Raw genomic sequence first — 144,179 nt, forward strand, 5'->3', positions numbered from 1 at the left:
ATTAAGTTGTTCAATGAATGAGCTTCATGATATTATTCAACTTGCTTAAGAACGCATTCACCCAGGTATTATGGTTTAGTAAAAGATTTTGTATCCTAATCTAGGTGGGCTCAGATTAGGGTTTTTTTTTTTTACTTTTTTTAAAATATATATTTTTTTTAATTTCCATCATTCAACATTTTATTTGCTAGAGATTTGGCTTTTTTTTGTGGAGTTATCATATTCTCATTTGATTTATTAGAAATTGATGTTTGAATTATTATTTTCTTTCATTTTTTTTCTATGAGATTATTCCAATTATATATCCATGATCACAAAGTTTTCTGGTAAACCTAGTTTAACTAAGGTTTTTTGTTGTTTTTTTATTTTTTTCTTTTATTATTGAGTTGTTTTATAATTCGGGTTGACTTATTCTTTTAACTCTTTTTTTTTTTGTTATTTTTTTTTGTATTTTTTAATTTATATTATTTAAATTGTCAATTGAATTAGTGACTCGGTTCTCAAATGTTTTTTCTTTTTATGTTGAAAAAAATCAGGTCCAGCTCACAAGAAGGCAGCAGAATAATCTGACTTGAGCACATCTGTTTTGGACCCACAATGGGCTAAAATTGAATCTGCTCAAATCCAATTTGTCATTTTGGGTGGAGCATAGAAAATTTGAAACTTTTCAAGTCGCAACGGTACTTCTTTCCTAAAGAGCCCTAAATTGTACCGTTGCAAACTCATACATGCACTAGTACTTTCTTCACGTCTATAAAATCAAATTCTTGAAGATCCCCCCCCTCTCTCTCTCTCCTCCCTCTCTCTCTCAACTGGGTTTGTACCTTTTGTCATAAATCCTGTTTCTTTAACCTTTTCTTCTTTTTTGGCACCTAAGTATCTCTTTTGTCAAACAAGAGGGGCCCTTTTTTCAGTGCTACAGAGCCGACTGACCTATGGAGAACATACTCAATTCAGTGGAGAATATGCAAGAAACGCCTTTTAAGAGTCTAATGCAATCCAAACCCACCATGTTGGATTGCATAACGCCAGCAAAGGAAGATCAAGAGATGGATCAAGAATCTGAGAACTCAGGCAATGATTTGCGCAAGAGTAGCGCCCCATATCATCTCCAAGTTCCCAAGGCATTTAAGTTCCCTGAAAGGTATAGAAGCCCAACTGATCTTATGATCTCACCCATTACAAAAGGCCTTCTTGCAAGAAACAGAAAGGGTGGTGCTCTCTTGCCACCAAGTTTGAATCAGCCCAAGGTATGACCAAATCCCTTAATTGGTTTCTTGATTAGATTTTTAATCAGGGGATAATATAAACTTTGTCATATTAGATACTAATTCTGTTATATTTTGTTCCATAAAGTTGTGTGTTTTCTTCCTACTTTTTATTATGTGGGTGCATGAATTAATTCTTTTATTTTGCCATCGTAGCAGGTTCAAGATGTAGAAGTTCAGGGTGTGGCGGCGGCTTTCAAAATTGAGATATAAATGTTGGCAGACAAAAAGCTAAATCAGATAGATGGATTGGTTTCTTGTAATCAGATGGGTTCTTGAACTTCATGAATTTGTCTGGATAAATAGTCCTGTTTTCCTGTCACGAGAATATTTCATGAGATGAGATGTGTAGTCATGAAAAAGAAACCATCAATTGCAGCGCAGCAATCACCGCATTTAGAAGATTATGTGACAGAGCCAGCATCTTATATATTGTCCATCAAGATTACAACCTACTAGAGTTAGCCAGCTTTAATTTTACACTGTCAGAAGGAATTCTAACATAATAAAAAAAATCATACACGGAATCGGTTGTTCGTAAGAATCTAGGCCTGGTTTGAGCTAGCGAAAATCGTATTTTGAGCTCTTCTCTCACTCCAAACGAACTTCATACCATTGGACTGAACCAACATCTCCTTCAATTTCAAGTTCACAAACAGAACTTACCAGGAAAGAAGCAGCATCATCGACGGTTTCAAATTTTGCTAGGTCTAGCGGCAAGGCCGGTCTTGGCCAATTCTCAAGATACCCTTTGAGTACAGCCTTTAATTCTTCTTCAGAAACAAATTTCTCATCTTCTCCAGGTTCTAATAGGACATAAGTTCCCGTTTTCTGATGTATCCTTCTCCTCCTCACCCCAAAAACCTGACTCAAAAAACATAGTCAGTGAATCAAAAAACAGGCTTGCACCTATGCTAATAAATGTATGTTGGTGGCCCATGCTAACTGCGGCCGCAGCCACACGAATGCACGTAATCATCCTTCAAGGACAGTTTGCTAGAACATCATGTCCTAGTTTCCATTTAGTTAAGATGTTACCAAAGTCAATAAAGGAAAAATATGAGCGCAACTTATTTTGTTGTTAAAGATTCTCATTAGTACTCAACAAACTTATTTTCTCTTTTACTTGATAGCTTGGCTACTATTAAACTTGCTTAAATGTCAACAGAGAAAGAAAAAAGAGAAGTACTTGAGCTGGAAGAAGAAGAAGAAAACAAGATTAGATCTCCCGCAGAAAATCAACCAGATGCAATGATTAAAAGGCTTGTCATTTAGGATCGAGTCATGATTAGTAAACTCAAAAATTCAACACGTATGCTTCCTCCTTTTCACATTGATTGTCGTTTCAAACAAGATTAGCATTGGATGCAGAAAGCATGGCCAGAAAGAGAAGAACGGTTACCTTCACAGAATTGCCACGTCGGTTCATCAAATTGGGGAGTTTGAGATGGATAAAAGAAGAACTGTTAGCAACGTCTGCTGAACTCGCTCGGACAAATGGTGCAGAACTTCTCTTTCTCGTTATATTGTCACCTACAATTAATCAGAATGGATGAAACTGCCATCAATTTGTCAGAGCGATTTCTGTTTTCATTGCGGCTTGTTTCAGTACTGTGAAGTTTTAGTTCTGTATGCTTGCTATATTTAAACAGAACATTGACCGGAAGTCTTTAATGCCAACGTACGTAGGCTTCGCCTTAACCATAAATTTCCCTCTTGAATAAGTTATGCATGCCATCAAATCAAACAGGTTAAGAAATCCAGATCAAAAGGAGACCAAACGGAATTTAAGACAGAAGGAGAGATCAAAGTAATGGGCGATAGATTCACAAGGAATCAAGCGGTGGACCAAGGTAGTGATGATGTTAAAGGCAGCCTCATTAACCATCATCGAGCAACTCGAGAGTCAAGGTGAGTACAACTACGATGCAACTAAAGGAGTAGAAGGTAGAGGTGGATATGAGCCAAGGCGATTGGGAGTTTGGTTCCATGATCATGCAAGAATGCCCGGATGGCAACGTTGATTTACATGCTCTTTTTCCTATTTTGATAACATTATTTACAGATGCAAAGTCGGATAAACTATAACAAAAAGCATCAAGTGATGGCTGTGAGTGGCAAACAGTGTTCTCTTCACCCATTTCTCCAGTATAATTCAACCTAATACAAGGGAAAGTGTAGATCAATTGTTATTTAATATACCTTCCTGCTCCATGATGCAACACAAAATCTCCTTCTCGTAGTACTCAGGAATCAACACTATACAGTCCAAGTCTCAGAATCAAACAAACATTTTACAGATTTCAATGATTACACAAACCTCATGGGCTCGTATTAGAGATAGTAAGATGATTGGCAGGCATAGAGGGTTGAGCTAGGAATCAAACAGAACCCAACTCAGTAAAATCCTCGATCATGTACTGTGATTATACAAGCATGAAGAACCATGTGAAACCAAGCCAGAAATACCAACGATTGTCTTCCATATAAACAAAACAAACTCCTAACATGCTTAATCACAATTAATAGCTCAAGTAGCTAGCAGATGAATGAAGTTGCAGTTTGAGAAGAAAGGAGAGTAGAGCTTACAGTCAAGACTGTCAACTTTAGTAATCAGTGGCTGCTTGTGGAAGGCTATCTCCATTGACAGAGCACTGCCCGGCACTCTCAGCATTTTCCCCCACCTGTATTACAGATAGTAAGAGATTGTCAGGTTGTGGAGATGACATGCTAAATTGAACCTCTACTTCCCTATGTTACCTTATCCTCGACTTTTCATCATATTTACGTAAGTACCCTCTCTCTATACATTTATTTATTTGTGTGAGATTGTCAATTTGAACATTAGAGGGCATTAAAGGGGTGATTGATAGGGGTAAAATTGAGTAACATGTAAGTTAAATATTTGTAAGTAATTAACAATCACATTAAAATTAATATATTCTATATGATTAAAAAAATAACATATAAAAATAAAAATATCAATTTTTATACGTGATTATTCATCAATATACATTGTTTAATTTAAATAAATAAAGGACGGAGTCATAGTTGATCTTAAAGTATTAAAATTCTTCTTATGTTTTTAGCATGTAAATATTATTCTCCTCCAAGCAATATATATTATCTTTTTTTCCTCTCTTACTTTTTTTTGTCTCTAAAAATGTACATCAAATTAATTTTTAATTATCTTTTAATAATCATTACTCTTTCTGCTAATATTTAACCTCTCAATTTATTAATGCACTGAACATTTTTAATTTGAATATATTAAAAGAAATATGCTCGTGAAAAAATCGTTAAAAATATGCTCGTGAATGTATTTCTTAGTACATGTTTTTCACCATTATTATCATTATCATATTTTTTTACAATTATATTTTTTAAAATTATTAATTAACAAACATCATATAAAAATTTCAAGTAAAATAAAAAATTTTACATGTTCATTCATAAAATATAAAATAAAATATTACCCTCTAATCATTAAAATAAAATTATGTTTTCCATCAACTACTTCATATCAATATTAATAAACTTTAATATCACAAAAATATAAAATTTTAAATTATGAAAAGATATTTTTTTTATTTCATTAGATGAAATATCTCTTAAATAATTTAAACATCATCATAAAAATTAAATCTCCTTCGTGAACAATATCAAGAACAAATATATTTATATAGATCATTAATTTGAGTCTCATAAATTTCATAGTCACTAGATATTTACATAGTCGTTAATTTTATGATTTGTAAAATTAATTGATATACATATAAACTAAACCAGGCAGCCATATTAATTAAAAAAACACTCATATTAATATTTATATAGAAATTTAGTAAATTTGCAACGACAATATAATAAAATATAATATAATATAGGCAGAAAAAGGTTGTCATATACAAGTTGTAATAACTAGTTTCTGATTTCCCGCATATAAAGTTAGTTAGAGCCTCCAAGTACACGTCGTAATAACGAACTAGCCAGTTGAAAATGACAACTAATTAGTTAATAAATAAATAAATAAAACAAAAGACACCTGAATGTCAGTCAATCACCTGTAATTACTACAGAACACCGAGATTTTCTCTCAGCCTTCCTCTTTGTCCTTTCCAACACAAACCCCAGACCTCTCTCTCGTTTCCCTGTATCAATTCTGTCTTCCTTTTCTTCATTAATTAAATTCCCACCCTGAATTTTTTTTTTTTTTTTTTTTTTTTGAAGGGGGTGGGGATACGAATTTGTATAGCCAAAGCTTTTGGGGGTTAATTTTGGTTCACATTCTTCGAGACATTGAGAAGGGCTTTCATTCAACATTGTGATCGATAGATTCAAGTTAGTTTTTCTTCCCTCTTTGAGTTTGATGCATATATTTGTATTTGTTAGTTTCAGTTTTTTTCAACGATTTTTTGTACAGAATCTAGTTGTCCAAAATGAGAAAAAAAAAATGTATATGCTCCAGAATATTTGCACTGAAAACAGCATTAGACAAAGATGGCCCGTTTACTGTTTTGTGTAAAAGTTCATAGGATTCTACTGAATTTTTCGGTGCCTTGGGTAATATGGCCCTTTCCTTCTATTATATTGGCTGATTATGCAACACAAAGCGACTTGTTTTGGGACATTCATTCTGTAAAAAGTGTCAGATATGCTGTAAATTTGATATAGATGTTTCCCTTCTCGATTTGCAGCTTGAATTCCTATTCCAAGGCAGCACAGGGAGCTTCATTTCAATAAGTTGGGTGGAACTAGCAAGCGTTTAATAGATTCTGAGGGAAGTAGCAACCATTTTTAAAGTTACGAGGTTATGGCTGACGAAAATGCTATTCCTGCTCTCAAAAGTTCAAGTTCTTCCGCATCATCAGAATCTTCAGCAAGATCTGGTGGGGTCGGAAAGGATGATCCTGCCAATCCCTTTATCGAACCACACCAAGCAGATGTTGAATCATCACGAGGACCCTTATTTCCAGCAGAAGTTTCCAGCCACAATCTGGTTATTAGCTATGATCCAAATCGGCTATCGTCATCCATTTTTGCCAAGCCAAGCAATCCAGGCGAGTGGAGCGGCACTTCAAATGAATCGTTGTTCAGCATTTACATCGGAAATGGTAGCTTCTCAAGAGACAATGCTTACATGTTATATAAATCTGGAGAACTCCCCAAGTTTGAAGAGACAAGCAATGCTTCACCCAGCTTGAGTCCTGTCATTGAAGTGGAAAGCATTGATAGAAAGAATAAAAATTTATCGATAGCAACAGAAGTTAAAGAAAAAGAATCGTATGATTCTGAAGAAATGGAACCTGAATCAACAGCTGATATCAATACCAAAAAGGAGGTTCTGGTTGCAACAGAGAAAATTAGCTGTCAGGAAAAGATGCCTCCTGTCGAGGAGGTTCAAGTCTCCTTCTCCAGTAGTAACAGATCATTTCAATTCCCCCTGTAAGTTACCTGACAGTGTATCCATGCAGAATAAAATGGTTTTTGTTTCCAGCATCTGTCGATGCTGGAATGAGTACCCAAACCAAAATGCCTGCATCTCACCTCTCTGTCCTTGCTTTTCCACTTTGATTTTTGATTTTGCGCAAGAAATTGAAATTATAAGAAACCTTATTTTTTAAAAACATAAATTTGGAACTCCGGATTTATAGCTATAATTACCCTTTTCCCATCATCCATTATTAGACCATTTAGATTTCTTAGTTCTGCCGATGTTTGCCTGTCCTGTGTTGGCTAGATACCTGAAGCTAATGTTTAACTTCATTTCAGATTCGATTCTACCTCAGGAAGGACAACTTCTTTCCATGAGGTGACGGGGAAGCATCCCTCGGAGAAGCACTCGCAACAGGAGCCACCAAAGCCTGCAGAAACCACCCCTGGACCAAACCCTAAGGCTGCAGGAAATAGTTGGTTTTCTTGCTTCTCCTGCTGCTCACTTGGATGTTAAAAGAGAATTCTTCATAACTATTTTTAATGTTAAAAGAGAATTCTTCATAACTATTTTAACACCAACCTCTGCACATCTCCCTCTTCATCGAAAATTCCTGCCCTGTCCATCGGATCTAAATATGAACCATGTTTTCTGCAATTGTTGTTTCTTGTATTGGTGATTCTTCTTCCAATGCAAAACCTTAGAGCTTATACAGTTGAGGTATAGAAATCACCATCTAAACTAATTAAGTTGTAGAACCTATAGTCTTCATTCAATCCTGTGGGAGAAGTTTGGCTTTTAGATTTTGAAAAAAGGAAGTCAACGTAAGAATCATGTACAAAGATCTATTGATTTAGAAATTCCAGAGGGAAAATCATGGGTTGGATTCTTACATTAGATTAATTGTGACTGATATCTTGACATCATTTCTTAGTTTGTTTCTCTTTTTTATTAAGAATACTAGTGCCAGTCTTGATCAATTAAAAAACACGAGTGTTTTGTATTTCTTAGTTTGATCTCTAGTTAATCCAAAATTAGCTTAGCTAACAAATCTGCAGCAGCATTCCCTTCTCTATATGCAAGCTGCGCTTTGACTGTCCAATCTCTATACAGTAACTCCGGGCAGTAATTCCTTCTTCGTGATAAGATTCACCACCAGAAGACGAATTCCAAGCGATCAAGGCAGCTCCAAACCTATGATGACTGCCCGGAGCTCCGCTCTTACAGAAGAATAAACTCCAGTATTTATAGCAAAACCCTGAACCCAGGAGGAGCCCATGCTATCTCTGACAAGACCCCCAGCTTCTGCTCCGCCTGGATTACCTTTGCTACAACCATTCGTTCAACCATCTGACACTTGCATCCCCTGCCAATCCTGTGCTTTCAATAGTACTAATTATCCATGCTCTTGATCGCCTCTATCGGATTGCTACACGCCATATCCGCCTCCTCAGAAATTCTATGGTTTCTACTCTTCCAGTTCCGTATCAGATGTCAAGTTTCTAATAAGCCACATGTGCATCTCCATATCAAAGAAATGTCACACCTCACGAGCTTCACGACAATCTCTTAACACATGCACAGTCAACTCCACCACTGCCGGGCAATCGTGGCAACAAGGGCCGTTCACCATGTGTCTTTTATTTCTTCGCTCATTAGTCATCAGCCTATTATGCACAAGTAGCCAAATAAAAACCTTAAACCTCACGCACACAAGCTTCCATGGTGGTGCCAGCTGCCTACCTTGATCGCCCACGTTACCTTGAGCATTCTTCGAGTGACGCCAATACAAGTGGTCCTCTCCCAAATCATTTGATGGGGCTGAATAACTTGCTAAAACCATGACTAGGTGTCCTCCTGGCAATAGATGGGCATACTCTTCCCATTTCCATGGCTTGTTCTCATCGATCCACCATATCAGCAACTGTCTCCATGCGAGTCTCCTCTGGAATCACGTGATTAGATGATTGATTTTAAGGGGCCATAACACTCAACACTCAATCCACTCACCAGTCCAAGATTTTACCGGTCTCCCATTGCCGATTGTCCATGCAGTTCCTTGATGCCAAACCTTGCCAATTACCCTCCACAAAAAAAAAAAAAAAAAAGGAGTCACTGTTTTTGAATTGCACCTTATTTGATTTTACAAACTTTAATCAGAATATGATCTATTTGAAAAAATTCATCAACTAGGGCAACTATACCATTGAGCTTGAATTTCCATCAACAAAACTCAATCACCATTTTATTTTACCCAATGGCATGAGAATCATAATGAGAAACTTTAATCATAATGATCTTTTTTTTTTTACTGCGACACTACATATCATAAAGCACCTAAAACTCTACTCATCACGAAATACTTATAACTCTACTCGATCTGCTCTTACAACAAGGGGATGTAGTGTCACTCTCCATAGAATAAGCACCACCAATGGTATTCTCTTCTTACCACAAGCCTCTCCATCATTGCGCTACTACATACCACGAGATAGTTATAATAAGTGATCAAGGTCTATAAAAACCTCTAGCTACCAGGTAAAAATATATACAATTTTATCCAACACTTATAGTAACTACAAGCAACGGTCTAACACTTTCAATAACTACAAGAATCAATACAACAATTCCAATAACAACAAGCAACTATACAACAATTCTAGGAATCATCAACAATCATTCAACAATCTAATATGTTTACAAAGAAAACCCAACATTCACAAATATACTCTCACACGTTCTCTACGTTGTTTACCTCTTACTTTTTATTAACTTAAGCATCATAAAATCTCATGTTCCAATAAATAAATTGTTTTGTAAGGAAGCTCGTGGCTCATTGGCGAAGCCCAGCCATTCCACCAGGCCAATATTGCAGTTGTGGAAAGCCTAATTTAATTTGAAGTTTTCACATCTGCATCACTATCAAATCAACATTCATCATAGTCATTACCAAATAGGTGGCATGTGTTACGTTGCAGGTCGGGTCAAACTCTTACTAACTTAAAAAAGGATATGCAAACAATGATAACTCGAGTTAACCTATAATAACTTAACAAACATGCGACCAAAATATGAGATTGAGAAGAAAAAAATAATTTAAAAAGAACAAGAAAAAAGACCGAAGTTAAATCAAGAAAAAAACACTGAAAAAAACCTAAGTTAACTCGGGTTAAATTGCTAACCTGCACCCGCAATAACCTCACAAAAGGAAAGTGGCTAAATCACAAAGTTCAAGGGCAATAATTTAATGCAAAATGATGAAAGTGAAAAAAAAATTAATTTCATGAAAAAGCATCGAGAAAAGAAAAATTGAGTCAAGTTGGGTTAACTCGACTAACCCGCTACTCGGGATATAAGATCGAGATAAACTCATAAAACAAAGTGGGACAATTCACCAAGCTCAAGGACCAATAACCTAATATGAAATGATAAAATTGAAAAAAAAAATCAATTCGTTAAAAAGACCCTAAAAAAAACCAAACTTAAATCGGGCTATTGTTCAAAACTAGTCATGACACTAGGGTTACCTTCTAAAAGGAAGACACGAAAGAATAAGGAAGCAAAATTTTCAATCATAAAAAATTAAAAAACAAAACAAGTAGGAATCAAAATAATGAGAACCAAATTTGTTATAACAATTAAATGAAAGAAAATAATTAGGACTCAATTGAAAAACAAAATAAATTAAGAAAATGATTAGGAAAAAAAAAAGCAATCAAAAGAATGAGGACTAAAATTAGATACAAAAATTTAATGAAATAAAATGTTTAGGGATAAAATTGAAAAACAAATCAAGAAATGGATAAAAAATAGCAATAAAAAAATGAGGAACAATTTTGATACAAAACTTAAATGAAATAAAATGCTCATAGGTGAAATTGAAAAAAAAATCAAAAATCATTAGAATCAACACAAATATAAATTGAAATAATAAGGACCAAAATTGAATTAAATACAAGTTGGAGGGCACAATTAAATTTTGGAAGGTCCGATGCAAATCCAAAGGTCAGGAGAGAGAGAGAGAAAAAAGGATAAAAAATAACCACCGTGCCATTGTGAATCCCACCTTATGCACTACCATGTAAGCTGCGTTGGCACTGGATGTTTTGGATGAGACAATGGTTGATTTTTTATCGTCAAACACCCTTGCACGTGTCGTTTGAAGGGTGTAGGTGATGTCCACTCTTTGGTGAATGCAACCACTTTTTATTTTTTACAATATTTTTTATTTGTTAAAAAACTAGTTTGCTTCTCATTCAAATTGGGTATAACAAAAAAAAAAAACACATGATGAAAATACTAAAAACACCCTTATAATAAGTTTAGTATTTTTTTTTTCTTTAAAGGGTAATTTAATATTTTAATTGTTTAAGTGAAAAACCAAGAAGCCCTTGTAAACCAGGTTGTTTTTTATCTTAAGAGTAAATTAGTAATTTCAATGTGAAACCAAAAGGTGAAGAGAGTGAGTTACCCTCATTCAATTTGTTAATACTAATTAAACCCTTTAAATTTGCACTTTTTAGGTTGTATTGTGAAGGGGAAAACGTCATAATATTGTAGCAATCAATATAATAATGGAATGAGTCTTGCTCCATAGTGTTTTACCGAGCACTCTTATTTTTGTTATGGTAATTTTCAAGCAAATATTATATATGTAGCACTCTTAGGCCATGTTTGTTTCCTGGAAAGTAGTTTCCGGAAAATCATTTTCCAAATTTTCCTGTGTTTGTTTATCATTAGAAAAGTTGGTCAACGGAAAACACTTTCCGGTCAACGAAAAACACTTTCCAGTCAATTTTAGTCAAAGAAAAATTTGACTTAGTTTTCAGGAAAGTGTTTTCCCTTTAGCTGTGTTTGTTTTTCAGAAAGTGGTTTCCAGGAAATCACTTTCCAAACTTTCTTGTGTTTGTTTGCTAGTAGGAAAGTTGGTAAATGGAAAACACTTTCCAGTAAAAGAAAAATTTGGCTTGGTTTTCAGGAAAGTGTTTTCCTGAAAAATTTGGGGGGAAAACACTTTTCGGAAATTATGAAAAATTTAGAAATGTCATTATTTGCTGATTATATCAAATTTAATCCTCAAACTTTTGATTGCTATATATATATTTTGTTTTGAATATTTATTTTTCAATTTCATCTCTTAAAATTTTATTTTTATATTAACTTTGGTCTTTATTTTTATAATTGCTATTTGCTTTTTCTTATCATATTTTTATTGAAATTTTTTTATCTATCAAATTTGGTCCTCATTCTTTTGATTGTTACTTACTTTATTTGAAATAATTTATGAAATGTTGATTATTATTATTTTAATTTCTTCATCTTCCATTTTTTTTTAATTTTTTAGATTTGATCTTTATTATTTTGATTATTATTTATTTTATTTGAGATAATTTATAAAATTATATTTTTTTTCAATTTCATTCTCTTTAAACTTTTTAATTTGTAAGATTTGTTTCTCATTATTTTAATAAACTTGAAAAAATTAAAATATTAATAAGTTATTTTCCAGCTCATTTTACATGACATAACCAAACACTGGAAAGTGTTTTCCAACTCATTTTCCATTACACTACCAAATATCGGAAAATACTTTCTCGGAATTCACTTTCTAAAAGGAAACTACTTTCCAGCAAACAAACGGAGCCTTAGTATGAATTGATGAATACCCTAATACTATAATACTAAGTTAATAACTATATCATATAATACTACAGATATTCCCCTAATATTAAACTGATATAATTATTGCATTTTCATAATAACTATATTTGTTTTTCAGGGCTTCTCATTTGAATCAAGAATAGTTTCTTACTTATCATGTTTTGTTATTATAAATCAGGAAGAAACATGTATCATTTTGAAATTGAATAAAAAATAAAAAAAAAATTAATTTTATAAAACTATACAAAATATTACAATAAAAAAATAACGAAACAAAAATTTTATTCTCATTAGATATTCATGAGTAATTATTTTAAAAAGAATCCTACATATTAGATTTGTATATACTTATTCATAAATTAATTGTTATTATTACCATAAGAAGTTCTAATCTTATTTGAAAATCATAGCATAACTGAAAATTTTCGCTCCTCTCATTTTCTTGGAATCTTTTTTTATTATTTCTTAACATTCAAGGATTGAAATATAAAGAAAATAAATTTTTATAACCAAAATATAAATAACTATAACTACAATGATCAAATGCATAAACACCATATAGTATTTTCTTTCTAGGTATATGGGAGGTGGGTGTACATTAAAACAATGATATTCTTAAGTTTATTATAGTAGTAGTAGTAGTAGTAATAGTAGTAGTAGTAATTGTTATTGTTTTAATAATTATTAAGCTAAAAGCCAATTAATTTAGCTTATTAAATTATTTAGCATTATCTTGCCACATATGAGACATGGTGAAAAGAATTAAATAGATGGGGCTATTAAAAATAAGTTCAAGAATAAAAAAAAGTTTTTGAAGATAAAAACTACTTTGAATAATGCTTTAACTGAACAACCCAACAAGTTGTTTGGGTAAACAAATTTCTTTACAAATTAGTCTTACATGGAAATTCTAAATATATTCTCTATGTCTTAAATTATTTCAATCTTATTACTAAGTTATCAAGCCTCTCTAGGTTTGCTCACAATATTATATTGAGCAAACTACTAAATTTTTCAATATTATTAAGATTCTATTTGGTAATGTGGTTAAATCTATTTTTTAAATTATTTTTTATTTAAAAAATATTAATTTATATTTTTTAATAATTTTGATGTTCTGATATCAAAAATTTTAAAAATATTATTTTAATAAATTTTCAATTAGAAAATATTATTGCAAAAACATTGTAAACTGTCTTTCCGACCCACATTTAATTATAGATCAACCAACTTAATAGCTTAAGGTTTGAGAAATTTTTTTTCATAAATTTCCTTTTATATATAGGTTTTATTAATTTATATTCAAAAAATTTATCTTTTATCTATTTTTGCCCACCTCTATTAACAAAAATAACCAAAAATACTCTTTAACATATAGATTTTATTTTTTTTTCCCTAAAAAATTAGAGGTAGCTTATCAATTAATTTTTTTTAAAAAAAAATCTATAGTGATTATGAAACTATGAAAAATATTTAGATAAATTTAGCTGGACTCTACAAAAAAAAAATACCTCAAAGGCTAAGTCAATATAGTGTTTTAAGTGTAATTTCTTGTAGGGAGAAAACATGATTACATACAGCAAATGAGAGAGAAAGATGATTCAAGATATCCTTCTTCTTGCTTTCCATTTTCTTACATAAATGAGGAGTCGTCTTTTAAAAATACGATTAACTTCTTAGATGTAGCCATATTGTATAAACTAAAGATATTGGTATAATGTATAATATTTACATGAATAAAAATAAACTTCAGTGACAAATGAAAAAGATAAAGAGATTGTTCAAAAGAAACAAGCATAAGGTAGGCTTGATGAGGTTCAGTTTGACCAAGATTAAACCAAACATAAAAAGTGATAATCCAAACCTAAAATAAATTTGGTTATGTTTGATATGATCGAATTAACTCAGGAGTAAAAATCCAAACCCAAAAATAAATTTGGTATGGCCTGATCAAACTATATCCAAGAAAAGTTTTAGGGCTTGGTTTGACCGTAGTTAAACATGCCCAACATCTTTTGAATCAAGCCCGTAAATAGATTTAGTTTGACCTAATCAAACCCAATATCTTATTATATTATTATTTAATTTAAATTATTTTATTGGAAAGAAATGAATACATCGCATGTATACTTTAAAAAATATAATTAAATAAACCCTAAAAAATACTATAAGTGGTGAATAATTTGCAGAAGTGGCAATCCTCTGTTAACTTGAGTTGTAAATAATTTGTAGAAGTGGCAATTTTCTGCTCATATTCACATGTAAGACAGAGGATGAACACCAAAATCATTCTTGTGAATACTGTCAAAATTATTTTTTTTAAAATAAAAATTGGAACCAAGTTTAGAACCTCATGTTGACAAAATTAATCCAATCTTATGCTCATCATTGAAATAAAAAATACTAACACTATATATATATATATATATATATATATATAGTCATACACACATGCACATACTTATTTAGACCAATAAAGTGTTGATCACTAAGATACTGTTATATCTCTACAGGAATGAGAATACAAGTTCGATCTTCTAAAAAGTGTATTTATTAGAAAAAGATAATCACAAACCCAAACAGAACTAGTTTTTTTTTTTTTTTAAAGGATGTAAGGGTATTTAGATAAAAATAAAAAGAAAATACATTCTTGTACAGAGGAAGCACTGTTAATTAAGCATGGTGAAGTCACTCCTTCATCGCCTTGTCGTCATGGCTTGACAAAAGATTTGTGTTATTGAAAATTATGGAAAGAGATAAGGTTTATTACTCTTAAATAGGGTGAAAATAGCCTATGTAATTAATAACTTATGTTTTCATTTCACTTGGAAAAATGTTAAACTGATAATTTTTTTATATTTTTTATTATTTTAATATATTAATATAAAAAATTAATTTTAATATGTTTTTAAATAAAAAATACAAGAATATCTCATCGGGTACTATTATAATAATAATAAGCTTTTCTAATAAAGGATGTTTCTTGTTAGCACAATAAAGATAGTTGTTGCCTTTGCTTGACACCTTTTTAGCATTGAGGCAGGCTCATGTACTCTTGATTGGTCCCCCCCCACTACACTTTCACGGCAGTTAACTTTTAAGGAATTTTGAGCGGTGGATTAACTCTTCATGTTGTAGTTTTGTTTTTTTAGAGATTATTAATTTAAATTTTATAAATTTCAGAGTTATTAAATATTTATATGATAATTAATTTTAGAATCTATAAAATTAATTGAGTTATACGCAAGCTAGCTCAAATATTCAAGTTAATCTAAAAAAACTTTAAAGGCTATTTGGAATTGAGATGGAGATTATGGTTCAGACTATTTTTTATTTAGAAATATATTAAAATAATTTTTTATTATTTTTTAAAAATTATTTTTGACATCAACACATCAAAATAATCTAAAAACATAAAAAAATAATTTTAAATAAAAAAAATATAATTTAAAATGATATAATTTATACTGCGTTTGCAAATAATATCTAAACAAATTTATTGATGAGAGTGGAGCTTGCAAGTGACTATGTGCATGGAGCACAATTTTTTAAGGTTGAATCACATTTATCAGCTAAGTCTAGAGGGTTTATTATTTTTAATTTTTTTCAATTTCCAATCTATTTTTTATTTCAATTAGGCTCCTGATGTATTAATAAAATCTTAATTAAATCCTTCCTTCAGTTTCAATTAATAAAACTATTAAATAGTCAAGCTAAATTCAAATGCTTTCCTTTTTTTCATAAAAAAAAACATTAAATTATCTAAAATCTTCACTTTAGTAAATTCATTTGGTTGGAGAAATTTTAGTAAATTCATTAACTTTTTAAAGGAAAAAGAAGAAGAAGAAGAAGAAGCTCTAAAGTTGAAGGGTGAGCAATTTATCGGTGGAGGTGAGGCTCCTCTTAGCAGCAAAAAAAAAAGCTCTTTTGCCATCTCACTAGATGCGTGGATGAGTTTTTTTCTTGATGATGCAGTGTATGATGATGGAGGTGGGATGATTTTCTGAATCTTTCCTTTAAAATTATAAGTTAGTTTTTTTATAAAAAAATTATTTATTTTTAATTTTTTTTATCTAATTTTATTGGTTTTTAATTTTATTATTCTAGTATTTTTTTTCAATTTAAGTCTAATTCTTTTTTTTTTTTTTTTATCATTTTGTTAAAATTATTTTTCTTTTCAATTTAAACCTCAAATAAAAGATTTATGGTTGCCTAATTTATTTTTTATTTTGAATCCTTTTATATAATTTTCTTTCTTGGTTTTATCTTTCAATGTATGGTTTGTTGGGAATTGGATTTTTGTGATTTTTTTTCATATATAGTATTATAGTTTTATAATTCAAGTCACAAGTTTGAAAAGTTAATAAAAGTTGATATCTTTTTTTTTTCTTATTTTCTTTTTTGATTTTGTTATTCAACATTAATTTTTTTAAAAAAAAAATTAACTCTGTGATTTTCTTGAATTTCTTTTTTGTTAGGCTATCTTGATCTCATGATCTAGGATATGAATTTGAAGGGTTAACCCGGACTAACTCACCTTTTATTACTTAAATTACATATCTATCATATTAGCTCTGTTAACTCATAATGTTTTTTTATTATTTTTTTTTAATCTAATTTTGTCATTCCATATTTAATTAGTTTAAAATTAATCATTTTCCACTCTTGAAAAAAAAAATTCACAAGTTATTATTGTTGGGTTTTTTGTTTTTTAAGTTTTGTTAGTATTGTTGTTTTTATTTTGTTGCTTGATTTTAATAAAAGCATCTTATGTAATTGGTTGAAACTATAACCTGAATTATTAATTTTTTTTATTAAAAAAACTTGTTTAGATTTGCTTCTTTAGAAATTATATTTAATGTATTTTTTATTTAAAAATATATTAAAATAATATTTTTTTTATTTTTTAAAATTTATTTTTGATCATATAAAAATAATCTTAAAATACTAAAAAAACTAATTTTAAATTAAAAAAATAAAATTATTTAAGGACATGTTGAATCCACAGTACCAATCGTATCTTATTAAACGACTAATCATATGGTTATTGAGGACCCATGAACTTGAACTGAATAAGAAAAGGGGAAGGTGGCCCCATCCTTACCTTCTGGAAGGGCACCCCACGTGGAGTCCTTTATCCTCAGCCACGTTTTCAAGTGTAAGGATTATTATTATTATTATCATTTAGTCTTTTATGATTTCATGGTATTTCTTTTTTAATAACCCCACTAATAAATACATGTACGTGAGAGTCCAATCCAACAATAAATTGACAGGGCTGACGCATTTATTGACCGTCTGTGGACCCCATTCCTCCACCTCACGACAAACCTCCCTCCATTCGAAAGCAAAATCCAATAAAATTGTTTTTAACAAATCAAGCTAGAAGAAGAGCCTCAATTAAGTCATCTAATCATCTATTAACTCCTTATATGGCTCCTAAAGAAATTGTTTCTTCATTTAGGTCCTCAATAAATCTCCCAAACAAGTTCCGTTATCAATAGAATTAAAGAATCCATCAAAGTTCAGTGAGAATTTCAACCTCATGGACATGTTTTCACTGGTTTAGAATTGTTTTCAAGAATCTATTTATTTGGAGTTTATTAGGCAAAACAAATTAAAAAAATAAGTGAAAAGTGAGATGGAGGAGCTAACTTGATAAAGATTCTATGAAATAGAGGGTTTAATTGAGAAACTAGTTTGCTAGAAAACTAAGTTGAGCATTACTTGATAATTGGGGGACTATATTGGGTTTGGCCCAAAGGAAAAGAAAAGGAAAGAAATTTATGATACAAGAAAGAAGGATATCGATCAAAACCTCTATATTGAATTTAATTAAGATTTTTTAATAAAATTTTATATTTAAAATTTTGTTAAGTGTTAAAAATTAAATCTTCATTATCAAAATATTATTAAAATGAATTAAATATCAATACCTTAAAATTCCGATAATGATATATTTTAAAGTATCTTTTACTTAAAAAAATATATTACAATAATATATTTTTTTTATTTTTTAAAATTTATTTTTAATTTAGCACATTAAAATAATAAAAAAATTAAAAATTAATTTTAAATGAAAATATTTTTAATTTTTTTTAAAGCATAATACAACTACAAAAACACACCGTTTTACAATTTAAAAAGAAAAAAATTAATACTAAAAATATATTTTTTAAAATATTTATCTGCATCTTTTTTAACAAGTTGAAGAGAATAAAAATAAGATATAAAATAAAATGAATTCAATCTTCAGAAGTAGAATTAGCTTCAAATAACTGTTAAGGAACTTAGGAAAGTGAAAAGAAAAGAAAAGAAAAACGCGTCCTCTAAAGATCATAAACACTGTTGAATCTTCTCTCTATCTCTCTCTCTCTCTCTCTCTCTCTCAGAGTGAAAAGACCCTAAATTAGGGTTAGGGTTTTCAAAAACAGAAAAAAGAAAACCCTCTCCATTCATTCACTACAAGAACTGAAAGAGAGTGGTTTTCAGTGCTTTAGAGACCCTTTTGAGGGTTCTGAAATGGGTTCCTCTTGTTTTCCTTCTTCAGTTATCAAGTGGCAATCTTTCACAAAACTGAAACTTTTCTCTCTCTTCTGCGCCTTCTCGCTGTCACTAAACTGTGCCGCTTCTTTTGATTCCGACAAATCTGTGCTGTTACAGTTCAAGAACTCAGTCTCTGACCCTTCAGGGCTTCTCTCTGGCTGGAATCTGATCAACACCAACCATTGCCACTGGAACGGCGTCTCGTGTGATGCTAATTCGCGCGTTGTTTCGCTTAATATCACTGGAAATGGGAACTATAGAGGTAAGGACAGTGGAAATGGAAGTGTTTTTTTGTGTTCTGGTGATTCTATTGAGCTTTCACTGTATGGGTTTGGGATTAGGAGAGATTGTAAGGGTAGTAAGGGGGTTTTAGTGGGAAAGTTGTTGCCTTATATTGCCAAGTTAAGTGAACTTAGGGTTTTATCATTGCCCTTTAATGGCTTTCAGGGTTTGATACCTAGTGAAATATGGTGCATGGAGAAGTTAGAGGTTCTTGATCTTGAGGGTAATTTGGTGTCTGGGTCTTTGCCGGTTTCATTTTCCGGGTTAAGGAACTTGAGGGTTTTGAATTTTGGGTTTAACAGGATAGAAGGAGAGATACCGGGTTCACTTTCTTACTGTGAAGGTTTGGAGATCTTGAATTTAGCTGGAAATCGTATCAATGGGACAATTCCGGGGTTTGTTGGCAAGTTAAAGGGTGTGTATCTGTCATTGAATCAGCTTGGTGGTTCTCTGCCTGAGGAGTTTGGTGATAATTGTGAGAAACTTGAGCATTTGGATTTGTCTGGGAATTTTTTGGTTGGAGGGATTCCTAGTAATTTAGGGAAATGTGGGAATCTGAGGACACTATTGTTGTATTCAAATCTGTTTGAAGAAATTATTCCACATGAACTCGGTAAGCTTGGGAAGCTAGAAGTGTTGGATGTGTCAAGGAATAGTCTTAGTGGGTCAGTGCCACCTGAGCTTGGAAATTGCTCTGCATTGTCTGTGCTTGTGCTTTCGAATATGTTTGATCCATATCAGGATTTTAATGGTACGAGAGGGGACAGTTTGTTGGATCATTCAATTTCTATGAATGAAGATTTCAACTTTTTTCAAGGGGATATGCCTGCAGATGTTCTGACTCTTCCAAAACTGAGGATGTTGTGGGCACCAAGTGCAATGCTTGAGGGCATGTTGATGAGCAACTGGGATCCCTGTGATAGCTTGGAAATGATCAATTTGTCTCATAACTTCCTCACAGGAGAAATCCCTCATGGGATTAATCACTGCAATAAGCTGTGGTATCTGGATTTGAGCTTCAATAAGCTTAATGGGGAACTTCTTGCGGAGTTTCCAGTTCCTTGCATGACTGTTTTTGATGTTAGTGAAAATGCACTGTCAGGTTCCATCCCCAGTTTTGATAGCAGCAGTTGCCCGCGTGTTCCTTCTGTGAATGATAATCCCTTGAATGCTTATGATCCATCATATGCCTATGTATCATTTTTTGCATATAAAGCTCAGACTGGAAATCCTGCTATGTCACTTGGAAGAAGTGGTGGAATCACAGTTTTTCATAACTTTGGGAGCAATAACTTTACTGGTACTCTCCAGTCCATTCCTATAGCACCTGTAAGATCAGGAAAGCAAACTGCTTACACATTTTTGGCTGGAGATAACAAGCTCAGCGGGCCATTCCCAGGTATTCTGTTTGAGAAATGTCATGGATTGAACACGATGATTGTTAATGTTAGTAGCAATAAAATGTCTGGTCAGATTCCAGCAAATATGGGTCCAATGTGTAGATCTCTCAAGCTTCTGGATGCATCTAAGAATCAGATTATGGGGACCATTCCCCCAAGTGTTGGTGATTTGGTTTCTCTCGTTTCTCTTGACATGAGTTGGAACCTTTTGCATGGCTCGATACCATCTAGTTTGAGCCATATAAGGGGTTTGAAGTACCTGTCTTTGGCTGGTAATGGAATAAATGGCTCCATTCCTTCTAGCTTAGGGAAGCTGCAAACTTTAGAGGTTCTGGATCTCTCTTCGAACTTGCTTTCAGGAGAGATACCAAATGATCTTGTGAAGTTGAGAAACCTGACTGCTCTTCTTCTCAATAACAATAAACTCTCTGGGCAGATACCCTCTGGTTTAGCAAGTATGACTTTGCTCTCAATGTTTAATGTCTCCTTCAATAACTTGTCTGGGCCACTGCCATCAAGTAACAGTTTGATGCAATGTAGCAGTGTTCTTGGAAACCCATATCTACACCCTTGCCGTGTTTTCTCTCTAGCAGTGCCATCGCCGGATTCTCAAGGAAGGGTTTCTGAGGCACAAGGCTATGCTTCTCTCTCAGGTCAAACCCAGAAGAGGCAGGGTGGTGGCTTCACTTCAATTGAGATAGCATCAATAGCTTCTGCATCAGCCATTTTTTCAGTTCTCCTAGCTCTGATTTTCCTATTCATCTACACCAGAAAGTGGAGTCCAAAGTCCAAAATAATGGGATCTGCCAGAAAGGAAGTAACAATCTTCACAGACATTGGGGTTACCCTGACATTTGAGAATGTGGTGCGGGCCACCGGGAGTTTCAATGCGAGCAATTGCATTGGCAATGGAGGTTTTGGGGCCACTTACAAGGCAGAGATCTCTCCAGGAGTTCTGGTGGCAATTAAAAGGCTTGCAGTTGGACGGTTCCAGGGCATTCAACAGTTTCATGCAGAGATCAAAACCCTTGGAAGGCTCCACCATCCAAATCTTGTCACTTTGATTGGTTATCATGCAAGTGAAACAGAAATGTTTCTCATATATAATTATTTGCCAGGTGGTAATTTGGAGAAGTTTATTCAGGAGAGGTCCACAAGAGCAGTGGATTGGAGGATACTTCACAAGATTGCTCTGGACATAGCTCGTGCACTTGCCTACCTGCATGATCAGTGTGTACCACGTGTACTCCATCGGGATGTTAAGCCCAGCAACATTCTTTTAGATGATGATTTCAATGCCTATTTATCCGACTTTGGTTTGGCCAGGCTCTTGGGAACTTCGGAAACCCATGCTACTACAGGAGTGGCTGGAACTTTTGGGTATGTTGCCCCAGAGTATGCAATGACTTGCCGTGTATCAGATAAGGCTGATGTTTATAGTTACGGGGTTGTGCTTCTTGAGTTGCTTTCAGACAAGAAAGCTCTGGATCCTTCATTTTCCCCGTATGGAAACGGTTTTAACATTGTTGCTTGGGCATGCATGCTCCTTCGGCAGGGCAGAGCTAAGGAGTTCTTCACAGGAGGGTTATGGGATGCGGGGCCACATGATGATTTGGTGGAAATCTTACACCTGGCAGTTGTGTGTACGGTGGACACACTATCGACCAGGCCCACGATGAAGCAGGTTGTACGACGGTTGAAACAACTGCAACCGCCATCATGCTAGTTGCTTTATAGGGTCATGCTTGATTTAACATAGTGATTTGTAGTGGTGGGTAAGCCCATTTAATTTATGCTTTCTTGGTCCTCGTTACGGGCTGCCCATAGGAGCTAAACTTTTAGTTATTTACCCACTTGTAAATGGTAATATAGTTTTGCCCCCATTTTTCTAAGCTGTTCCCCCGCTTGGGGGTCTCATTGATGAACCTGCAAAAGAATGCAGATATTCATTTGCCACGGTGTATAAATGAATCTCAGTTTCCATTTGCTTAATAAAGCCACCGAATCGATATATTTTCTGGGAATCTGCTCGTGCGTCTATTAAGATCATGCCATTTTTGATAAGTGAGCTGTACAAATGGCTATTGCTATTCAAATAAATCGTGGGACAGTCTTGGTTTAGTTGCTTGCAGGTCGCATGTGAAGTTCCATTGAACATGGACTGCGGCCATAAAGTCGTAGAGCAGCGAAAGGAGATCCTCGCCCTGCAGTGACGAGGTAGTTCTGCAAGTGGCTATCGTGGGTTGTTTCCCTTTGCAATCATGCTTTTTCGTGGCTCTCTTTTCCTCGTCATTTCACTTCTGTTGAGCAACAGCAACGATCATGATATCCAATTTTACTTCTTTCCAACTTACCTGCAACCAAATTTGGTATATTTTAAGGAGGGCAAATGCCAAGTCGTGGTTTGCCTACTTTGCATGCCATTTTGTTAACTTCAATCCCAGGAAGACCAGCTGTTCTACTTGCTGGTTTTCTGAAATCAAAGCTTGGATCTCGGCTGCATTTTCTCTTTTAAATTTTATTCTGCGCATCTAATTCCTGAACCAAAAAGGATTAGGTATTAGGCCCTTCAAAGTAGGTTGAAGCTTGCAAGGAGTGGAGCGTGGTTTTCACTTCTCCAATGCTCCAGTTTTCAAGTAGTCAGCAATAGTCCCATATTTTGCTAGTGCTCGTTTGGGCTTGGACGAATTCACCTGCTTGTAAAAATTGAAAGAAATAGGCAAGCCAGCATAGACACACCCCTTCATCAGCTGGCCTGCTTTACATCAGTAAAAACAATCTTGAAACTGAAAAGAAAACAGAAATTTCATTAGCCTCTTAAACCTTTTTGGTTCTTTTTTCTCGCTGTCTGTTTAGCACGAGATTAACATTACAAAAAGGGGGGAGGGTTAACAACTATATGCTGAAGGGGTTGCTCTACATCACCATCACCAGCATGCTTGACAAACTCAGCTGCTGAGAGAAAGCTTCCATGGCAAACACATACAATCCTCACCTCCTCTCCTTTACGATACTGGTAGAGAAAACCTTCTATTCGTTTCCCATTGGAACCGTCGCCTTTTGTGGACACACATGGCATATCCTCCAACACATTTCTCACTGCCTCCTTAGTTCCATTCTCAGCTACTATAAGTTTGTTAGATCCGTTCTTTTCCATTGCAACTCCTGCAGGGAAACCTAATTTTTCAGCTAGTGCTAATCTAGGCGCTATGATCGATTTCTGCTCACATTCCGACAAAGACTGCACACTGACAGGGCTTCTTGACTCAACACATTTGTTCATTCCTATATTGAAACAAACAGAATATAGGAATAAGAGGTTGGATTAAGGAAAATAAGTTGTTCAAATACAACCAGAAATTATGGGAAGTTAATATACTCCACGAAGATGCCCTCTGCACTGACATGGAGTGAGATAAACTGGAGCACAAACTATTCTTGAAAGAACAACACTATCTCATATATAGATATGTTAAAAAATAAAATAAAAAAGAGTCAGAATCTTCAGGTGTATCATACAAGGCTGGCACTCACAACTTATGAGCTTCGCTAGCATGAGCATGTTCATCAGCATTATCTGATATTCAATGGAAACACTCAATTTGAAAGCTAAAGAAGACTAGCCAAATGCATCCCCCATGCATAGCTTCAAAGAGAGTTCTGCTTTAGCCTGGGGTGTCGCTATGCCGGGAGAAGTCATGCAAGCTTGCATTAAAAGAGTATCTTACCCAAGTACTTTGGGCATGAAGATCCCAGCTACACCGAGTTTGAAGAAAAATATTATATTACAAACAAGACAACAAAACATAAGCTAAAATAACCATGCTGAGGAACTCGAAATGAATCAGAAGCATGTGCTTTAGAGAGTCAACGATTTGCTTTTTTGTTTCCAGAAATCTAATCAATTTAAGATTGCTGGAGTCTTTTATTTGTGCATCCGGAATAAGGTAGCCAGGAAGCTTACGCCTTTGAAGTCGTCCAAAAATTAACACAAATGCTATGTATTGCGAGAAGCCTCACGAGAAGCTACCATATAAATTGCATACGAAATTTCAGCACATAAATTCCAGGCTCACTCTGTTGTGCACTCCTTTCAGGAAATGACTTATACCTCCAAAATAAATTGAGAAGAGAACAATCAGCAACATGACAAGCCAAGAAATTGGTCGCTTTACTATTACCTATGCTATCAACACAGACCAAAAGATTCCTAGTAATTCATCTGCATATTTATATCATAAAAATATGGCCAAGTGAAATTAACAAAATGGAGCTCTCAAACCTTCGCTATACTGTTTTGCACTGACCAAAGTTTGGAGACAACGAAACATTGAAACATCTTATGCATACTTGAATACGACTGAGAAAAATGTGAAAAGAAATCTATTCTAAACTCAACTAAAATAGGAAATAGAAAACGGATAAGAAACACAGAAAAGCTCCATTGGAAAGAGGTTTGTAAATGCGAAGGCCTTTACGAGTTCTAACACTTCAGAACAGATTTCCCACTGCAAAACATCCCCACATCGAACAACAAAGCATTCATAGATTTCTCACGGAACTAGACAGCGAATATTAAAACATTCACAGACTACTGAACTTGGATTAAGCTTGAATGATATACAAAGAAACACATGGTCCAAAAAGCCCAGCTTGTTGCATGCTGGAAAAGCTAAGGAAAATAACCACAAAAACATAAATTACATAAATTTTTTCAACAATGTAGACAAAATAATAACTAAAAAGATGCCAAAAAGTTTCCAATTGGTCTACTTCCATAGATTATAACCTGGCGAAAAATCGGAACAGGCCAGTATCAGGCTAAAATAGCATCCAACCATTGGCACAGCATCTTAATAACAATAATAGCAATCAAATTTCAAATAAGAATCAATGCACCACACATGCACCAAATGTTTCAAGGAAAGGAAAAAATAAATAAAAAAAGAATGTTTGTTACCTTTAACTGGCTGGCTTTCAAATTCTGTCATCCCAGAAGATGCAGTCCCTTGTGATGTTAGTAATAATGGTGGTGGTGCTACTTCGGCTTGTGTTAAAAGCCCTTCTATAGCAACACCAAACAAACCATTGAAGCTCTTAAGAAACTCTTTTTGATGGTGATTACCAGTTGTGCCATTTTCACTCTGATCATCTTCCTCACCCCTATTTTTATCCTTAACTGCTTTGAAATTTTGCTTCTCTGATCTCTTCCTTTTAGCCTCCATTCTCCTAAGTGACTGCATCTCTTTCCTCTTCCTCCACTCCTCCTCTGTCTCTGTTGGCATAGAACAAGTCCCTGAAAGATTAGTACTTTCCATATTAGGTACCACGAAAGAACTTCCATTTCCATTTTCTCTTAATGGGTTAACAAAATCTGCTGCTATAGAAGATGGTCTAGATTTATTAATCTTCTTGGCTTTTGGGTCCACACCGAATCTACCATTCAATGAAAGTCCAAGACTTAGCTCAACATCTTCTTCTCCGTTGAGTTTGTGATTACAATGATTCCCAGATATGAACCTTGGCAACAAATCCTTGGGAAAATTGTTGAACATAGAGATGTTATTATGTTGCTGTTGGGTTTCAATGTTCTGAAGTTTCTCTGTTTGTGCCATTTGATATATAATCAACGCAAAAACCAAGAACAGCACCGAAGTAAAAATGACTTTGATAGAAAACTTGCAGAACAACCCAGATTTTGAAATTTGACCAGGAACTGAAATCCCATCACCATGAATATTGTCAACAACTTCAAATTCCAACATGAAGAAAAACCAAACATTGAGTTAAAAAATCCTCATTTTCTCCGTTTCCCAAAAAAATAAAAAAACTTATATAAAAATCTATCTTCATTGGAAACATCACATTGGTTTAAAATAATTTTTATTTAAAATGTTTTAAACTAATATATATTTTTTAAAAAATTAATTTTAATATTAATATATTAAAATAATTTAAAAATATTAAAAAAATATTAATTTAAAATAAATAAAAAATAAAATAAATTTAAATTTTTTTAAAAATACTTTTAAAACATGAAAATAAACATGGCTAAATTTTTTAATTGCATAACCACAACTTTTCAAAACAGTAAAGTGAATTCTTTGATATATAAAAAAAAATTAAAAGGTAAAGAAATATAAACATTAAGGGTTTGTTTTGAAAGTTTATCGAGCATGTTTCTTGAAAAATTTAATATTTTTTTTAAATTAATTTTTTTATAATTAATTTAGTTTTAATAGGTTGATGTTAAAAAATAATATTATATTAATATATTTTTTTAAAAAAATATAATATTTATTATACTTCCAAACAAACCCATTATAAAAAATAAAAATATTAATTATTGATTAAAAAAATCTAAAGCCTCTTATGAAATCACTGTAGATACATAATAATAAAAAATATTATTTATTAAAATAGTGTAATGAAGTTTTGAATCATAACCTTAAATGTTGATATAATGATAAAGAGGTATATTTCCTTTTAGGTTTAGGGTTTGACTATTTAAATATTTTTGGGGCTATACTAACTTATTCTATTTTTTATGTGGGAAATTTATATGGGGACGGGCATGAGAACTCGTGAATTTAATTGAGATATATGTAAATTGTTCAAACATCTTAATTATCAAAAAAAAAAAACTTTTGTTCATTCACTCAATAAACTTAACACTAGCTTTCAAAGCATAAGCCATTTATTATTTTCAAATAGAATAAAGATAAACAAGTATTTTTTTTTTCATTTTAATTGCACAATTAAACAATTAAAATGCATTTGGAAAGCAAAAAATCTAAACTTGGTGTCAAAAGGTTTTCTTATTTTCATAATGATTTTTTTGTTAATATAATTTAAGTTAAGAGATATTTGATGTTTGATCAAATATAAATAATAATAAACAATTAAAATATATAGTAAAAGGATAAAAATACACTTTAAAAAAAAAAAAAAAAAACTTTAGCATGAGAGCAAGGGATTGTTTTGTTTTTTCACAATGATTTTTTGTTTTTATAATTATAAAGTCAACTCATGAAAAATTTTGTATTTAGCTAACTAAAAAAAAGATAGGCATGTGTATACAATAACCAGAAGTGTGTGTAGCACCTCCCGACATCCAAATATGCCTTCATGTCTTGTCGTTGAAAGCATCACCGTGTCCTTTTCTTATTTGTGTGATACGTGCTAGGGTTGGTGGTTCATTTTGTAGCCAATGAGCATTTCTTTGTTTTTTTTTTCTCTTTCTATTCTCTCTTCTCTTTGAAAATTACAATTTAATTCTATTTATTTGTGGTATTTCAACTTCAATCTTTATTCTTATGATTTTTATTTTTTGGTCTTGTTTTTTTTGTAGAAATTTTATTTGTTTTCAATTTAATTATTCAATTCCAAATTACTGAATATTATATTCTTTAATTTGATCATCATGCTTTGGTTTTCTAATTTCTTTTCTTAGTTTTTTTTGTAAAATTTTTAATGGTTTTCAACTTTATTTTTCAATTCATATTGATGGTATTATGTTTTTCAATTTGATTCTCATTGTTTTGATTTCTATTTTTTTTTTCCTTTTCAATTTCACCATTTAATTACAACATTATTTTTATTTTTTTTATGTCAATTTTAATCCTCATTTCTTTGATTTTTTTGTTCTTTTACTAAATTAATTTTTCTTTTCAATTAAATATTTTTTTTAAAATTTTGATAATTATTCTTTTAATTGTTGTTTTTTTTAATTTTTTTGTATAATTGAGAATCTTCTTTCAATTTCATTTAATTTTTGATTGATTGAAAATTAAATTTCATATTATTTTTAAGTTAGTGTTTCGGGTCTAATAACCAAAGTCATAGGTTTGAAAAATTAATATGAATTTGATGGGATATCTCAAATTGACTTGGTTTTATTTACAGATTTGTTATGTTAATTTGGATTGATCATGACTAATTTTTTTATTATTATTTTTTTATTTAATAGACTGTGAATCTATTTACTATCTTTTTTACTATTGTTTTTTATTTTTGTCTAATTGAATTAAAATTTCGTTCTATTCCGATATATGACAGCTTCAGAAACCAAGACTAGTCTGTATGTGAATAAAGTTTGCTGTAACGTTTCTGCCTTTTGAATGATTGTATCGGGTTGTGAGGGGACAAAATCATAGAACACTCTTCTTGAGATTATTAAAATGTGACACGTGGGGGGCATGTAGGAGGGTGTACAGATAGAAGCTGCCACGTGGGTGGAGAGAAGAAGCAACAGATTCCGAGGAGACACCAAAGCAGCGTCACCAGCTAGCTCTTTGATTGCGTTTGTGTCCTTTGGATTGTACTAGTCATGGCACATGCTAAGCTGTAGATCCATATTTTTTTTGAAAAAATGATATTAAATAAAGTAAATAATCCCTATTTTATTTATGAAAAACAATGTTTAGTAATGTAAATAAATTTTAAAAAATAAAATAAATTAAAAATTTTAGTTATAATATAAATTGATATTAATGAGTTGGTTTTATTTTAATTAGATAGTAAAAAAAAGTAATAATATTAATCAGATTTTTTTTTTTCAAAAAAATATTACGATACCTTGAAAAAAAAATGAAAGCACAAAATTGAATAAAAAAATAATGAAAAAATTGAATGGGTCAATAAACACATGGAAAAACATAATGAAGAAAAAATTATCTATATAGAAAGATCTAAAATAAAAAAATAGTAATTAAAAAATGAGGGTGAAAATATAAAAATAAAAAATAAATTAGAAGGAAACTAATTATTTTTTTTAATTGGAGGGTTTAATTAAAAATAAAAATAACTCAAGCAAAAAGAAAAAAAAAGAATAAGGAAAAATTTGAAAAACATAACACGCCATAAACCTGGATTTAAAGGGTGAGATAAAAAATCAATAAAACTTTTATAAAAGGGTTAAGGAAAAAAAATCCAAATAATAAGGACCAAATATAAAAAAATAAATAAATAAAAAATTGAAATTGAAGATCTAAATAAAAAAAGGAATAACACTTATTCAAGAAGATTTTCACTGGAAGGGTTGAATTGAAGAGAAAAAAATAACTAATATACCAAGACATATTATTACAAGGTCATTTTGATTATTATCACTATTGTTATTACAATTATTACTATTGTTGCATGTGTGCGGCGTTACGACGATCGTCCACCACTCAGGAAAATGCAAAGGTCTATCTGGCAAATATGAAGAGACCAGGAATTCTTATCTCTTATCAATAAAAACAGAATGAGAGTCGTCACCTAGTATTTTGGTCATTAGGAACCCTAACTGATATCAGAAATCGAGTACAGAGACTAGTTGTGTAAAGGGAAGGTATTAACACTCCAAATACGCCCTACCTAAGGTAAGCTGTATTGCTTTATTTGTCTGATCAAAATCTAAGGTTTGGTCGCATTTTCTAATTGTTGGTCTTGTCTGTCTAAAATTCAAGAAAAGCCCTCCTTAATAAGGAGATTCTTATCTTAATGGGGTAAAACCTAACCATTATAGAGTCTAAAAAAAAGAATTTAATATCTGGAATACGTATTACGTAAAATGTCATACCCCAGACACTAAAAGACAAACAAAATAAAATTTTTATTGTTTTTGAAATTTTAGCCAATGTTTTCTTGACTTTAATAAACTGGTTATTAAAGCCAAAAATACGTGCTAAAACATTGTTTTTTAGTGTATGAAAAACACAATATAATTTTTTAGCTTCGAGACACTTGGTCATATGCACAAAAACATTTTTTATATATATTTTTTTCAATTTGTTTTTGTATTTTGAAAGTTTTTGATGAAAACCGAGTATTTTAATACAAGATTTTGTATTTTTATGACATAAAAATACTGTTTGATATTAATCAAATTGACATAAAAAATACGCTGGAAAATTATAAAATTTTGAAAAATATTTTTGAATTTTTTTTTTTTAAAAAAAGCTAGGCCGGACTTGGCCCCTTCATTCTGGGTTGGGCTTGACCCAGCCCATATACTGTGGGTTGGACTCAGCCAAACCGCGCGGGCTAGATTGCTATTCCAGCCCATAACCAAATAAGCTAGTTACTATGCATGAGAACAATAACTAGCCAACTCTGCATTTGCTACAGAACATGATTTATTCACATTCTGCATGCAAATGCAAGCGAGGCTAACAAACAAAGAAGAGGGAGGCACAGTTACTTGGAGTGGTGGCAACGCTGACAACTACTGGCGGCAATAGAGGCAGCAGGGGTGGTGGGCACCCCCGTTCTTCTTCTTTCTCTGTGTTGATTGCTTTGTTGTTATATTTTTTTTTATATGTTTATGTTATCTTCCTATGTTTCTCTAATCGGCGATACCAGTGACGATGGAGAGGAAGGGCAATAGTTGTGTTGCCGGGCTGAAGGTGGTAGGCGGTGGTTCTTCTTCTTCTCCCTCTTTTCTCTTTTCTTTCTCTCTCTCGGTTTTTTCGTTCTCTTCTCTGCTTTTCCTTTTGATCTTCCACCCTCTCTTGTGCTCTCCTTCTTTCTATCTTTTTTTCTCCTATATTTTTTTTTGTTGCTTTTGTTTTCCTTCTCTTCTCTCTCGGTTTCTTAATTTTTTTTCTCTGTCCCTCCTTCCTTTTCTCTGTTACTCCCCTTTCTATATTTATAGGTAAAAACAGAGGGGGGCAGACCCCTATAACCCCTGTAGAAGGGGTAGGGTAGGTGGGGCGGCCACTATGCAACCGTCCAAAGGGGTATGTCCCCTTTGAATTTCGACAAGTGGGTGGTGGTGTCAGTGTCTTTTTGAAGGGAAGTCAGCTCTTTTTGAAGGGGAAAAGCCGTGGAAAATAGAGGAAGAACAATCTTCTTCTTCCCCTACTTCGAGCGTCCAGGGAAGAAGAAGACTCACAGTGCTGTTCAAAACAACATCGTTTCAGAATTTTTTTTTAATGAACAGTGGATGAAATGGAGTTGTTTTGGACAAAACACGTCATTTCATTTAAAAGAAAAAGGGCGGAAAAAACGTTTCAAAGTCTAAATCAGTCTTCAATTTGTGATTTGTTCAATCAAGTCCTCAATTGCAATTTTGATTTTAAAACTCAATTCAATTACATCCCTGCCAAATTCAATCACTGGCCCTGAAGTTGGCCGCCTTTTCCAAACTAGTCCTAGTTTCTGATTTATGCAATTTGACCCTCAATTGAGCAATAAACTTCTAATTTCTTTAATTTAGCCCTTGATTCGGTTTAATTGCAGACCTTTTATTTACGCGTGTTTTTTATTTTGGTCTTTGGTTTTGATTTTCTTTAATTAATTTCTTAATTGGTTATCAAAATTCAATATTTATACAATTAAGTCCCTGATTTGATCAAATTAACTCTAAAAAATTATAATTTGACCCTAGAAGTTTCATTTCTTCCAATTAAAGCCTAAATTGACTTAAAAATCAATTTTTCTTACAATCAAACGCTTCATAAATCCAATTACACCTTCAATAAAATTTAATTGAGTCCATAAACATTCGATTTTTGACTTTTCTTCCTCAAATCAAATTGTTTTCATCAAAATGGCTCTCATCAGTCAACAAAATATCATCAAATTTCAATTTTTATATTTTTAAACCACCTCAACCAATTTTTAGTCATTTTCGGAGTGTTGTGGCATGCTCTTTTCACTATTTTATTTTTTGATAATATTTTTTATTTTTTTGTATTTTTTTGAAGAGAGAAAAAAAAAATGAATTGGAGAATAACACAAAAATAGATTATAGCAATTGCCCTCTCTTCACAATGCTTATGACCAAAATCTCACAATAGGTTTTAGATAGTAAGATTTGTAAAAAAGAAAAAGGAAAATGATCACATTATCTTGGGCAACCAGCCCCTTTTGAATAAAATTGGTTTGTTTTCATGGGTGACTTGTCCATCTTTTGAAAAAAAAAACGGTCTATTTTCACGGGCGACCTGCCCACACACTCACACTTACCCTGGTCTATTTTCATGGACAACCTGCCCACATATACTCAAAGTGGTCTATTTTTTGGGGCAACCAGCCCACATACTCACACTTATCCTAGTCTATTTTTATGAGCAACCTGCCCACACATACTCAAAGTGATCTATTTTTAGCGGTGACCATCCCACACCACTCACACTTACCCTAGTCTATTTTTATGGGCGACATGCCCACACATATTCAAAGTGATCTATTTTCATGGGCGACCAGCCCACACACTAACACTTACCCTGATCTATTTTCATGGGCGACCTGCCCAAGTAAAAAAATGAATAGTGGTTTCATTGTAATGTGTAACATACCCAGGTAGATGAATGGTTTCATTGTAATGGGTGACTTACTCAAGTGGAAAAAGAAAATAGTGGTCGCATTGTAATGGGTGACCTACCTAGGTGGATAAATGGTCTCATTATAATGGGTGAATTACCCATATAAAAATATACAGAGAATTGGTCTCATTGTAATGGGCGACCTACTTAGATAGATGAATTGTCTCATTATAATGGGTGATCCTACTAGAAAAAATTGTCTCATTGTAGTGGTTGACCTACCTAAATAGAAAAAGGAAAGAGTTTTGAAAGAGACAAGGGCTCAAATGTGCACTCGAAAGGAGGTAGGGTTAGAAAACGCACTATCTTGAAATCTCAAAGGTGCACTAAAATGAGCGCACTACCTAAAAGATGCTCAAAGACGCACTGAAAATAGATGGGGTTAGCAAGCGCACTAAGAGATTGAACACGTAAAGGGAAGGTATTATCATCTCAAATACACCTTACCTAAGGTAAGCTGCATTGTTTTATTTGTCTGATCAAAATCTAAGGTTTGGTCGTGTTTTCTAATTGTTGGTTTTTATCTGTTTAAGATTCAAGAAAAACCCTCCTTAATAAGGAGATTCTTGTCTTAATGGGATAAAACCTAACCATTCTAGTATCTGAAAACCCTCCTCAATAAGAAGGTTCGTATCTTAATGGGGGTAAAACCTAACCATTTTAGCGTTTGAAAAAAAAAAGAATTTAATATCCAGAATACGTATTTCTTGATAAAATTGTTTTTTGATTTTTTTATCCTCTTGTTCATATATTTTTTAGTTTTTGTTATTTTTTTTGTATTTTTTTTAACATTAATTTTTTTTTTAAAGCCCATTGCGGAGTGCGAGCACTCTAACTAATGTTTCTCTATTAGATTTTTATGGCGGGTTTTAAGACTCTACATAAATAAGAGTTTTTTTAATAAATCATATAATAGTTAATAATTAATACACAATGCAATTAATTTAAAGAATCAACTTGTTTAAAAAATAAGTTTTATATGTTTGGTAAAAAATAAAAGAACAATAAATACATTTATTGATAATTGGGTTTGGATTTGAGTTTTCATTATAGAAGGAAAAATATTCACCAACTGTTTTTATTTATTTATTATTGAGAGAAAATATTTTTTATACCTCTTATTTTTTATATATTAAAATTAAAGGTCATGTGATTGTTTAAATTGTATGATTTAAATTTAATTTAGAAGTTTTAATAAAATTTTAAATTGAGAATCAATTTTTAGTGTAAAAAATAAAATTCCAAATAGAATTTAATTTTTAAAAATAATACAAAAATAAATTTGATTTACTACACTTAAAAATAACTTCTTCAAAAATTTCCAACCAAATTGAGAGCCGTGTATGCTGCACCCGACCCGTATTCCACACCAGTACCCGTGTCGTATCGTTTCAACATGGACATGGTTAGGTGTTTTCACTTTTCACGGGTCCGAGCAACAAAGCCTTAAACAACACCATCAACGAACATAGACATGAATTTCTCCATTTCATGCTTCTCCAAAACTAAAGCAAACTCGACTCCACTTCCATGCTTGCTCTTTGTCATAGAAATCGCTGCAGTCTGATCTATGGAAGTAATCTCTACCTTTTCTGGCCTCCCCCACCCAAGATCAGTTCCATAAACGTCATAGTGAGTTGACCCAGCAACACCAAGAAGTAATGCAGCGCCTGACCTTGCTGTCTTGTTATATGTTTCCAATGCCTCCTTTACTCCATCAAGAACTCCTTTCTCTAAGTTTCTGATGGTATCACTCAGTCTTTCTACTGCCCAGGCAAACCCATTCTCCTCTAAAAGAGCTTCTGCTTCTGTCTCTACAGCGAAGGAATAAAGACAGTTGCCAAAATACTTGTCATGTATTGGAGGGTCTAAACGAGCTCTACAGTCTGCAAGGAACCCAAAAACAACCTTTCTAGTTTTCTCTAACCCCTTTGACTTAACTATACAAATCACCACAAATGCATAGAGGAGAACAAAACTGGACATGTGGACGAGCTCTGTTTCTTTTGGATCTTCTTTGTGGATCTTTTCGAATTGCGTGCGAACCCTTTCCCTAAGTTTGTTTATTTGTTCACGAGATACCTCGACCACTGCTCGTACTAAGCCAGATCGAGGTGTTATAACTGGCAAAAGCTTCAAACTTCTAGAGCAACTAGGATCCTGACCAGGAACTTTGACTCCTAACCAGGCGTTCAAGAACCTCTTTTCAAACCCTGCAGGATCTTGAATACCTGTTCGATCAAGAACCGGTGTTAATTCTGGCAACAAAGTTGGATAATGCTGCTTCTCTTTATCACTAAGTGTGCTTATGTAGGACCATGCTTTGATAAACATGGAGTAGCTTGTGCCATCAAGGATAGAATGGTGTGAAGACATTCCAACGCAAAAGCCTTGATTGGGAAACAATGTTATTTGCATAGTCATAGCTGTAGCTTTTGCGTCCGTGACAGGCAACTCAGGTAGATAATGATGTGACTTGATAGCTTCACGGATGTCATTGCCTGAGAGATGATCAAAATCAGCATTAGACTCAGCAACCGTGAGTTGAATAGCATCATTTGGAGTGTATAGAATTGTGGGTTTGGTGGCTTGTGGAGGCCAAGTGACGTTGCCAGCAAGAGGGAGGAAGTGAACGAGAGTACGAGAGAGAGAATGTTTGAGTTTGGGAAGGATTACTGAATTGAAGAAAGCTGGTGTTGACTCGGTGAGTTTATAAAAGAATATGTATCCAACTGGTTGGAGTTTCAACCACATAATATCAAAGAAAGTGAGTGGGAGTGATAACTCCGTCGCAAACTCGGGTGGCGTAAAGAATGGGGTGACATGGTGGACGTCCAGCATCTTTACTTTGTGGGCAGAAGTCATAACGATACAGAGATAGAGGCTAGAAAGTGATCTTTAAATTTTTTTACATGTGTTTCCTTGATGTTTGCTATGACAAGGTAAAGATTCAAATAAAGAAGCTTTTGATAGCAAAAAACAATGAAGATAATAAGGGACATAGCTAGATGGATTTAGGCTGGTAATAAATCCGTAAAAGCTCATTTTAAAGGCATTTTAGTGTGCCATGTTAGCATCTAAATTAATTAATTTAATGTTACATATGGAAATGTTTTCTTTTTACATCAGTTTGTAAATCCCATGCGCTTTTAATTTGCATTAATGCACAATATTAATACCAATTTATCACAATATTCATACTAATTTTTAGAAGTTTCTTTTCTTTCGGTTTTATCTCTATATTAAAAGCTTGTTTAGAAATTGTTCTGGTTGTTTTTTTAAATGTTTTTTATTTAGAAAATATATTAAAATAATTTTTTTTTTTATTTTTTAAAAATTATTTTTAATATCAGCATATTAAAATAATTTTAAAATATTAATAAAAATATTAATTTAAAATAAATCAAAAAATAAAAAAATTTAAACTTTTTTTTAAAATGTATTTAAATGCTGAAAGAAAGTAAATATAAATAAAACTTTAGCATGATTCTCTGTCCTTTTGTACGGGGTGGGGTGCCTTCTAGTATATTTTGCCTAGGATGGATTATATGTACCTGTACCGAGTGTTCACATCTGTTACCAAATTCAATTATAATTTAATTGGTTATTTAGATTTAGTCATAGTTAGAAATTATTTTTGTTTACTCTATTTTTTTATTACGTTGTTCGGGAAAATAGCATATCTGCTAAAAAATAAAACGTCAAGGCTAGTAGTATTTTCAGAAATATTGTAGAAAATGCCTTAGAAGTGATTTTTAGCTTTCATCTCTAGTTTTTTTTTATTTATTTATTTATTTATTCTGAAAGTGTTTTTTTTTTCATGGAAAACTAAGGAAATTAACTTGTTTACTAAGTACAAATTTTTCAAATAGAAAACAAGACCCTTATTTGACTTATCTAAAAAATAAATAATAATAATGGATATAAAACATTAGATAAACCAAACAAATCCTTATTTTATAGCATGAAGATTTTTAAAACTATCTATTTTGATGTTTTTCAGTTTCTCATAAAAGTAGAACATTAAAAACATATGTTTTAAAAAAAAATCTTTTATTTTCAATTGATAATAACATCTCATATTTCAAAATAACAAGAAAGTTTTTTCATAAGTAAACATGAAATCTGTTATTAACATTACCAAGAACAACTAAACTAGTTAGGGTTAGTTTAATTGAATTGCATGTAGTTCTTGATGCTTGAAATTAGGTGATTCTGCTTGATTTTCATAACAAGTTGTGTGCTAGAACCAAAATGCATGTGGATATTTCATACTAAATTGTGTTGTCTGTAGTGAATTAGCGTTTGTTATTGAATTTTGTTGTCAACAGCGAATCAAGTATTCACTGTCGAATTATAGAGTCAGTAGTGAATTAGGTGTTTGCTGCCAAAATTATGGTGTCTGCAACGAATTAGGTTTTCATTGCCAAATTGTGTTGTCTGCAATGAATCAGATTTCGCTACCGAATTATGTTGTCAGCAATGAATTCGATTTCGCCATTGAATTGTGTTGTTTGCAACGAATCTATTTTCACTGTCGAATTGTCCTTTCTACAACGAATCTATTTTCGCTATCGAATTGTGTTGTCTGCAACAAATCTATTTTTGATGTCGCATTGTGCTGTCTGAAGTGAATCCATTTTCATTGTCGAATTGTACTATCAGTAGCGAATTAGTTTTCGATGATGAATGGTGGTGTCTATGGTGAATCGGTTTTCGTTGTTGAATTTCTATGTTGGCAGCGAATCAGTTCGCTAATGATTTTCTGTTCCAGTGAATCAGTTCATTGATTATTATGTGTTCAAACGAAGCAGTCCGCTAACGAATCTGCGTCACTAGTGAACCAGCTTTCACTGACTAATTTTTGTAGCAGATTTATGTCTTTGAATGGGTCCAATGATTAAAATGATTGCATTATGTGGTTGTAATAAATGGAATATTTTGAATATGAACTTGTGTATGCTTAAGACATGCATGGTGAAGAGTTGTGCAATTACTGAATATGAATGTACTGATTTGTGGCCATCAATTTTTTAAGTGGTTTGTCTGGGATTGGACCTTTGTCAGGACAAGAACACCCCACGGGTGGAACAGGTATGTGGTTTCCACCTTTTTCTCGTATGATGTTGATGTTTTAAAATGAGTTACTTATAAATGATATATTATTGAATCTTTGATGAAAGATGAGATGACAATAAAATGTTTGATTGAATTCTTGATGAATGTTGAAATGACTATGAAATATTGATCGAGTTCTTAATGAATGTTGAAACAATGATGAAAATGTTAATGTTCTAAAATGACTTGGTTGAGGAGGATATATAATTGCATTGCGATTAATGTTAAATTGACTATGAGAAGTTAATTAAGCTGTTATGAAATTAGGCTACTGATGAATGTCAAACTGATTATGGAATGTTCATCGTGATTGTTGATTAGCTTTGGCTAATGACATTCAAAATGAATGATCAGGTTATGATTATTGATTAGCTTTGGCTAATGGCATCCGAGATGGATGAACGGGTTGTGCTTGATGATTAGCTTCAGCTATTGGCATTCAAAATGAATGACCGGGTTGTGATTGTTGATTAGCTTTGGCAAATAACATTCAAAATGAATGACTTTGGTTATGATTGTTGATTAGCTTCGGCTAATGACTTTCAAGATGGATAACCAGATTGTGCTTGATGATCAGCTTAGGCTAATGGCGTCCGAGATGGATGACTGTGTTGTGGTTGATGATTAGTTTTGTTAAATGACATACTAGATGAATGGTCGAGTTGATTATGATGATTGGATTCAGCTAATGGTAGTCGTAAGAGATGACGAGTTTGACTTTTATGATTAGTTTTGGTTAATGGCATTTGAGATGAATGACTAAGTTTAGATATTGTGATTAGCTACGGTTAAAAGCATCCTAGATGGATGACCAGGTTATGGTGAAGTAATTAACCTCAACTGAAGATTTAACTTCGACCTCACCACTCCTGTGGCATATGAACGAGGATAATACATCTAGTGAAATAATAAGGATTATACAATGTGTATGAGAAGTGAATGAAAGAATGTACTCACCTTCAGTTGATAACGGAAAGTAACGATAACATCCTTTTAGTTATTATTATGTTTAGATTATTTAAAATTCTTTTATCCATGTTGTTTTTGTATCAGGAGCATCACACAATCAAAGCGCATAGAAAAACTATTCGTCTGGTTCATATATTTTGAAAGCTGGTATGTAATAGTATTATGTCTTAGGTGTTATGTCGAATATTTGCCATTCGACACTTTTATCTATAATGGAACATGAATGTGGATATGCAAACATGTAGATACGATGTCATGAATATATTTATATGGTACTCTCTTTTATGAGGATGTAATGTTGTGAATTCACATGAGGATTGTACAGAAGAGAGTACTAGTTGTGTAAAATTTTTGTTCGGCACTTGTGTATAAATTCGTGTTGATAATGAGACTAAAACAGAAATGCAAACTCATGAGTATGCCAATATGATGTAATGTGAATGTATGTATACTTGGCAAGAATCCTTTTTCTAAAAAGATGTGGCAGCTTGTTTTGAAAAAATTTTAGTTTCACAAGAATCTTTAATGAGTTGAAACATAATTTTCAAGAGTGGCAATGATTCATTAATGTTTCAAAATCCTTTTTTTTATGAGGATTCCTTATTCATCCTACCTATACAAGGAAAGAATGATTGGTGCTACTTAATGAAAAATTAGTTATTTTTATTATTTTCTTTCATGTTTGGGCTTAATTAAAATTTTATTTTGAGTTAGGATCAAATGCTTGTTTGGATTAGGTTATGGGCTTTTTAGTTTAGAGTTTTTGGGACAATTTTGTATGTGGATCAATTCATCCCACAAGGGTAAATCTATTAGAGGTAATTTTTAAGAACTATTTAAACACATGTAACGTAAATTTTGGCAGCCATTAATGAATAATACTTTTGAATTTTTTAGTTTTAATATGTAATAGATTCTTATATTCTTTAGTTGTTAAACAAACTAAATCTGACTTATCAAAGATTAACTAGCTTTGTGGTGTCATTCTACTTCATTCCAATAGTGTTTGTATCCTAGTGCAGATTTTCATTGTGTCACACTTCTATTAGATCTATTTCGACTTTTCGGGATCAAATCACAATTTTAATTATAGGTTGCATGATCATGTGATCACGAGGTTCGCATCACCTTGGGTCAGGCATGTCTATTAGACCCAAGACTGGACCAAACCAACACAACTTGGATCTGGCATGGTTTGCCAGACCAGTGCGCTTGGGTCTGCCAACCATGCTAAACTTAAGCGACTTGGGTCTAAGCAGGTGATAATTAAAATGTTGAGACTTATAATTTTTTATTTTTTTATAAATAAAAATATTTAAACTATAATCGAAATATTCTAAACATAAATTTAAGTTCAGAAATTATTTATAAACAACAAATTATCACAAAAATCTAATTTAACGTTTTAGATCTAAAATTCAAATCATATCTTCTCATTGAAATAATTTATTTTTTATATTTATGAATTTGTTATTTTTTCAATAGAAATTCTATCTTCTCTCTCTTTTCTTCTTTTTTCTCTTTTTTAACTATTTGTTTTTTACTCAATGTCTAGGTCCGGCATGACCCAAGTGTCAAGGTCTGACAACCATGACAAATCCGAGCAACTTAGATCTAGCGGCCATGTCCAAGCTCTTCGATCTGGCATTGGTTTTATTATTTTTAAATTCAAAAAGTTGCATTGAACTCATGTTTTATTTGGGTTAGGTTTTATAGAGAAAAAAAAAATTTAAACTATTCTTAAAGTGTTCTAAGGCTCCGTTTGTTTGCAGGAAAGTGAATTCCTTTTGGAAAGTGAATTCCGGGAAAGTGAATTCCGGGAAAGTATTTCCGATGTTTGGTAGTGTTATGGAAAATGAACTGGAAAACACTTTCCAGTGTTTGGTTATGTCATGGAAATGAGCTGAAAAATTTATTAATATTTTATTTTTTTCAAGTTTATTAAAATAATGAGGAACAAATCTTACAAATTAAAAAGTTGAATGATAATGAAATTGAAAAAATATATAATTTCATAAATTATCTCAAATAAAACAAATAATAATCAAAATAATAGGGATCAAATCTAAAAAATTAAAAAAAAATGAAAAATGAAGAAATTAAAATAATAATAATCAACATTTCATAAATGATTTCAAATAAAATAAGTAACAATCAAAGAATGAGGATCAAATTTGATAAATAAAAAATTTCAATAAAAAAATGATAATAGCAATTATAAAATAAGGACCAAAGTTAATATAAACATAAATTTTAAGAGATGAAATTGAAAAATAAATATTCAAAACAAAATATATATAGTAATCAAAAGTTTTGAGGATCAAAATTTGATATAATCAGCAAATAATAACATTTTTCTTCCGGAAAGTGTTTTCCCCTCAAATTTTTCAGGAAAACACTTTCCTGAAAACCAATTTTCCTTTTACTGGAAAGTGTTTTTCATTGACCAACTTTTCCTACTTATCTTTCTCGGAAACCACTTTTTTTCCTGAAAACAAGTCAATTTTTTTTTTTGACTAAAATTGACTGGAAAGTGTTTTCCGTTGACCGGAAAGTGTTTTCCGTTGACTGGAAAGTGTTTTCCGTGATTGACCCGGAAACTACTTTCCAGGAAACAAAACAGTAAATAGAAATTCTTCAGAAATTATTTATAAAGATCAAATCATCACAAAAATCTAGTTTTAGATCTATTTTTATTGATAGTTTATTGAATTCCTTTAATAAAAATTATATCAAGTCTGGCATGACCAAACTCTTGGGTCTGAGATTATTTTAAGTTCACAAGTTGCAAATTAAATTTATTTAGATCTAGCAAATAAGCAAAACCTAAATTACTTAGGGTATCAAATCTAAAATGCTTAAATTATTTTTTTATATTTTTAATTATTTTTTGTATTTTAAATAAAAATTAATATTAATCCATTGCAGCGCATAAACTAATACATTACCAATATACTAGTAATACATTAATAGATATCCTCGCGGTCGTGTGTCCGATTTTGTTCGTGGATCTTTATGTTCTTTAATCCTTTGGGTGCAACAACTTGGTATGGTCACACGTATACATAATATGCATACAAATAAAAATTATCATCAAACATTGACTATAGGCATCATCCATCGCAATTTTTGTCTTCTAAATGGGATTTCTATGAATATAATAATCCCTTGGGGGACTCTGGTGCGACAGCTTCGGATGCTCGTAGAACAGGAAGACATCCAACAAGGATAGATTATCTTTAAACATTAGTTCTTGTCATCTTCACTTGGGCGTGAACAATCAATCATATACAGCAGCACTTACAATATTTCTTGACAAAAATGGTCATCAGATGCAGCAACTATTATCACTACATTTTATCCCAAAAAAGTAACAGCAACAAAGCAGATACAGGAACAAAACCATAATCTCTGGATTCTCACGACTCCAAATAATTATTTTCTTCTCCATGTTTCTTCTTTGTACCATGTTACTTGGCTAGAATGATGTAATTGTCCAGCAGGTATCAGCAGAGTATTTTATACAGCAATTTTCTCTTCTTTTAGTTGTAGAAGCAGTGGTCTCTGGTTATTGTTGCCAAAATCCATTCCTTTGAGCAAGGGATGCTTCTCAGCCACCACCTTTTGAGGTTTCAATGGTGCTGCATTAGTGTTGGCTGTGTTATGGCTGCTGTTTCTAGGCGCAGGGACATCATGGCCATGCTTTCCCTCATATGTAGTTATGACAGCTTTGGGATCAGCTGCAGAAAACCCTCTCAACATGCATTACGAACATTGCATCCTGCACTGGTGCATTTGTAATAGCTCCTGTTGACATAAAGAATGCATTAGTGTTCTCACAGAAAGCTATGAAGCAAAATGCAATGCATGAAAATTTGATTGCAGTAGAATATTCTGAATGAAGGAAACAAATATCATGGAAAACATGCCAAGATTTGATTGCGACATTACAGGCAAGAGCTGTGAGCAATTTAATTGAGTCAACTACAAAGTGGAGTATCCTAGAAAATTGCCCAATTTAGTTGATGCACCAAACACAATTTTCATGTCAGAACTGGGCGAGGTGATCAAAGACGAAGCAATATAAAAGAATTAAAATTCTTTAAGCTAAGACAAACAAAGATATTAAAATTGGCAACCGAAAAGATGAAAAGAGGCACGTGGCCAAATGCATGCGAAAATTGACATCAGCTCATGATTTAAGATATATATATATAAAAGGCCCTTAGTAGAACCGGATAAAAATCAGAAATAACTTACTGCAACCCAGGTGGTAGAAATAAGACTTTGTAAGAATTTTAACTAATATTAATTGAAAGAAGAGAATAGATACTAAAAAATTTCCCCTTCCTAACACCTCAATATGCTGATATCAAGGACACCATGAAAGCTAAAGGATTTTATGCTTTAACTAGCAAATTAATTATCAAAATGTTCAAAAAATGGACAATCATAATGTGGTCAATTACAAATTGTTTAGAGAAAGTTCTTCTGAAAGGTGGCCTAACACATGTCATCAGCAAGTTTCATAGAGAAGGATCAGTATTGAATAACTGAATAATTGTACTAATTGTCATGAACCAGATAAACAATGTTCTGCAAGCTATTACGCATGTCAAATGGAGCAAATAGACAAGAAAGATAGAATTGTCCGTTGGTTTCCTTCCATTTTCTGAAATTCAATTCAAAACTTCAGCCCAGAAATTAACTCTGCTTGAGTTACAATCAAGGTTTTGAGTATTGATCGTGACCATTAGAGTAACATTAATATTTAATCTAACATTAATTCCTAGTTGTGTCAAATCCCTTCAAAACAGGTTCCCTAATGTCATCAATATATCAGCCCTTACTTTCAAGCATAATGGTCTTTATTCTTCAAAAGGCTCATCTTTATAGGCCCCCTCTCTTACATGTGCTACCTGATTCAATTTTCTTCCCCAAAGTTTAAACCACCATCCTCTACCTTTTACTTTAAAAATCAAAATACAACTCTTAAATTGAAGATTTAAGGTAATGATGGCAAACCAATGCAACAATAAACATCCTGGTTTGCAATTACAGAGCTGAAAATTTGATCTTGAGAACAGCAACTTCGTGTGAAAAGGAGCTGAATAATAGGCTCTCTCCAATTTCTCCTATCTAAAGATTTGTGAAACCATGACTAGGTAATATAGCCTTCTCATGTTCTAGAGTTTACATTTTTTTCAAATTAAAAAAAAAATTAAAAAACTAGAGGGGATGGAAACCTTGCAAATATTTTGAGTATTTTAAATTGACAAGGTGCTAGAATTTGGATCTGGGATGATGCATATGATGTAATGTGCAAGTATTATGCTCACGGAAAGGACCCTAGGATACACCTGTATACCTGGACAGTGTAGGAGAGCATAAACAAAATTAAGTAAACCACTAATTACCTTGGATGAGGATTCCCTTTGACCACCTTCTGGCCATATTTGCGCCACCTGTAGCCATCATCCAGAAGATCAACTTCACTTCTAGTTTGGACGATGATTTTTGGTTCTGTGATGGTCTTGTGCGGTAAAGTCACCTCAGATGTCACAACATCTATTTGCCTGCGCTCCGAGATGAAATTTTCTCAGAAAATTATCAGAAAAAAGGAGATATGTGTGATTTTAAACAGTGAAACATCCTAAACTTGCCTTCTCTTTGGGATTGGCTCATCATCACCCCTCTCTTCTTCTTGCACAGCTGCATTATCTGCTTCCTCATTGTCACTTGATCCAGGTGGCTCTGAGGGATCTGCTTGAGTAGATTCCTGATCCCTCCTAGTTACTGAATGAGCAGGTAATGTTTCAGTCAACTTGTTTACATTACCAACATGAGCTTGTGAAACACCTTCAGGCTTAGACTGAGAACGAATACTTCCATTTGAATCATCGCCATCTTTTGAAAGCTTGTTGAGTTGATCGTGGTTGTGCTGGCCTTTGTAGATTATTTCAGTTATTTGGCCATCACTGGAACGCTCAACCTTCTTTTTTACTGGGCAATTTAGATGTCTACATTTGTAGTAGCTTCTTGGATATTCACTACCTTTGATAGGCTTTTGACCATATTTACGCCAGTTGTAACCATCATCAGTAGGTTTACCACCAGCAGGAGGTTGGTATTTCCTTTCAGAATGAGAAAACTCTGCTGGTTCTACCAAGGAATTCTGCGCATCAGAGGTTGAGGGTGGCATCAGCTGCTGCTGTTGCAAAGCTTCACCAGGGTTAAAGGATGGATACTGTGTCAACAACTCTTTAGCTGCTGTTACTGAAGAAGGCTGATATTGAGCTTGCATATGCATTTGAGATTGGGCAAATAATGCAGCTTGAAATGTAACCTGCGCCAAGGCCTGCTGATGGGACATTCCAAAGGGACTCTGCATGGGAAATAGAGGTATAAATACACACACACACACACACACACACACATGATTACTAACACTGGTCATCGCTTCAATAATATGGTAGCAAGCACCGGTGGTACGCCATATACTTCCACACTTGGGCCATCTCTTTCTAAAGTTCAAGGATTGGTATTCAACAAAATTTTCAAGAAAGTTTCAATTCCATCATATATATTGTACCAGTAGATCACTCCAATAGTTTCCATATAAGCATTATGTGCTCAAACAAGATACAGATAAAAGAATATCTCATCTGGCTGAGTTTTTTTTTTTTATCAAGTTATTAGCCCAGATCATGTTCTTCCTATCAGCCTAACTAGCCAACCAACCATTTCCAACTCCAAGACAAGCTTATGCTACACCAAAGTTCTCCTCATTTGATAAAAAAAAGATAGAGAACAATGCTTGGTAAAGATTGAAGCCCCTATAAATAAGACCTTGTATGTTTAAAGCAACAGAATGAAATGGTGGCCACAATTTGGGTGAGGGACAGATAACACTTAGCTTGGTTTCACGCGTTAGAGCACAAAACAAGAAATGATTTTCATTTCATGCAGTGACAAGATAATCAACTTAGCTGCTTTCCAGTCCAGATGTTCTGGCGAGCAACAAATAACAAATTTTGGAAGACTCAAGTTTAAGAATCAAACCTCCTAAGAAGCTTTCCCTTTTTGGAACTATATCGCATCCCAAAATAAAGCCTTCTAATTCCCGGGGGGGGGGGGGGCTCAATTCAATATTACTTGTTCATAAATATAATCTTTTTTGTCAATAACAAAACATTATAATCACACAAACCAGCATCTTTCTTCTTTAAACCAATCTGAAAGGTAAACCAAGAAAACAAGCACCACCAAGTAACAAGCTGACAATTCCCTGCCTTAGCAAAAAGAAGATCAAAGCATTTATATTACCAAACTCAAGCAACAAATCCTCACATACAAAATTAAAGCAATCAAACCATCATTATCCAATCAAGAAAAAAATTCCAACATTATCTTAACACAGAAGCATAACAACAAACAGATCGAAAAACAAAAAGGGGGGAAAAACAGAATTACCCGAGGAGAAAAGAAGGCAGGAGAGTCAAGCAAACCAGAAGGGCTCAAGCCAGGAGGGACAGTAAACAATGGAGAGCGAGCCACCACCAAATTCGTAGGTCTACTTAGCTTAAAACCCAGATTGCTATTACTATTAATACCATCTTCTTTTGAAGAAGGAATAGCAGTAGTGGTAGTATTAGTATTAGTATTAGTATTGTTGTTGTTGGGTATTAAATTGTCAGTGAAAAAAGCAGGCTTGGCAATTGGAGAAGCCATAGCACCAGCAAGAAGCTGAGAGAAAGAAGGGTAATCAGATTCAGGGTAGGGCGTGTCGGCGAAGAAACTGGAGACTAGAGTCATAGGACCAGGACTTAGACCACCTGTGAAAAGGGTCTCCATAGATGGTCTTGGTGGAAGAGTTATTGTAGGCTTTGCTGGGGCTGCTGTTGTAGGGTTTTCTTGTTTCTCTGCCATTTTTCTTCTTCTTTTTCTTTCCCTTTTATGGGTGCTAATTGCAGTGTTTGTTGTTGAGGTTATGTTGCGTGTGAAAACAGGAAAGGAGTTTTCTTTTCGATCTCTCAAGTCTGATGAACTCTGCCTTTCTACCCTGTCTGTCTCCGACCAGAAGATGAAGATGAAGCTGAAGAAATCTGTCTCATGGAAGTCTCGAACTGGTCCCTAAATATTTTTAGATCCTCAATATAGCTGTGAAACAAATGAGTTTCCATTAGTGTCCCAAGTCGGTTCAAGATTCACTTTGGAGAATACAAGCGATAAATCTTGTGAAAATAGATAGAAAGATAGATCGAGGACTGGTTTGTCTAAGCTTTCTACTCTTCGTTTGTTCTATGTAAATTCCAAAACGAAAGGTAATGTCCTCTTTTCTTTCATGTTACAAATCCATGTTATAGACTTAGAATGCACCTAATTTAGAATTAGATGCACATGACTAATTCTTGTTTAGGATATGGTACGTAACTAACCAATTACTTATTTTATGTTTGAACTGTTGATTTGTACATTGAAAAAGAAAAAAATATTTATATTTGAGTTTGTCACGAGTTAAGAAATAAATTTAGTTATTTTAATCATTTCTTTGTTTTAATTTGATTTTTGAAAATCATTAAAAAAAAACCCCAAGAATAAAAAATATATAGCAAAATACAACCGGGATATTTTTTAGGTTATAATTGAGGATTGAATTGAAAAGAAATTGAAGAAATGAGTTTAAATTGGTTTAATTTGACTAAAATTGAAAGAAATTGAAGTTTAAAGATGAGTTTGGAACAAATAACCAAGTTAGAAAATTAATTAAGGGTTTAATTGAGAAAAACAATTGAAATTGGAAGTCGATTTGGCTTAAAAATAAAGAATTGAAGAGCTTAAAGATTGAAGAATTAAAAAACTATGGGTTGATATGAGAGCATTGAAAACATCAGAGGGCACGTTGTAATTCAATCAGGGACAAAATTGAAAGAAATTAAGGAAAAGAGATGAAATAGACCGAATTGAGGAAGATCCAAAGGCTAAGAACTGAAATGCAAAAGACACTGAAATGTAGGGACTTATATGAAGACGGGCCTAATTTAATAAGAAAAAACCTAAGGCTGAAAACAGTAGTTTCACATAAAATAAAACAGTGCGTTTTAAAAAAGAAAGGAAAAACACGCGTTGAAGATACACAGCAGAGGGAAAACAAAACGGTTGTTTTGTTAAGATTTATAGGCTGAGCAGAGGCGACTGATCCTCGTGCGGCTGAATTTTGATCCCAATTGATTCTCTTGGTGGCACAAAACGAGAGAAACGTATTCTCTGATGTGTTAGCTCTCAACACAAACAAGAAAACAAGAAAAAAAAAAGAAAAAGAATAGAGCCTGCCTGCTCACACTTAACACCAACTCTGCCATAGACAGCCCCATCTCTCCTAAATCAACAACGGCTATAGCCTCTCTCCTCCAAGATCAAAACTTGCAACCACGGCGTCTCTCTTCATTGCCATCTCCTCCTTTCAAAAGACATGTTCATGGTTTAGTATCTTTTTTTCTCTTATGTGTTTTTTTTAACCCTCACCCTAGCATCGACTTATAGCATTGGTTGCGCCCTTTCTCAATTAAAAACCTTTTTTGCCCTTCTAAACTTGATAAGAATTTTCTTCCCTTTAAACTTGAATCGCCTTTAAGTGCAGGTGATTTCTACATTTTAGCTTTCACACAGCTTTCCTAAAAGTCTTCTTGGATACCCTTAGTCTAAGGTTTTTTTCACTTTAGCACTTTCTCAATCATTAGTCTTTCATTCTTAGCATTCTTTTCTATCATTGATTCAAACATTGTTTTCATATTTTCAACTAAAAATCTCTCACTTGTCTCTAGTGTGGGGGTGTGGTTCATGTCAAGGTTTCTTTTCAAAAAAAAAAAATCATTAGGCTTAAATTAGGATTTGCAAGGGATATTTATTTTAAGAATAGTGAAGGGAATAAACAAAGATGGTCTTCTTCTCATTTCAAGAAAGGTAAACTAAAATCAATAAATTGTGATCCCGTTCAGTGTAATGAATTGAATGTGTAAAAAATAATGATTCTTGAGTCCATAACTATTAAATCCATTATAGGTTATTATGCACACTACTAAAACTTAGCTCTATAATGTGTGGTTCAACTTTGTATGTGAGCTTAAAATTTATTTGGTCACCCCATATTATTTATCATGTCATTTAACAAACATTAAGTAATTTTTGCAATCAAAACACTTTTAATTTTTCAAGATTAACTAGCCTTAATTTCGCATGTTGGGGTTCAATCAAAATGTTTTGTCAAAATAAAATGCTAAACATCTTCGACTTTAAAACAACAAAGAGACAAAGAAGAGACATGTTTCGTTAAAGGGTATGAAGTGATCCCAAAATAAAATGCAAAATAACAAAATTTCATAACAAAATCATTGACAATATGACATCCTAATCAGCTTCTTTAACAATCATATATGTCTTGTCATCGCTTATCGATTTTTATTATGCTCGTTATGATATAACAACAATATGGTCGTTGATATTATCTTTCATAAAGTCAACTTGCCTCTTGCTCACCATCTTCCGAACTTGATATTTGAGATTTTTTGTAATTTTTAGTTGAATGTCTTAGAATCCTACCATGATACTCATATCTCTCATCTAGATTATACAACCTAGGAAATGATAGTTACATGGGATTTAATGGAGTCGGGGAAATAAATCTAGAATTTAACAGATGTTGGTAGACAAACTCGAGTGGTAAAGGTATGATAATCTTTAGCAAAGATATTTGAGCAGATAACGCTGCAACGGGACCTAATTAGACCAGGCAACTAAGGTTTCCCACCTGAGATTCATCTTCTAATTCATCTCTCATTATTGTTCTGAAATCCATGGTAAGACCTTCAATTTTTTTCATTTTGATAGCTTGCTCAATTCTTTCAACAATCCTCACGACTTCATAGAAATGTTGAGATGAGTTTCCTATCAAATGCTCATAATAAGGGGATTGGAAGGTGTTGGTGAAAAAACATCACCATTTCTGTTTCTATCAGTGGAGGTTGGCTATGTGTTGATCTCACCATGTTTACACATATGTCCTCACAGACTTGGTTTCCCTTCTCTCTGGAAATCAGGCTAGTTCTGTTAGGAGAAGTTTCCAGATTGAATTTAACTACTTCAAGAAGGCGTATGCCAAATCCTTTCACTTATTAATCTCGCTACTATTCAGTCTCATATATCAACTCAATGCAGATCCTATGAGACTATCCTAAAAGAAATAGATTAGCATTTTATCATTATGGATCACTTCAACCATTTTATTGTAGTGGATCAGAGATGGGTGTTCGGGCATTCTAGCTTGGTGTACTTGATGAAGTCCGACACTCTAAACTCCTTTGACACCATAATATTTTTTAACTAAACAAACTTAATATGCTAAAACAAGGTCAACTAGATTATTCCTTTCAACTATTTTTCATCTCTCTTCTCGAGTAACTCATTTATCATAGTCCATGAGACTGGTAAACCTATCGTCAGAAGGTTTTTCTGTTGTTGGATCCACAATGACTTGAGCTTGAGTTGGCTGGATGAGGGAACATGGACAAAATGTTGCTCATTTACTGAGTCTACCCCTAAGTTCTGAGATGTGTAAGGGATGTGGGCTAACAGTGCTTCCATGGGAGGTTATGCAAATGTTCCTTTTTCCATTCTTGAAACCTAACTTTTGTTCAAACAGATTTGTGAGTCTAAGTACTTCATCTTTGATGCTCTAAATTTCCTTTTGATAATAAGCTTTTATCTGAGCCATTTGTTCCTTTTCCATCTTTTTTATCAATCAAGTGTAGTAGATTTTAGGTGAGAGGCCTACGTTTCAACCTTTCAATGATATATGCATGTCAAATGTATGAGCATGTTTTTATATGATGAACTTGCCTTTTAAGGAGTGACACATGGTCGCAATGCTTGCATGATAAAACAACAATTTTGATTCTTGCCCAAACCCTACAATAAAAAATTCTTGAGTGACGACCATTCTGTCACCCATAAGTCCTAAATTCAAGATACTTCAAGAAGGGCTTGCTTTGATACAAAATAATATATAGGGAGTATACACCCTAAAGGCTAGTTATAATCCTTTTATGTGAGACATATGGTCGATTTACTACTTGGTCTCTAAAAAGAGTCTCTCATTGTCGTAAATATCACCCTTATGAAGGCAATATAGGGGCTCAACAAGTAGTGAGATAACTTGTATACCAATCACAAACACTCCAAGCACTCAACAAAGAGTTAGACGGTTTCATGAACTTAAACTCTAACTAAAAGTTATAGGGTAAGCCTTTACTTCCCCACCTAACCTAAAGTTTCCATGTTCTTATCTCAAAGCAAAATATCAAAAATAAACTAATGATGCATGAAAACATATACACATGGGCTAAAGTATAAATAAAATAAAATAAGTCAAAATACAAAAATTTAAACACATCAAAACAAATAAATCACATCAAATACACAAAGTTTAATCTAATACAGCAAAATACAATACCTTTCCAATGGAGTAGCCATTATATCACACGTGGACGTGCAATGTTGGGGGGTCGTTTGGAGTCGCCACATAGTTGTTTGGTTTAAGGTCGCTAGAAAATCCGAGTTGTTTGGTTCAAAGTCGCTGGGAAATGTATTAACACCCCTATCGTACCCTACCTGAGGTAAGTTGTTTTGTGCTTTCATGTGGTTTAGAGGTTTTGATGGTTTTCTAGTCAATAGTCTATCTGTAATTTAGGATTGAGATTTACTCGTGTGAATAAATGTTTAAAAATTTGTTATGGATTTGTGTACCCAAATAAATTCTTAGAAAAAAAGATTCTTTGTAATTTGTGTATTATGGTGAAAAATACTCCCAATTAAAATTGATAAATATTAAAAATAACTTTAAGAATTTTCTAGTCAGCTCCGATATTTCAAATATCAGCCTCACATGTAAGTCTAGTGTTTTATACCAGGATTTTTAACTATTAATTGTCATGAATTAAAAAATAATGGTTTATTAAAATATTAACCAAATTCTCATGAACTTATTAAACTGATTATTAAATCCTAAAATGCATGCAAATATGTATTTTGAATTTTCATATGAGAATACTATGCAATATGATGTTCTTTGTATTTTTGAGACTTTTGGTCGTATGCAACACAAAAAACTATTTTTTGTAGTTTTCTTGAGAGTAAAAAAAACTGAGGTTTAAAATGGGATTTTCCTATAAAAAAAAAACATCCTAAAAAAAAGAAACAAAAGAAAGGTGATTTTATGTTTTTTTATATTATTTTTTTCTTTATTTTTGTTTTTTTTTTTTTTTTTTAAGGTTGGGTTGACCCAACCGGGTTGACTCGGTAAGGGTTGACCCGATCAAGTTAACTTAAAACAAACCGAAGGAAAGAAACTAGGAACAAAACAAATCAAAAGTGGAAAAAATACAAAAAATCGAAAATATTTCAATAAAAAAATGGATCAAAACAAAACAGATAAATGTTCTTTGTCTCCTCACAAAACATGATTTTCAATCCATAGCAGATTTTGAACAAAAGAGGGGATGTTTCTATTTATAATCATCTGTAGATCAAGAATTAAGGATTCATTTTTCCTAATGACTAAAAAAATCACCCGATTTTGCCCGAAAAGGATTTTGGTTTGAAATCAAAATCCTAAGATTTAAATCCATCAAAACCTATTATTGATGTGAAAAACTCCTAGATTACTTATCAAAGATGGTGGGTGGACCTCTCTTAACCATTAAATAAACTAAACAAGATCTGAAACTATACCTAAAGCAAGATTTAATTGATGAATATGCCTTTAAAACATAAAAAGCAACAAATGTCAAATGCACCTAGAAAGACCATTTTTGTCCTTTAAAATGTGTCTGTCCTTTCCCCATAGACCAAATTATTGATGAAGAACCTAATTATGACCAAAGAAACAACAAAATAACACAAAACTAAAAAAAAAAATACATTGATTCCAAACCTAAATGCTACCAACTCAAAACAACAATCAAATTTTGATAGAAAAAGCTTCAAAATCTGATCATTTTCACTTCAAATGGTAAGACCAACTACTTAGAAGCAGGGGTTATCCTTTCATTAACTGAAAGTTCCCCTGCCCATTTGGCGCCACCTTTAGCATCCTTTAAACACAAGTTTCATGTAAAGGAATGCCAGAAAAGCAATCAAAAGCATATAATGGCATTCAAAACTTCGTATTGAAGACAAAAGAAGGATCTTGTAAGCCTCATGGACTCCACTTTCAAGGTAAAACCCTTACCCCTTAGCCTAAGTTTCTTTTTATTTACAAGCCTTCCTAGATTAGAGCTGAAGTTTTGAAAGCTTTCTAAATAGGACCTTTGCCCCTTAGCTTAAGTTTCTTTCCTTTTTTTCTTTTCTTTTCTTTCCCTTTGTTTCTCTCTATTTTCTCCCAAGTTTTTTTCTTTTGTTCCTCCTCTCCTCTAGTCTTCTTTGACCTTTTCTTTTATAAGCAAATTTAGGTCTTTTAGATGGGTTGTTTAGGGTTGCAACAAACTGAAATATAACTGGTTTTGTCATGGAGTTGTTAGTTTTAGGTGTAGGTGGTTTTGTAGGCTGCTTGGAGATCAAAGTGAGTGTTTTCTGCCTTTATATCCAGAGAGAAAGGTTTTAAACCCTTAATGTAATCCTTCTGGAGGATTTTAAGTGGAAACAAATGAAAAAATTGAACATTTTTCTATAACCGAGTGTTCCTGTTAAGGTTGCCTGGGATAACCACTTTTAGGACCTCGTCAAAGCATCTTTGATGTCAACGTCACCTGAGACCACCTGGAATTGGTAGAGGAGGTGCATGCCTTTCGATTAGATCCACTCTTGCTTGATTTGAAGATTTATAGCTCCATATTTTAATGTTTAAAAGTGTCCACCCAAACGACAAAATGTCTGAAATTATGGTATTAGCTGACTAAGGACAAGATATTGTGGAAATCTATGTGATATTAAAGACATGGGGTTGCCAATGAGGTGTTTCTTGATCAAATAGTGGTGGCTAAGTTTAATTTATTAGAGGTTAGGGTTTTTATGTTGTGTGGGTATATAAAGAGTATGTGTGAGTATTTTTTATTTTTTTGGTTTCTCTAAAATTTATATCCTAAATTTTTATCAACCCCCCCCCTTTTTTATGTGTTTTAGGCAGCTATTTATAGGTAAAAAAAAGTTTGTTATTTTTAATTTCTTGGTCCTAAATAAACTTGTTGACCAAGTAACCCAAAAAACAAATTAGTCCTTCAACTTCTTTCTTTTCATATTTAGTCCTTTATAAATTTGGATTTTTCTTAATTTTTTGTATTTTGAAATTTTTTTTAAAAAGCAATATTTTGAATTTTTTTTGAAAAGCAGTAACTTCAACATCGATTTAAAACGCATGTTAACAATTGAACATGGAGGAAAAGGACGCTGCAAGTGACATAAAGATGTCAAAAAACATATTTTTTGGGTTTTTGTTGTTTTTTGCTATTTTTGGTTTTTTTCAAAAAAATTATCCGAAATTGGATCAAAAATTGGATAACAACAACTATTTTATTGTAGAAAAATTTAGTGTATTCCTAGAAGTTGTAGTTTTTCTATCATTTGCTTCCTATTATTTTAACAATTCATGTTTCAATGCCAAACTTTATTTTCTTCACATTTCAGTTTTTAAATGTTAAGATAAGAGAGATAAAGTTGATGAAGAATTTTGAGGAGAGAGAAATTTATTAAATGGTTACATTTTGGCCACCAAAAAGGCTAATATTTGTGTCATAGGTTTATCTTCTCGAGATGAGCTGATGGATGTGGTTTAAAGCTTTTTTTAATTCATTTAATTCTTGATTTTAGGTTATTTTGGATTAAAAACAAGTTTATTAAGGTAACTTTTGTATTTTTCAGTTGTTTTCAAGTTAAAACGAGTTGAAAATGGGTTTTTAATGTCAAAACTTAGACATCAATTTTCTAAAAGGTGATCAAAAAATTGTCCAATAGATAATAGGTCATTTGCAACTATAAATGACCTTTCGCCTGGTTATAAAAAGAAATGGAGCGTGTTGTCTATTCTTTCAAAAAAATTAGCAAACACGCGACCCAGGTCTAGGTGTACTCGAGCTTTTTGATGGTTAGCTAGCACTTTGGCATGACGTCATTTTTTTCATATTTTTTCTATTGAGATATTGCTTAATACCCTTCTCTTATTGTTTAAATTGTTTAGTTAAATACTTTTTAAAATATTGATTAATGTTTTTAAATATTTTTAAATTTTATATGCTTCAAAGACATTGTATTTTCAAAAACATGTGATCTAATATAATTTGTTTCCTCTTGTATTTTATATAAATAAGTTATACTTTTATGACGCATTTATAAAAAACAAAAACTTTTTGCATTGAGAATTAACCTCTAACATAAAATAAATGGAAACATGTAAAATAAAATGATAGCTGGTATCAAACATTTGGGACTATCTTTTTCTTTTACTAGAAAAGTTAGCTTCTTGTTTTATTATTTAATTAGTATTAATTACTTTTTTTATTTATCATTTCATTTATTTTTTAATCTATTATATTAGAAATAAACAATATCTTTTTATTTCTCAATTAAAAAAATAAATCATTATACTTGAAAACACATTTATACTACAAGTGCCCCCTTCTCTTTTTTTAGCGTACAAGGATAGTTTATCCCATCTTCATAAACCTTCTTAAGCTACCCGACATGTAAGTAGCTAGCTTTTAAGAATATGATTGTGGTTGTTTTTTAAAGTGTTTTTTACTTAAAAATACATCAAAATAATATTTTTATTTATTTATTTATTAAAAATTATTTTTAATATCAGCGCATCAAAATGATCTAAAAATACCAAAAAAATATATTAATTTAAAAAAATATTTTTTTTTTTCAAAAATATTTTTAAAATGTAAAAACAAATAAGACTATCCAAATCAACAATAGAAGAGCACATCCTATTGACTAATGTGATTACAAATTAGGGTTTTGTAGGCAACGAATGGAAAGTAGAATCACACCCTTAAACAAATGAAAGGTTCGATGAACAGTAGCTTTCAAGTTAATTTCCCCCACACTAAAATAGCGTGATCGCCTAGGAAAGCTATGCTGGTTGTTCCCCAGCTTGTTTCTTTTCCTTCTCTTATTGGCTTTTCAGTTGCTATCTTCTTCTCACTGTCAACTGTGCATCTAAATTAACCATTTCTTGGCTGCTTGATAGGGATTGAAGGCATAGGAGGACCTCAGCAATGTTGCCATTTTTATCATTGTCATGGACACGACTCCTTAGATTTACAGTCTATGCTCTTTAATTGACAAAACTGGTAAAAAATTCTATTGCCGAGCTAAAGGTCCATTCCAATTTAACAAGATAAACAAAACAAAAGGACTGCAATATATTCAGGGAAACTTAAAAGGATTAATTAGAATTTTGCTAAAATATCATAAATTTGATCAATTGTTAGAAATGAATGATCAAGACTCAATTGAAAATATTAAAAAGTTGGAGGATTTACTGTCAGCATCATAGCTTAACTGGAAGAAAACAAAAAAAACATTGAACAGGGTAGGAAACACAATCCACTACCTTTTGGCAATGTTCCTCGAATTCTTGTCGAGATAAAGATAATGATTCATTCCTCTGAATTCTTTATTTGGTCAAGATCTATTTGCGCTGTCCCCTAAACATTTTGTCATTCCTGTGGGATGAAATACAATACATGTATTACATGGTACAGCTGAGGCTCAACCCAAAACCAAAAAAAGAGGCTGAGAGAAGTGAAATGTGATAGGAAGAACAGGCAATCTTAATAAGATGAAACATGAGCTGCATGCAAGGGGATTAAAATATGATACAAGAAGCACGCTTACATGAGCAACCAGCACACTTAAAGACCAACCTTTTGATATCTGGAACATCCTTGAGCACAAAACTCTACAGTTGTTTACATATTTCAAATGGCATACAACTGTTTTTACTTTGAACATACAAAAAGCATACCATTTCTGCAGCTCAATGTCTGCTCACCAACACATGCATTGCGCATTGATCTTTTCTGTCACAATTGGAAATCCCAACGCTCCTTCGAGTTTCCAGGACATATGCAAAATACAAATGTGAAAATATCCACATCGGCTCCCCCTCCAAGGGCCTCTGTTTTTACTTTGAACTTGAAATTTTATTTTTTTTTACAAAATCGTGACCTGGTCATATGCTGTTACAAATTAATTAAATACATCACTAGGGTTTCGTTGATTAATCACTCCCAAAAGTATTTCTAAGATGAAGTAGGAGGACGTTCACATTTTTGTTTCGGAAAAATAAGTTGATGAGACAGCCAAGCCTTCTACATCGTAGGTTCTAACCAGTCTTTGTCTCTTCTCAGGTGATTCGAGCCAGCAGAACTCCAGATGAAACGACTTAGACTCTGCCACGTTCTTAGAAATATCAGAAGGGCACCCCATGTACATGCCTCCAGGCAATAATGTAATTTGGTATCCTCCATCAAATGTGATCAAGTCATCTGATCTGGTACCAGTCCAATGCACATTAGTTGTAACATCACCTCCATCCGATGTGGAAGAAATATCCTGAAATTTATTTTTTTATTTTTATAAGAAATGAATTTGGATTATGACCCTGATGAACCTATAATAATGAATATCAAAATCATATAAAGCAGTAAATTGAAATAATATGACAAAAAAAAAGGTTGCTATCAGCCAAAACCCAAAACAGGAGGGAACTAAAGGAGCTGACTAGTTGGTTCTTGATTCTAATGGTATTTTCCACTGCAGAAATAAGAAACCTCCCAGAAAACTAAGATAGAGACTGGAGCAATGGATGAATAGCCAAGACCACATTGCAGGCAAATTTTCTTTCTCTTCCAGGACATGACAGACAGATTTTCCTTGTTTTCATAAACCATAAGTATTTGAAAAGAAAAGAAAAAAAAAAACAAGTAAAAAAATAAGAGAAATGAAAGGACAAGAACTTGGTATGTCTCTTTACCTGAATAAGCTGACCCTTACCATCCATTTCAAGCAAAGCAATTGTATCGGCTTCAGCAATTGTTGCTCCATAAACACCACTGCGTTTTGTTTGAGAATGACCTTTCCACTTGCCAAGTAATGGTAAGATCCTGTTTGTGCTATCCTGCAATCAATAAAAGAAACCTAGTCATTTCATGAAGTACACAGAACTAATGTACTGTCAACACAAAAAATTCAGTGACTAAGCAAAAACTAGTTCTTCGCTGTCTGTTGAACATTCATAAATGGTCATACAACTTACACTGTTACTTTCAAGTGAAGGATGAAAAGGCACCCCATCACCTCTATCCTCAAGGAAGATAAGAAGCATTTCCAAAATGCCTTTAGGGTCCATGATATGAAAGGCTCTTGCTCGTCTGTCTTTCTCTTGTGAATATAGGCAATTCTCACAAACAATAGAAGGCCGACGAGAAGGAAGCTTAAGGTTTCTGTATGGTTCAAAGAACAATGTAATGAAAAATGCAATGAGTCGAAACAAAGCTTGTAAATAATGTAAATTGCAAGTTAACATTGAGATCTAAAAAGAAACGAAAAATGCATGTCTACTGAGAAGGCCAAGCAATTCATTTAGGAGAAGGACACGTAGTTCATATATAACCACTAACTAGTACAACGAACTGTGAAGATAAAGGTGGGATAACTTTTGTATCGAGTTTTGTGCAGAGAGGTGTAGAGCAAAGACCAGTTATGAGTCATCATTGCATGCCTTACTGCTACTGGATTCAGTGATTTAGTAGCTCATGCCCAGGATGTGTTCCGGTTAAGTATTGTGTCAACTATGAATAACAGCACAATGCATAAGAGCGAAGGTTTCAGGGCCTTCACTTGGGTATCAGTAGATTTATCAAACTGTATTTCTGTGTCCATCTGGTACAATGATTTCTTAACGATGTGAGAAGAATGCCGTATGGGAAAGAAGCACTAACTTTGGTGATTCTTCTCCAGTATCATCTTCACCCAGCACCCCTTGCCTTAACACAGTTTCTAACATGCCAGCTGTCTGGTACCTTAGAGAAAACGCCCTCTCATTGGGGAAAAAGGCAATCTGCAGACTAATCATTATGGATATTCAATAGAAAACACATAGACCAAGGGAACAAGCAAAAAGGACAATCAATGAACCCAAAATGTTTGAATGGTTAGAAGAATTCACCTGTTGATATTTATCTGCAGTGAACATATTGGTTTCTTTGATTTTGTATTCTGCCCATTCAGGCTCCTCATCATGTCTGGAGATTGAGGTGCTTGATGGAGATTGTTTTATGTATAGCCTACAAAGCACATCCAAATTAAGCGACAAAGGAGCAAAAGTTTTGCAACTATACAAGTCATGAACTACAAATATCAGGCAGTCTGCATTTTTTTTTAAATAGAATAAAGGATCACACTGCACGCTACTTTATTTTCGTTATCTCAATAAACGATTCCTTGATATCAAAGTTCATGCTTAGTTTTCTCTACATATCTATTTGATGATTCAGAGAAACATCAAATAGAAATGTAGAAAAACTAAGCATGAACTATGATATCAAGGAAGAAGATGCATCCTCCCATGCTCGAAAAAGTCAAGCATGTTGCTTACGAACCATGAAACAGATAGATTACTCAAAACAGTTAACCATCAAAACTGAATTTCCACAGGACACCCAAGTGAGCCTGGAACAAACTGTAAAGTCACTCTGTAACTGAAGATTGCCTCCACAAAAAGAGCAAAAATTATCACACAGAAGAAATGCTAATCAGATAGACAAACTCCTTTCATAACAAAATAACCATTTTTATCAATCAAATAATAAATTAACACAAAAGTATCAGTGTTTTTTTTTTTTTATCATATCTTTACTGCCCACTTTCAAAAGCGAAAAAAGGGCAAGAAATGTACAAGAAAAGGATAGCAATAGATAGAAGCTTTACGTTTGAATGAGACTAATGAGTTCATCTTCACCGTAAGAGCTTGCTGCAAGCTTTGTGCTCACTTTTTGCATCAATTTTCCTTTTGCATCAAATTGCTGCCAAAAAGAACATAACCCATTGACACACAGTAACTCATGGTCAACCCCAATTTTTTTTAAAAAAAGAAAAACTCACATGGAAAGAACCGTGCCATCTGCCTATGCTAAGGTCAAAAAAAACGGCGTAGATTGTCAATGCTGATGGGTTCTGGGGATTTGGGGTCATCTTTAACACTTCTTGTTGAGGAGGAGGAAGAGAGTGGGGTGGTGGGTCGGGTTTTGGGGCTCCGAGAAGTGGAGATGGAAGCAGAACAGATTGGGCTTGGGTTGAAAGATAATTTGGGAGGGAGTGTTAGGGAATTGCAAATAGAAGCCATGGAGGGAATGGAAATGGAAGGGAAGAGGGTGGCTTTGGAGGGTCTTATCTCATCTGTGGTTTGTTCGTTTGCTATTTGAGTAAGTTATTCATAGTCCGTACTATCTGTGGCTTCAATCCAAACCAAACGTAAACGAATTATTATTAACATTAATTTACAATACACGAGGGGATTACTGTAGTAATGAATAGTAATTTCCCGCTATTTTTTTTTCATTGTGGCCCTGGAAAAATATTTATCTTTGTTTTTTTTTGGGTTATTTCACTTTTATAGTATAAATTGTGAGTTTGATGAATTAATCTGGTTAATTAGAGTTTTTTGTTTTAATTTTTTTTAATTTTATTTATTAATATTGAGTTAATTGAAAATAAAACTTTATTATTTATTTTCTTTTCTTTTTATTATATTATTTCAGTCTTAAGAACCAGAAATAGTGTTTAACAAGTTTAACTCGAGTTGACTCGAATTGTTTTTTGTATATTTTTTTTTGAATTATTTTTTTTCTAATTTTATCATTTAATATTGGATAATTGGAAATTGAATTTCATAATTTGTTTTGATTTGTTTTCTAGAAAGGATATCATGGTTTCATATTAGGATTACGAGTTTTGGTATTTTAACTTTGGTTAAATCAGGTCATTCATTTATTTATTTTTTTTAAGAGTTTATCTCGATCTCATGTCTTTCAGCATTGGATTTGCTTTTTATTGAATTGTTCTTATATCATAACCCAAGTTGCAGGTTTGACATGTTAATCTAGTTAAGTCAATTTTTTTTTTTTTTTAATTGACTTTTTTTTTCCTTCCAATTTCATCATTTAATATTGTATTTGATTGAATATTAGGCTTCATGATTTATTTTGGTTTGATTTTTATGAGGTTGTCCCGACTTCATGACCCGAAAATAATGTTTAACAGGTTAACCCATATCGATTTGGCTTATTTTTTGTGTTACGTTTTTAATTAAAATTTTTATAAATTTTATCGTTTAACATTGAGTCAGACAAGATCAATTGAGAAACGAGTTTCATAATTTATTTTGATTTACTTTTTATAGGGTTATCTTAATCTCATTACTAGAATCGCAAATTTGGCAAGTTAATTCGGATTAAATCAAGTTATTTTTTTATTTTTTTTTATAAAGTTATCCCGGTCTCATAACCTGATTCATGGATTTGACGAATTGACTTAGATTATTTTTATGTTTTTTTTTTAGTTTTTTTTTTAATAGTGGACTAATTGGGAATTGAAACTTCTTAACTTGTTTTATTTTTTTTCTATGGTATTATCTCAGTTTTATTACTAGAGTTGAAAGTTTAATAGATTAACTTTGGGTTACTTTTTTTATGTTATTTTTTTAATTAATTTTTTTTTCAATTTCATCTTTGAATGTTGAATTGATTGAAAATTAGGTTTTATAATTTGTTTTGATTTGTTTTTTATAAGATTATCATGGTTTCATAACCCGGATTACGAATTTGACATGTTAGTTACCTAGTTGATCCATGTTAATCCAATACATTATGATTTTAATATTAAAAAAAAATCATCTTGAAAAAGATTTAGTCGAACTATGTTTTTATGGATCGTCTAGGTTACTTTTGGAGTCACAAAATCAACCGGGTCACATCAAATTAACTCCCGTATGGTTAAAAAATTTTCCACTAAAAAAATATCAATATTTGAACATTCTTTTCATTTTCAAGAAAAAATTGACCTGACTCACAACGTAGTGCGGGCCAATGATTTAGTAAAAGCTAAAATTTTCCACTAAAAAAAATATCAATATTTGAACACTCTTTTTTTTATTGTTCACACATTTATATTTCACTGTGGATCAAACATGTAAATTACTATTTTATCTTTGTATAGAAAACTTATTTAACTTGGACTTAGGGGCAAGAAGGTTTTTTCCATGAGACATTTTAGTCATTACAAGATAAAATAAGGTTAATTAATATTTTTATATATCTTTATTGCTTAGTATAATTATTAAATTACTCTTAAAAAAAAATACATTTTGCTTATGTCAAAAGGCTTTTCCGGCTTTTCAACTTTTTTTTATATAGTTCAATTATTTAAATACTTCTAAAAAATAATCATAATCATGAAAAAAATATATAATAATCAGGAATATGAACACGAATAACTTATTTAGTAATATCTAGAATCTAAGATATTGTAATTAAATTCTCTGCAACGATCTAAATTCAAACTGATTTTTTTAGTTGTTTAAATTTTAAATTAAGAGATGAATGGATGTAATAAAACCTGGGGAGAATCGGATCCGCAACCTTTAAAAAAACCATGTTTGGTAATACATTTTAAAAGCATTTTAAAAAAAATTAATTTTTTTTATTTTAAATTAATATTTTTTTGATATTTTGAAATTATTTTAATATGTGCTGATCTCAAAAATAATTTTTAAAAAATAAAAAAATATTATTAGCATATTTTTCTAAATGAAAATCATTTTGAAAAAAACCACAATCATAATCTCAAACATATATTAAACATCTTCCCGCTCCAACAAATTCATCTATGGAACCAAAATGTTATTAAATCATTAAAAAAAATTTATTAATATAGTTCATAGTTAAAATTATTTTTAACTAGGTAATTGCAACCACTTTACTGGCACTAAATTATTTAGGCAATATTATTAAATAATATTATTATCAGTTGATTTATCCTTTAATTTATATCTAGTTTTAAATTAAATAGGAATGATTTAGTAGGTGGATTTATAATTGTCATTTATGACTTGATGAGCTTGGTTGAAATTTAATTTAATAATTTTAAAATATAAATTCAAAGCAATATTAATTTGATTTAAAAAAATATTAAAATAAAAAAAATTTTAAATTAACACAGGTTAATTAGTTGATCTTGTTACCTTCATCATGGACATAACCAAGTTTAAATATAATAACTTTGTTTTCTTGGACTCTGTTTTTATGTAATTATACAATGAAAAAATGGATATTTATAGGAGAAATAACAAATAAAATTATGAAGGATAAATGTATTTTTTTTCATCATAATTTTCTTTTCTGATTCATGTAATTTTTTTGATAATAATTTTTTTTTATGGGCAACATTGTTCATTGAATAAAAAGCAAAACTAATAAGAAAATAAAGGTTGGGCAAAACTATAATGATATGAACTAAAAAGAAAAAAAAAAAAAGAGAAGAGTGCATTTTAATTAAAAAAATCTATTTTTTATTCACACATTTCTTTTTATTCTTACACAAACATGTTTTTTTTAATGATTTTTTCTTTTTTGTAAGACAAAACTCTATACTACCGTGAAAGCAAATTTAATTAAAAAATTATGAATCATTTTTATATACATGTATGAAAAAAAAATGAGAGCAATAAATATAAATATATATATATATATATATATAATTTATAATAAAATATTGAGAAAATAAATATTTTATTCTCATGAGGTGATTATTTTAAGAAAATTGTATATAAAGATTGATATGTGATTATCCATAAGCAATCTATAATACCTTCATAAAAAAACTAAGATCTTTTAAAAAACGTCATTATATTTTCTTAGTAGCATGGTTTTTGAATTAAAGGCAGCAACAATTAAAGTAAAGGTTTGATTAAATTTTCAACCATATAAATAAAGAGGAAAAATGTTTCTCTCTAATATAAACTCAATTTATTTATCGTTTCAATGAAATCATGTTTTTTAATTAGAAAAATTGTTTTTAAAATTAAACTTATCACAATCTCGAAAGAAAAAGTTTAATAAAAAAAATTATATCAAAATAGCATCTTAATATTTTGCATGTAACTGCATGCAAAAGAATTAGTTAATGTGATAAAACCATGCCAAAAAATCTTTTAAATATATATAAAAAATATAAATTTTATCTTCATTGAATATTCATGAATAATTATTTTTTGGCATATTAGGCATATAATAACTGAAAAGGGTATTTTTAATATTCCCATAAAAACACATAACATTATTATTTAAAAAAAATAGTTAAAATTGAATAATAATTTAAATATCATGCAAGGTATTTTATTTATAGTGTATTTCAATAAAAATTAAAAAAAAAAATATTGGAAAAACACAATTAAATTGTTGTGAAAAAGTAATGGGAGGATGTATGGAGTTACAAACAAGTGTAAAAATATAGGAATATATCATTGTTCTTTTGAAACCCAAGGGATTAACTAGTTATATCACTAAGAACATAGAGATATTGATATTTAGTGCTTGTACTGCTTGTTCTATCAGATATTTCCTTCTTTTTCTTTTTATATCACTAAAAACACAGACCGCAAATAGATTGAATTGGAGAGAATACATGGAATATAATTTTTTCGAATTCATTTCCTAGTTCTCCTCATTCTGATGATCAAACTACTCAAGTTTATAGCTGAAACAAGGATTGTGAGAATCAGCTATGTGTGTAACATTCTGCGGAGGTTGCACGTATATGCTTTCATCAAGTCCGATAATGTCTTGTAAATAAAAAAAGAAGGAAATGAAGAAGGTTCAACGATGTGCCAAGAGGCTATGGCCTCTACTCAGCACAAAGATTTGTCAACAACTACCTTACGGCAGATATTCTCATTTGGCAATAACTTGCTAGTTCCCTAACAGTACATTATCCAAAAATTAATCAAACAAAATTGGTCTATCTACAAAAGCACTGTTTCCGACCCTAGCATAGACATGATTAAATCACTACTTGTGACATTAGCAAGAAGAAATCAAACAAATTGATTTTACTGAAATTTCTCGTCTGGAATGTAGAACACAAAACGTCAAGAGAGCCAGATCTTTCTCAGGTGCCCTTGTACTGAATATTAGCCTCAATATCTTCCTCATCATGATACCCAGGCTTAATGCGCCGGACCGGAACTGTGATAGAGTAGATGGTCCCCAAATCTGAATCTGTTGAGACATTAAGCTGGACTTTATCCTGTGAGTCTATCTCCACAAAATCAGATAGAGTATTCATAACGTTACTCACAATCTTCTGCTTTGCCTCATCAGTGACTGCACATCTATCAGAGAAGAGAATCATCTTCAACCGTTGCTTGGCAATGTTTGCATTTGACTTGCTTCTCGTTGCAAAAGATGGGAATAATATCTTCCATGCCAAATTTAGACGCTCAAAGAAGCTCATGTTCATAGCATTGAGGAGAAAGCTCTCAGCCTCTTGCCTTACAGATTCAGTAATGAGCTCATTGTGCCCGGTAATCCCAAAAGACTGGTTGCGATAACACTTGGTGTCACTGCAGGACCAGCTAGTAGATCCTACACAAGTGTTACCCTTAAATCCTACCTGCAAGAAGCAATCAGGTATTAAAATAAACACTCATAGATTATCCATCTGCCGTTCATTTTGTTTATTTCTACACTCCTCACCAGAAGCATCTCAAGGGCATGACATTAGTCTGGATTAAACTGATCGATCAAAGGCAAATACAACAACAGTAAAGGTCCAAGATTCATGTTATGAAAGCAAAGTATATGCCACAACAGAGCACCATTTGGCCATATGCTTTATAGAAGTGACATTAATAGGGCTTAATGCTACTTGCTGCATTGCAAATATAAAACATGGTTCCTATATTCCTATGCAAAGTAATGCCAACTAACTATTAGAAAAGGACACAATTCCTATGCTGATGGTAGCACCAGCAGTAGTGGTGGTACTCACAACAGTGGAGAGAGCATTGCAGTATGAATGGATAATTGCAATCATAAATTTCATTATAGGAATAATTAGCACAACTAATTCAGTAAAATAAAAAATCCCAATTAGTCTACAATAAGGCAACGGAGAGATGGGAAAGGGAAATAGTCACTCGGTGCCTGCAATTAGTTGTAGGAATGAATGCAAGAAAGGGAGACAATTTGGGAGCTTATTCTGTTTTCTTGCAACACATTCCAAAATCCAAACAAAGACTACACAAAATGATAGTAAGAAAATAAAGAATTTAAATAGCCATATGAGCATTAACTGAAGCCAAGCAAAACCCTAGAAGGCTCCTTGAGGTGTCTTCTTAGACCTTATTGGTACACTACTAGGCTGTTTCTACTAACAAGTACTAAAGATGGTATGCACAAAATCAAACATAAGCATTCACCATTTCGCATGAAACTGTAAATTTAAGAAAGTTAGAGAGAAAAAATAAAAAGAATGGGAAAAGGATCCAACCTTGGAGGATGAAGAAATGGAGCTTCCAAAAGGGAGATTGGAGCTCATTAATGCTGCATTTGTAGAGAACCTAAAAAGATACCCAGGCATTGCCATTTTTTAGTTTTTTCTGCCCTTCACTTCTTAGCAACAATGAACACAGATTCGGTAAATCTCTCACTCTTTTCTCCGTGTATGGTTCGTACTTTTTTTATTGCTAAAAGGTGTTTCAGCCTCAGGTGCAGCAAGACAGCAGAGGATAGAAGGTAACTCGCACACACGACACGAGATGTTAGCTGTAATTTTTTTATCAAGTCGATGGTGTTCAAGGGGTTTTGTCTCTTGTTTTTTCTTTTTCTTTTTTCCATAATTCCGTTACTTTTGATAACGTGTATAATTGTGTGATTGCCTTTTACGGTTAAGATTAAAAAGAAAGAAGTTTTTTTAAAAACATTTATAAATTATATTTTTTTTTTTTAATCAAAGTTTTAAGATTTAGCATGCTATGCAAAATTATGATAAGTGTTGATTAATTAAACACTTTTTAAATTTATAATTAGAGGAAAAAACATATCATATCATATCGCACTATAAAAACAAACAAAGCCTAAAGGAATGTTTAGAAGTGTGATAGTGATTATTTTTCAAAGTGTTTTTTCCTTCAGAAATGCACCAAAATAATATTTTTTATTTTAAAAAAAATTAATATTAACATCAGTACATCAAAACGACCTGAAAACATAAAAAAATAATTTTAAGATTTTTTTTTCAAATTTTCATGAAATATTGTTTGGAATGCAATTCCAAAAGACGCCTAAAACCCGATCAATTCAATTGATCAATCCTGCAATTTGTTGACCTAAACCTGGCTAAAGGCGAGTTTTATTTTGAATTAGATTTTTTCTTGTTAAAACGACATCATTAAACTAGATTAATTTGTCAACTTACGAGTTGTCCCTTCCCGAGACTTGGATCGGGTCAGATCTAAAATGAGTCTTTGTAATTATGCTTATACTTATTTGTGACTCGTGAGGAACGATGCATTATTGAGTTTCTCAAAAAACATATACATTGTAAAAACAATAAATTTAAAAAATCTTCAGAAGTCCCAAGATCTTATTAGACAGATTTAGAATTGTTTAGGGTTATATAAAAATTACCTAAATATTATATGTTCTTTTCAACTTTGAAAAATTACTTCAAGGTTGAGTTATTGCAAATCACAAGTTATCCAAGTTTCTGGTCTTTAATGGTAATCCATACAAACCATTAGTAAAAAAAAATTAATGTGGATCAGCCCAGAAACACTAATTACCCATTACAAGTTTCAAATAGGCCCATCACAAGGTCCAAAGTGAAGGCATTGAATGGGCTGGTTATGCAAGTTTTGGATTTCGACTAAGGCTAAACTTGGAGATCCTTTGAAGCATCAAGAATAGGCCTTAATACATTTAATCTGTATGCAAAAGGGGTTTAATCCACCTTTATTTGAGCCATGAAGTTTCAACAACAAGGCTGCTAGTTTTGTATCAGTTACGGCCAACCTTGTTCTGTGATATTTTCATGTGTTTTGTGGATTCCTAGTTAGCTTTGGATTTTCTATTATGTGTGGTATCATGACATGCATGACGTCGCATGGTAGAGTTGCCTCCTAGAATTGAAAGGTGGGTTTTAAGTTTAATCATAACATTATTATTATAGGGTTCATGAATCGCCACCTAATACTATGGTCACTAGAAAACTTAATGGTTTGTCAGAGTCTATGTAAGGGGACTAGTTGTGCAAGTGAAAGACATATCACCCCGAATATACTTTACATGAGGTAAGTTGCATTGTTGATTAATTGTTTTTTTTTTTCTAGGTCATGTCTCTATTTATTAGTCTTATCTAAAGTTCAAAGCAAATATCCCTTAATGAGGAAGTTCTACCCTACTGGATTACATCCTAATCATTTTAAGTTCCAAATTTAGCATCACATTTATTTTTTTATTTTGTATCTTTAATAATTGAGGAAATACTTTACAGTGTGATTTTGTACTCCTAAATATTAAAGTCTACAGCTAAATTCTAACACTTCGAATAAAAAACTAATTGTTGTGGGATTTTTTATATTTTGGTCAAACCCTAATGGATAATCAATAATCATAAATCGATTATGATATCCATTTTGCATTTTTAAAACATGATAAAAATGTGATTTTATCTGTTTTAGAAAATATGCATGAAAAAACTTTAGGATTTGGTTGTATGCATAAAATTAAAATATTTTTTATTTTTGAAATTTCAGGAAAAAAAAAATATTTTTTATATCGAGTCTGTATCTTACATGTAAGTCTACAGCCGATATTAGACAAAATTGTTGGAAAAATACGCGACAAACCTACAAATGACTTTAAAGTGGTCCTTGAAATTTTTTAGGTTTTATTATTATTATTATATTTTTTGGATGGGTTGTTTGCGCTCAAGGCCCAAGCTTAACCCGGTTAGGCTGACAAAAGGCCCGACAACCTCTTTTTTTAGAATGGGTATAGGTTGGGTTGAAATTAGTTCAACTTATCTTTGCCTCTGCTCAAGCTCAAGCTAATAGTTGCAAGATATGAATTAATTCATGGCATACATGCATATAAAGGAAGAAATTGCAGGAGGAAGGGGCGGTTACCTGGCGCAGGGGAGAAGCATCACTGTTGTTGCTAGTCTACTGGCGTGGCTGAGGTGCCACTAAAGTTGCTCATGACATCATTGCTGGAGGTTATTGTGTAGAGAAAAAAGAAGAAGCTTGAGGTAGAGATGATGAGTTGGTGAAGGAGATGCATAGATGTTGGTGAAGGAGAATGTTGTTGGTGAGGGTGTATAATAAGGCTAGCATATGAAATTGTTAAAAAAAAAAGTTGGTTTTTTGCTCACTTTTCACTCTTTTTTCTTGCTATCTAATGCCCAAAATTCACCCTTATTTATAGGGGGTGAAAATGGGACATCTTGTCTTTATTAAGGACAAATCTTGGCTCTTTATTCAAACGAGAAGGATCTCAATTATTGGCTCAAAGTCATCATTATGAGCTTCAAACATTTGGCTGATAAAGGTTGATTAGGTTAGCCTTTTTAGGGGCGCTACACTGGCAATAGAGGCAAACAGCCAGTAAGAATTACGATGGTGTGTAGTACAGTGTCAGGCTATCAAAGTGGTGTTTTGTTTGTCTGGTTTGGTGGAGAGATTATACATTAAATGCTCTTGAAAAGTAGTCATTGGAGCAGTCTTTCAGGTACAAAAGGTTGAAGATGATAAACAGTAACTAGATGACAAGACAACATTGTTTTGTAACAAAAAAAACCACTTTGATCAAAACACATCGTTTCATTTAAATGAAATGACACCATTATAATGTTCTTAGGTTTCAATTTAATCTTTTGGCTTTTAGTTATTGTAATTACATTCCTAAATGACTTTGAACTTTTAATTTTATACAATTTTACCCTCGTCAAACATCAATAACAACCTTGGATTTCAATGCCTTTTTCATTTTTGTCCTTGGTTTTGAATTTATACAAATTAACCCTCAATTGACCATTAAGCTTTTAATTTGCTTCAATTTCACCCTTTGTTTTCAACCGATTTGGGTCCTAGAAGTTTAGCGTCTTTTTTTAAAAAGGTCTTTGGTTATAAATTTCTTTAACTTAACTCTTAATTGATCCTAAACTTTGAATTTCTTGCAATTTAGTCCTTGATTTCAATTAATTGACTTCGTAAAAATTGAGTTTGGCCCTTTAAAATTTCAATCTTTTGATTAAGCTCAAATTAGGCTCCCAAACTTATTTTTTTCCCAATTACGTCTCTAATAAAATTAAATTGACCTATTAAAAGTATAATTAAATCCTCGCGCCTAATTAAATATTTTAATTTAACCCAAATTAATTCTTAAATATAATTAAACTTTTAATTCAACCCATGATTAAATCAAATTGACTTATGAAAAATCTAATTAAACCTCTAGACTTCATTTTTATGCAGATTTGTCTAATAATCATTCAATTTGACCTTAAATCTGTATTGTTTCTTTAGTCTTGGGTACAATGAGGTATGATTAGGATCACAATTCCATCCAAAACTCTAGCTTGATTCTTTAACATATTTGAAAATTTCCTTCGATTTCATATTAGTTCTTGTTCTCCAATTCTTCATTTGAAGCTTAATTGACTCCCAACTTCTTCTTTTTTCAATTAAACCCTTAATTGATTTTCTAACTTAGTTATTTATTTCAAACTCATCCTTAAACTTCAAATTCCTTTCAATCTTAGCCAAATTAAACCATTTTAATCTATTTCTTCAATTTCTTCTTCAATTCAACCCTTAATTATGACCCAAAATTTTCCAAACTTTATTTTTGCTTATGATAGTCAATTATTGGTCAAATTTCAACCCAAGAATATAAAAAAATGATTTAAAATTACAATAGATTTACTAAAAAGATAATTTTTGGATTTTTCTAATTTTTTTCAAAATATATACAAAAATTGAGTGACAGCAATATTTATTGCTCCTTAGTTTCCTTATAGAACTAGAAAAGGTCCCAAAATTAGCTATTGAATATTCTTGCATTATTAGAAAACGAATCATCTTCAAATAGGAAGCCTACAAGTCAAAAGACAACAAATAATAAAATTTATATTGAATTTGTAATATATATTGCAAGACCTTACCAAACTTTGATTTACTTTAAATTTTAAATCAATATAGAAAAATATATATTGAAACTCCTGTTAGAATTTTAACTCGATTCCATAGTCGGATTGAAAATTATGTTCAATAGCATAAAACTGAAACAATATGCATAATTACACTAGAATCTTAATTTCTTTGTTCAACTTTTTTTTGGATCGTATCATTCCCCCCCCCTCCAAGACGATTCATCCTTTAATTACCAATAGGTATAAGGGATGTTTTATAAATCTCTAGTTTAAGCTTTCAAAACTCTTTTTTACCAACACTCGCCTCCAACAGTTTTATGAAAGTAGTAGTTCTTTTTTCTTTTTTTATCTTTCATCCTTTCAATGTTTTTTCTCCTCTTGCTTTGAAGCTTGCGATTCATAGAATAGTTATTTTAACCTATCAAATTATTACCTCAAAAACCCAACCATATCGAATAGGTCTTTGCGTTATTGAGTGAGAACTCTAATTTCTTCCCTCTCCTTTAGAGAATACAAGACACAAGGAGAAAAACAAAGAAGACATGAAAGATATGATATAAAAAAAACCATGGAATAGAGATTCTGACCTAAAATCTTAAATCTAAAACTATAGACTTAAAATCTTAAATCTGAAACTACAGGTGCCCAACTAATTTTGATGAGATCAAACTTGGATGAGTCAGCCTTTATAAACTTGAATTTGCAATTTTGTTGATATTTTAAAAACTTTAAATAGATATTATGGACATAATTAAACATTAGATACTTTTTTTTTATCAAAAGACCTTAATGCAACACTAAACAATAACAAAAATAAGAGAGAACAAAATTGATCAAATATAACTTTAACCAAATCATACCAAAAACAAGACATAAAGAAAAACAAGAAGAAGATATATGAGAAAACAAATTTAAACAACAAAAACAAAGAGGATATAACCTAATTTTTTAAGTCAAGCTTTGATACCAATTGATGCGAACCATGTGGGTACAAAGAACCAAAAACTCATAACAAAGTAGATAAACAACCCAAGAAAGTTGCAATTCAAGTTTTTTTATAGAAATTTTGACTTGGATATAACCATGTATCTAAAAACCAAGTTTATTGGAAAAGAACTTGGACTCATTATTTATAATGAAACAAGAACTCGAAGCATGCAAGGACACCACAATGTCAGCTATACATTGATAAATCAGTTGTTGATCTTTGTCTTAGTAACGAAAAAATTATTGTGTAATGCAAAATATAAGTTTATTCAAAACATCATGGCTGCAAAACAAAAACCTAAGTACACACTAAATAACCCTATTAATATGAGGTAAAAACATCATAAAAAAGTCTTAAAAAATAAAAATAAAAAGAGTTTAAAAAAAAAACATAAATCAACTAGAAAACTAGTATAAATCCTTCACAGTAGCTTCTAAACCTTATCGCAAGGTCTTACTAATATCAGATTGACTTAAAATTTTATTTAGATATAAAACAAGACCTCTAAAAACTTTTGATAACATTTTAGCTCATTTCAATAATCGGATTGAAAGTTATACTTGATAGAATAAAACTGAAATTATACTAGAATCTAAATTTTCTTGTTCAATATTTTCTTAAATCATATCATTCATACCAAAAGCATTTACCATTAAATTTTTTTGGAAATTCCTTTTTCCTTCACAACAAGATTCTTTTTTTTTATTCTTATTGTAGAACTTTCCTATTTGTTCCATAATATTTGCTTTTGCTTTTGAACTGTAGAAGAGTTGGTTCTTTTTTCATATAACTTATTGTTTTTTTTCTATCCTTGGCTTTAAAATGAGATCTTCAAATCCTATCTTCTCATGTTTATGCTTAAGATAATTCTAGAAGTTTTTTAAATTAGTGATAACTTTTGAATGATTGTAGCTATTTGAAATGATTCACTTAAAGATATACTTTCAGCATCTATATCATACAAGAAGAAGTAAAACTCTTGGAATTGGTTTATGTTCAAATACACTTAACAAAACTTCATAAAAAGAAAAGAAATTGGAATTGATGCCCGCTGAGTAACGCAAGTTATGTAGCTAGTACACACTGAGCACTGAGCATTGCCACCATTTATGTATCTCATCTCTACAATATATAGCATAAAACATGCCTTGGCGTTTCGATGAACATACTCAACACATTAAAAAACGCAAACACCAAAACCGTAGACTAACTTACACATCAAGACATCCAATCTCGGGTCACCTATCATAAATTAAAAAACTCCCCAACAAAAAGAAAGCAAAAATTAAAAAAGACTCAATTTCCTTTTACATGGAAAATGCTGAAACAATGGGGCTACCAGAACCAGACAAATGCATCCCATAGTGCACCAATGGCGAAAACAGTTGGTAGAACATACTGGCATTTGAGAATGGAACTTGAAGAGCCACTCTTCTCGTTTAGTGAGGCAGTGGTGGGAGGGGGAGGTGGGTTTGCTACATGGACAGCTAGCTTCATGCCTCCATAGCAGATTCCCTTGCCACTAATGAAATAGTAATTGCAAGTGACGTTCAATGGAACCACATCTCTTCCAGCTCCCCTGGTCAAATTGTGAAGAGGATGATCAGAGTTGCATGACTCAAAATCTTTTTTGTTCACCTCTAACACATTCATTTGGCTCCTATCTTACACAAAAACTGGGGAAAATTTTGAAATCAAGTTCAATTTTTGGGAATTAGATGACTAAATTCCACGCATGGTACACGCACAGTACAAGAACTGGAAAACAAGTGCAAATCATGTATTTGAAAGGAATACCCTTTAATAGCAACTTTAGGGTATGTTTCATTAATCATGAAATCATTAATCATGAAAAAGCTTATTGTTTGGCTTTAGCCATCGCCGTTAGCTAGTAGTATCAACAGGGTAAAAATGTAATATTTTATCTCTAGCCATGGAACTGAAAAATGTGGGGTATCGTGCTATATTCAAATGAGGTCTGACTCACTGAGCTTAGCAGCAATCAAAGACTGCTTTACACAGCGCGGTAAAGACTTAGACCTTCACTATTCTAAATGAATCTATTCTGTCTAGGTACAGTTGAAGGAAACTTAATCCAGATATATGAACTAGCTATGTGCAAAGATTGCAAAAGTAAAAGTTCAGCCCCAAATTTGGACTTAAATATAATGCTTAAATTAGAGTGTGGATTTTGACAAAGTTTATGCTCTCATTTTAGTACAAACAATAAGATATCCAAAGATTAATCAAATCCAATAGGAATCTCATTTTGGTCATCATATAATTAAATTTTGCATGCTATAATAAGGTAAAAGAAACATTAATTTAATATCCATTAGCCTCTGATAGAAATGAAATGAAATGAATAACAATCTATGCAGTTTTCACTTTGATTTCTTTAGAATTTTCTCAGAAGTCGAATTTAGTAAAGAATTCCGGGTATTAGTAGAAAAGACATGCTAATTAACACCGACATTTGAAGAACAAGCTAGCTCTTAATTGCAGGCAGAAATATCCTAAAGAAATGCAAACTAGAAGCTTAATCCAACAAAGAATGAAAAAGCTCAAAACTTGAAAACTATAAGCCAATTCCAAAGGCATCCCATTTATAGATCTACCCATCTAGCTCCAAGACTAACAAAGCAAGAGAAAATCAAAAAACATTACACTACCCTTCACTCAAAACAGCAAAAGCATGCATACAGAAAGAAGAGAAACCCAGTTAACGACGCATAAACAAGATCTGAAACTAGATTCATGCAAGAAAGAGTATTTGTAATTACAGAGCCAGTCACCATTGTAGAAGTGCTTGTCTTGAGCCCAAATAGTGTAGTTGACATTAGTTGTCCAACCCATGTTGGATCCAACTGTCCATCTAGTTGCAGACACTTCAGGTACCATCACCATCATGGCAAAAACAAGTACTGCCACCGCCACCGCCACCGTCATTGATGAACCAAACCCACTTCTCTCCATTACTTCTTCTCTTTCTTTGGCTCACTCTAGCAGGCTAATGAATTTGAGTTGTGTTATTATAGGTCTTTCTTTGCTTGATGTTTATTTTCTTGGCTTTGCTTTGCGGGTGCTTATCAAGAAAAGGTTTCCCGTAAGCTTCTAGCAATTCACAGCCAACTTTGATTATTTATTCTGAAAAATCTCAAGCTAAACTAGCTAATCTTAGATTATATCAACTAACATAAAGTTTATTAAAACTCGCGTGACCAATAGGTTGACTTAAGAAATTTACATCTCAAACACTAACTTGAGTTTGAGTTTAAATTTTAAGTTAAGTTAGAAAAGACATTGACTTATTAATTAAAATATAGTGCAAATTTTTATTGACTTGATTAATCCATTTAAATTTGATTTAAACCCAATTGAGTTAATTTTAAGGAACTAAAAAAAATGTTACAGTTTTAATAAAAGATTAATTATTCAAGTTTCCTTAGTGAGCTTTTTATTATTAAATAAAAAAATAAACTAAAAAAATCAGTATAAAAAATAAACTAAAAGAAATCAATGTTTCTATGTACATTCAGAGGTGAAACATTATGCAATTCACACAATATTTTCCTTTTTTACATTTTTGTCCTTTCTTTTTTCGCTTTGGTCATCGAATTTTCTTTTTTAATTTTATCTTTTAATGTTGTGTTGATTGAGATTTGAAATTTAAAATTTATTTTAATTTGTTTTTTATGATATTATTCCCCTCTCAAAAAAAAATCATGATATCATTTTGGTGTCTGATTTAACGAAAAAGAATTGAATTAAGAGATTAAAAATAAGGGGAGCAAAGTTGATAAAAAAAAAAAATAGCAATCCTTTTTTGTCTAAAAAACTTTGGTTCCAACAACAATCTATATTTTTTTTTTTTTTTTGCTTTGATCATCGATTTTTTTTTTTCAATTTTATCTTTCAATATTGTGTTGATTAAGATTTAAAGTTGATAATTTATTTTGATCTATTTTTTTATGCGGTTATCTCAATCTCCATAAAAAAAATTGGTGCTCGATATTATGAAAAAAAAAGGAGTCGATTTTATTTTTTGAAAAAAATTACAAATGAGGGGACCAAAATTGAAAAAAAAAATGGGAGCTCTTTTTGAAAATAAAATGGTGTCAACACCTTTTTGCTTAATTTTGCCTTAGGATATTTTCAAATTTTCTTTGGGTCCTTTAATTTTCCGATTAAACATTTTAGTCCAAGATTTTATTTAGTTCAATTTTCAATTCTTGAGTTTTAGAGAGGTGAGAGAAAAATTATGGATGAGAGAGAAAAAGATTGGTTGGTGCCAATGAGAAAAATAATTAAATTTAGTATTAAAGAGTTTCTTTTAATAAGAGAAATGTCGTCAAGGTGGTTTTGGGTTTCTAAGTTACTGGAAAAGGTAGATTTGGGTTGAGAAAGATTTTTTTCCATTTAATTATATGTTTTTTTTAACTGATTTTGGGTTTTTTTTATTATTATTATTTGAGGAATTCTTTTTTGTTGTTATAAGAGTCTTTTTTAGGTGTTTTTAGGTAAAATTATATTAAAAATTAATTTTTTGAGTAAAAAATTACCCATCATTTTTCCATCCACCTTTCAAGTGCTTGAAAAATAGGTTTGTAAAAGACACAATCATCTACGTACTCTTCTTTTAAAAAATAAATAAAATGGATCAAATAATAATAATAATAAAATATATGGCCCTAGCCCATGGTCCTTTCTTAGCATGCCCCTACATCGAGCTTGAGTTTCAATGGGCCAAGCGTGTTGGGCCTCTAAGCCAGCGCACAACATTTTTTTCCTTTATTTTTTTTTTTTAATTTTAAGTTTATTTTATTAGAAATTAAGTAACTAAATATATATATTATATACATTTATTTTTTAATTTTTTAAGTTAATTAAAAATATATTTTAGTTGTCACTAGTTATAGGTCGTGCTATGTTGTAGGTCAGATCCAAATAAAATCGAACATAATAAAACATATCTAGGTTATAGATAATTATTTGATATTATTATTAAACTACACTCAATGGATCAACATTAAAATTTTTCGGCAAAATTTTTTACATATTACTATTTTAAAACTAAATCGTATGAGAGTTGTCTTGTTATGATCGAGTCAACTAGGCAAATCCAAAAGCAACCTGAACAATCAATAAAAAGTATGGCTTAGTTTTAAATAAAATCTCAAGATGATATTTTTTGTTTAATATTGAGATAGTGGCATATTAGATCTAAAGTGAATCCATTCTACTTTTTCCACAATGTTTAGAGGGAAAATAACATCTATTGAAATTCTCTCGAAAAACAAAAGAACTCTTTGCCATAAAGATCCTTTATTTTGGTATTCAGATTATGGCAAACCGATAACCACACCATTTTCTAAAGATTTTATCTTTCCTATCTCTAACTCTATGGCTGAAAAATAAACAAAATAAAAAAAAGTCATTAATGTGAGGTTAATCTTAAATTTTTTTCTATTTTAATTTTAGTTCCTTATCTTTAAATGTTGAATGTTTACAATAATTTCAAGCCTAATATCTTTTAATTAGACTATAAAAGGGCTTGATTAAAAAACATTAAAAAAAAAAACACATGAGGTGCATGGTTCACTGTTCATATGAACACTAGTGAACCTAACACCTCATGTCTTTTAGTTTGTAACATAATTTTTTAAAATATTGTGAGAATTTTAGTTTAGTTTTTAGTAAGATTATATTAATCTTTTTTATTTTAATTTTAGCAAGCATTTTTTTTCTACAGCCTATCATATTTTTTTTAAAAAAAGATGTTTGGTTACTTTTCTGCGAGCATCTATTATATATATTAAATAAAAGATAATTGAAAAGAAATAAAATAATTAAGTCAAGTTGGGTCATTACCCAAGCATGTATTTGGAGCTCAATTTCGAGTTGACCTGGATTAATCTAACACATGTTTGTCTCAATATTTAAAAAATAAAAAACACATTTTGAATTATTTTTTATTTTCTTTTATTTTTAAAAAATGCATTAACAATGCATGCATGTTTTTTTGATCTACTTTCATGGGCTGCTTTGATAAAAAAAAATAATTCTTGTGTTTTAAAAGGTAACTCACAGCATAACGCAAACAACATATCGAGTGACAGCCATGAAAATACCTTTAAGCAACTTTGTTTGAAAGTGATTGTGGGCTGATAGTGCCCTTTATCATAACCTTAAGTGTGAATTGCGATATTTCCCACCACTTTGCTTTCGTCTCTAGTGACCTCATTTATAGCCTTGCTTTTCATGATCTTAACATCTACTACTTTTGGTTTTTTTACATGAATTTGAACTCAAAATGTGGAGATTGTTGAAATCACAAATTCTATTCTTTTTTTTTTTCTTTTTTTTTGCTGTGTACATGTGTTGATTGTAAAATAAATTTAATATGCTAAATATATAAACATAGGATAGCAGTAAATTAATATCATACATATTTCCATCCATGAATAATAACGTGTTGAAGTAATTGTTCACAAAGAATTTGTGCTGTTAAGAATAATGAGTAGAGTTATTGAATGTGGATAGAAGAAACAAAACATTTTTTTTGTAACTATTGTTAGCTAGACCAGGTGTGGTTAAATCACTATGGTCACACCCATAAAATACTATGTATTGAAATACTATTTTATGATTTGTGTTTTTATTTTTTAATTAATTTTATCATTTAAAACTTTAATTTTTTTTTTTAATTTTGTAGTTCAATATTAAGTTGTATTTTAGGAAATGTGTTTCCTATTTTTTTTTTAAAAAAAGTTTATTAGGTTATATATGGTCACATGGATTTACTTTTGATTTCAACCTTCGAAATTATATTCTGAAAGTGATGCTTCGTAATTTTTTTTCGATTTTCTTTCTATGATACAATCTCATTCTTATAATTCATATAAAGATTTTAATAATTTAATTTAGATTGACTCGAGTTGTTTTTATTACCACTTTTTATAATTAATTTGTTTCTTGATTTCATGCTTAAATATTGGGTTGGTTGGAAAATATGTTTTGTAATTTTTTGACTTTCATACTATGAAGTTATCTTAATTTCTTAACTCGGGTCATGGATTTGATAGGTTGACCTGAGTTTGCTATTTTTAATTTTTTTTTTTGCTCTTTTTTAATTGTGTATTTTTTTTAATGGGCTTCATAATATTTTTTATTTGATTTATATAGAGTTATTCTAATCTCATTACTTGGGTCACGGTTTGACAGATTGATCAAGGTTGACTTGATTTTTTTGTTATTTTTAATTGAATATTTTTTTTTCAATTTCACCATCCAACAACTCAATCTTTTTAAAAAAAAAAAAACAAATTATCCTTTAATATTAGGTTGTTTAGGAATTAAGCTTCATAAATTTTTTTTCAATTTGCTTTTTATAGAGTTATTACAATATCATATATTTAATTGTTTTCCTTGTTTTCAACCTTCAATATTGGATATATCAGAAATAGAGCTTTATAATTTTTTTTATTTGTTTTTTATGAAGTTATCATAATTTTATGACCTAGATCGCGAGTTTAATTGTTTAGGAATAAGCTTCATAAATTTTTGTTAAATCAAGTGGACTTAGATTGTTTTTTGTCCCTTTGTAGTTTTTATTTATTTATTTTTTCTTTCAACACTGGGTTAGTTGAAAATTAAACTTTGTAATTGTTTTTGAATTTGCTTTCTATGAAGTTATCTTGATTTCATGACCTGAGTTGACGGTTTTGTGAGTTAATTCAAGTTGACTCATGTAGTTTTTTTTATCCTTTTTTTTTTTTTAATTTCTTCCTTCAACATCAAGTTGTTTATGAATTAACCTTTATAGTTCATTTTGATTTTCTTTCTACAAAATTATCATGATCTCATGACTTGGATCATAGACTTAACAAGTTAATCTGAATTGATCTAATATATTATTATCTCAATATTTTTTTAAAAAATATCATTTAATATATCATCATATGAATATTTATAAAAAGATAACATCAAATATGCATCATATTTTGAGCTCATGATTATTTTTATTTTTATAAAATTATTTTTGGTATTAGCACATTAAAACGATACAAAACATATAAATTATATTAAATTTAAAAAAAAAAAAAAAAATTTGAAAGTCCACCCAAATACAAATCACATCTCGATAGGCAAAGTTCAAAAAACAATCCAATTTTCAATTAACAACTGAAGATGAATCAAAGAACCATCACCAAGATAAAAAAAAAAAAAAAAAAACAATCTACAGTTGCCAAACTAAAAGTCCATCCAAATAAAAAAAGCACAATCTCAATAGGCAGAGCTCAAAAAGACGATCCATTATCCCACCAGCAACTGAAGATGAATAAAAGAACAATTACCAAGAAAAAAACACAAAGAAAAGAGGAGATGGAGAGCCTGGCAACGGAAAAACTCCAAAAAGCAAACAAAGATCCCCCCAGCAAAGCGAGTCAAAAGTTATTCCTCCAAGATAGAATGAGCAAACCACAAAGCCACAACAAAAAAGAGTAACAGAGTAGCGAGGAAGCCCCAAAACAAATGAGCAACGAAAAGTATTAGCAAAAAGTAATTTGAAACCAACAAAGGAAAGCTTGTAAAGAAGCAGTAGCATAAGAAACCATGGCGAGAAACGAAATAGAAAGAAGAAAGAGAAAGCAGACCTAATAGAAATGGAATCGTAAAACAAGTGAAGAAGATTTGCAAAGGAAACCTAAGCACACCCTCAAACCTAAAATAAAGGAGGTAAAAGTATGAGGAGCCTAAGAACAGTAGCATGTCAAAATTAAAATATAAAAAAACAATCAAATAGGAACCAATATGACAGCACACGCAGAAAAAAAGTTAAATGAAAGGAAAACAAATGGCAAACCAAACCAGAGCAATAGACAAAAGCTAACTAAACTCGTAAGAATCAGTTACCTTGAGAGCACAAATGAAGGATAAATCGCCCAGATGCAACCAAATATCTTATCCCCAAAACGCTGGCTATATAAAGGAATCTGAGAAGACCATAAGAAAAGCAGCAGAGACGGGAACAAAAAGACGACTCCTGGCTTATATTTATTTGCTCGAAAATAATTATTTTTAGAAAAGTAAATTTTAAAAAAGTATTTTTTGATATTTAATAGTGTAATGAAAAATAAGTTGGAAAATACTTTCCAGTTTTTTTGGTTATGTCATGGAAAATGAGCTGGAAAATAACTTATTAATATTTTATTTGTTTCAAGTTTATTAAAATAATAAGAAACAAATCTTATAAATTAAAAAGTTAAATGAGAATGAAATTGAAATTGAAAAAAAATATAATTTCATAAATTATCTCAAATAAAATAAATAATAATCAAAATAATAGAGATCAAATCTAAAAAATTAAAAAAAAAATAAAAGATGAAGAAATTAAAATAATAATAATCAACATTTCATAAATTATTTCAAATAAAATAAGTAACAATCAAAAGAATGAGGATCAAATTTGATAGATAAAAAATTTTAATAAAAAAATGATAAGGAAAAAGCAAATAAGAATTATAAAAATAAGGACCAAAATTAATATAAAAATAAAATTTTAAGAGATGAAATTGAAAATATTCAAAACAAAATGTATATAGCACAATTAAAAGTTTGAGGCTCAAAATTTAATATAATTAACAAATAATGACATTTCTAAATTTTTTACAACTTCTGAAAAGTGTTTTCCGTCCAAATTTTCCAGGAAAACACTTTCCTGAAAACCAAGCCAAATTTTCCTTTTACTGGAAAGTGTTTTTTGTTAATCAACTTTTCTAATGGCAAACCAACACAAAAAAATTTAAAAAATAATTTCCTGAAAATCACTTTCCGGAAAAACAAACACGGCTCTAGTCAAAATGGACCGAGCACAACCATGTGAAGCCTGGATAAGCGAGAGCGAATCCCATCTGAAACCCCCTAAAATCGCCCCACATTACAACCAAGAGAGAACTGATTGAAATTTTAGGAAGTGGAGCTATTTCGTTTTAAAATCACTTTCAGAATTTTTTTTTAAATTTATTTATTATAAATTAATTTATTTATTTTTAAATTATTTTAATATATTAATATTAAAAATAATTTTTTTTAAAAAAAATATTATTTTAATATATTTTTAAATAAAAAATATTAAAAAAATAATTATAACCACATTATATTCTTTATAAACAAGAGCCAACCACCTCACATCTTAGGAAGTAAAAAAGAATTACCCATTGTTAAAGTCCACATTTTACTTTATCCTGATTGGCCTAAAAATATTAAAATAATATTTTAAAAAAAATATATTATTTTTTAATATTTTTAAAAATATTAAATGATTTTCGCTAGCTTTGTGTTTAATTGCAAGATTGATTGACCTAAAAATATTTGAAATTATTTAAAAATATTTTTCTAAAAAAATATTATTTTTAATATCGATATATCAACAAATATTAATTTTAAAATAAATAAATAAATTTTTTTTAAAAGCACTTTAAAATAATTTGAAACAAAAAACAAACAAAGTTTGGATAAGTTTTTGAACAAAAAATAATGTTCATGTAAATGAGTAAAAAATACATATAAAAAAAAACTAATTACACTAAGTCAACACGGGAAATCCTGTCAAATTTACAGTCTAAATTATATGACTAGAATGGCCCAATTAAAAATAAAAAGAACTATGAAGCTTTTTAATTTATTTTTTTTTTAAATTCATGATCTGAATCATTAAACTTGAAGCATTCAATCTATAAAAATCAAGAAATTTAATTATAAAAAAATATTAAACGATAAAATTAAAAAAAAATTATTATCTAAACAAAAAAAAAAAGAGAGAAAGATGGATTCAAAAATTATGATTGTATGTTTATTGGTTATGCTGAAAATATTGTTGCATATAGGTTTCTAATTTTAAAGAGTGATTTACTATATTGCAATATTATTATGGAAACAACAAATATATATATAAAATTCTTTAAATATATTAATCCATTAAATAAAAAAATTTCTCACGTACCTTTTAATTAATAAAATTGATAAAACTTATATTGAGAAAGTAAGAAAGAGTTAGAAACAAATGATCTAATGATCTCCTATGAAGCTATCTTTTCTTTTGATCCTTTATTTTGAAAAGAAGCAATTAAATTAGAATTAATTTGCTTTTATAAAATCAAAACTTGAAAGGTGGTTGATATATTTCAAGTGCAAATTTATTAGTTGTAAATAATTTTAAAAAATATATATATTTTCTTGATAGTTCTATAGATAAATACAAAGTAAAATTAGTTATAAATTTTTTTTATTAAAAAATAAAATATAAATTATTTTAGCTTCTATTTATAATTTTTTTTATACAATAAATGGATGTCCTGCCCCAACCCCCTCGTTGAATTCCAGGCAAACACAAACCTCTTCAACCTGACAAAAACGACACCGTTCTCCAACCCTTATTACATATATAGAAAGAAAGAAAAATATAAGTGTTCACTTTCTTCTACAACACAGAACAGAGACCAAACACTCTTCCACTTCTCCTTCCTTGTACTCTCAAGTCTCAACTTAACTAACGCTTCTCGTCTAAAGCCGAAACCCCAACTCTCTCTCGCTTTCCGTCTCTGTTTACCGAGAAAAATAAATAAATAAGAATCTTCTTGATCCACCATGGCAACGACCTCAAATAAACCTCAGAGATCTCTCCAAGAAATCGAGGACATTATCCTCCGCAGAATCCTCTCAGTCTCCCTCGCCGACTCCTCTGATCCTCGAATTTTCTACTTAGAAATGACAGCAGCTGAGATTCTCAGTGAAGGCAAAGACTTGAAACTCACTCGCGACTTAATCGAACGTGTCTTGATCGATCGATTGTCTGTTCAAAGCCCTAACGCGGAACCTCCTTTCAATTACCTCTTAGGCTGCTACCGTCGTGCTGTTGATGAGTTGAAGAAAATCGCCAATATGAAGGACAAAAATGTGAAATCAGAGCTGGAATTGTCTATCAAGCAAGTCAAGAAGTTGTCGGTTTCGTATTGCAGGATTCATTTAGGGAATCCTGACTTGTTTGGGGGTGATTCGAGTGTTGTTAGAAAGAACGGGAATTCCAATGTTTCTCCGGTTCTGCCCTTGATTTTTGCGATGGTTGATGGGTTTAATAGTGGCGGAATTCAGCCGCCGCCGCCGGGGTTTTTAGAGGAGTTTTTTAGAGAAGGGGATTTTGATAGCTTGGATCCGATTTTGAAGGGTTTGTATGAGGATTTGAGGGGAAATGTTTTGAAGGTTTCTGTTTTAGGGAATTTTCAACAACCATTAAGGGCTTTATTGTTTTTGGTTAGTTTTAATGTCGGTGCTAAATCACTTGTTAGTCATAAGTGGTGGATTCCGACAGGGGCATATGTAAATGGGAGAGTTATTGAAATGACAAGTATTTTGGGTCCTTTTTTTCATGTTAGTGCATGGCCTGATAATACTATTTTTAAGAGCGAGCCGGATGTTGGGTGAGAGCGTGTGATTGTTTATTTATTGGTTTTTTTCTTTCTTCTCGTGTTTGTGTTATTTATGTGTTGTTTATTTGTTTGTTAAAATGCCAGGCAGCAGTGTTTCTCTGATGCAACAAATCATCGACCTGCTGATTTGTTATCTTCATTTACTACAATTAAGACTCTTGTGAATAATTTATATGATGGATTAGCAGAAGTGCTTCTTGCTCTTCTTAAAAATGGTGATACTCGTGAGAGCGTGCTTCAGTATCTTGCTGAGGTGATCAATAGAAATGCGACAAGAGCTCACATACAGGTAGATTTCTCCTGTTCATGGAACTTATTGAACTGTAGTTATAGTGTATATGATTTGTCAAAACCTTTATCTTGATTAATACATGGCATATGAATCAACATGTGGGTTATTTATTTTGTTTAATTTCTTCAGAGAAAGAAAAACTTGATAACTTTTTGCTAAACTGGAATTTGCATGATAGTTTTTTCATTCATGACTGAATGATTTTCGGGTTATTTGATTTGTTTTTGTAGATTAACATGGTATCATGTAACTGTCACAGGTTGATCCTTTATCTTGTGCAAGTTCGGGCATGTTTATCAATCTAAGTGCTGTCATGCTTAAGCTATCTGAACCTTTTTTAGATGCAAATTTGTCAAAAAGGAACAAAATCGATCCAAATTACGTGTTTCACAATAACCGTTTGGATCTAAGGTGATGAACTTCTTATTGTATATATATTTTTTATCACATTATTGGTTTTTCTGGTGTCCCTAATTATTTGTTTTCTTCTTAAGTTAGAGGGTTGACAGCTCTGCTTTCATCATCAGAAGAAATCACTCAATGGCTTAATACTCCTGGAAAAACTGATATCTCTGCACAATCTAATCATGTTGAAAATCGATTGTTACAATCTCAAGAAGCCACCAGTTCTGGTAGTAGTGGTGAAAGGTCTAAATACTCATTTATTTGTGAGTGCTTCTTTATGACTGCAAGGGTGCTCAACTTGGGTCTGTTAAAAGCATTTTCCGACTTTAAGCATCTAGTTCAGGTAATGCATACATGCTTTATATCTGGAATTGGATTTATAAATCTGCTACCACATCCTTGATTGACAAATGAAAACGTTTATCTGCCTTTGAAGTTAATTTTATGAATAAACATCATGTCAGGAAATTTCTAGATGCGAAGATATGCTCTCCACTTTTAAAGCCTTGCAGGAGCAGACGCTGTCTCAGCAGCTGCAGCAGGATATTGACCGTCTTCAGAAAGATATAGAGTTATATTCACAGGAAAAGCTTTGTTATGAAGCTCAGATATTAAGGGTACCGGACGTCTTCTCTCTGCACTTGACATCCTGGAAGCTAGTCTTGAACATTAAAAGTTTGTGTCTGGTTTTGTTCTCCTGTGAGGTGACAGGGGTTTGAGATCTAAAGTTTTGATCATGTCACTTTTGGAAGATGATTCTGACAGTTGGGTGGCCCCCTTGTTTTATTTTCATGGGTCAGGGGCCATGTCTTTGCCCAAACTAGCACTTCCCTTCCAGTTCTCTCTTGCTCTTCATCCCTCTCCCCATTCTCCCTTGTTGTCGGTTTAAGTAGTATGTTCATTGTTAAAGATGTTGAACTTCGTCATTTTAATTTGGAAAACTCCCTTTCCTCTATCCCCACCCCGTGCTTCTCTCTATTCTATTTTCAATGGCATGTTCATCCTTTGAAGATGTAGAACTTACCAATTTAATTTGTAAATTTAAATAGCTTGCTATTCTTTTTATTCTGCTGATCTTACTTCTCCTTCCTTTTTGAAGGATGGAGCACTTATTCAACGTGCACTTTCTTTCTACCGGTTAATGTTGGTTTGGCTGGTTAGCCTGGTTGGTGGATTTAAAATGCCTCTTCCATCAACTTGCCCAAAGGAATTTGCCTCAATGCCGGAGCATTTTGTGGAAGATGCCATGGAACTAATTATATTTGCCTCTCGGATTCCAAAAGCTTTGGATGGAGTCTTACTGGTAGGCTTCATTATAAAATGTTTTGCCATGTATTTCTGCCCTTTATACGATACATGAAATTTGTTTTCTTTTGGAAGAGCTGATCTATGAAATTCAATTACCCTGTTGATGTGCTTTTTTTCGCTATTGTACTTGCTGGTCAGGATGATTTTATGAACTTCATTATCATGTTCATGGCAAGTCCTACATATATTAGAAACCCTTATTTAAGAGCAAAGATGGTTGAAGTATTGAACTGCTGGATGCCACGGAGAAGGTGATATACTGTATTCCACTTTGCAAGGAAAGAATATTGTGGAAATTTCGATTGAAATTTATAACTTGAAGTTTGGTATTTACAGCATTTGGTTTTATCATTTGCAGTGGTTCATCTGCTACAGCTTCTCTATTTGAAGGGCACCAGTTGTCACTTGAGTATCTTGTGAGGAACCTCTTGAAGCTTTATGTTGACATTGAGCTCACAGGCTCTCACACACAGGTGACTTGCCCTAATATTTGAGCTTCTAAGAGTTGATTGTTTTTGGTGTTAGGGTGCATATATACAGTAAGGAATAAGGAGGACTCATTTTAGGCCATTGCCTTTCAAGGCTTGCTGGTTTACTTGGCAGTTTTTTCTTATTGGATGCACAGTTATTATAGATGGGTAGAAGAAAGATCCTGCAAGGAAACACTTGTATTTAAACGTATTTTTGACAACTTAGCTTGAGAGTTCCCATAAGGGCTTTTAGGCTGATATTGGCAGGGACTGGATACTATCTTGCATTATCATACTTCGGCTGTAAACAGCAGGGATTTTTTTTCCCACTAATATGCTGATTAGTAATTCTGGAACCACTTACTCCTTGCTTTTAGATTTCAGAATTAGGCAGTTCTAGTTATCTTCTGATTTCTGGTGCATTGTTGACCATTATCCGAGTCTCTGCTCTTTGGATTTTGATGCTTAAACATCTGAATCTAAGTCCTCAGCCTTTGATCAATATAATTTTATTCTGGGACAATTATTTCAAGTCCGATTGACTAGACCACTCTATGGTGATTATTTTCAGTTCGGTTTGGTTCGGTTTTTACCTAAAAAATAACCAGACAATTTATTTAAAAAAAAATTAAAAACTGAAATTGGTTCAAACCAACCGGTTTCAGTTCGATTCGGTTTGGTTGAAGTAAAAAACTGGAAAAAACCGAACCAGCCATCATTTTTCTCTCCAACAAACCAAAGAAACACATGCATCATCTTCAACCATTCCCATGAGACCAGCAATACCCATTATTTTTGTTTCCTTCCATTCGGATCAGCCCCTATCTTTCCCTAGAAAACAAGACCACCATTAAACCAAACTCCATCACCATCTCTCTGGTAGTCCTCACTGCCTCCCATCATTCTTCTGTCATTACTAATTGTTGCTAGCACCAGCTACCACCACCCATGGCGACAAAACACCAACACCCACTGCCTTACAATAAGATGGGGAAAAGAAAGCTTTTTAAAGATCAAGGGTTGTTGGCGCAAATTCACCCTCTCCCTTGTTTCATCTACTTCCAGTGGTGAAGACAAGAAAAGAAAAGATAGAAATGAGAGAAGGGGGGACGCAAGAACTGAGATTGAGAGAAAGCTTGGGAGGGGGTGACTAGGTTTGATTTGGCCTCTAGGGTTAGAAGAAAAGTGTATATTTATACTGTTTTTTATTTTTTCCGGTGTTGGTTAAACTAGTTTGGTTTGGTCCAGTTCAATCAGTTTCAAACTTTTGAAACCAAAACCAAACTGAATGTTTTCTTTTGGAATTTCTAATCGGTTAATTTGTTTTTTTTTCTCGGTTCGGTTTTTTTGGCTTTTTTTTTTTTGGTTTCAGTTTTTTTTATTATTATTATTATTACTACCCCTAGACCACTCTTTATAAAAAGATTTGATGTATTGAATATCTTTTTATTACTTTTTAAAATTACTTGCTTTGTAGATGAAAAATATGAAGTCAAAAGGATGTAAACATGGGAAGATGGTCTTTGTAGAACTTCGATTGCTCTTTAGATTAATTAACTGAGATGTTTTGGTTTCATCCCCTGACTGTTGAATAAGAGTCAAGGAGTGTCCAGTTAGATGGTTGGTTTGTCCAAATAAATGGTGAAAGAAACCTTACCTTTTTTGGGTGCATTGTATGTTGGGTATGCACATGCAGGGTAGGGATCCTTTTCTGTTTTCTACCGTTTCCATGCCTGGTTTGGGTAAATTGAGCATTTCAAAGTACTCTGTTCAACTATCTACATCCAGGCAGCTGTATGTTGAGATTTTATTTCTAATTCATCAGTTCTTTGTTCTAAGTCCATTTACCTTTCACTTGTTTTCTAAACTGTTGTGACTAATAATTTGCTCTGTCTTGATGTTGAAAATTATCATTTTTACATTTATTACATGGTGATTCGTGATTTTGTCTCATATGTTACAGTTCTATGACAAGTTCAACATACGGCATAATATTGCTGAACTTCTTGAATATCTATGGCAGGTCCCTAGTCATCGTGATATTTGGAGAAAGGTAGTTTCACCTCTTTTTAGTGGATTAAACACTCCTCTCTCTCTCCTCTCCCTCTCCCTCTCACTCACACACACACATTCAGACACAAATTTGACTGTTTTATGCTGTTCCAGATTGCTAAGGAAGAGGAAAAGGGTGTCTATCTGAATTTCTTGAACTTCCTGATCAACGATAGCATCTATCTTCTGGATGAAAGTCTGAGCAAAATTCTTGAACTCAAAGGGTTAGAAGCTGAGATGTCCAACACCACAGAATGGGAGCGAAGACCAGCTCAAGAGAGGCAGGAGAGAACCCGCCTTTTCCATTCCCAAGAGAATGTCAGTTTGTGTGCTCATGCATGTGTATGTATTTGTGCACACATCTATCATGAATTCAAAATATGCTTAATTGGATAGGTATATCTTGGCTGTTTCAGATCATCCGCATTGATATGCAGTTGGCAAATGAAGATGTGAGCATGCTGACATTTACATCAGAACAGATTACAGCACCTTTCCTTCTTCCTGAGATGGTATGATATATTTATGCTTTTGACCCTCCATATCTATGTTGTAATCGCTTACAAGTAGGATAAATATTTATTTCTGCCAGGCTGACAGAGTGGCCAACATGCTCAATTACTTCTTGTTACAACTTGTGGGTCCCCAAAGGAAATCCCTTACCCTGAAAGACCCTGAAAAGTATGAATTTCGCCCAAAACAGTTGCTTAAGCAGGTTAGTTTGATTCTCCAATTTCTAACTGGAGAGCTCTCTCCCGCTACTGCTGTCACTTCTCTCCTTTTTCTACTTTCCCCCCCTTTTGTTTTGTTCAAAACAGTTCTTTTAACATGTTAACAGGATGTTCAAATTTGCACTTTTGAACTCTCCTGATTGTTGTTCCCCCTTTTTTACCCCTTTCTCCTAGTTTTTGTCCAAAACAATACCTTAAGCTGCTTAGCATGATTGTACCCCACCCTCTTCTATTTCTTCTTGAGTTTTCTTCTACTGCTTCTTTTCCCTTTAGGTTTACATATTGGTTTAGAGGACTTCGCTTATACAATGGCAAAAATCTTAGATTGCAACCACAGGGTGTAGGTTCAAGTCTTAAGAGTAGTGACTTCATACAAAAGGAAGTTGATGGGTAGGACTTCTTCCCAATTCTCTTGAGTACCCTACTTCAGTTGAGTCATTATTCAGTGGTACCAAAGTTTAGGTTTGAGACAGTCAAGCAGGTAACTGTGCAGTTTCACCTTGTTGGTTGACTGAGAACATGACTATATATGCAGGTTAAGCGCCAATTCGACTATACTATAATTGCTTCTCTGGTTGTGAATTTTCAAGCTTGTCAAGGTGTCTGATTCAGTTGACCAAGGCTCTGATTTTTAAACTCAAGGACTCTGAACCTTGGATCGAAAAACTTTTAGATGCAATGTAGTGGGGTCATGCTATATTATATATGTGGCTTCACAATGAGCTTTATCTGGCTCACTGACGAGTAAAACTATCGTGAAATCCAATTCTTTAATGTCATGTTACCGTGGCCTTGCATGAGTGAATCTCTGCATCTATTAATTCTGCATCAATAGAGAATGAAATGTGGAATCATCTTACCAAGCTAACTGGGAGAATCAGTACGATATTGTATATAATGTCATTGAGCCTCTATGGTAAACCTAACAGTCTTTATTGATTCATTGAAGATTGTCTGTATATATGTTCATTTGGCGAGGGGTGATAATGAAAACATATTCCCAGCTGCCATCTCGAAGGATGGGCGGTCATACAATGAGCAGGTAACTTCAATGCTGCAAAACTTCCATGAGCTTTTCATTAACCATTAGAATCAAATGTCCATGAGAGAACGTCCTTGGTTTCATTCTGTTCTGAAATGTAGCAGTTGATTGAATACTTTGTGACACTGCTTTCTGCTCTAGTTATTTACTGCTGCTGCTGATGTCCTTTGGAGAATTGGTGAAGATGGAAGGGTCATCCAGGAATTTATTGAGCTTGGTACAAAATCCAGGGTTGCAGCTTCTGAGGCAATGGATGCTGAGGCTGCCCTTGGAGAGATACCAGATGAATTCCTTGATCCAATCCAGGTAGGTTTCTTATACCTTTTTGGGAAGGGCAATATCTTTGGTGGGTCCATAAATTGTACGTGGAAAATATCTTTTTTGCTTTTTTTTGGCAGTGCACTTTGATGAAGGATCCGGTGATCTTACCTTCTTCAAGAACCACAGTTGATAGGCCTGTCATTCAAAGGCATCTTCTGAGTGACAATGTACATCTTTCACTTGTTCATTCATTTTATCAAATTTGGTGACAAGGATACTAATTTTGATTAAATTCGCAAATTGATTTCATGTGAGTGCAGACTGACCCCTTCAACCGATCCCATCTTACTGTGGACATGTTGATTCCAAACACTGAGTTGAAGGCAAGAATAAAGGAGTTCATCAGGTCCCAAGAATTAAAGAGGCATGGGGAAGACTTCAGCTTGCAGAGGGCCAAAGATACAATCCAAACAACAACTGAAGAAATGTTGATTGATTAGAACATTGTTGTAGATTCTTGAAGAGTTTCATATTTGCAGCAACAACGGAAGGATTTCCACTAATCAATGATGGTGGCAGCTGACCATAAAAAGGTTATAGGCAGTAGTACATACAATATTTATCTTCAGACTAGTGTTGAATGTTCTTGGATGTGTATAAACTTAAGTATGTGTATGAAAGGTATTTAATTTATTTAACAATGGCGTGGATTCTGTTCAAGTATTATTTTTGTAGGTGTGGTTACACGTTGCTTTTATCAGGTTGTGCTCCGCTAACAATCCCCAGAAGATGTGGTGAGGACAACATGTAATGCTACCAGAACAGAACTAATTCCCTGATAAAATTTGCCGTGCCACTTTTTGGTTGTTGCAGATTCTTCTGGTAGGCATTTCGATCACCTTCAACCATCAAGTTGGAAATATCACCATTTCTTGTATAAAAAAAAAGGTAGGAACCATATCCCTAGAGCAACTAGAAAATGCCTATTGCTACTCGAATTGTGCACAAGTTCTGTGCAATCAATCCCCTTCCATGATAAGCCAAGCATCTCAGAATCAGACACAGGATATGTCTAGTGATTGTGGAGATGTGAGACGAGTTCATCTCAAAGAAATAACAAGGGATTGCAATGTACAACTCGGCCCTGCTGGTTGAAGGTCATACAAATTATGTGAGACATCAGAGCGCTGCATCCCAACATATATTTTTGGACCGTAGAATATGTTGTACTTTGGATGGCTGAGGAACCCATTATATAGTTGGAACTTCAATTTCACGTGGTATCTGTTCAGATGCTATTCAGCTAATGCCTCACCTTCAAAATGCATAGAAAATGCTGATGCGCTCATTTAATGTCCTCGCATTGCATTAACCATGCCAGAAATTGTTAGGTTAATCCATTGCGATGCATGTCCTACACAGGCTTTTGACATAATTGCAGGCTAAAGATGGTGAATCATCTCTTTATTCGGAGGTTTTCCAGTAGCTCCAGGCAAATTCTGCCAACTACCTAACGCAAATGGGCTTCGCTTCAGTACATTGCAGAAACAGAGCTGTAGCCAATTGGCTAGGCTCATGAACAACTTGCCCCCAGAACCAAGTTGCCAGAACTGAAATTTGAAGTCGAGCAGAATAGTGTGAGGTTGATTTGTACATAAGAAATCTAAAATACTATTCTCTTCCCTTGTTTCATAAGCAAAACAAAATTCAGATTATGAAAAGCTGATGTAAAGATGGAACAATGAAAGTATCTTCCAGCTTAAAAAAATATAGTACAACAAATTGACATTGTGAGCCCAAGATAATCGTGGACTCGACTGATGCCTTAGTCACCAACTGATCATCATGTTTAGCATTCTCTTATGAAGCACTCATTGATGTTCTTGCTGGTGTGTTCTCCAGTGCACCAGAAGAAATCCTGTAATTTCAATCAACCCACCGCCTTCTCTGGTTTGTCTTAGAACAGTTTGGCCATGATGTTTGTACCTCCTGCAGTAACTTCTATAGAAATTCCAAAAGTCAATTTGCAGACATCCAACCAAAGGAAAATCACACATTGAGTATTTGTCTCTGTCATAGCTTTGGCTTGGGAGTGGCTGCCTTTCGCTTCGCATAGTCATGGGCAATGCTTATCATATTCTTGCTATGACGAAGTGAAAACTCAGCAAGCAGGATCTGTGTTTCTTCCGGGGTCAAATCACCATGAGAGCCCTGCAAAATTTTGGCGCAACATTATGGTTTCTGTCCATCAGAAAAATAAATCAGGCTGTGAACTTTAGACAAAGGCTAACTATAGGAAACATAGGTTTAGCTTGCCGATTTAAATTTTAAAAAGCAAAATCAATGCACAAGCTAAGTCAGTACTAAATGAACAAAACAAAATCAATAATACTCAACAAAAAATGGTCATTGATTCCTGTGCCACAAAATGTAAATCAGTATTCATTACCAGGCGCGAAGTTCTGTCACAAACAGCATGGTGCATGAGGATGCCTGCAGCAACTGAAACATTGAAAGAGTCGACCATGCCTTTCATAGGAATACTGCAATGCAAATCTGACAGTTCCAGAGCCTCATCACTAATTCCCCTACAAGAAACGACTCAACCATCATTACTAAAGTTTACAACAACTAAAATGTTCTAGATTTCTTTTCGATATAGAAACCAACAGTAACATGCCAACTAGTTAGAAAGCAGTCTTTATCTTCATCCTTACTATAGATATCAAAAAGCTTAATGTATCAATTAATCACCTGCTAGAGATAAAATCTAACGAAAGAGAGCTTCATAAGGAGTTTCTAAGAGCAAGCAAGAATAACGTAGTTTTCTATTATTTTTCTTCCTTTAATCTATTGCAACAAACCGGGTCCAAAGAAAACTTTTTTTTTTCAAATATCAACACTAATCAGCATAATAAAACTAATGGAAACATAGCCCCCCACCCAAAAAAAAAAAAAAAAACTCCAGCATTAACTTTGTGATAAAATGATAAAGCACGAGGAAGTAAATTACCTATTTTCATTTCCAACAACTATTGCAGTTGGGCATGACCAATCCATGTCATAAATAGATACCTAAATAACACAGCACAGAAACAGTCATACATGTATCCACAGCTAGCACGATTCCGACATCAAAATTGCCAGAGACACTCCACAGTTTAAACTACTAGCTACAATCACAATTAAACAACAATGCCAACTACCATTTTCCAAGGAACAAGTAAAGATTCATTACCGCATCGATTCCAACATGAGTGGTAGCAATCCGATAACCACGTGATTTTAAAACTTGAAAACAGTCTTTAGCAGAATCCCATAATTCAATATCCAACCATTTCTCTGCTCCCATGCTCACATGCCTATTCTCCCTATATCTGGAACACCACCAATACAGACAGCATAAATAAAACAAAATTAACATATTGACAGAAACTTTTTTTTTTTAAAAAAAACCATTTTTTTCACCTCAAAAAGAATCGAAGCAGCACCTTTTGGAGCTATCACAAGAAATGACATGAACAGACTGAAACCCCAAAGCATCAGCAGACCGAAACACAGCCGAAACGTTTCCGAAATCAGTCAATCCTTCAACAACCAAACAAAGGGAATAACTCCTACTCTTAACCGTATTTCGAATCCTCTCTTTTCTCTCTTCCATCATATACGGCCCCACCGCTTCCAAAACCTCACCGCTACTCAAATCCACACCTCCACACTTGAACCTGTCGAAATAAGGAAACCAATGAGAACCCAAGACAGTGTCGTCGTGGGTTTTTGTTATTCTTCTTTCCATTTTCATTAGTCGTAACACGTCGTCCCGTTTGGTGAGAAGGAGTTCAACGGTGTCGTCTGGGGGGTCTAATGAGAATGCTGATTGGGTTGCTGTTGAAGAGCGAGGTCTGGTGCAGGGAGTGAAGGATACAGAGGGAGGGCGGGTTAGGGTTTGGGTTTTGGAGAATGGAGAGAAGGGTTTTTTGGGTTTTGGGAGGGAAGTTAGAGAGGTGGTGATAAGGGTTTTGCAGGCTCCCATTTTTTGGGGCTGGGAGAGATTTTGTTGGGTTCAAGTTATCGAGGGGGGAAGAATGGTATGCTTCAGGCACATCACAACACAGCAAAAATACTAAACAAGAGAGTAGAATGTACTGTAGGCATTTTACAATTTTACATCCCTAATTTTATTTATTTATTTATTACTTTGTCCACGTAATTTCATTTAACACTAGAGATGCTGCGGGTTAATTTTTTTTATATAAAAATATTAAAAAAATAAAAATTTAAAAATTTTGGGTTTTTTTTCAAGGTCATACCCAAGAATCTTGGGTTTGGTTGCAACGTCTAACCTAAAAGTAATATTTATAATATTAATAATAAAAATAAACTTGCATGATTTAAGTTTAAGTGAGTCTGATTGCAACACCGGACTTAAGAATATTGGATGTGGGTCTGACTATAAGGCCGTGTCATAAAAGTGTGATAATTAAATAGACTAATTAAAAACAAACAAAGAAAAAAAATCAACAGGAAGGAAAAAACTAATGAAGAAAAAGAAAAAAATGAATTAATTGGGTTAACCCTTCAAACCAGGTTATCCCGTAAAACCTGGGATTCGGGTCATGAAAGTTTGATAACTAAATAAAAAAAAAATGATGGGTTTACCAGAATTATCTGGGTTAACCCATCAAACCAAGTTAACCCGTCAAGCCCAGGATACGTGTCATAAAGATATGAAAGTCTGATAATTAAATAGAAAGAAAATTAACTTTAACAAACTAAACTAAATGAAAAAAATAACTCGTCAAATCAGGTCAACCCATCAAACCCGATATCCGTATCATGAAAATCTGATAACTAAATAAAAAAAATTTAATATTAACAAACTAAATCAAACAAAAAAAAATTCATTAAAAAAATTAAAAAGAAAAAAACAGCTAATATTGTAGTAATCCATATATTTTTTTTTTTGAAAAAAGCTACAAAACTAAGTTTTCAACCAGATCAATATAAAAAAAACGACAAAGATTATTATTATTTTTTTAAAAGTCAATTTTGGGTAAAATAAATGAAAAAAAAACATGTAAAAAAAAAAGGAAACAAAAGCGGAAAAAAAAAACATTTGGGGAAAGCTACAGTGTTTTAAGGAAATAAACAAAAAAACTAAATTTTCAACCAACTTAATAGTAAAAAAAATAAAATCAACAAAAATAATTCTGAAAAAAAAATATGTAAAAATTGACAATTTTGGAAAAAAAAGAAAAAAAAACATGTGGGGGAAGCTAAAGTTAGATTATCATTTAGCTCAATATTAAAAAAATAAATTCGATAAATATAATTTTTAAAAAAAATATATGTGGGAAACATTGTAGCAAAACAAAAATTATGTAGGGGAAACACTGTAGCAATCCATATTATTTTTTTAAAAAAAAACAATAAAGCTAAATTCTCAACCAACTTAATATAAAAAAAATAAAGTCTACAAAGACCATTTTGAAAAAAAAAAAGAATAAATAAATTATAAGAAAAAACAATGTATGAGAATATTATAGCAATCCACAATGTTTTAAAGAAAAAAATTACATAGTTAAATTTTCAACCAGCTCAATATTTAAAAAAATTAGTAAAGATAATTTTGAAAAAAGAATTAAAAAAAAAAAAAGAAAAAAAACAAAGACAAAGAAGTCAATTTTGGATAAAAAAAAAAAACAAAAGCAAAAAAAAAAAAATGCTATAGTGAAAAAAAAACTATAGGAAAAAAAGAAAAAAAAAAAAACCAAAGCTGCTACAGTGTCGCGGGTCATTTTTTTTTTGTATAAAAAATATATATATAAAAAAAAATATTTAAAAGTGTTAGTCTTTCTGCAAAGCTATATTCAAGAATCTTGGGTTTGGCTGCAACACCTGACTAAGAGTAATATTTATAATATTAATAATAACATTAAACTTGCATAACCCAAGTTTAAGTGGGGGTGACTGCAATACTAGATCCAATAGTCTTGGATGTAGGTCTGGCTGCAAGGTTATGTCATATAAGTGTGATAATTAAATAGATTGATTAAAAAGAAAAAAAACCAACAGAAAAAAAAAACTAATGAAGAAAAAGAAAAAAAATATGAATTAAATGGATTAACCCGTCAAATCTGGAATTCGCATAATGAAAGTTTGATAACTAAATAAATAAAAAAATTAACGGGTTTACCTAAAGTTAATTGGGTTAACCCATCAAACCAAGTTAACCCGTCAAGCCAGGATACATGTTATGAAAGTCTGGTAATTAAATAGAAAGAAATTTAACATCAACAAACTAAATCAAACAAAAAAAAAATTCATTAAAAAAAATTAAAAAAGAAAAAAAATAAGACAGTTAAATAATAATAATAATAATAATAATAATATATAATAATGAGTAAAGTGAGGCGTGGAAAAAAAAAAATTTCATTCACTAATGTATAGGAGGCGTGGGGAAAGCTACAGTGCTTTCCCCACGCGTTTTAGAGTTCTATTTCTATATAATAGTAATGTTATAAAAAAAAAATTTATCATGGTATAAAAAATACAATATAAATTATATCATAAAATCATAAAATTATATATAATCTTTTTAATTAATTATATATTGACAATATAATATAAATTCAAATCGTAAAATCTGACGTATTTTTTTTTTACTAATTATATATTAACAATTCCTGCCAAGTAATAAATAATAATATAACATAATTATAACAACAATGAAATAAACAATAGAAAATTTTAAACACCTTAAAATACATAGTTCAAATAAAGATTTATACATAAATTAAGGACTTAAAAATACAATCCAATACAATTATGTCCATAAAATTTCATTAGCTAAAAATTAACAAACTTAAAACAAACAATCTGATAATGTGTCATGTATACTATAATTAGTATCATTGCCTTAATCTTTCTTGTTTTTTCTAAGACATTCATCGAGATCATCATCATCTAGAGAGTTATTACTGCTACTATTAGTGCCAACATTGATATTGTGAATATTAGTATTTCTATTAATAACAACACCAATATTATTAACAATATTTAACTCAAAACTCTTTGAATTATTTAGATTGACATCAATTTGAATCTTTAAATCATCTTTAATACCATAAGTCTCCATCTTATTGGTGGTAGTTTTTTTTAGATGCCATATATTCATTAGTTCAAGAATCAAATCAAATCAACCCTGTAATCAGTCATAATAACTTATTTATCACTCATTAACTTTACTAATCATCCCATAATTATTAATGTTATAATATAACTACAACTCTAAAGCCTTGCTATTCTTTTTTATACGGCGTGAGGTAATGATTTCATTTGATAGTTGAAATAATTAAATACCAATTTTTTTATTATTAGTATTTTATCAATTGATTGATATTGTTAGTTAGATTGGATGTTGGTTGCTAGAGATGGCTAAAATCTACTTTCTACATGATAAAGATCTCATGTTGTCGGTCGTTTAGGTCACAGAGTCATGTGGTGCTGAATTCCTCATCTTATTTAGATTTATGCTCAATTTTATATAACTAAATTAAGGAAAAAAAAACAATCATTATAGTCAAATTTCACTTGTTATTGTCTGTTTTTGAACCGTTATTGTTTTTCATATGTTATTGCCTATCTTTTAAACTGTTATTGTTTTATTGTTTACAAGTTTCTAATGCATGTATTTTACTTTTTCAACTAGCTTGCTTATAAAATATTTAGAAATTGAGCACTTTGTTTATCTAAAGTTTCTTATGTTCAGTTTTATATAACTAAAACAAGGAAAAATATAAGTGTTATTATTAAATTCCATCCATTCATTCTTTTTAATTGAATTTATAGGATAAGCATAAAGAGTTAACCTGACCAAAAGACTGTGTCTTTTGTTTTTTTCTTCTTCACTTCACTTTCTTGCTTAGTAGCCCTTTTTAGAATCATTAGCTTGAAGGGAGATAATTATGAAATTGAAATTAAAAGAGTAGATCAGACTCACGTAGAAAAGAAAAAGAATGAGAGTATGGGACAATATAAAAAAAAGTTTAAAAAACACTAACTTGATTGATTTCAAAACAAGAAGTTTAACAGAAAGGAAGGACGAGGATTTTGAAAGATCGGCTAGTAGTTTAGTTTAATAGAGAGGAAGGAAAAGGATTTCGGAACTATTTATACTTCATGTAAAATAATTGACTTGGATCAATTTTACAGTGTTTACTAATTTTGCACGAGTTAAGTTCGATTTCATTGGTTTTTTATTTTTTAGTTTGATTTTGTAAGTACAAATTAACTCGTAAAATTATACAATTTTATAAGTGAACTCATGATTTTGACAACAATGATATACATTCAAGGAAAACCAAAAAAAAATTGCCTACAAGTTTGTCATTAATTAAGCAAAGTATTATAACTTTTAGCCTCCAAATTGCCCTTTTATTGTCCAATATCTTAAACCCAAAATATATAAAAGAATTTTACAATGATAGAAAAAAAATTCTCCATTTGAGAGCAAGTGTTTAATAATATTATGTCTATGATGTATATGTCTAAACTTATCATTATATATATTATTTTGTGTTCTTCTAATTGCAGACTAATTGTCGCAACATACAAAAATAGATGGTACTAGTTTTGGCTAACATGAAATATCCTCTAAGAAATTTTGTAGCCACTCAACCTCCTTTCAAACTTTATCAAAAGCAATAAATTCTGATTTCATTATAGATCTTGCGATACATGTTTGCTTAGAAGGTTTCCATAATATAACAGCTCCACTAATATGAAAATATATCCACTAGTTAATTTTATCTTTAGTGTTATTCAACTAGCTTCATTATACCTTTTTAGTATTGTCAGGTATCCAGTATAATATAGCTCATAGTTCAAGGTGTATCTCAAATATTTGAGAATTATTTTTATTGTCTTCTAATGATTCATACTTGGGATTCACGTAAATTATTAGCATTCATATGAAAATTGTTCTTAATATAGTTGAATATGTGTCAAAATAACACACACCTTCTTATTGTTTAAACCCTTTAACAACAAGTCTAACTTTGTATTTATCAATAGTTTCATCAACTTTTGTCTTTCTTGTTTCTTGTCACACCGTGATGAATATATAATTCTTCAAAATTAAAAGGGAAAATAAAAGAAAATAAAGTTGCCACCCTAGTAAATAAAGTAAATTGGGAATCTTAAATTAAGTGGTGGTCTAAGAGATTTATATAAGATGTTTGATATACTTAAGGAAAGGTAGATGTCATCCTTGTTAATGTCCTTTCAAACAAAAGAATATTTTTACTATATGTTTTCTTTTAAGATTTTTTTAACGCATGTTGTTAATTGTCAAAATTTATTTATAAACTTATTCACAATTTATTTTTGAAAAATGATATCAATCCCTATGAATATAAGAATAGTTAATAAATTTGATGTTAATCCCTAAAATTAGGAGATCTTATAGATTTCGACTCTTGAAAAGAAAATTTTTTACATTATTCCCTATGAATAAGAGATTTCATTGATTTGTGGATTTTAACAAAAAAAAATTGATGTTATTTATAAAAATAGAAAATTCTGTCAATTTTAAAATTTTAACAAAAATTCTGATATTAGTCCCTAAAGAAAGGAGATTTCATCAATTTAGAAGAATTTTGACATTACTCCCTAAAAATATATAGTTTTCACAAAGAATTATAAGCTAAATAAAGACTAATTAAGTTGAAGACTTAATAATGTTGTTCAAAATACACTAGATAATTAGACAAGTGAGCATGAGATATTTAGTTTATAAGCATGCAAAAATATAAGATATAAAACAATAAAGAAAATGGTCACCTTTATTGACATGAAGCATCCAACTGTAATAATACAGTGTTATCCAATATGATTTTACATGTTCATATATTCTTTCAACATCTTTAACACATGAATTACTTAAAATCAAATTCATTTTGGATTGTCATTTTTCAATTAAATTAATCAATTTATCACCAACATGAACCATATGCCTATAATTAGATATAAAAAATAGTATACATATATTCTATAATTATAAGAACCATGAGTAAAAATCATACTTCTAAATTTTAAGTTGCTATGTAAACAAAAAATCATTTTTTTTTAATTTCCGTGCATTGTTATAGGTTTAATTTTCATTATAGATTATAATTTCATAGAACAAAAATAAATGGATATCTTTAGAGAATTTGTTTGTGAATTAATGGTGTATAGTTTGTTTCAAGATATTACAACTGAACATGCAATTAACAGTGTATGTTTGGTATGTAATATTAAATATCTCATCAAATTGTTAATTGATGAGTTTTATTTGAAAGATAATCACAATTCATAATAATATATGTCTAGAGTTACAGTGAAATCCCCGCGTTATTTAGCTTTCTTTATAGTATTTTCTCTAAAAATAATAAATAAATAATGAACAATAACCTTAATATAATAACAAATATTTGTCTGTGTAAATATCCTAGAAAATAGGTTTTATTGAACATGGTTTCCAATTTACTATTTTTTTTTTAAACAAAAAAAATATATAATTTGAACATATTCTTTCAACCTTTTTACTTGAAAAAAATATTTTGAAACTTTTTAAAAAATAAAAAATATTTTTGTTACTAAACTCCTGAGATATATAAAAAAGTGATTGGAAATGCGGGTCAACCTGTGTTTCAAAAAAGATTAAAATATTTTTGTATGTTTTGGATTATTTTGATGCGATAATCTTAAAAATAATTTTTAAAAAATAAAAAAATATATCATTTTGATGCATTTCGGCATGAAAAACACTTTGAAAAACAACTGCAACTACACTTCTAAATAAGCTAATAGTTTGTACAAATAGAAGAAGGTAGATTGCAGTTAGGGATTGGTGCATGGTGCAACAACCCAAATATTTAATATAACTCAATTATATGTTAACATGATTTTTGAAATTTAGAGCTAATTTTTTTTATATAAAAAATGCATTTCAACTGAGTTTTCCTTTAATTTTTATTGTTTTAGTTCTTCAATTTCATACCTTCAACAATATCTTTCAACACACAACAACCTTTGGCATGCTGCTCAGTTCATTTTTAAACAAGATATATATACAATTCCCCCCCCCCCAAAAAAAAAAAAACTTACCATAATCACCATACAATTAATTAATCAACATTCTAGTTCTTTTTCATAATAATAATAATAATTTAAGGAACATAAGAAAGATAAACTAAAATAATTTAATAGGATGACTCCACTAATCTTTATTATTCTTCCTTGTACAAATAATTAGACTCCATTATATGTGTGTGTGTGAACCTATTCACATAATTAATATCAGTCTATGTTCAAAAGCCATACTGAGTTTTATAGTTTCCATAACTAAATTACTTATCAATCATTCTTTTCTTCTTCTTCTTTTCTTCTTTTCATGATTTTTCTTCATTCGTAACATTATGCACATACTATCTCTTTTGCATTAAAATATAAAGATAACACAAAATTTAACATAATTTTTTACCAAATTAATAAGCAAAGGTAGATTGCCTACATGCAGTCGATGCTTTACTAATATTGCCTTGTTGTCTTATAACTCTTGTGGCCTCTTTTATACCAACATGTATATCACATTATTTTCTTATTCAATGCAAATTCCACATAATAATAATCTATGTTGATTTCTTTCAATGATTTCATTATTTATCATTCAAGTTTCAACAAATTTTTAATTTTAATTTTTTTCCATTCAATCCTTCCTCTTAGTTCATTCAACAAGAGAGATACTTTTATACTACACGAGCACATATACACACACTTGTATGTATGAATTTCATTCTTATCACCTTTCTAATTAGGTCTTATATTAAGAACAACTTATAAACAAAAGAGAAGTTAGTCAATTTCTTGCCAGCTTTACTTAATCATTCATGAACACTATTCTTCATTAAAATCACAACCAAGATTATAGAATTCCATTTCGAACATGGCTTGATCCCTTCGAAAGTTAAGATACAAAACTACATTGAAGGAAGGGAGACCCGATTCTGCCATTAATACACCTAAACTACCCATTATCAAAGTTTCTCGAAACTATCAGTATAGTTTCCAGCCTGACCTTCCTTTAGATTTTAACCTATTTATAAAGTTCTAGAACTCCAAATTGAGCTAGGCCAATCCCGTTGTAAAGCTAACATCCCTAGATATAATCCATCCTAAATTTTATCATTTTCTTGCTCTAATGCCCTCTGGAATGTAAAGGACAAAACTATCTAGTTTTGGCTAAGAATTTACAAACCATTAAACATTTCTATTTGACTTCACACCATTCAAATCAACCATTGCTATGTTATGTTATGTAGATAGTAACATTATTAAAGACAACCTTCTAAGAACCAATTAATTCCACTCACATTATTCTGACTATTTTTTTACTTGTCTAAAAATCCCAATGCATTTATTTCAAGTAATCACTAATCCAATTCATTAAATTCATTTAAATCCACTATACAACACCTCTGCACACAATAATTTCACATGATTTACAAACATATTCTTAATGTATAATTCCATCATTTTTCTCCAAAGTTGGTTAGCCACTTAACACTTAAGATCAACACCATTTTCTTCCTTCTATTATCCAATATTTTACCCCATTCACAATCTTTTCCATCTTATTTACATGCCACAACAACACTTCCACATTTACCTCAAATCATACTCAAGAATCCTAATTCAAGAACTCCACCATTATGCATAAATCTCAATTTCTTTCATTCAAACTTGTTTAATTAAACTTAAAACTACTTACCAACACTAATTCGAACTTCGAATATCAACCTGTTTAGATTTATCCACTCCTTCAACTATTTCCTTCTTATCATGAGTTTGTTGCCAAAATTTTCCCTCTTTTTCCCCCCTACTTATTTCATTTTTAATTCTTTGCTTGCTAAGTTGTTTAGGGTCTTACACTTCTTAACCTTTGATTTTTGTCTAATCTACACCTTCTCTCTCTAGGTTTTTTTTTGCTAATTTGCTCTTAAGAATGAAGAAGAGGCTGAGTTGTTTTCTTTTTAAGCCAACAAGAAAATTTTGCCCAGCACCTTGTACTTCTATTCTATAATTTTTATTTTGTTTGCAATCCTCCTGAATTTTGATCGTCCTAAAATTTTAACCCATTATAAAATAATATGTTTTAAGACTTCTCGCAAAATTTCATTCTCATCCAACAATCTGATTGAAAATTATACTTAATAGCATAAAATTGCTCAATAAGTGATTTTTGCACTAAATTTTCAAATTTCTTGTTTCATTATTCAAAGCACCTCATAAATTTATTTTCCACTAATTCTAGAGAGCCATTTTATTGTTCTGAATTATTTATTTATTTTTTCCCTTCATTTTTCAAGGGTTTACACATGGTGACCAAAAAAGTTAGGTGCCTGAAAAATTATCTCCAAATACTAAAATTAATGAAAAAGTTTTTCTTTCTTTCTTTTTCTTTATACAACAATGTTAAGAAAATATTTGATAAATCCATGTATCTTTAACTATATGAAGATCTATATGATGATTTTTATATGGAAACACCCTTTTCTTGTTTTTTTTTCATTGAAAATATTCTTTATTGAAGTGATTATTAATTTGAATAATGAAAGACACATGTTGAAAAGTTAATCAATTAAAAAATAATACGGTACTAATAAATTATATTATTTTTTAGAACTTGATAAGTTTCATAATCTTCGTGTTAACTGTGACATGATTAATAAATTATGAGAAAGATAGAATAATATAAATACTTATATAAAAATAACTTCATATAATATTAAATATTAAAAGACTAAAATCAAGGACATAAATATGAAAATAATTTTTTTAAAATTTTAGATTATGTTATCCTTAATAAAAAAAAATTTAATTTGTGATTTTAACAACAATATCTTAATTGATCTGGGATACATAATTCAATATAATCATAGTTAATTATAATTTATTTGAATTCGGATAAGACCTTGTTTTTTTGCTGGAAGATAGTTTTCTTTTGAAAAATAAATTATGAGAAAGTGAATTATTTTTCGATGTTTGAAAGTGTAATGAAAAATAAGTTGGAAAACACTTTTTAGTATTTGGTTATGTCATGGAAAATGAGCTAGAAAATAACTTATTAATGTTTTATTTTTTTCAAGTTTATTAAAATAACGAGGAACAAATCTTACAAATTCAAAAGTTAGAATGAGAATGTAATTGAAAAAAAAATATAATTTTATAATTTATCTCATATAAAATAAATAATAATCAAAATAATAGAGATAAAAAAATCTAACAAATAAAAAAATTGAAAGATAAAAAAATTAAAATAATAATAATTATCATTTCATAAATTATTTCAAATAAAAGAATTAACAATCAAAAGAATGAGAACTAAATTTGATAGACAAAAAATTTCAATTAGAAAATGATAAAAAAAATAATCAAATAACAATTATAAAAATAAGGATCAAATTAATATAAAAATCAAATTCTATGGGATAAAATTGAAAAAAAAAATTCAAAACAAAATATATATAGCAATCAAAAGTTTGAAGACCAAATTTGATATAATCAGTAAATAATATAATATTTTTTAATTTTTTTATTCTTTTAAAAAGTATTTTCAGTCCAAAATAAAAAAAAGAACTTTCCTAAAAATAAAATAAACTTTCCTAAAAATAAAATCAAATTTTTTTTAACTAAAAAGGGTTTTCTATTAACTAATTTTCTTAATAACAAATGAAATTAGAAAAATTTTAAAAATAATTGTTTATATTATTTTTACGAGGCCTAAACATTATCAAAGCGACTCTCTATATAATATAATTAACGGAGTGGGTCTAAAAACTATAGCTAAGCTGGCCCACCTCACGCTACCTAATAAGACCCGAAGTCCATTAAACCCTAGACAAGACTTCCCTTTTCATTTACGCACACAAAAACCCTAGCAGCAGCCTCCTCCTCCTCCTCGCCTCCGCTAAGCTCAAGCTTTGTCTGTCTGCACAACCATGGTTGCAAGGAAAAAGCATTACAGACCTCCGGTTAGTACTTAACTCCCTAAACTTGACAGTTAGCAATCTACCTATATTAATTTAACCATTTTTCCATTGCAGGGTAAGAAGAAGGAAGGCAACGCTGCCAGATACGTTACCAGGTCTCAAGCTATTAAGCAGCTCCAAGTCACGCTAGGTTTTTTCCGGTAAATATGTTTTTTTTTTTAAATAAATATCAAATGTAATAAATCTTGGTTGTAAAATTAAAGTAAGGATTGATTTGGAAAAAAACTGCAGGAGGTTAAGCATTCTAAAAGGTATATTCCCTCGAGAGCCAAAGAAGAAGTTCAAGGGAAATAATCATACTTATTATCATGTCAAGGATGTTGCTTTCCTTCAACATGAACCGTTACTCGACAAGTTTAGAGACATAAGGGCTTACCAGAAGAAGATAAAGAAAGCTGAGGCCAAGAAGAACGCTGATCTTGCCACGCTTCTTCGAACTCGGGAACCCACTTACAAGCTAGACAGGCTTGTTAGAGAAAGGTTCGTGAATTCTGCATGCTGGCTTCGTGGCTGCTAAATGTTTTACTGTTTTTTGACGTGTTTATGCTTTTGGTTGCAGGTATCCTAAGTTTGTTGATGCGCTGAGAGACTTGGATGATTGTTTAACCATGGTGCATCTTTTTGCAGCATTACCTGCTGTAGAGAGGGCAAAAATTGATGTGGAACTCATACATAATTGTAGGAGGTAATATTTGCCCCCCCTTTTTTTGTTTTTTAAACGATTAGGTAGGAATTCAGAGGTCTGAGTTTATAATTTTTTTGGATACCCATTAAAAGAATACTCCATCATTGTATTCACAGCTCATGCATGTTTCAATCTGATTTTCAATCTTCTTTTGTCGCTAGATTGAGTCATGAATGGCAAGCTTATGTTTCCCGTACTTATAAATTGAGGAAGGTTTTCATTTCCGTAAAGGGCATATATTATCAGGTATGCAAGATTCTTCTTGTCGTTTTGATGAATCTGTGATTGTGCATCATGTCCTACTTACTAGTTGTTCTTGTAAACTCTGTAGGCTGAGATTGAGGGTCAAAAGATCACATGGTTAACTCCTCATGCAATGCAACAAGTTTTGCCAGATGATGTCAACTATAGTGTTATGTTAACCTTTTTGGAGTTTTATGAGGTGAGACTTTTATGAATTCAGGGTTTCACTAATTTCTGCTTTATATTTTTTCTCCTTGATTGTTTTGCATTTGGTATCCTTTGTTTGTTAACTTTAGACCATATATATAGGAGGATTAATATGACATTAAATAAGCTTATTGAAAAAAAAGAACATCAACTGAAACCCTCTATGGATAAGGATGCATTCACTTTTTCACATGGTTTTTTCATACAGCAAGAAAGGTTAAAAGTTTTGGCTAGCTAAAGTCACATTTTCATGGCTCAGCTTGTGAAATTAATGAAAACATTGTATAATTAACTTTAGACCATATAAATAGGAGGATTAATATGACATTAAATAAGCTTATTGAAACAAAAAGAACATCAACTGAAACCCTCTGTGGATAAGGATGCATTCGCTTTTTCACATGGTTTTTTCATACAGCAAGAAAGGTTAAAAGTTTTGGCTAACTAAAGTCACATTTTCATGGCTCAGCTTGTGAAATTAATGAAAACACTGTATAAGTAACAACCTTGTACTCCCCTTCAGATGGCTGCCTCATAAACCAAAAGAAACTGAAGGTGCCCACTAAACTGGGAATAAGAGACAAGCTAAATCCCATTGTTGATCAACCTTTGATGTCTCAACCTATGGAAATTAGCTGATGTTTAACTTAGTACTGTTTTGTGGATAGCATTGCTTTTTCTTAGCTTGCCATTTTTTCCTGCGATTACTTATTATTTATTTGGGTGCAGACTCTACTTGGATTTGTCAATTTTAGGCTCTATCATTCCATAAATGTGAAGTATCCACCCATTCTTGATCCCCAACTGGAAGCTTTAGCATCAGGTATGCCTTGTCTTTTCATGTAGGGAGAAACTGCCATGTTCTGTTATGCGATGCCAATTTTGTGTTATTTATCTGTTAGTAATGTTTTTTCCTTGCCATGCTCAATGGTTTCTGTTTCTTTTGTGTACTTAACATATCATGAACTGCTATTGATTCTGCAGATCTCTATGCACTGTCAAGATACATTGTTTCTAACTCCAGAACCTCCACCTTGGAACCCAAAGCTGCTAGTTCATCTACATCAGAGCAATTAGAGGCTCAGAAGAAGGAGATGCAGGCTGATGAGTCTGATCTAAGGCTTGCTCAACTTCAGCATCAACTTCCTTCCAATGAACCTGGTGCATTGATGCACCTGATGGAAGATGCTGGGTGTGAAAATGAAGATGATCATGATACAAAGGAGTGCAGGAGGCTCTTTAAGAATATGAAATTCTTCTTGGGTCGCGAGGTGAGATGGATTGTTCATTGCTATTACCATACTATGTTTTATTGTTGATGGGGCAGCATTATGTAATGTCCTATTTTGAAAACATACATGTTTCTTTTTGTGGTCTAGGATTCCTGTGTTTTCTTCCGTGCTTCATTTGACAGTTTTAATAATGCTAATTTCAATACTCTGACTGTCCTTGCTCAAATCTAGGCTCTCTGCCTGAGCATAGTGTATACTAAGCACTCAAATCTTTGCTAAAATGCAGTTCTTAAGTTTCTGTTTTAAAATATCAACCAGTTATTACATCATACACCTTTTACTTTGTTTCACTGTTGTTCAAGGTCATGTTAAATGAACATCTGAGCATGTCTATTCCTGTAAACACGATTGTACATTTACAAATTTTTGAAGTTGTGGAACCTGGGTGTCATGGAACAGACACTGTTTTGTGGAAACATATTTACTTAATCATGATAGTTTGGCCATGTATGAGGCTATTTATACAGATCTGAATGACAATTCCTTATTCATCGTGTGATTGTTGGTTACTGTTTCTTCATTCAAATGGATTGGTATTGTGATAATCCCTGGGTCTTGTGCTCATGGCATATCAGTTGTTTCTATTTTCAGGTTCCTAGAGAATCATTGCTCTTTGTAATTCCTGCTTTTGGTGGGGTTGTTTCTTGGGATGGGGAAGCTGCTCCATATAAGGAAGCTGACCAGAGCATTACTCATCAGGTTTGTTATTTTTTACTAAACCAAGGGTGCTACATACACTTACAACACTAGCACATGCACATGGACATGCCTACTTGTTGCTAATGCTTAGAAGCATCCGCATTCATGCGAGCGTACTTTTCCTGTAATGTTTTATGGACATGAGTTTCAAGTTCCTAATTTCAGTGTTTTCATTTTTTAAGATTGTTGATAGGCCAACCCAAGGTCATAAATACCTTTCGAGAGAATATGTTCAGCCACAGTGGATTTATGATTGCATTAATGCACGGATCATATTGCCAACTGAAGCTTATATGGTGGGAAGGTAATTTTTGGAAAAACAGTCTGAAATGCTTTTCCTTTGTTTAAGTGTGTCCCACTTCCCTATTATTTTGATCTTATGCACTATTATGGAGCGACAAGCAGCATTCAGGTGCTATGTTCTGCAATATTGATTGCATAGATATCATATTTCACAAGGATCACTTCTTTTCCCTTGTTTAAGTGTCTCCACTTAAACAAGGGAAAAACAGTCTGAAATCCTTTTCCACTGCTTAAGTGTGTCCACTTCCCTATTATTTGATCTTATGCACTATTATAGAGTGACAAGCAGCAACTGCTTAAGTTGCTATGTTCTGTAATATTGATTGCATTTCTATCATGTCACAAATAAAACTTATTGCAGGGATCCACATTTGTTGCTACTGAAGACACAATTCTTCTATTATAGATTGCATTTATAAGGGATTGATGCTTAGTCTTTGCTTTTAATGTAAAATTTATGACTTTTTTTGACTTGATTGTTCTGCTAACAGGATTCCTCCCCCGCACCTGTCGCCTTTTGTTGATAATGATGCAGAAGGCTATATTCCTGATTATGCAGAGACTATCAAACGCTTGCAGGCTGCTGCCAAAAATGAAGTCCTTCCCATGCCTGGAGTAGGAAAGGAAGATTTAGATGATCCTCAAAATTTGTTGGTTGAAGGTTATATTAGTCGAGCAGAGGCTAATGAGGCTGTGAAGACAAAGAAAAAGGTATGTATGTTGTTGAAGTAGTAGCCCTGTGGACAACTTTGATAGTGTATCAAGGAGGAAAGATTTCCTGCTGGAAATGTACCAAAAATCTACATTCCAGGTTCAATTGGTGTTGGATCTGTTGTCAGCTTGTGTGTGGAAGCATCTTATGTTTCCTATTTTATTTATAACGTGAATGATATAGGACACTGTAACTTATTGCTCTATGTCTTGAAGGAACCACCCCTTGCACCATTTCTATAAAACAATCTGTGCTAGACATAGGTAAGAAATTGATTGCCCATAATAGAGCAGGGCAACTTGCTTGTGCACTTAGTTGTTTGTGTGGTTTTGGTATGAAATATCAGAGGTGACATTCTTGTCAATCGTACTTTCAAGTGGGCTTTCAAAACAAGGGCTCTTGGTACAATACCATTTTCTTGATATAAGAGATAGCAATGTTCTTTCTGATGAATTTATCAATTTGTTATTAGATAGACATAGATTAATGGGTCTACTAATCATCATGCTTGGCATTTGTTTGTGGTGGAAAATTGAAACTTATTATTTGGTGCTTTTAATCGACAAAATCTGGAGTATTTGATTTCAATTGTGTTGTGAGACATGAGCTATAGCTGGTCGAAGAGAGATTCAAGTTTTCCATTCTGTGGAGTATTGGAAGTTGGAGTTTTCTCCTCTTCTTTTGTTATGAGATGGTGAGAAGAGAGGAAAAGCCCTGCCATTGTTTTTTAAGGTGTCTTACAATATTATTGCGGAGAATAGTTGTATTTAATTTATTAATGACATCTAACAACTGGCAGCATAAAAGTCTGCCACATATTAGGCTTGAGGAACTTCCACAGCAGGAAATTTTTGTTAGAAAGTGATGTGTTCACATTTGGTTCCTGTTTTTCATTTTTCTAAGTGAATGCTATTTGCAGATCCAGTTTTGTTCTCTCTTACCCCTTCTCTCTCCATTAGCACATGTCCTTTTGCACTGCATGGCATTTGACATAACCCCGTTTTGAATGGCAGATGGCGACTCTTGAGAAGCAGTACCATGAAGAGCTACAAAGGGAACTTCAGGGTGCCGTCATGAAGAAAAGCAAGCAGGGCTCTGAAGAGGATGCAAAGGCTAGTGAAGAGTCTGTCCCTGATCCGAAACAGATTGCTGAGGACATTGACACAATGTCAAAGTTAGGGATGTCACGTAAAAAGAGGGGCCTTCTGGAAGCTATTGAGGTAACTTTGATTAATCACCTGTTCTACTCTAGTTATTTCTTGACGTAGCCCTGTATGGTGCAGCCAAGAATGTTTTCTTGGTGTCATTCAATGATCAATCACATTACTGAAGACTGTAACTTGATGAACCACCTTCTTATATTCATATAAACCCAGTAAATATAATTTGAAGTTTCACAAGTAAAATAATTAAACATGACAAAAGATCGGAAAATAAGGAAAAAAATTGCAATACTTGGAATGTTGAAGCTACACATTCTCTAAACAAATGATGACCAATCTTGTGATAGGAGCACATCAATTCTTTAGTCAAAGTTTTTTTTTTTTTTTCCTGGTGATGCTATTTTTCTTTGGTCTGGTGGACATTCTCTGGATTCATGTTCTCTGATTGGCTGTTTTTGTGATCCTTGTTTCCTTCACTTAAAAGGTCTGCTGTTTCAAACAAACTTACTATTGGATGAGTACTGTTATAAGGTGGGAGAATGATTTAATAGTTAATAGGGATTTGAAAATGTCAGTTGCTGAAGGAACTTTGTTTTGTAGGAGAGACTTCTGTCTTTCAAGTCTTCACATTCTATCTGCATTTATCTTACAAGATGACAACATGAGAAATATGAAGTCTCGTTCATTGATGTATTTCTTCCCATTATTTTTTCAGAAAAGAAAGGAACGGAACACTGCTCGCATTAGCAAGCTGAAGGAGCGGAAGAAGAAGCTGAAAAGCTCAGAAAACTGAAGGGTGCTGGCTTGTGAATGTGGGCACAATTGAAGGGTCGGTGGATTTTGTTACTTGAAGTTTTGTTAGCTAGTAAATTTGACTTGAGAGGTGTAAAACTTGAACTGCCCCAATATACATTATTACATCATTTTTTTTTATTAAAAAACAAGGGTACTTAAATCAGCTAAAAAATGTAAAATCGAAATATTTTGCGCCTTTCTTATTCACTTGCTCATCAGTAATCATGTGCTTGCCGATGCTTTGGTTGACTTCTAATTAATTGAAAATAAGGGGTTAAACAGTCCTTTGCGTCCCTGGGTTAACACAACCAATTAGTTAATCAGTTTCCCTTACCAATTTAAGAGTGAATCGAGTCGCTTTACTAAATCAATCTACCGAATCCGTTCCTCACAAATCTGAATCAAATTCTATAGCTTGTAGTGTTGTGGTTGAGCTGGATTGAGAGTGGCAAATGAATGGTGAGCGACAAGATTATTCTCTAGCAGATGGAAGGTAAAGCTGATCAGGAGTTCATTCGGCTAGAAGGCACGGGGCCTGTTCATCGCCAAGAAAAAAAAAAAATTCGTTTTTTTGGGCTGTTATAGCTAGCTCTACCTTTTATCATGTTGAACAAGTGTTCTGGACACTAGTTGATCTCTTGTATGATCCCAGCCAGCCGACGGCTAATGTGTGAAGTGAACTAAGCTATCCTAGCTTTTTTAATGTCTTAATAATAAAAACTATCCCATCTTTTATCAGTTGGAGTTGAACTTGCAACTCATGGAGAAAATAAAACAATAATACCATTTTAGAAGACGTCAAAATTACAAGAAATGTACCTCATGGAGAGAATAAATAGCAATGCTACTCTATAATTAAATGAATGCGTGCAATTTGGTAACAGGAAGAACTGAGAGCTGTTAATTGATTTTAATCTCAATCAGCCACAACTTTCCCATGATCCAAACATGCATGTTATAGCGCAATATTCAATATCAATTTATTAAAAAAAATAAAAATAGTTGGCCAGCAAAATGTCAGTTTATTATTGTTAATATCCTTTACTTCCTCACAAGAACTAAATTTACAGCCAAAATCGAGATACAAAAAACATTAGAACTATCCTCATGCATTATTATGCATTGATTCACTAGAACTAGAAGTCATCACATAAATAAATTGACATTTGACGAAGTTGTAAAAACTTCAATTCACTTTCCATGATTGTTTGATGGACTAAATCTTTGTGCTTTGGTTGTTTTTTCGCTCTTCTACAAAATCAAATCCTCTGAAAAAGAGGAAGGAAAATTGTGGATGAGAGGAAAATGACTTACACTTGGCATCCTTCGAGTCATACTAACTAGTTAAGAGATAAGTTGTCTGAAGAAACAAGGAATGAAATAGTAGTGTCAGTGGTGTCGTCCCGACAATTTTGTAAAATTAAGGAGGATGTGGCAGTACGAGCATATACATCATTCCCCGTTCCCTTTTTTCTCTCCTCTCTTTTCCTTTCTTACCAAAAGTCCTGGGCTATTAGGCCTTGCCAAGTTGTTTCTTCAGGCAGCTGTTTTGGGTCTTGTAGCTCAATAGCTGCCATGTCTAGTGGTTAGAGGGGTTCCTTGTTGAGACGTCAAGGATTCCGACCAGACAATGTCGGAGGGTACTGCAACTAGGGCCAATGTCTATAAATTAAATAATAGATTAATAGCAGGCTACCTAGCAAGACCGCCTCTCTAGGATCAGCAAGGAACCTATGGGTACCATGAAGGTGGCATAAGTTAACAATAAAACATGAATTATATTTGCGGAGGCACTAACTAACATGTGACCCTCTTTATGATAACCATTAAAAAGACGAGTTGCATGGAGGTGATGTCTTATGAAACAAGGCATTCCGCACTAATAATTTAATAGCATCGGGTGATGTCATGCTGACACTTCATATAACCAAGAGGGATGTGGTAGCATGAGCATAAATATTATTTGGTATTTATCCAAAAGTTTTGGGTTGTAGGGTAGTTGTTTAGGGTTTTATGATCTATAGAGGTTACCAAACAACACTCATCTATTCTACTATTTTCACCTAATGATTTAAAAAAACTTTCAGTGTTATGAGTGGTTCCTCGTTTAGAGGTTAAAGATTCTAACTAGATAATGTTGTAGGGGGGTAAGAGCTAGTAAGGATTCTTGTTGAAGATGATAGATTAGACGAACTTCTAACCAATTAATATCAATCACTATCCTAATACTACAACTAAGGCTAATATCAATAGAGGATTAGCAAGGAACCAAAGTGTATCATGCATAAAAGATATAGATATTTGTTTCATTATGTCTATTTAAGTATGGATATAGACTCCCCGTTAGAAGATTTGTCAAGGATGTATTCTTCACTTATAAAATGTGTTTTAGCCAACTACATATAAATGGTTGGCTAATCCTTTTTACATTCTAAAAATTCATGAAACATCTTTGAAAGACTCTGGAGGTATTAAAATTTTTTTGTAAGTTACTAGGGCTGTGTTAAGGGACCTTTGGGATGCCCTAGTTGTAAACCTTTTATTGGCTTTCCAATGGTCCCTTCAAGGAGTTTTTTCAAGGAAAATTAAATTCTATTAAAACAATGGAAGGGAGAATGTATTATTATTAATTACACAAGACTTATCTCCCTTTATAGTCCACAAGAAGTTTGATACGATCCAGTTTTGCGTAATTGTGCATTCTTTCTAGTTTTGGGTTATCGAGCATAACTCTCATTCTAATCATTAGATCAAACTGAAATCTTACCTAGAGTTTCCATACATTTTTACATTGAGTTAAAATATCAAGTCAATTGAAGTTCGATAAGGTCTTGAGATACAGGTTCGTAGATGTAATACAAATTTTGTTATTTATTGCCTTTTTAACTTGTGAATTTTCTATTAGGAGAGGATTCTTTACCTAATAATGCAAAGATATCCATTAACTAATTTTATGAGTTTTCTTAGTTCTCAAATGATCTTTAATTGGTAACAACATAGTTTTTAAGTGTGGCAAGAATTTCTTTAATGTTTCAAAATTGTTTTTAATAAGAATTTTTTTATTTATTTAGCTACACAAGAAAATGAGGGCTGATGCTATTTAATGAAAGAATGTTTTAAAAGCTTACATATTTTACAAGAAAACTAAGGGGTAATAGCTATTCCAAAGATTTCCATGCTTATTTGAGAGAGTTGAAATTGGTTTTGAGTTGATTTTTTTCTATTACATAATTTTATGGTAACAAGCGTAATTATTTATCCGACTATTGGACTGAGTTGAAATTTTATCAATATTTTTTAGAGGTCTTGTTTTATATTGGGTTAAAATTTCAGACCAATTGAACATAGATAATGTTTAGAAGAAACTGTGCAGGAATTGCATTATTTTTCTAGTTGATTTAAGATTCTTTTTTCTACCTAGACTAATACTCTTTTATTATTTTTAAACTTATTTAGGATGTTTTTACCTAGCATAAACAAGGTTATTTAGCTTGAACTTAGATTTTTTTTTTAAGCCATAGATTATTGAAAAAAATTGGTGTTTTGTTTGAAGCAACACGTTCTTCTTTTTATTTAAACAAAGAGCAATCAAACTTATCAAAGTATAACTAACTTTGTGGTATTCTTCCTCATACGTCTTGTTCAAGATTCCCTAATCATTGGTTAAAGGTTCATTCAAATACTGTTGGTACCTTGGTTCAAGTAATCATTATGTCACACTTTTTATCAAACTTGATTTTTAGCTTTTTAGGATTGTGTCAATCTTGATTGCGAGTTACATAAACTTTATTTCAAAGCATGAAAAAGTCATGTGTCTTAAAGAGTCCTAGATTAAAGTATAATGTTGTAGCCTATTTAACTAAAGCTAAGAGGCTATCATGTAATCAATTACAATGTATTTCTTAATCAATATAACATCATACACTTGGCTGAGGGATATTCATTAGAGGATAATTAATAGGGTTTATGTTGTTTTTTACCTCAATCTCTAATACTTTCTAATTTATGATAATAGGTGGTATTGGTTCTAAAAAACAAGTAAGGAAACTTCACCATTATGCAAGAAACATTGACATGAATGGAGATTGAAAGACTATATAGAAGATTATAAAGATAATAAGGGGGAAGATAAAAGAGTCTTCTAAATAAATGGATATAAATATGAATGTTACTGATGCTAGATTGGCTACATATAAGAGGAGATGTGCATTTGAAGCCTTATGTTCTTCGATACTAGTCTCTTATTAAACTAAGACTACTACAATTGACCCTTCCCAAGAATCCCACATTTTACAGACAATTCATCTTCTTAACTCAAGATCAATTATTAGGGTTTGACCTTACATGGATGGGAGAATATAGAGATGTCATAAGGTTATTACTGAGGGATAACCCTATAATGTTTGTTGTAAATGATATAAGTGCAGTGTGCACATTCATACAAATATCACAATTCCTAGAATATAGAGATGGGATACAAAACTAGCTTCTCCGAGTACTTGGACATTACTAGAAGGATGGTTTTCTATGTGAGTATTTATAATGAGGCATTACATCATGTTATGCTTTCTATTTATTTTTTTTAAATACCTATCCTTATGTTGTATGGCTTTTTTTTTTTTTGCAGACTTTTCAATTATAAGCGTTATCCACTAGGTGATGAGAGATTAAACGTCCATAATTGGATCATCCTTTGGTTATAGTGCATGAATATTATAAGGAACTTCAAATGTTAAAAGCATGTAGAGGTATTGAGATATCGTACAAAGATACCTTAATAAATAATAAGAGATAAGGGTGTTATTTTATGGAGATAAAATGATGGAGACTTTTTCTTTCTAAAAAAAAGATACAAAAGATGCCCACTGATAATACATTTTTAAGGGGTTCAAGTGCCAAACAAGTGAGAAATTCTTTCCTTCCATATCTTGAAGATGATAAATGTTGGCTTTAAGTATCCCTATATCTTTGACCATGCCATCCTATTTTAAGTCTAGATTTCCCCTTCCCTTATTGTTGCATGTTACTTCTGATTTTCTAAACACCAATCTTCTATTTTGAATTGTTTGTTTCTAACTTTGGCATTGTGATATCTAATTGTTTTATGCTTGAACACCTCATTTCTCATATATGCTTCAATCAGGCTTCTTCCACTAGGTTTAGGTTTGTTTTGATATCTCACTCATTTCTCTAATAAGAAAAGTGTAACAATAGATAGTTAGAGCATCCTATTTTTATAAATCTTATTACCTTCTTACCATAAATTAGGAGAAAAGATGTTTTTCTCATGAAGGTTTTCTTAGTAGTCTTATAAGCTTATAAGATTTCATCTAGAAGTGGTTGAACTATTGTAGGAGGTGTATTTAGATTGTTAAGCCATGATTTAGTTTAGTTTTAAAGTTGGTTTCATAGTATTCGAATGAGACAAGTTTTTTCACCTTTTTTTTTCTTTCTTCTTCTTTTATCTCTTTCCCTGCCTCTTGACTCAAGTTTAGTCACTTCTCTAGGCTCAAACTCCTTTTTTTTCTCCCTCTTTTTTTTTTTTTGGATTTTTTTTGAGTTCTTTTTTCCTTGTTTTCCCCTCTAGTTATAGACGAAATGAGATCTCCTAGAGTCATTCTTAGTGGGGTGATCATGGCCATTGGCTCCTTTAAGTTAATCTCAACCCTCTATCGTGGTCATACTTTTGGCCAAAACTTTTTTTTACCTCCCTTTTTACACTACTTTTTTTGAAGAAGTTTTATAGGCTCAAAACAACCTTTTTTTTTTTTTTTTGTCTGAGTACATGGCACACATTTATGAGAGAGGAGTGCTGTGCTGTTTGGTGTTTGTGGGAGGCATGAGAGAGAGAGAAAATTGGAGCCAAAGTCTTATGAAGAAAAGAGAAAGAAAGAGACTTGCATAATCACCATGTGGGAAGGAGAACGTACTATTTTAAACCCATGCATAAAATGACGTTGTTTTGTGTTTTTCTTAGAGTGAAATGCAATGTTTCACTTAAAACTTTTTGTAATATGAAACAATATCATTTTAACATAAATAAAAGTTGTGTTTTAAAGAGGTTCCTTAATTTCTTTATTTTTTTTTTAATTTGGTCCTTGGATCCTTATTTTGTTTTTCTAGCTAAGTGCAACATTTTCTCTTTATTTCATTCAATCCCATCCCTGATCACATTAAAATGTTCTTTGCATATAACGAAATTTTCCGATTCAATCCCTGGCTTTTGAAATTTAAAAATTTTAGCCAATTTAAATCATTTTCTCAATATTTCTTATCAATTTTATCCCAAACTATATTTTTTTTATTTCTTGTTTCATCTTTATTTTTTCTTTTCTTTTTCCTTTGATTGATATTTTTTTTTTGTTATTGTTTCTCTCTCTCTGTTTTTAGATATTTGAAAGTGTTAAGAAATCAAGTTATGATATAGATTAATAACTACAATGCTAATTAACAAATCATCTCATTATGTCGTACTTTTAAATGAGATAAGACATTTTATACTTAAATTTGTAATCATTTTTTTAACAATTATATATGAGCTTATTATTTTATATAAAAAAATATAATTTAAATTTTTTGAATTAAATAGTCTTATGATTATTATTTTTATATGGTTTACATGAATTCATTTTTCTTTGAATTTTTTTCCAGATAGCCACATAATTAGAATTATGAAGATACTATTTTTTATTTTTGTTTGAAATTTGCTTTTTATATTATGATGAGTTTTTCCTAAAACAAATACTACTAAAAAAGAAATTGTTTTCATAAAAAACATTAATATGGAAATTGGAGTATTTCCTCTAGAAATAAAAGTTTTCACTTTTATTTAAATTATTGAGATTCTTATAAATATTTATTTTAATCATCGTATATTTTTATTAAAAAAATAACTTTGTGTTACACAATAAATTAGTTAGAGAAATAATTTGAGTTAAAAGGTAAGATTGATGAAATAATAGGCTCGACTTAATAAGTGTTTCCATATTAAACGAAAGCCTATAATCACCAGATCCATAAAAAATTATCATTATTATAAAAATAACAACATTTGCTCTCGATAATAAATTTCTTTCATGCTTGAGAACAATTCTCACCTTACGATGTCAGTTCAAGAAGTTTGGTCTAGTTAATTTATTAGATTTGATGCGTAGGGATATGTTATTCTCATTTTAATGTATGAACCTATTCATGTAAATATAATGAGTATTAGTTTCTTGTATACATATTTAAAACCAAATTTTGATAAGGTTTTTAGTTTTAACTTTGTCACCCACTATTTTCTTTCAAATTAATAGTCCTTTATATTAATTTGAAAATCTCACTTAGATATACTAATGGACTAGAATCTCATTGAATTTATATTACCTTAAGTAACTTAATAAATCAAAATAAATTAAATTAGGTAAAAAAAACATAGCTTGTCAATCATATAAGTGAGTTAAGTAGAGCTTAATTTTATATCATTAAACATATTCGATTAATGATAACCTTGAGTAACTTAATAATTATCCATGAATATAAAATCAGAAGGCAACAAATCATGTTCTCAGCAAGTCCTTAATATATTAATGAGGGATTTATTATCAAATTTAATTAGGTCTCCTTTCATGGCATAATTGATATATCATACATAACAATTATATATTAACATACACCCTTAGCATGCCATTACAATTGGATGATTATGGATAAATCTTGATACAATATAAGAAAAGGTTGAACAAAGAAATTCAGATTCTAGTGTAATTGTGTCCACTATCTAGTTTTATGCTATTGAGCATAATTTTCAATATGACAGTTGGATCGGGCTAAAATTTTACCAGGATTTTTCAAAAATATTTTTCTATATTGAACTTAAATTTCAGGTCAATCAAAATTTGAAAAGGCATCACGATATAGGTCAAAAGATGCAATACATATTTAACTTTTGGACTTCCAATTTAAAGAGGATTCTTTTCCTAGTAATGCAAGGACATTCAACAACTGATTTTAGGACCTTTTCTAGTTCTAAAAGGATCTTTAATGAGTAGCAACATAGTTTTCAAGTGTGGCAATGATTCTTTTAATGTTCCAAATTTCTTTTCTTACAAAGATTCCTTATTTATCTTGGCCACAAATGAAAAGAGGGTTAATGGTAATTAATGACAGAATAATTTTGAGTTTCAATATTCTACAAGAAAACTAAGGGGCAATAGTATAGTCAAACTATTTTATGAGTCCTTCGTCCTTATTTTATGAGATGGAGTTAGTCAAACTTTCCTTCCCTTGCTTTATCCTTCCCGTAATATTACGTTCTTTCCGCTTCTAGCCTAACTAAGGCAATTCAGTTCATTTCTGAAGCATCAAAAACATAGTTGAACGTGTCTTTCTTTCTTCGGAACGAATGAGAGTAATAGTAGTCAGGGAAATAGAGTCTTTTCAAGGCAACTAGTGCTCTTTCTTTGACCCTTAACGCTAGGGCCACTTTCTTCCTTATACTTCTCATTTGTGATTTTCTAATCATTGGGCAAGGGTTAATTCCAATATTGTTAGTTCTTTGGTTTAGGTAATCATTATGTCATACTTCTTATCAAACTTGATTTTTAGTTTTTTTGGATTGTGTCAATATTAGTTGTGGGTTTCTAGATCTTTACATCCACGAGGATGATTGTAGAGGTAACCATGATAAGAGATCCAAACGAATTATAAACCATAACTTGGATGATTTGAGCATGAAACCTAGGTTATGGGATGATTTTTGGTAGCCTCTAGGTCAAAAGGATGATTAGTTTAGATAGGGGCCAATACGGTCATAGAGGGGATTTTCAAAACTATTGAAACTTGTTTTGCTACTATTGAAATCAATTTGGGCAATATACTAAAGTCTTATTTGGGATATCTAGATGTCAATCAAGTTATTTTCATAATATTTGCTTCAAATTTTTTTTGTGTAGTAAAAAACATTCACATCTCATATGAATTTTCTTATTAGTGAAATTATAATTATAGTTTTGTCTTTGCTTGTCTTCATATATTTCTTGCTTCTTGAGTTAATTACACTTATTTGGATTGTGCTACTAAGTTGTTCTCTTTGATTGTGTTGATTTCAGTTCTGCAAGAGTTGAAGAGAAGGTGATATAAGAGAGAAAAGGTGTAGTGAACATATTAGAGTAAAAAACCTATTATTTATATGAAACACGAGTGGCATGAGAATATTTTTCTACCAACAACCTTTTTGCAGATTCAAAATGTCTTAAGAAAAGGGACATATACCACCTTTTACAGAGAATAACAACATAAAACTTAGATTTAAGGTCTAACACAGATGTTAGAGAAGTTTAACAAAGTGGATTGTATTTTTTATTGCCATACTTATTTGGGTAGAAAAAAGGTGAAACTTGTGGTGATTGAATTTACTAATTCCATGATTATTCAGTGGATCAAATTGGGACTTCTAGGAGGAGGAATAAGAAGAGACCTATTGATATATGGGATGATATGAAGGCTTTAATAAGAATGCAATTGGTTTCTAATCTTTATTAGATGGAGCTTTATAAAAAGCTATAGGGTTTGAGTTAGGGTTTTAAGTTTATGGAGGATTACTATAAAGAGATGGAGATAGGGATCATTCAAGCTAATAGAGTGGAGGATAGAGAGGCCATCGTGGTTAGGTTTCTTAACAGGATAAATAGAGATATTGCTAATGTAGTAGAGTTACAATATTATATGGAGTTGAAGGATATGGTTCATATGGCAATGAATGTGAAAAGACATATTAAAAGGAGGCATAGCTCACTACTACAGCTCAATTTAGCTTCATCTTTCTTTGTTTGAAGGCTGAATATGAAGAGAGAGAGAGGGAGGGGGTTACCCAATCTAAGCCATTTATGTATTCTAAGGTTGAACAACCTAAAGCCAAAAAGGAGACTCTTAAAGATACTAAAGGTAAACCTGAAACTAAGCTTACTCCAAACTCAACCTACTTATAACCTAAAATTTTGTATGTGCTTAGAGGTTGGACATATTGCTTCTTAATATCCAAATAAGAGAGCTATGATTTTAAAAGACCATAAATATATATAGTCTAAAAATGACAGATTTGATATTGATGAGCCACCTTTGAAGGATTGTAGTGATGTTAAGATTGCATGCCCGATTGGGGGGGGGGGACCTTAATTATAAAGTGAATGCTTAATGTGGAAGTTAAATAAAATGATATTTATTAGTTAAGGGAGAATATCTTCCATTCACGATGTCACATCTGAAACAATGTATATAATGTGATAACTGATGGACATTTGTATCAATGTAGTTAGCAGTACGACTCTTGTTAGGAAGTTAAATTTGAGTATTGTAAAACATCATAAACCTTATAAATTATAATGGTTGAATGAATGCGGTGAAGTGAAAGTAACTAAGCAAATATTGATTTCCTTTTCTATTGGGATATATACTAATGAGGTGATATGTGATGTTTGGTTCCTATGTATGCTAGATATCTAATTTTATGGTATCTTCGCATATTTCAAGTTCTTGTTTCCAATCATTTTTTTTTTGTTTCTTTTCGTTTGTTAATGTTTAGTTTTGCATTAAAGTTACTCTGATAAAAAAAAAAATGTTCAACATTTAATTCTATCCAGAATATCTATTTAGAGTAAAAAAAAAAAAAGAAGAGAAATCAACAACATTATAATTTCAGGTATTATAAAGGCTGATTCATTCAAATAACAAGGTAAATTGGAGTTTTTGAGTTTGATCTCATTAAAATCAATTGATATCAGAATTAAAAAATCAAGTTATATCATCTTTGTTTTAGTTGTTTGATGTTTTTTTCCACGTATATCTTCTTTGTATTTTTCTTTGTGTCTTGTTTCACATCATATCTAAAATAATTCTCTAGAGCCATTGAAGAAAATTAGGTGGTTAAAACCTAATTAGCTGCCACAAATCTTCATAATTCCCTTGTAAGCAATATGATTGTATCCTTTACTACCATTCATCTTCATTTCGGATTAAAAAATAATTTTTCTATCTAAATTCTTACACTTCACTTCTAAATTACATAATATTTACATAATTAAGTAAACAACCTCGAGTTACACTTGAGGAGAATTAGATGTGGAAAAGAATTTTACAATCCCAAGGAAAAAAATATAGAAAACAAACATGATACACAAGTCTTATTTAATATTGTAATCATTCAACCACAAACACAATTAAATTCGTCTTTAATGTCTGTAACTATCCATCATGCCTAATAACACATTAATATGCATAAATAAATATATCACATGCTTCAATTCTAATTATTAGCTTTATATGCAATTTAAAATAATAACACTTAGAAATATTAAAAATTCAAAATCCAAATTTATAATTTTCTAAATTTAATAAATTTTATTTAATATAAATTTTGTATTGAAAAACCACTTTCCAAAATTTAATAAGAAAATCAATCAAATTCGAATTATTAATAATATATTAAATTATTTTAGGATCAATTAAAAAAACTTTCGGCTTAAAAACTCTTTATTTTAGAAAAAGTACTTTTTCTAAATATTATTTAATTAGAGATTTTGATTCAATCATAATCCTATTGGTATATTACAAAACTAAAAAAAAAAAAATGAATTGCACATTTTAATTCAACCCTAATCCTATTAGAAAAATTATTATATAATTAATTTAATTTAGGATTTTACTTTTAATATAAAGTCAATGTTTTATAAAGGGAGGGGTAAAATCATAATTTTATCCAAAATACCCTATATGTAATTAAGCATAAGTTACAGATCATAATTCTACCTCTCAAAAAACCCTAAAGAAAGCTTAGGGACATAATTGAAATTCTTCCCCTTTCTTATTCTCATTGCAGCTACCAAAATGTGTTCATTGCCCATCACTGCCAACGACAATGACCTAGCCTGATGCATTAGTTATTGGTGACACACATCCAAGCACGCTAGACACTATTGGTGGCGCACAACCACCAAAGACCCCCTTTTTTTTCACTTAAGAATTTGAGCTAGATTTGGAAAATCTAGCCAAATCTGTCTGGAAACAGTAATGGATATATTTAAAAAATATAGCCATGAGAGAAAAAATTACTTTTGGGAAAAATGATTTTTTCATATAAAATTAATTCAAAATTAATATCGATAACAATTAAAATATATAATCAACAACCTTAATTATCTAATAAAGGCTCCACTACCATCGTTGGGCTTCCTCAAATGTATACTTGCAGCGAAAATGTAAATTTAAAATTTTTTAGGAGTCCTAAAAATCTTGTTAGATACATATAGAGTTGTTTAAGGTTTATACAAAGATGACCTAAAGATCAAATGTTCTTTTTGGCTTTGAATAATTATTTCAAGGTTGGGTTATCGCAAATCATAAATCTTTCAAGTGTTTGACCTCTAACGGTAATTCACACGAATCACTAATGAGAAATATCTTAAACCCTTATAAGATAGAGGGATTGTTATACCTTTGAATACTAACTCTTTTCTTTTATGTTTAGGTGTTTTTGTATTATACTGTCTTGTATATAAAATAAAAGGCATAATATTTCATTTATAGAAAAACTTGAAAACCCTGTAAATAATAAAATATCAATTTGTCTCTTAAATAATATCACACATAATATTTTAGGATGAATTTTATAAATTTATTTAATCAAGTCCCTACTTGATTTTTTTAGGTCTAAAACTATAACCCCTTATATTAATTATATTCTAATCATTAATTTCTAAAACTTATTTATGATCAAGTTACACTTGATTAATCATCTCATTTTAATTTATAATCAATGATTCTTATGTGTGTAACCCATTAAGTTTCTTAATAAGTTAACTCAAATATAAATTACATTCCTAAATAAAATAGGATTAAATAAATTAAATAATTTAATCTATTATCAATTTAATAATTGATTGATTTGTATTTAAAGATCAAGTAAAATGTTTAGCAACTTGTTATGGTCCCCCAATTATTAGAAAACTTATAAGTGGTTTGAGTTAATCTTGCAATGACAAGTTTCTTAGTGTGATTATTATCCCTTCATCATGAATGTTTTGATTTATACACATTATAGCATGTGTAAGATCACTTTGTTTTACATAAAAATCAAGGTGTTTCCCTACTTTTCTTACACACGACCTTTCCCTTATTATTATTTTTTTAATTTGTCTGAAGCCTTCAAATTTATCTTTAATGGCAAGATTCAACTTCAAGACAATAATAAAAATAAAGCAAGAAAGATCTATACTATCCAAATTTAAATGAAACAAGACAATATAATCCAAGAAAAAAGGAATTCAATTAAACAATACCAAGATTTAGTATGTACCTATTCGACAAAATCAAGAAAATATTCAAGAAACATTCGATCATCCCTAAAATTCGAGAGCTTGTATTTAGTTATGCTCTAACTTGTCAATTCAAATCAATTCTTGCATTTTTTTTTTCCTTTTTTTTTATCCACACAATTCAACATGATCAATTTTTTTTTTTTTTTTGCTCTAAGTTGAAATCAAGAAAGATATAAGATGAAGATGAAAAACACAACATTTCTTTGACGTGTCCGGTAAATATCAAGAAACTAAGAAAGATGATTTGTTTTATATAAGGTTTGACATAATCTTTGAAATAATAAGAGAAGAATATATTAAAAAAAAAACAACAAGATCCTAGTTGAAACTAGGAAAAAAGAAAATCAAGAAACAACACAAACTAAAGATTAAAGGGATATAATATGATAATAGCATGAGCTCTAATACCAACTAATGCAGACACCTCATAGGATACACTAAAATCATATTTAAATGGTTTGCAACACCCAATAAGAACTACTTGAAGAACCAAAGTTATTATCAATTATCACTCCACTTTATGCCTTTAAAGAGACATGAACAAGTAGTATAAAATCACAATAAAGTTGATCTATCTTTCAAAGAGCTTGTGAGTTTAATAAAAAACTTAGTATAGAAATCACTCAACCACACAAAAGATAGTAGGAATGTTGATTTCTTTATTAAAATAGTCTCTCCTTAAAAAGTCTATGCAAAAGAGCATTTGCACGAGAAAGAATCCCAAGTGTAATAAGATATCCCTAGTGGATATGGATAACTTAATAAATAATATTGATCCAATAAACTCAAATTTAAATAAAGGGCCTAATATTTATAAAAGACCTAATACTACCTAAAAGATAAATAAAACAATATCTTAACTAATTTAAATAAAATTAAAGTCGTTTTCGTAATCAATTGGTAGAATTGAAGTCCAACTTCAAACACATGTTTCTCTATCTCGTCTTAATAAATTAGAAGGCATTCCATATATCACTAGAAAGATATGGATATTTACTTTTTAATTCAATGAAAATCACACTAAAATTCCTTCTATAGATCCAATTATGACCAAAATAGTATTAAAATGTAAAAACTGACATATTTGAATCTTTTTATTCCAATCTTTTTGTAATGTCTGAATGCCTCCAACAAGACTTTTTTTAACACAAATTAAATTAATCAAGGCTTGTTTTTTATTATTTAATATCTTCTTGAAGTTCATCTTATCTCATATGTCTTGTCACTGGACAAATTAGAACCTCTAACAAATCTCTTGGTGTTGCTTGGATCACATCACTAATTCTTAATCAACTTGACATTGAAGATGAGATTGAAAAAAATTCATCTAAGGAAAAGATAAAAAAAAAAAAAACCCAAGTTAATCAGCCTAACCCGTAATCCGGGTCATTAGATCGTGATAACCCTATGGCAAGAAAATAAAATAAAATAAAAATATAGCTCAATTCTCAATCAACCAAATATTGAAGGATTAAATTGAAAAAAATTAAATAAAAAATAGACAAAATGAGCTGAATCATCCCAAGTTAACTTGTCAAATCTGGGTCAGAAAACCGAGATAACTCCATAAAAAGCAAATCAAGTAAATTTATAAAAGTCTAATTCCCAATTAAACCAATATTGAAGGATGAAAGTAAAAAAAAAATTAATTGACAAATGAAAAAAAACACGATTCAATATAGTTAACTTACAAAACTCGCAACCCAAGTTATAAAACCATAATAATCCTATTAAAAAAAAATCAAAAAATAATTATGAAATCTAATTTTTAATCAATCCGATGCAAAATGAAGTTAAGAAAAAATAAATTTAAAAAATAATAAAAAAATAACCTGAATAAACATAACTAACCTGTAAAACTGACGCCTTATAATTTATTTACATAGGCAGCCTAAACTACAATGAACTGTTCGTAGTTTGAGGTTCAATTTTCCGTTAAATGACAGGTTTCATTATGATATAAACCCATTTCATTTTGTATTTCATCCTTTTGTATTTTGAAAATATTTAAAAAAATTTATTTATTTTAAATTAATTTTTTTCTTATGTTTTTAAATTATTTTAATATAATAATATAAAAATAAGTATTAAAACATAATAATAAAATATTATTAACTTTATAATTGTCTCAGGTTTCATTGGAGATGTTTAGAACCGTAGAGCAAGCCCAACCCTTTTGGGCCAATTTGCAACTTCGCTAATTACTGTCCGGAATAAGCAATAACCTCTTGCAATTCGTCGCCTCCTAGCCAAACTATGTATTTGACAACTCCCCGAGCAATTTCCTCAACACTAGGCATTTCTTCCAGCAAGCAAGAACAACGCAGCCAGTATCATATTACGCTAGGCATGATCCAATAACAAAAAATACAGTCACATTCATTGAAGCAGGAAACCCTCGTTTATTTTTTCTGACAAGATTATGAAATCAAACAATCAGGAATATTTTTATTACTTCTATCAATCACAGCAGAATACTGATGCAGCATCCACCTGCAACCAACAACCCTTACAAGTGCAATTCAAAATAGATATATCCTTGTGTAACTGTTGACGACTGGGTGGGAATGGACAGCTTTCCTGTATTTGTTACTAAGGTGGAAGCTCTATGTATACGAGACTCTCCTCTCCCGGTCAAGTTGTAGATAGGAACGAGTTGAGAATAAACCTGCAAAGCCCCTCGACAAGCATCCTTCAACTGCACATAGAGATTTCATGGACCCCAGCGAATTATTCTGCTTAGTGATATCCATGCCGTCACTGGCTGAATTACCAGGTGGATTATCCTCCCAGTTCAATGCTCTGTAATCAATCAGCCTACTTCTCTTTGAATTCAACATAAAAGTTGGGCTGACAGAATCAAGGAAGACAGCATCTGAGGACACCATTTCCTCCGTTTGAAAGCTAAACAACTTCCTCTTCAAACCAGGAGTATCTTTCAATCCTAAAACAAAAAAAAAAAAAAGTATTCAGGAAACAGCTTACAGGTAACATAAAAGTGAAAACAAAAGGGCATGGCAAAAAATGGAACTGAAAGGGAACTTTCAAGCAATTACCAGGAAGAGAGTCTTCGAATGTGCATGATTGAGACTCTGAATCACCACAATTACAGAAAAAGTTTGGCTCCCTGTTTGACCCCAATACCCTGCAAGAAAATATTGTAAATGCATGTGAGTTCATAGTTAGTGACAAAGGAGGGAAAGTTGGAACAGCAGTCTCAACATCAAAATTCACTTATCTTCATTACTCGTGCTAGAATGAGTAGTAAACTACCTAATATCATTCTTTCAAAGACCCATAAATTTATATCCACATGCAGGACTCTAGAAGCGTGTGGAAACTATTGATGAGTAGTTTCTAAAGTCTTACTTGAGGAAAAAAACAATCAAGTCACTAAACAGTATTTGGTTCAAATTATTTAGTCTTGAATCTGCAAGTTACATTTCGATGGTAACATCTTTAAGCAAAAAAAAAAAAATAAAATTCTATAGAGGTTCATAGAATCTAGAAAAAGATGAAGAGAGAAACTGAGAACAAATTATCACCATTGTTACCAAATATATTTTAAACAAGTCATGGAGTTGATGTAAGTTTTCATTATTTTGACTCCACTACCTTCCTACCCGTGACTCAAAGTCATGTTATGTTAAACATATTCTAAATCTTTACTAAAAGTCAAATTATAGCAGGTACAAACTATAAAGAATTTGTTCAGTTGAATTTCAAATTTAAAGTATATATGTTTCATGGGCAGAGCAGGGAATTCAAATATCCAGACACGAACCACTATCCAAGTTTTCTTTTTCAGGGATACCTATCCAAGTTTTTAAAGATGAAATTTCAGAAATGATATACAAACAATAATAACTTTTAAGTTTCCAAGTTACAAGGCTGTTGGGTAATCAGCACTTCAACCAAGTTTAAAATATTATCATGGTTATACAGTTAGTCCCGGGATCTCTTTCTCTGTCTTTCATCCCCCAGAACAGAGTAAGTTACGGCCCTGTTCTTTCTAATTCAAAAAAGAAGAAAAATAGCTGACTATCCTTTAAATAAAAGGAAAACTCGCTTTTGCATGCGAGTTACTATGAATTTCAAATGTTGTCTTCTTTCTTTATGTCACTCTTAGCAATAAATATTGAACTCTGTGCCTTCAAGCATTTCAACTGCTTGAAATCTATACTATAGGTGTAGCTGTGAAGAAGAAATGAAGTTTAAAGGGGGTGGTCACCATGCCCCATCTTGATTTCTACCCATTCAGTGACTTTGGCAGCAGCCCTCACTGAACCAACTTGAATCTGAACTATGATAAGAGTCTGACCGAAATCGGATTTTCTTTGCATGCCATATCTATTGTAGGCATATTGTGAAAAGGGAAAAATGAAAAAGAAAGTGATTGGTAGACAACAGATTAGTTTTTCTAGTAAAACAAATGTCCTAACTAGGCTAACATCCAATACATCAAGGAATATCTTTAAAATTTAGTGAAACACGGTTGAGGATATAGATATCAAACCTGTACATGTGCTCAACGAAGTCATCTATTAGGACAGGCCAAGCACCTGCAAATAAGAAGCATACAATTAAGCATTACTCTGTTACAAACAAAGATAAAACAGAACCAAGTCATGCATGCTCCTGTAAAGCAAACACACAGAATCAACAAAGAGAAAGAAAAACAAAAGAATGCCTAAGACCTTATTTTATATAGCCTTATTTATTGCTTTATTATTTTCCAGAAATTCCTCACTTATGAAACCTTAGTAGAGATTCCCATACTCATCATACCATGATCCTGCTCAGACACTGTCAGAGAACAACAAAATAGAAAATGACAAGGCATGCTTAAGGAAGGGAGATTTGAGAGAATCATTTAGTTCCACATGGTTGATAAAAGCAGAAGACTAGCAACACTAGCGAACCAATTTACAAATTACAAACATGGTTTTCTTCCAGCTGATTGAAAATAATTTCCACTATAAGCCAGAGTTATTGATTCAAAACCCCAAAACACAAACGCAAACGCAAACAGAGCGGTGCTTAAAAGTGGAAAACTTAGAAAGCAGAAGTGCAGCAAATATAATGAACAAATGTTTTGGAAAAATTGTTCAAAATCGCAGGGAAAGGAGTCCATTCTATCAATACAAAAGCTGACAAAAGAAAGGGCACGGACAAGTTGTTGTGGATAAATGATATCAAACATGTGGCTTTATTGTATAGCTTAAATTTGTGAACTAATCATTGAATCCTTTAAGACATTGTACCTTCAGGGTCGTACCCTTCAAGATTTTCATGTACGCACCGGCTAAAAGCTAAAACTTGCTGCCAAGTATCCTCAGATATATTGTGTCGTTGATTTTCCTAAAAGCAATCAAAAGATTAGTTGCTTCAAAAGGACTACGAAAAACAGGAGAATGAAACCACAGATAATATTTATAAGGTATTGGTATGCATTGACCGCTTCTTGTTCAATTGATCAACTGAGAGACAATATATCCCAATTCATAAACTTATGTATCCACAAATAATGAACAGATACATAAACATTTCATAAAGTACGCTGCTCAACTGGAAAATCCTTCCACAGGGTAAAAAGGCAAAAACAAAATGAATCACAAATCACAGTTATCCAGTTAGTTTAGTATCACCCATACCTGAACAAAGTCACACCATTGGTTTAGCAACCGAAACCTCCCAGCTAAAATTAATTTCCATGCTGTAACAGCCTTGTTTACAGCTGCAAGAGAAATTCAGGGAAATATAAAAGAATCCATTAAACCATGCCTAAATATCAAAGACATTAGAAATGAAAAAACTTACTGATATTCTTTTGACCATTTTCACGGCACATGAAGAATACAAAATCATAGAAACGAGAAAATTCTGAGAAATCAGCCTACAAAAAGGTAGATAAACAAGAAACATAATATTAAATATTTGATTTTTTTGCTGTAAATAAAAACAGATTTAGGAGTGACATTTCTTAATAGAGGGCATCAATGAGGAAACCAAAATAAATGTCTCCAGTTCAAGAGCTTAATAAATGAAACTCACCATAAGTTCTAGCTTTGACATGAGCTTGAGAAGTTCATCAAAAATTGAAGTTCTGTCAAAGGAAATGCCATAAATCTTTTCAGGAAATAAAAAAAATAAAACAAAACGAAAGTACATATCTAGCTAAACAAAAACTCCACATAACCACATAGCAAATGACACTCAACTGGAAGAGTTTATATTTATACACACCAGGTACGCTTTTAGAGCATGTTGAATCCTAGGAGCATCAAGAAAAGACTCAATCCAGATAAATGCCAAGTTTGTCTTGCAATGTTCAGATTCAACCTATGAGTTAGGTTGTTCACATATTCCCTTCATCAGAGGTTAGTTGTATTTAGGTCCAAGACAATTTGAGAAAACTTGCCACTACTTGAGTCCTACAGTACAATTACTAGAACTTATCATACTAATTTTTCCAGATGTGTACGCATCTGGACAGATAAATAACAGCATCCAATAACTAATAAACAAGATAATTAAGTCCTGACGTGATTTGTTTTCAGCAGAAAAATAACATTTCATAACCAAGTCTCAATTCCGATGTCACACGCAGATCACCATGAATTCTAAGATAAAAGGATGTTCAAAGTATTTCTTGAATCTTATTATATAAGGCTTATAAACAAGAACAACCATCTCACTTTTAAAGGCTCTTGATTTACAAGAAACACAATCTTTTCTTATCTGCTTTTTTTTTTTTTAAAAAAAAAAAACTAATACTCACAGAGTAATAATGTTCATCAGAAAAACCCAAATATCCGCAAGCTTTACATTGAGGCCTAACACCATTGATATCCTAAAACTATAATAAAACCCACAATTTATACATAAAAGTCAGTCCCTAAAACCTCTCAACGAAACCCAGACCCCAAAACCAAGAAACTCAATCAAATCCTATGCAAACATCAAATCGGTTAAAGATCAACAAAAGGGTACTTCCAAACCCAACAAAACAGTAAATTTAACTCAAAAAGATAAGTTTTTTTTTACTAGCCTTGAATGGAATTTTAAGTCCACAATTTCCAAAAGCTGAGCCAAAGCATCCCTGGAAGTTTTACTCTCGTGTTCATCATGTCCATCGGTTTGACATGATTTTAGTGATCTAATGTCATGGTAACGGATGTAAATCTCAAAGATTGAACCCGGTGAGTCCATAGCGGTCGGATAACAGGAAGGCAGATGGGATTTTAAGGGGAGAGAGAGAGAGAGAGAGAGAGAGAGAGAGCTGAATGGTGTTTGTTTAGAGCCTAAAAAAGTAAAAACTACAACTTCAAATTGAAGCCATAGATTGGATTGAAAGAGGTGATGTTTTACAATTAGACGCTGCTTTCGTTTTTTTCCAAACGAATGTTACTATGATAGCGAACCGGATCTCCTACTTTTTAACGACGGCCAACGTTTGAGCTGGATTTCCTTTCCTTTCCTTTTTTTTTTTTTTTTTTTAATCACCTTCATTTACATTATTGACTGTTTTGCCGCCAGTCAAATAAATATTTTTTTAATAAAAAAAATAAATATAATGATATTTTTATACATGTTTTTTAAATAAAAAAATTCAATAATAAATTTAAATTTTATATATGCATTAAAAATTAAATTATAAAACCTCATTTTTAATCAATCAAAACTAACTAGACGAAACTTGTGATTAAGATCATAGACTCAATCGATTCAATAATTCTTCTACAATTTTTTATTTAAATATATAATATTAAAAAAATACTTGTAAAATTAAGAAAAAAAATAAATATTAAGACGTGTATTTGAGAGTATGATAATCCTATAAATATTAAACTGAAATAAATTGTGATGCTTTCCTAATTAACTTAATATCAAATGATAAAATTATAAATTAAAAGTATTAAATTAAAATAAAAAAAGGGTATGGATTAACCTCAAGCAAACATAGCACATCTATGATCAAGGCAACCTATTGATTAACAAGTTTTTATTTTTGAAATTGTTTTTCATTTAATTATACCTGGATATGAACCGGTGTGCAGATGTTTTTTATACAAAAAGAAAAAAGGAAGAAAAAACAGGGGTGGCTCACATGACTAAAATAAAAAAACAAATTGATTTTTCTCAAGTATGTTATAAAAAAAAAATCAAGTTAAAAAAAAAAAACAAGCCTTTTAAAAACTAAATATATGATGTAATAATATTTTTTTATAAGTCCAAGGGGTTGAAAACACTATCATTATAAACTTGATTGACCCAGGGGACTAACCTGCAATCTAGTTGACTTGAGACTTGAGTTAGGTCGGGTTAAAAAAAATAAAGGGAGGAATTGACCTAATATGTCCCGTTCAAAATCTTATGTTGACTCACAACTTGTCGACTATAGGTAAAACCCGATCAAAACTTGGTACAAAATCCGATGATTTTTTCTGAAAATAACTAAAAAAATATGTTATTTTGATTTTTTAAAATAAAAGAATTTTTTATATATATATAAATCTAGGTTAACCCTTTTATCTCGTTCCTCGGTCTTTATCCCAGGTCAGGCTAATAACTATATAAAAAATATTAAACAAAAAGGAGAAGAAAACAAGCAAGGCACGGGTCAATCCATGTTTTTGGCTTAAAAGCCTAGCCCATGTATTAGGTTTCTTTATTTTCAATTATTGGAGCGTCGTCCACCCTCATTTTTTTCTATGAAACCTATAGATGACATATCGTTTTAGACTGCAAACAATGTGTATCACCCCGTATTATCATATGCATTTACACTCAAGTCCATTTATCATACATGTAACAACTTGTATTTTCTTGTGTATTTACATTCAATCAAAATGATTATGCATGTAAGAATTCAGGTGTGTGTTTGTGCATGTAATATTGAACCCCTAGATGAACTTTCATCCACATCTTTTATATATATATTATCATGAGTCTTCCTTACTTAACAAAATTTATGCTTCTAAAGAATTTACAATCAAGTAGTACATTACCAGCTATCACGGTCAACTGACTTTCAAGAATCGATTGACCGATTTGATCAATTAAATCAGATTGTAATGAATTTTATTATTAATTTCTATCAACCAATCAAAATTAACAATGATACATCAATCAAAACACCATCCTGGAACTTTTCCATAAGCAACACCAATCAAGAATTAACTTCATTTATTCTTTCCTACTCCTCATTCCACATTTCTCATAACAATTCTCATCATAAGACAATCCATATAATGATAATATAACAAACACCATAATAAATTGAACAATGCACAAAATCTCAATTAAATGTATAATGTAAAACATAACCATTTTTATTAATTGACATCCCTTATTAATCTATAATATTTTACAAATTTAAATGAATAAAAGGGAATAAGTGTTCTTAATTTGAATACTTATTGCATAATTTAAATAAATAATTTAACAAATCATAAGTTTAAATCCTAGGCTAGATGAAAACTAGATAATCATTAATCTTGTCGTGTATGAAATGAATATGTAAGATAAAAACATGTATCGGTAAATATTAAAGAAAACAAATACATTCAATTCATTAGCAACTATTAACATTCCATTAATAATATATTTTTTTTTTTCAATAAGAAAAGTACAAACCATTATCTTAGAATTTCACCAAAATATCTCATCTCTAATCTATCAACATTATAAATTCTTAGCCTACATATCTCTTTTTATCCAATTTTATAAGTTTCATTTCCAATCAAAAGAAGTAAAATCATATTATGATCCTTATGTACATTAGTCCCTTTATATAAAACCGACTCAATATAAGTAAACTATAATTCTTATACCCAAGACATTAAAATTGTATATTCGCTAGATACACCATCAGAAACATCTTCACTCATATGGAAAGTTATATTTTTATTATTAATAATAGTGCTCACCTCTTTGGTTGATTCCATTAAATTATATTCTTAACATATCTTCTAATTTATTCATCTTACTCATTCACGGATATTTAATATCCTTTAAATCAATTATGTACTTCTTTAGCTTATTTAGGGAAATCCTTCATTTTTATATAGCTTTCACCTACTTGGTTCCTTTTAATTATATATATATATATATATATATATATATATATATATATATATATATATTCTTAATTCATAATTACATTCTTTGGCTCATTTTTTATACTACCAATTATCTTTTTTTTTTCAAATATTTATCGATCTAGATTTGCTATTGTAACCAAGAAATCAAATTTCAAATTTACATTCCATCATTGTATAAAATTAATTTTAATCCTCTTCTAAAACTTTACAACATCAATACTTTTTTTGGCCATTAGTCATGTTGATACCTCTGGTCTTTTTTTGATTAGCTAATCAAATAATTCATTCTGATCATCAGATACACTGATGTCTTTAGCCTTTTTTTTATGGCAAGCTAGTCAATTAATTCATCTCATCATCAGATACATTAATGCTTCTAGCCCCTCTTTGGTTAGTTAATCAATTAATTCATCCTAGTTATTAGATACATTGATGCTTCTAGTCCTATTTAGGTCACCAAGCCAATTAATTTAACATCGTCATCAGATACATCCGTCATTAGATACATTGATGCCTCTAGCTCATTCTCGATCAGCAAGTCAATTAATTCATAAGACCCAATTCATACGATAACTAATCCTACAACATCCATAATCACCATCCATATGTCAATCCGTGATGTTCACAATTCCTTTAAAATAGTTTCCATTTTTCGGCTAGTTTTTCTCATACTATAATCATTTATATGTTATGTTTGCTTATTATTTATAATTGATTACTGCCATTGCAGTTGATTATAAATAATTATTAGGTTTTACCATTGCGGTCCATCACACAACATCCATTGAATTTCCACTATTACAGTCAAGTAAATTATAAATTCTTCTCGCCGTTATGGTCAATTACACATAACCCATACTACATGTTTTTTGCCTATGCATTTCCATTACAAACACATGCCGATTTCTTTCTCAAAGGCATAAGTCTTCAATTAATAATATCAATACACAATATAATTTAATAACCATTAAAATTTAACAATTTCAAAAACATGTTTAAATAAAATAATAGGCAAGGGAGGGTCAATTCCTTACCCTGACTCCTATTATCCATGTTCCTAAGAAGTCGAATCTCATCTCGCACGCCTCTCTTACAACTCCACATAATAATCACTATCACTCACCCATTCCAATATGAATTTCATCCATACCATCTTTCCATACAACACATTCAAACATAAATTCGCAACCCAATTATCATAATCCATTTAGCTATCAACACTTATATACATCGAAGTTTCTTTTTAATATTTCATAATTTTCATCTTTCTTCTAGAGCAAAGAACATGAAATTTATTCATTGAACCAAAACTCAATTTATCAACACCATTCACATTTATCATATACATATTTGCTTAATAACACAACAACTTAGCAATTTCTATAATACTCGTATTTTTTTTAATCAAATCACATTGTTCTAAAATTGCCATAAAATCAAACACAAGAATTTTATTCATTTCAATCATACTCACACACCAACACAAATCAAAGACATACATCAAACAAATATTCAATGTGATTTTGACAATTTCTTCATTTATTCTCATTATGGCCAGCTACATATTTAGCAAGAAACATCCAATTTCTTCTTCATTTGTTTATTATCCTAAGTTATTTCTATCATAGTCCATCTCAATGACCTCATTCTATCACAATTTCATAATATGCCCAATTACATACATGTACACAAATTAATACATCATGAAAGGTTCCTTTCCCACTTTCCTTTATTTTAGCCAAAACTTACGTCTTGTTTTATTTGGCATCCTTTTAAAAAAAAATTAGCAAGTTTATAAAATTTCAAGTCTTGATACTATTTCTCAAATATCTGTTACATTTACTTATATCTCATGTATCCAAATGTCTTCCTATTTCTCAATTGAAAATTATATTCAACTACACTTAAGGCATAATTTACTTCGTAAAAGCATTTTCATCAATGAACATACAATGCATCCTGGTTAAAAGAAATTTCCCTTCATTATTTTCTTCATGACCGAACATTAAGGTTCCTAATTCCTTTAATACATCCTCTTGAAATCATATTGCATGCTAATAACACAACAATCCATACCCATTTGCATTTATTACATCCAAAACATCATTTATTATGTTCATCATTAACAAGTTGACTTTAAACTTATTCAATAATGTTTGTTTTGCCCCATAACATGCATAGAGACGCATTTAGTAGATTATACAAGATTTATTTCACTTATTCCCTTACTTGGTCAAAGCTTACGTTCCCATTATTTAGTGTTCTTCTTGACTTAACATGTTTTTAAACTAGTACCACATTCCATAATAATTACATTAAAAGTACATCAATTTAATTAGAAATAAAGTATAATGTTATATATATATATATATATATATATAGTTGTTTCATCCTTTTTCTATATCTCAAGACCCTTTTTATAATATCAAACCCTTAGAAAATAAAAATCTAACAATTAATTGACAAACTTTTACTTTTCCTTTTTAATGACAAGTCTTGAATTTGGTTCCAATCTTACATATGCAATCAAGTTAATTGATTTTTATCAATTAATTGATCTTTTTTTTTTCTTGACTACATTGATATATTTTCATTAAAATTCTCAATTTGACCATCGTCTTTTCATTTTATTTGGATCTATGCTTTAATAAAAATAATCTTTATTTATTTTTTCTTATGCAATCAAATTTCTCCTTATATTATTTAGCCCCCATTCATCTCGGTCCCTCTTTTTTTTTTTTTTACCTCTCATTACACCCCTAAATGTTTTGTTTTTTTTTTCTTTTTATTATTTTCCTTTTTTATTACACATAACAAAAGTATTGAAAATTATGAAAAAAAAATGAAAATTGGTTGAATTTCATTGAGAAAATATTTTTGGAAATCTATATCCTTTAAAACAACATGAAACAATTAGAGGTCAAAATGGGTTAAAATCACAAACACTTAATTGATAAAATTTTGAAAGCAAGCAGAATCAATTTCTATAAAATCAAATACTCTCAAATAAAAAAAAAAAAAGTAAAATTTTCATCAACCACATAATCATATATTTGATAAAATCTAACAAAAACACTTAATTGGAATGGTTTGAAAATTTATAAACTAAAATAAAAAAATTGGAACACTTCAATTGAAAAGATTAAAAAGTTTACATACCAAATATGTAATAATTTTGGTTTTCCATCATGATTTTTAGTTGTAATATGTTTAATTATTTATATAAAAAAATATGTTTTCCATGAAAATTATAAATATATATATATATATATTTTCACGAAATATGTATCCATAATTTTGCATATACACTATCTCGAATAAAAATAGAATTAACAAAACTTGTGGAAAAAGTAATTTAGAAATGTTTTGATTCACTATGAATTGAAATAATGAATTATTATTTTTTTCTTCTAAAATAACTAAACTATCTATTAAGAATAATTAGATCTTTTCACGGGATCCATTAATCATTTTAGAATTAATTGGGGATATCTCTATTTTTTTACATATTTTTTGCACATTATAATTAATTAATTGCCATTAAAAAATATTTAACTTGGACCTTGAGGAATTTTTGATATTTTACTTTTCACAACACAGTAAAATAATTGTATTGTCTTTAAAATCAAAATTTCATTACCTTGTCTTCAAAGGGCGTATTCTTACTTTATTTTTGGCTTTTTTTCATGTTATTATCATGTGATGCCAGGGCACTTTAATATTTTAATAAATATAAAAAAAATAAAAGCTAGTGGCACATATATTGAACATGTTAGTGAGTAAGTTGCTCCATCATGTTTAAGCAGAGCCTACGACAACTTATGATGGTTTAAAACAATATTTTTTGGTGTTTTTCAATTCATAATTACAGGGCCTACCTCTTAGGTGGCACGAGTGATGTAATTTCCTTCAATTTAGCATTAGTTTGCTTTTCTTATATTTCTTTTCTTTTTTCTTTCTTTTATTGATTCTCAGGCTTGACCTTTCAAAAATTCATAACCCTTCAATTTGTTTTTCTTTTGGATTTCATCTTTATTCTTTCAATTAATATTTTTTATTTGAATTATCTTATAGAATTAAAATTTATTTTCAATTTCATTCTCCTTTAATTTTTAAATTTATAAGATTTTTTTATTTTTTTTATTGCTATTTATTTTATTTGAGATCATTTTTAAAATTGATTATTTTTTTTACAATTTCATCCTCTAGTTTTTTGTTGCTATTTGCTTACTTTGGCAAAACTTTTAAATTAATTTTTTTTCTTCTGTTTTCATCCTTGAATATTAAATTACGTTTCTTGATTGAATTCTAGTCTATAATTTAATGGGTTGTAAAGATTAACCAAAGTTTAGGAGATTCGTCAAAGTTTATTTATTTTCTTTTAATTTTATACATTTTTAATTTTATCTTTCAACATTAAATTTAATTGAGAATTGGGCTTCATTATTATTATTTATTTGCTTTCTAAATGTTTTTTCACCAATCTTAAAATAACATTTGTCAGTCTTTATTAAATTTAGATTTTATTTTTATTTTTATTTTTTATTTTTTATTTTCAGTTAAATTAAATCAATTGCTTAAATATAAGTATATCATGCTCACTTCATTATTTTTTGATTTGTTGAAATAAAGCTTTTTTTGGTATTTTTTTTTCTTCATTTGTAACCTTTAATATTTAATTGATTAAATTAGACTCCATGTTTTGTTTTGACTAGGTTCCATAAAATTAACATAGTATCATGTCTTGGATTAAGGGTTAATTATAATTGGCTTAGGTCGAGCTAATATATCGCTATTTCAATATTTTTTTAAAAAATAATATTTTATCTAATATATCATAATCATAATATTTGATAGAAGGACCAAATAATTATAAAATGTAAAGTACAAGAATTGGATAAAATAAATTTAGGGATCAAACTAACAAACAATTGAGTAGAGGGACCAATTGCAAAATTAAGATTTAAGCCCTAGAAATTCTAGCAGTCTACGAGCAAGGGGGGAACCCTAGCAATTCTGTATTAGCTAATGCTCTGCCGTGCTCTTCCGTAACCGGCATATTGCCGCCTCCATTCATCATCACCTCCTGTAAAAACACCAATACGCCAACCTGTTCTTTCTTTTTCTTCACAGATGGTTAAGATTCAAATCTTTTCTTGATCTTAACAAATCAACACGAATATTTTCTGACATTAATCTATGGAAACGATGTCTAGTGGTGACACAAACATGATGCAAGATCCAGATTCAAATTCGCATCAACAACCCCATATTTTGCCTGGAAACATAAGGCAAATATTCCAACATGCCATCAATGATGTTTTTGCAGTAAGAGCAGCCATTCGAAGCACAAACCAAGATGGTAATAACAATACTACTGCGAGGCGGTTGCCAGCATCGAAGGACGCAATTGATGCCATGCCAAGAATAACAGTACAAGAAGGTGGGAGTGATTGTGCAATTTGTTTAAATGAGATTGGAATCGGTTCTGAACTTAGAGAGATGCCTTGTAAACATGGGTTTCACTCGGGTTGTATTGAACAGTGGTTGAGGATTCATGGGTCTTGCCCTGTTTGTCGGTTTACGATGATGCCTGTGGAAGGAGGAGAGGTCGGGGCTAGTGGATCTGAATCATAGTTTAGATTTTTTGATTATGGGTTTTGTTAAAGACTTGTCTGGAACATTGTAAGGCCATGTTTGTTTTTACTACAAATTAATAGGAATTGATAAGGTTTTTTTTTTTTTTTTTTTTTCATTTCTTATTTTATGTTGTCCTCAATTAATTAATGAAAAGTGTAAACATGCTTTTTATTTATTTGTGAAATTTTGTATAATTTTCTTGTTTTGATTAAAGAATTTTTTTTAGCTCAACTGTGTTGAAGCCTAATTAAGGCCTATAAAGCTTAGTTAGGTAGAAATCTTAATCTTTTTTCTCTTTTCTATTTTTATCATTAATCTTTTATTTTTTATAGTCTACCATGTGTTGTGCAAGCTACAACTTCATCTACCATTTAACTAGAATTTCCACCTTTTATGTTGAGTTATAGGTGACATGGACAAGCTATCCTGTTATTGGATAAGCTATATAATATAATTGACATCTTACCATGTAAGTTGCTTAATAATTTTTTTTATAAAATAAGCTATATATTCTTAAGTTTGTGAGAGAGAAAAATGATTTTTTCTAATCTCAACATAAAAGAAAATTATCTATTTCTCTTTGTACACTTTTTTTACATAAAATCCACCTAAACAACCCTAAATTAACTTGAGTATCGAAGGGTTTTTCTGCAAGCAACACTCTCTATCCAGCCTATTGTTTTTTGCTAAGAAAACCTAGATTTCAATGAAGTTTTTTCAAGCCTTATTAGTGGCGCCATCTATAGAAAATTGAACATAAACCTTGTATTTTTTTTATCACTCATTTATAACCTACCCATATAGCTTTCATGATGGATAACACTAAAACACCAGGAGAATGAGTTACTGACCTCCCACCATCCTTGTCAACTCTAATGGACCTTTAACTCTAAGGTTGTGCTAGCTACTCAGCAACAACTCAGGGCTCTTCTTGCTTATCCACATAGTATACAAACTGCTATACAACCACCTGCACCTCCTCATGCTGTACCAATTTCACCTCATATGATGACAACCCTAATTCTCAAAAATGACTACTTAAATTAAGGTAAAAGATAATAGACAAAATATCATTTATCCTGTAATAAGTAGATCACGTTACCAAGAAGAGCCTTCTCATAAAGGATCCTTGAGATATGATCTCTAATTCTTTTTAATCGAAAGGCAAGGCCCAAGATCATAGCTTTCACCATCGACCTCGTTCCCCTACAAAATATCATTCCAACACCCCACAACCTAAAAGGCTTCATATTGAAAAAAGAGAAAAGACTCAAGTCAAATGATAGATTCATCACTATGTGGCAGTGTTTTGAATACTCATCTTTTTAAAGACTTTATAGCTTCTAAGATGAACTTAGACCATTATGATAATTTGTCTAACCCTATGAAACATCTCTAGAATATAAGGAGCAGCTTGGAATTGGTGATTTAAGATATCAATTCCATGTGTAAAATACTTCATATCACTTTTTAAATATTTACACGAGCCTGCTATCACAATTTAAAACCCGGTTCCATATCTAGTTTTTAAAACTTGTGTAGTAAATTGATCACTCGTTTCAATATGAGGATTCTTGCAAAAAAAGAGTTCAACCAAACTCTTCTCCATCACTTAACTTAAGGGAAAAAGCACAAAAGCTTACTTGAAAAGATTTAATAAAGAGATGTTAAAACTGGAAAACTTGCTAGAACAAATGGTTATATAAGCCTTGATTAATGGCATGCACAACTACTTCTTATGGAAATGTCTTATACATTACTTGATAAAAGTCTTTTCAATATGAAACAAAACATAAAAAATCATACCTATGTGAAAGAAGCAAATGTATCATAACAGAAGCAGCTAAGATGAACTTAGACCACCATGATGGCTTATATGACCATATGAAGCATGTCCAGAATACAAGATTTGTCCTTCCAATATGTCTCCACTACTAGTTTCCTTCTATTTGATACCTTTAAGGTTAAGGCCTTAGATGTTGTTGTGGCAATATCATCTTCACATGTTTGTTGATGAATGTGGGTTTAACATTTCTTCTATTATCATTCTTCATATGCAAGTTTCTTCCAACTTGTTATTTTTGAAAGTAAGGCCTTTCTTGCCTTTGTCATTGGTTCCTTCTTTGCAAGTTGTCTCTCAATTTTAGATATTTGAATTGAGGCCTTGCTTGTCTATGACTCGTGTTTCTTATTTGTTGAAACACTTTCCTTGTTCCTCCATTTATGGAATTCCAGCGAGAAGTATTTTTAGGTACCCTTTTAATATTGGGTCCTTGTTTGTTTGGCATTTTTACGTTTTAGTACCCACAATAATTTTTAGGATTTCTATTTTTCTTTAATCTACATTTATGCAATAAATGGTCTTTTTTATTATAAAAATCACAAGTAGAAAAACAAGTATACATAGCAGATTGATTAAAATGCTCATTTGATTTTTGTTTTTCTATACAATTAAAACCTAAACCACTTTTATTTAGGCTTTTGTTTTGTCCTCCTAACAAAACATCCAAGTTATTTATACCTTGAGTAAACTTGACTAAAGTTGAAGTCAAGTCTTCAACTTGTTTTTTAAGAGCATCATTTTCATTTTTAA

The 144,179-nt window shown here is 31.4% G+C and overlaps 13 protein-coding genes, 1 long non-coding RNA gene and 1 pseudogene across 16 annotated transcripts; 5 read left to right on the top strand and 10 right to left on the bottom strand.

Moving 5' to 3' along the window:
• The first annotated feature begins 801 nt into the window (after positions 1 to 801).
• On the top strand, positions 802 to 1,486 carry LOC118055081 (uncharacterized). Its single transcript, XM_035066879.2, has 2 exons — positions 802 to 1,250; positions 1,428 to 1,486. Exons 1-2 carry the CDS (start codon positions 936 to 938, stop codon positions 1,479 to 1,481), a joined length of 369 nt encoding a protein of 122 aa, XP_034922770.1. The 5' UTR covers positions 802 to 935; the 3' UTR covers positions 1,482 to 1,486.
• Positions 1,487 to 1,620: 134 nt separating this feature from the next.
• Positions 1,621 to 4,012, bottom strand: LOC118055080 (protein CHLORORESPIRATORY REDUCTION 7, chloroplastic). Its single transcript, XM_035066877.2, has 3 exons — positions 3,858 to 4,012; positions 2,671 to 2,801; positions 1,621 to 2,132 (listed from the first exon to the last, which is right to left on the bottom strand). The coding sequence occupies exons 1-3, from the start codon at positions 3,940 to 3,942 to the stop codon at positions 1,860 to 1,862; spliced, it is 489 nt and encodes a 162-aa protein (XP_034922768.1). The 5' UTR covers positions 3,943 to 4,012; the 3' UTR covers positions 1,621 to 1,859.
• A 14,626-nt stretch (positions 4,013 to 18,638) lies between these two features.
• Positions 18,639 to 22,612, top strand: LOC118055082 (LRR receptor-like serine/threonine-protein kinase RPK2). Its single transcript, XM_035066880.2, has one exon. The coding sequence runs from the start codon at positions 18,883 to 18,885 to the stop codon at positions 22,312 to 22,314; it is 3,432 nt and encodes a 1,143-aa protein (XP_034922771.1). The 5' UTR covers positions 18,639 to 18,882; the 3' UTR covers positions 22,315 to 22,612.
• A 763-nt stretch (positions 22,613 to 23,375) lies between these two features.
• Positions 23,376 to 26,426, bottom strand: LOC118055083 (ninja-family protein AFP3). Its single transcript, XM_035066882.2, has 2 exons — positions 25,549 to 26,426; positions 23,376 to 23,873 (listed from the first exon to the last, which is right to left on the bottom strand). The coding sequence occupies exons 1-2, from the start codon at positions 26,351 to 26,353 to the stop codon at positions 23,458 to 23,460; spliced, it is 1,221 nt and encodes a 406-aa protein (XP_034922773.1). The 5' UTR covers positions 26,354 to 26,426; the 3' UTR covers positions 23,376 to 23,457.
• Positions 26,427 to 34,348: 7,922 nt separating this feature from the next.
• On the bottom strand, positions 34,349 to 35,767 carry LOC118055161 (phenolic glucoside malonyltransferase 1). Its single transcript, XM_035066982.1, has one exon. The coding sequence runs from the start codon at positions 35,765 to 35,767 to the stop codon at positions 34,349 to 34,351; it is 1,419 nt and encodes a 472-aa protein (XP_034922873.1).
• A 6,437-nt stretch (positions 35,768 to 42,204) lies between these two features.
• Positions 42,205 to 47,310, bottom strand: LOC118055084 (probable WRKY transcription factor 3). The gene is made up of 4 exons (XM_073408940.1): positions 46,463 to 47,310; positions 44,653 to 45,374; positions 44,407 to 44,565; positions 42,205 to 42,796 (listed from the first exon to the last, which is right to left on the bottom strand). The coding sequence occupies exons 1-4, from the start codon at positions 46,916 to 46,918 to the stop codon at positions 42,745 to 42,747; spliced, it is 1,389 nt and encodes a 462-aa protein (XP_073265041.1). The 5' UTR covers positions 46,919 to 47,310; the 3' UTR covers positions 42,205 to 42,744.
• A 9,569-nt stretch (positions 47,311 to 56,879) lies between these two features.
• On the bottom strand, positions 56,880 to 60,511 carry LOC118055085 (uncharacterized). Its single transcript, XM_035066883.2, is given in 8 exon segments — positions 56,880 to 57,598; positions 58,020 to 58,163; positions 58,302 to 58,488; positions 58,987 to 59,105; positions 59,214 to 59,331; positions 59,975 to 60,069; positions 60,149 to 60,190; positions 60,192 to 60,511. Coding segments are annotated over 8 exon segments (1,194 nt in total). The 5' UTR covers positions 60,390 to 60,511; the 3' UTR covers positions 56,880 to 57,307.
• Positions 60,512 to 64,881: 4,370 nt separating this feature from the next.
• Positions 64,882 to 66,854, bottom strand: LOC118055086 (cell division topological specificity factor homolog, chloroplastic). Its single transcript, XM_035066884.2, has 2 exons — positions 66,593 to 66,854; positions 64,882 to 65,713 (listed from the first exon to the last, which is right to left on the bottom strand). The coding sequence occupies exons 1-2, from the start codon at positions 66,686 to 66,688 to the stop codon at positions 65,210 to 65,212; spliced, it is 600 nt and encodes a 199-aa protein (XP_034922775.1). The 5' UTR covers positions 66,689 to 66,854; the 3' UTR covers positions 64,882 to 65,209.
• Positions 66,855 to 73,258: 6,404 nt separating this feature from the next.
• LOC118055087 (early nodulin-like protein 17) lies at positions 73,259 to 75,499 on the bottom strand (annotated as a pseudogene).
• Positions 75,500 to 79,556: 4,057 nt separating this feature from the next.
• On the bottom strand, positions 79,557 to 81,249 carry LOC140955487 (uncharacterized). The gene is made up of 2 exons (XR_012169639.1): positions 81,159 to 81,249; positions 79,557 to 80,967 (listed from the first exon to the last, which is right to left on the bottom strand). It is a non-coding gene; the product is annotated as an uncharacterized lncRNA (long non-coding RNA).
• Positions 81,250 to 83,707: 2,458 nt separating this feature from the next.
• On the top strand, positions 83,708 to 92,011 carry LOC118055088 (probable ubiquitin conjugation factor E4). 2 transcript variants are annotated; one of them, XM_035066885.2, is made up of 16 exons: positions 83,708 to 84,721; positions 84,815 to 85,019; positions 85,282 to 85,433; positions 85,521 to 85,770; positions 85,892 to 86,044; positions 86,527 to 86,730; positions 86,874 to 86,986; positions 87,094 to 87,208; positions 89,169 to 89,258; positions 89,372 to 89,575; positions 89,674 to 89,769; positions 89,850 to 89,972; positions 90,938 to 91,030; positions 91,172 to 91,336; positions 91,429 to 91,518; positions 91,612 to 92,011. In XM_035066885.2, the coding sequence occupies exons 1-16, from the start codon at positions 83,892 to 83,894 to the stop codon at positions 91,789 to 91,791; spliced, it is 3,063 nt and encodes a 1,020-aa protein (XP_034922776.1). In that variant the 5' UTR covers positions 83,708 to 83,891; the 3' UTR covers positions 91,792 to 92,011. The 2 variants fall into 2 exon arrangements, with proteins under 2 accessions (XP_034922776.1, XP_073264713.1); XM_073408612.1 differs by having other exon boundaries at positions 89,229 to 89,258.
• A 1,211-nt stretch (positions 92,012 to 93,222) lies between these two features.
• LOC118055089 (uncharacterized) lies at positions 93,223 to 95,401 on the bottom strand. Its single transcript, XM_035066887.2, has 5 exons — positions 94,783 to 95,401; positions 94,530 to 94,668; positions 94,305 to 94,366; positions 93,741 to 93,879; positions 93,223 to 93,502 (listed from the first exon to the last, which is right to left on the bottom strand). Exons 1-5 carry the CDS (start codon positions 95,322 to 95,324, stop codon positions 93,365 to 93,367), a joined length of 1,020 nt encoding a protein of 339 aa, XP_034922778.1. The 5' UTR covers positions 95,325 to 95,401; the 3' UTR covers positions 93,223 to 93,364.
• Positions 95,402 to 106,210: 10,809 nt separating this feature from the next.
• Positions 106,211 to 112,688, top strand: LOC118055090 (pescadillo homolog). Its single transcript, XM_035066888.2, has 13 exons — positions 106,211 to 106,368; positions 106,441 to 106,526; positions 106,618 to 106,866; positions 106,946 to 107,071; positions 107,233 to 107,317; positions 107,403 to 107,513; positions 108,251 to 108,344; positions 108,506 to 108,792; positions 109,405 to 109,512; positions 109,695 to 109,816; positions 110,307 to 110,526; positions 111,541 to 111,747; positions 112,406 to 112,688. The coding sequence occupies exons 1-13, from the start codon at positions 106,336 to 106,338 to the stop codon at positions 112,481 to 112,483; spliced, it is 1,806 nt and encodes a 601-aa protein (XP_034922779.1). The 5' UTR covers positions 106,211 to 106,335; the 3' UTR covers positions 112,484 to 112,688.
• Positions 112,689 to 128,198: 15,510 nt separating this feature from the next.
• Positions 128,199 to 133,299, bottom strand: LOC118055091 (defective in cullin neddylation protein AAR3). Of its 2 annotated transcripts, none has more exons than XM_035066889.2 (8): positions 132,892 to 133,299; positions 131,895 to 131,946; positions 131,661 to 131,736; positions 131,495 to 131,577; positions 131,105 to 131,201; positions 130,357 to 130,402; positions 128,897 to 128,985; positions 128,199 to 128,784 (listed from the first exon to the last, which is right to left on the bottom strand). In XM_035066889.2, the coding sequence occupies exons 1-8, from the start codon at positions 133,050 to 133,052 to the stop codon at positions 128,447 to 128,449; spliced, it is 942 nt and encodes a 313-aa protein (XP_034922780.1). In that variant the 5' UTR covers positions 133,053 to 133,299; the 3' UTR covers positions 128,199 to 128,446. The 2 variants fall into 2 exon arrangements, with proteins under 2 accessions (XP_034922780.1, XP_034922781.1); XM_035066890.2 differs by lacking the exon at positions 132,892 to 133,299 and adding an exon at positions 132,087 to 132,882.
• Positions 133,300 to 141,154: 7,855 nt separating this feature from the next.
• Positions 141,155 to 141,583, top strand: LOC118055162 (E3 ubiquitin-protein ligase MPSR1). Its single transcript, XM_035066983.1, has one exon. It carries the CDS (start codon positions 141,155 to 141,157, stop codon positions 141,581 to 141,583), a length of 429 nt encoding a protein of 142 aa, XP_034922874.1.
• Positions 141,584 to 144,179: the final 2,596 nt, after the last annotated feature.

Source organism: Populus alba, chromosome 4, assembly GCF_005239225.2.
Source record: "Populus alba chromosome 4, ASM523922v2, whole genome shotgun sequence".
NCBI lineage: Eukaryota > Viridiplantae > Streptophyta > Magnoliopsida > Malpighiales > Salicaceae > Populus > Populus alba.

Excerpts from the sequence above, each read along its gene's own strand:
- LOC118055081 (XM_035066879.2), top strand. The coding sequence starts at position 936 with ATGGAGAACATACTCAATTCAGTGGAGAATATGCAAGAAACGCCTTTT. Across the intron at positions 1,251-1,427 it reads CAAGTTTGAATCAGCCCAAG|GTTCAAGATGTAGAAGTTCA; the intron begins GTATGACCAAAT and ends CCATCGTAGCAG.
- LOC118055080 (XM_035066877.2), bottom strand. The coding sequence starts at position 3,942 with ATGCTGAGAGTGCCGGGCAGTGCTCTGTCAATGGAGATAGCCTTCCAC. Across the intron at positions 2,802-3,857 it reads TAAAGTTGACAGTCTTGACT|GTGACAATATAACGAGAAAG; the intron begins GTAAGCTCTACT and ends GATTAATTGTAG. Across the intron at positions 2,133-2,670 it reads GACGTGGCAATTCTGTGAAG|GTTTTTGGGGTGAGGAGGAG; the intron begins GTAACCGTTCTT and ends TTTTTGAGTCAG.
- LOC118055082 (XM_035066880.2), top strand. The coding sequence starts at position 18,883 with ATGGGTTCCTCTTGTTTTCCTTCTTCAGTTATCAAGTGGCAATCTTTC.
- LOC118055083 (XM_035066882.2), bottom strand. The coding sequence starts at position 26,353 with ATGTTGGAATTTGAAGTTGTTGACAATATTCATGGTGATGGGATTTCA. Across the intron at positions 23,874-25,548 it reads TGAAAGCCAGCCAGTTAAAG|GAATGAACAAATGTGTTGAG; the intron begins GTAACAAACATT and ends GTTTCAATATAG.
- LOC118055161 (XM_035066982.1), bottom strand. The coding sequence starts at position 35,767 with ATGACTTCTGCCCACAAAGTAAAGATGCTGGACGTCCACCATGTCACC.
- LOC118055084 (XM_073408940.1), bottom strand. The coding sequence starts at position 46,918 with ATGGCAGAGAAACAAGAAAACCCTACAACAGCAGCCCCAGCAAAGCCT. Across the intron at positions 44,566-44,652 it reads GAGCCAATCCCAAAGAGAAG|GCAAATAGATGTTGTGACAT; the intron begins GCAAGTTTAGGA and ends CTCGGAGCGCAG. Across the intron at positions 42,797-44,406 it reads AAAGGGAATCCTCATCCAAG|GAGCTATTACAAATGCACCA; the intron begins GTAATTAGTGGT and ends TTATGTCAACAG.
- LOC118055086 (XM_035066884.2), bottom strand. The coding sequence starts at position 66,688 with ATGGCAATGCCTGGGTATCTTTTTAGGTTCTCTACAAATGCAGCATTA. Across the intron at positions 65,714-66,592 it reads CCATTTCTTCATCCTCCAAG|GTAGGATTTAAGGGTAACAC; the intron begins GTTGGATCCTTT and ends TGCTTCTTGCAG.
- LOC118055088 (XM_035066885.2), top strand. The coding sequence starts at position 83,892 with ATGGCAACGACCTCAAATAAACCTCAGAGATCTCTCCAAGAAATCGAG. Across the intron at positions 89,259-89,371 it reads ATCGTGATATTTGGAGAAAG|ATTGCTAAGGAAGAGGAAAA; the intron begins GTAGTTTCACCT and ends ATGCTGTTCCAG. Across the intron at positions 89,576-89,673 it reads TTTTCCATTCCCAAGAGAAT|ATCATCCGCATTGATATGCA; the intron begins GTCAGTTTGTGT and ends TGGCTGTTTCAG.
- LOC118055089 (XM_035066887.2), bottom strand. The coding sequence starts at position 95,324 with ATGGGAGCCTGCAAAACCCTTATCACCACCTCTCTAACTTCCCTCCCA. Across the intron at positions 94,367-94,529 it reads CTCATGTTGGAATCGATGCG|GTATCTATTTATGACATGGA; the intron begins GTAATGAATCTT and ends TGTGTTATTTAG. Across the intron at positions 93,880-94,304 it reads GTTGTTGGAAATGAAAATAG|GGGAATTAGTGATGAGGCTC; the intron begins GTAATTTACTTC and ends CGTTTCTTGTAG.
- LOC118055090 (XM_035066888.2), top strand. The coding sequence starts at position 106,336 with ATGGTTGCAAGGAAAAAGCATTACAGACCTCCG. Across the intron at positions 106,527-106,617 it reads GTCACGCTAGGTTTTTTCCG|GAGGTTAAGCATTCTAAAAG; the intron begins GTAAATATGTTT and ends AAAAAACTGCAG. Across the intron at positions 108,793-109,404 it reads AATTCTTCTTGGGTCGCGAG|GTTCCTAGAGAATCATTGCT; the intron begins GTGAGATGGATT and ends TTCTATTTTCAG.
- LOC118055091 (XM_035066889.2), bottom strand. The coding sequence starts at position 133,052 with ATGGACTCACCGGGTTCAATCTTTGAGATTTACATCCGTTACCATGAC. Across the intron at positions 131,202-131,494 it reads AATGGTGTGACTTTGTTCAG|GAAAATCAACGACACAATAT; the intron begins GTATGGGTGATA and ends GATTGCTTTTAG. Across the intron at positions 128,785-128,896 it reads ATTCGAAGACTCTCTTCCTG|GATTGAAAGATACTCCTGGT; the intron begins GTAATTGCTTGA and ends TTTTTGTTTTAG.
- LOC118055162 (XM_035066983.1), top strand. The coding sequence starts at position 141,155 with ATGTCTAGTGGTGACACAAACATGATGCAAGATCCAGATTCAAATTCG.